The sequence below is a fragment of the Taudactylus pleione genome, unplaced genomic scaffold (genome assembly GCF_031769625.1).
Source record: "Taudactylus pleione unplaced genomic scaffold, aTauple2 ptg000061l, whole genome shotgun sequence".
In the NCBI taxonomy this organism is placed as follows: Eukaryota; Metazoa; Chordata; class Amphibia; order Anura; family Myobatrachidae; genus Taudactylus; species Taudactylus pleione.
In genome coordinates, this window is record NW_028284463.1 from 16,326,931 (window position 1) to 16,471,109 (window position 144,179).

The 144,179-nt window shown below is 47.5% G+C and overlaps 1 protein-coding gene across 1 annotated transcript; it reads right to left on the reverse strand.

The window, feature by feature from the left end:
* Positions 1-4,019: 4,019 nt before the first annotated feature.
* Positions 4,020-116,635, reverse strand: GRAP (GRB2 related adaptor protein). Its single transcript, XM_088464941.1, has 6 exons — positions 116,525-116,635; positions 115,712-116,029; positions 101,335-101,432; positions 82,934-83,056; positions 26,636-26,795; positions 4,020-4,884 (listed from the first exon to the last, which is right to left on the reverse strand). Exons 2-6 carry the CDS (start codon positions 115,787-115,789, stop codon positions 4,702-4,704), a joined length of 642 nt encoding a protein of 213 aa, XP_088321067.1. The 5' UTR covers positions 115,790-116,029; positions 116,525-116,635; the 3' UTR covers positions 4,020-4,701.
* Between the last annotated feature and the right edge of the window lie 27,544 nt (positions 116,636-144,179).

Genomic DNA, 144,179 nt, shown 5'->3' on the forward strand with positions numbered 1-144,179 from the left:
ATATTACATGTATTGAAAAAGTAGGAAACCATAGTAAATGTATTAAAAAACGGAAACTATAGTAAACTTATTAAAAAAAAAAACCCAGAAATCATATTGTAAAAGCCGGAAACCATAGTAAAGACTTCAATAAGTTTACTAGTTTCTGTCTTTTTTCAATATATGTAATATGATTTCCGGCTTTTTCTATATATTTCAGTGGCGTCCCTACCTCATTAGACACCCGGTGTGGGCAGGGATGGCTGAGCTTGTAGTGCGCGCGGCTATGGGAAAAGGGGGCATGGTCTCGAGGGAGGGGGGTGCCGGAGGTGTGGGCTGCCCCCGGGGACCAGCCTGTGTGCAGTGCCGGCTCCTTCACTGTGTAGCACCCGGTTCCTGTCACTGAGGGGGAGTTGGCACTTTGGTGTCACCCCTCGGCGGGTGCGCCCCCGCACCCCCTTGTGACCCCACTGATATATTTACAATAGTTTCTGGCTTTTTCAATATATGTAATATGTTTTGCAGCTTTTTCAATGCATTTAATATGATTTCCAGCTTTTTTTTTATGCATTTAATATGATTTCCAGCTTTTTCAATATCTTTACTATGGTTTCCGGCTTTTTTCAATGCATGTACTATGTTTCCGGCTTTTTCCCACACTCAATATGAAGCATACGGTATAATTATAATTAGACAATAAAAACCCAAATGCATCAGGAGATAAAACAAAGGCAAGAGGGAGCAGTCCCAGATGAACCTTTTTAGACTTGTGGTGTCTGAGGTACTTCTCACAGTACATGCAGCTGATCTAGTCAGTATGAATCAGTGATCTCCCTGAGGAACAGCGTGGCAGCCATTTTGTGTTGAACTGTGCTATTTTTTTTTGGAAAGCATCCCATCACTTCACTAGGAACCAGTGATGTCACTAAAGGTGTGTGACCTGGGAACAGTTTGATGCTTAGGTCACATGCCCAGCTGTATCTCAGTCCCTCTCCTTCATCCCAGGGTGTATGGGTCAGTTGGCACACAGAGATGAGGCAGGTGACCCAGTACACGTAGATAACTGGTGGAAATAATGGCTACAGAGCAGGGCCAGGTTTTGCCTTCAGTGGATTTGGGGCGCTTAAGGCCTTCCCCCACTCCTCTGACTCTCCCCCTCTTGTCAGCACTGCCCCCACTAATCATCCGGCCCACCACCACTCATCATCTTGCCCACCCCCACTACAGGAAAGAGCTAATTTACATCCTGACTTCCTTGAAGTGTAGCCCCGCCCTTTGCCCCACCACCCACACACCCCTGATAGGACAGCTCTGTCCAAGCCTTTGAAGTGGCGCTGAGACCTCTGGGATGGGTCTAACAGGCAGGGCCCTCCAACCAGCTGGACGGGAGGGAGCTCAAGAGGAATCTCAGCACTCTGGACATCTTTTCTCCCAATGTACTGTTCCACGCGTTTTGAGCTATCTCAGTACTTCATTTCGAACTTTCAACACCTAGAAATTAAACTTCAACTCTTATAAGCAGTAGTCGGCAGGTGGCATTACACACATATGCACAGGCATAAGGTTTTCTGCACAGAATATCACACACAGAATATAAAGAGATAACAAAAACCTTTATTTATTTGAGACATTGGGGTGCTTAAGGGAGTGTAAACAACCCTGGCAGCCCAAATATAAGTTACTTACCTTGTAAAGACACTGAGACCTGATTTAGTACTCTCTTAAATAACGTACCCAGTGCACGCTACATTTTATTATCAAAAGAACTCATCTGTCCAAAAAAAGCTTGCAATCTATTTCTGGCATTTAAAGACAAGACAAGTTTGCATTAAAAGAATAGGACATTGAAAGTGGAACCTGCTCAGGACTCCAAGAGTTAGTGTTACCTGACAACTAGTCATCACACACAACTACAGAAACTCACACTTTCTTATGTGAAATATATAAATTATATTTATTAATGAAGATATATTCACTTCCTTCCATGCACATGATTTTTAGGTCAATATAGAGAAGTGGTAAGAGGCCGGCACAAAGGGGCTGATTTTCAGTTGGGGGCATTGCTACCTTATGTGAGTATCCGCCCATATATGGCGATTATCTAGGGATGGCCATCAGTGGTCACCATGGATGGGTACCATGGATGGCACAAAAACCATCTATGGTGAACCAACGATGGTTTGCACCCCTCGATGGCCCACCGTGCCCTCAGCAGCGGTGAGCAATCAAAAATAGGGGAGGGGCTTAGCAGGCGCCAGAGGGGCGGGGCTAAGCTGTCCTGTCAAGGAAAAAAAATAACCATCTGTTCCTGCTTGTCCATCGATGGTGGAGAACCATTGGCTCTCTGCCATCGATGACAAAACCATCACAGAAAGGTTGGTGCATAAAATCTGACTGCACTCGTGGTCGGCGTTTACTTTTTACAGCGCATGTGTATATCCGTGGGGTAAATCTGCATTACCACTGTCACCCAACGCAGAATCAGCCACAAAGCCTACACCTTGGTTTTACCTGGGATTCTGCACAGAATATAGATGTTACAATGTTACTGGTCACATTATAGACAGCCAGCTCCACACAATTATTTACAAGCAAACAAAAGTCACACAAAAAAGTTGAGGGAATACAGCAATATAGCAAATTGATCACAGCAATGGCAACAAGTGTCTAGCCTGCTCTCTGGGGCCTTTGATGGCATTGGGGGCCATTAATGCAGAGTGGTATTATGGTGCAGAAAACAATGTTTATATCATCATGCAGGTGTTATAATGTCATTGTGCCAGGAATGAAAACAGGGGAAATAATTTCTGTAGATAATTGATGGATTGTTATCTTGGGGGTTTTGCATGGAGGCTACACCTTACAAAAGGTCCAGTAACATTAAGGGGTCTATTTACTAAGCAGTGTTAGGAGACAGAGTAAAAAGTGATAAGAAAGTGATAAAGTGCCAGCCAATCAGCTCCCAACTGTCATCTCACAGGCTGTGTTTGAAAAATGACAGTTAGGAGCTGATTGGCTGGCACCTTATCACTTTTCACTCTGTCTCCTAACACTGCTTAGTAAATAGACCCCTTAATCACTCTCAGTGGGATGCATTCATATTCACATTCCTAGGCTCACAAGCAAAGAAGTAACTAGCAATCCCTGGGAGAGCAATGCATACCTACAGAACTCACCACTCCAGGGGGCGCCCCCTTGTACACCGGGGCTGACTGAGATGTGGCTGCATCTTGTGCGCAGTAAGGTACAAAATACTCCAGGTAGGGGAAGCTGGGAAAATGCAGTATCCACATTTGGGGACAGGAATGTAGGGGCCGGATTCAGCAAGGATCGCTATTCTGCCAATACGCATACAACGCAGTTGCTAATATCAGCGGTGATATGCAAATGATTGCATTCGCATTGCGATAACAGCCTACCATAAAGACACCCACTTATTCACATCCGTATATTTTAACATAGTGAAATAATCGGTAACAGTGAGTACCATCGCAGCCTCACCCACACTTGCACAAGCCCTGACCTTACTCAGAAATTGCTAACAACCAAGCACGCTTTGAGACCTCAGACTGCGTATGGCATCACATTGGCTAATTTATGCACGCCCCTGCAACGGAGTGTGAACGCACTGGTATGCCTGCGTTTCCCCCGACCACTCCCCTGTCACCACCCACGGACGACACTTCCTGTCAATCACTCTGCGATGGGCCTGCGTAGCCGCTGCGATCGCAGTCCCCATCGCAGTGGCCGATTCACACACACACGCACTGTGGTGCGTACGCCTGCGCAGTGCGAAACAATCGTCAGATTGCATGCGTATTCGCATCAGGCACTAAGTTTACACTGTGCAGACAGCGCAAGTCAGGGAGCTAGTAATTGGCATATATATCAGAATATGGGATGTTTTAGTTCTGCAGCTCTCTGGTGAGTCCCATCATAAAAGTAATGTATTATTTATAGTTGAAGAAACACTTCAGGTTTCAGATTTGCCCAAGTACCCCCACTCCCACCCCCACCTTGATAATATGGCTTCTCTTTGCCAGATGTGATGGAAGGTTTGTTAAATATCTACTTTATTGTGTCTTCCGTCCTCTTAAAAGCAAGAACTGCAGGTTGTACCCGCACAATCCCTCTGTCATGTGTGAAATGAACAGGCCACTCCCACTTGCATGAAGCCCCTCCTCCTGAAATTATTCCAGTGAGGAGTCTGGCATAATCTATGCAAAAGGACGTAGATATTAGGAGCATACCACCCTCTGTACATGTTAATACAGTTTAATAAACCACAGGTCTAATGTAATTATTCTGGCCACGCGGATGTAAGCCCTGTTTGTCATAAAGTCGCTTTTGTTGTGATACGACCCCAACTTCTCACATGTACTATGCTTTCCCCTATGTCCTGGCAATATGAGCCTTACTCGGAGCAACATGTTTTTTTTGTTGGGGTGGGAGGGGGGCTAAGACATTTCTCAATGTACAACATAACCATTATTTGCTAGTATTGCCCCTCTCAAGCCAAAATAAGGCAAGATATCCCGCTGCTATAGTAGAATATCTGGTTCCAAAATTCAGTCTCTTACTAGAATGAAGAGAATATATACTGGGGCCGATATAACGTCCTCCACGTACTCTGCAGAGCACAGGTCTCGGCCACCCTCTGGCTGCCCCGTTGGAGAAGGTCAGTATGACCACCCAGAGGAGTAATAGCCAGACGCATTGGGGTCACAAATGGATCTGGCTGACGTAGTTCACTGGGAATAGGCCAATCCTGCCGGCGATCCTCCCGCGCCACCAGTTGGGGTCCGAGCTGTCCATGACTTCGATGATGTCCCCTCGCTGGAATGACAGCTCGGCAGACTTGCCGGACATGAAGTTGAACTGTGCCTGGACAAACTGCTTTTTCCTCTGTAGGGACAAAAAAAGTGGGAATGTTACTGGTTGTCCCCGCATGGCCGCAGGAGAGAAGCCGTGCGGTGGGAACAGCGGCATAAGTGGTGACAAACGTCCTATCTGACAATGGTGGATATGTAGGATGGACACATTTAGACACAATAGGGTATATTATTTACTAAAGTGCGGATTTTTAGAAGTGCAGATGTTGCCCACAGCAACCAATTAGATTCTAGCTATTATCTTCTATAAGATGCAAGATAAATGTTAAGTAGAATCTGATTGGTTGCTATGGGCAACATCTCCACTCCTTAGAAAATACACCCCAATGTGGAGATGTAACAAAGCTGGAGAAGTGGACAAATGGAGAAGTTGCCCATAGCAACCAATCAGCTCAAAGCAATAATTTATCAAGTACTACATTCTATAAATTGATAGGTAGACTCTGTTTGGTAACTATGGGCAACTTCTCCCCCCTATAGAAGCCTTGATACATCTCCCCCATTTAGGGGTTCAATTTTTGCGCCCCATATTTATCATGTTTATCCAGTGAATTGATCCCGAGGAGATATTTAGCTGCACTTGCCAATTCTTTGCAAATACGTGGAAGAGTGATCAAATAAACTGCATTAAGGGATACAGCAATCCATCTACAGCCATGTATAGTATTGGTAATATCTTCATTGAAGGCAAACAAATTAATTTCCTATGGCTCTCTACAGTACCAGACTGGGGCATGAAAGCCCCACCGGGGTGAATGCAGTGGTAGAGGCCCATGCTTAAGGGGTGTGGCAACCCACCAGAGGGAGTGTGGCCAGCCACCACAGACGCTTGGCTAACCAATGGACAAATCTTGCTGTAGTTTTTATAGAAAGGACCAAGCACCCATGTTGATTAGTGGTACTACTCCACCAGGTAACTGACCATCTCAACAATGTATGATTTTAGGTCTGGAACTTGACACCTAGAGGAGGGGATGGGCCCTCAGTCAGTGGGGCCCATCGGAGATTTCCCCTGTACCACTGTGGGCCAGTCCAACCCTGGCTCTCTACCTCCCTGTATGGCCACACGCTACAGTCCGAACAGAGGCCCTGATTCAGAACCGGACGCTCTGACAGAGCGCTCACTCTGAATCAGGGCCGGGCTATTTTTTTTTTAGAACGGCCTCCTGGCCGCTCGCATAGCTGTGGGTGACCACCCACAGCTATAGAGAGCGGCCAGGAAGATGGTCGCGATGGTCAAGCCCCAGAGATGCAAGCCCCAGAGAGATTTCGACTCTAACAGAGCCGGAATCTCTCCACTGACATCACTTGTGATGTCAGTGTGGCCGGCCCCAAACGGTATGCGTTCACATGGGAACGCCTCCGTTTGGGCAGCCATTCCCCCGCCCGCCCACCAAAGGGGGCAAGCTGTCACTCACCATCGACAGCTCGCCCCCTTTGTTGCGAGACTCGGGGCGACGGATTGCCCGTCGCTATCCGGGTCTCGCGCATGCGCACGACGGAGCCGGCTCCATCGTGCGCATGCGCACTGGCCCACCATCGACCCGGTTGCGAGCGCACTGCGCTTGCGACCGGGTCTGAATCAGGCCCAGTATTCTGGCATCAGAATGTTCCCATCATTATATACAGAAATATAAGGTGAGATTAGTAACACGTTTACTTTTTGTCATTATACTGGCGGCAGACGTTGCTACATTATAGACATGCGATACCGCAGTGTGTCCGGCCTGAAAATGATCTACGTGGGATCAAAATGGAGAATAAAACTTTATTTGTTTATTCGTTTGTGTACTGGGCTCTAATTAGCTCATTTTTAATTGCGAATTTGGGGCCTGATTCGGAGATTTTACGCAGATTGAGTGACGTGTAGCCAGTGTGCATCCGTGAGAGCCGTACTGCACACGCACAGTGATTGGTTTGCGATTACGCTCACACAGAGTGACATGTAGTCAGCGTTTGGGGGAGGTAACAGGGGGGGGGTGTGGCTAATCAAATGCAGGTATGTCTGCCCGTTTAAACTCCATGGGCGTGTATAAATCAGCCATTGCGGTTGCCTTCGCAGCATGAGAGCTCTCAGCGCGTCAGGAGAGACGCTGTGTTTGAGACAGGTCAGACTTCACTCAGAAGCTGCGCAGCTGCCCGATCTGCGGCGATGTTACCGCTGTTTATGCTGTTGCATGTCATCGAGCGGATATGAGTGGGCCTCCCTATGCTCGGCTGTGCCTTGGAGACATTGTGATTGCATAAATCTCAGAATCAGGTCCTTGGTCCAGTTTGTTTTATGTCCAAGCAATGTGTGGCTCTCCAGCAGTTGGCTCGAACAGCCTGCTGGGATTTGTAATTCATGCACCGCCCGAACCTTCCCTGAAGCACCCTGCCTGTGTAGTTGTACTAGGCAGCTGTGTACGGATGGAGAATCGAAGCTGATAACTGCAAGCAGTATATAGGTGGAGGTGAGGGTCGCTGCCTAGGCGTTCATACATAACGTCCAGCAGGCTAAGGCGTACACAGCACACCGGCCCACCATGTCTGCCAGCCCTCAGTTCTCGCTCTGCCGGTCTGGCACGCTCACATGTACCACACAACAGCCTCCCGTCACTATCACACTTCTATATGTAGCCTGGGCACCTCCAGGCTGGGAGGAGCAGCTTTTTTCAACATTGTTGAAAGTAAATTATTAGTGAAAAAAAAAAATATATATAGACATGAATAGTCTGACAGCTGAGCCTGCCAGGTATGAGCTGATCCTGTGATAACAGGCGCACAGCAGACTCATGAAGTGAGTGATAAGGAACATGCTGCTTGTTACCAAATCTCTGTAACAATCTTGCAATTCTATGACGTAGTCTAGTAAATATATATATGACATAAGGGGCCCTCTGGGCACATGTCATGTAGGTGCCTGATTTATCTACACTGCTGAGAAGATAAAAGGGACTGAGTACAGTGTGTCTGTAAAGTACGCAATCATTTTAGGCACTGACTGAGTACTGACTAAATGGGGACTGCACTCCCTACTGTATCAAATGATAGGGATCTAGGTGTAGAAAGACCAAGAGCTTTTATACTGGCCTGAGAAATACAAGTTTAATATCTGTACTAAATGTACAATAGCGGAAGCATTATTTCTTACTAGCTGATGGTAGACCTTAGATATTTACTGTTTCCATTTCCATCTCACCACTCCAGTAACACATTAATCCTTCACCTCTATAGTAATGCATCCCCTCCCTTACTGTTATAGTAAGACATTACCCTCCCTCACCTGTTTACTAACACATTCCACTCCCTCACCTCTGTAGCAACACATTGCCCTCCCTCTCACCTGTAGTAACACATTACCCTCACACCTGTAGTAACTTAGGGCCTGATTCAGAGCCGCTCGTAAGCGGCCACTCGTTCGCTCCGAGCAATGTTTGCCCAACTGCGCATGTGTACGGATCGTTATACGCATGCGCGAACCAGTCAGTGCGGTCAAAATTCATGTGCTCGCAAAATAGCGAATGCCTGATAATTTGAGTGACAGGATGAGGCGTATGTAGGTGGTAACAGGGGAAGGTGCTTGAAAATGGGGAGTGGAGATCCGATCGCAGGCGTGCTTAAAGGTCAAAACGGGCGTTTTATGGGTGTGCATAATTAAAACAGCAGCGTCATTGACCACGTCACTGGGTTAATTTTTAGCCAGAACTGCTTGCAAAATTGTGGTAGCAAAAACCAACCACAAGAATAGCGAGCAGTTCATACGCTGGTCGATGTACTCAATTAATCTAATAAATAGCGGACATGACGTAGGATGCGAGCGGCCAGGGGGCGTATTGATCCAAAAAATGACCGCATGTTTTGTTCGCTCGTTCAGACCTAGAGGCGTGAACAGACCGCAAAGAGCGAACGGTTCATTTGAATAGCCACCCCTATTTTCTGGACGAGCGAGCGCTAATTGCGTCCGGCTCTGAATCAGGCCCTTATTCCCCTTCCTCACCTCTGGGAGGCATCAGAGTTTACACAAGTATAATTGACAGCTGTTTATCCATAAATTAACCTCATTTGTATACCTGTATTATTAAATAAAATTAAAAATGACAATTATTTAAATAAGTGTGAAATGAGCTTGTTATATATGTGTACCCAAATACCTGTATTTGTATATACGAGTATTCCTAAGAAATGTGGCAGTAATTGATCACTTTTCCTACATCATCCATGTTTGATCAGAATTTCTAGAGGGGTAATTAATTAGTAATTTTCTGCAGAACACAAAACACTGGAGGGGATAGTCTGATGTCTGCCCTGTAGTAGGATACAACTTGGGCCGTTCTTATAAAATGTGGAACCCAGGGCAATGATCAAAGTGGAAAATCTGGCCGGTAGCCTATTTTAGTATTTAACAACTCAATATACAGGAGAATAGCAGCCAATTGTTAGGGCAATCACAGCAGAAGAATGTGTAGCCTAACAGATCAGTGACAGCTTAACAGTCCCAATGATCCCCCCTTGCCCCCACCGCACACAAAATAGCCCAGTCAGCAACAACCACAAGTTTAATATAAAAGTGATTTGGGGGCACCAAGGTTCAGCTTTGCTCTGCTCTGGCACCAGCACTAGAAAAAATCTAATAGTCTCTTTTTGCTGATCTAAACCAGACAGCTATAGGGGCCTAAGTACTAAGCCTTCGAGAGAGAAATAGTGAATGGAGGTAAAGTACCAACCAATCAGCTCCTAACTGTCATTTTTCAAACACAGCCTGTAAAGTGACAGTTAGGAGCTGATTGGTTGGTACTTTATCTCTCTCCAAGGCTTAGTACAGACCTAATAGTCACCTGATGCCAGGCCTCCCTGCTGGGCTTGGTCACGCCCATAAATCGCTATTTCTGCAACATATAATTGGGACGGTGCTGTGGAAACTGGTTGGGGAGTGTGCACAGAGAGCAAGAAATAAAAATAAAAACACAAATAAAAACTAAAACACAAATATATATGTATAAAAGCCTACATAGCATAACTATCTGACTACTTTAGGCAAAACAGGTGACATTTACCTTTTTTTTGGCGTATGTGAGTATATTACTTTACTTTTCCATTATCTTATGCAAATGACATGAAATGAAGCCGTAGCTTGGAGCTGTCCTTACAATTATGTGCAATTGTTGCTGCCTCATTAGGTCTCATCAGTGTGAGATGCAGACTGTTATTGGTTTGTAAGGTTTAATTTGAAGCCACACACAAGCCAATGTATGCGAGGGAGTTATCGGCTTAATCCAAATCCAATCATATGTAATCAGCCAGGGCGGGAGGCCTTGTCTGCAGGCGTCTGCTTTGTGTGATCATCGGGTCCGTCCAGTCCACCCATCTAAACATCTGAATATATCCAATGTGTCTACATTGGACACGGCACAATCATTCCCTGGACGAGTCATGTACTGACACCCTGTCACACACTACGCTGCTTCATCCACACTATCCTCTCAAGCTGCTCCCAGAGAGCTGGGCGAGCCACCAACATTATGAAAACGGCGGTGTGGCCATATGTCAAATATCGTACATCAGGGAGTGGCCTTGAAGGCATGAGGCCACTCCCCCTTTTGGTAGGGGCGCACCTTCACGATGCACCGAGTAGTCCCAACCACTGACTTACAAATGTTGGGAGGTATGGCCTTATGCTAAAGTGAGAATCCATAGGACTTATAAGAGGGTTTGTGGATTTGCAATCAGAAAGCCTCGCTCGCTATTGGTTTTACGCCAGCTGCCACCGGTCACCATTAGTCTCAGTGCTTCCTAGGTGCAAGAGAGCCGTCAGAAACAGACTCCCCTCCCCCCCCCCGCAAGCACGACTCTGCATGGCTTTTGTTACATGGTAATGACACTCCCAGAAGTCAGAGCAGTCCGCATTGTCTACGCTCAGTTCTCACCCCGAAACTCCCTATATCACCGATCTGGCCAAGTTCCGTCTGACTCAGAATAGGATGGGACATAAATTTGCATCTGCTCATGTGCTGTAGGCAAAGACTCGCCGTGCGCAACTGTGCCCAAACATCCAGTGGACTTGGAACCAGGCCCATAATGGTACATTGCATCGGGGCTGATAGGGAGACATTGCATTGGGGCTGACAGGGAGACATTGCATTGGGGCTGATAGAGTAGGGGCTGTACACACCCACATGGCACTGGGCACACCCACACAGCACTGGCCACACCCATAGCACTGTCCACACCTCCTACACTTCTCACAATATGCTCTTGATAATTTTCAGCCCCAGGCCCATGTGGCTCTTAGGGCCTGATTCAGAGCCGGATGCTATTTGCGCTCGCTCGTTCAGAAAAAGGGGCCGGCTATTTAAATAGAGTGCTCACTCTTTGCGGTTTGTTGACGCCTCTATGTCTGAGCGAGTGAACGAAACATGCGCTCGCTATTTTGTAAAGACGCCCCCTGGCCGCTCGCATCCTACGTCATCTCCGCTATTTATTTGATTAATCGAGTACATCGAAAGGCATCTGAACTGTTCGCAGTGCTTGTGGTAGCATTTTCCTACCGCAATCATGTGAGCAGTTCAGGCTAAGAGACAACTAAGTGACGTGGTCGATGACGCTGCTTTGTTAATTATGCACACCCTTAAAACGCCCGTTTTGCACACCTGCGTTCGGATCTCCACTCCCCTTTTTCAAGCACCTTCCCCTGTTACCACCCACAAACGCCTCATCCTGTCACTCAAATTAGCAGACACTCGCTATTTGGTGAGCGCTCGATTTCCGATCACACTGACTGGTTGGTGCATGCGCATTACGACCCATACGCATGCGCAGTTGTGCGAACATCGCTCGGAGCGAACTAGCGGGCGCTTACGAGCGGCTCTGAATCAGGCCCTTAATCCGACTCTGAGCACCATCGGTTGGACCATGGAAACTTGCATCAGCCCCATGTTAGGTGCAGATTCTCTGCCCTCTGTGCCTATACACCATGGGTCGTGTGCACTGTGCAAAGTTCTAGCTACTTAGATGCAAGCGCAGTTGAAAAATATGAACCATTTGCACGAATAACGACTTTGTTTGCGACTATGAATAAGCCCCATATGGGCCTATTTATCAAGATAAACTACAGATTTCGCAGACATCTCCTGCAAAAGGCTCATTAGTGCTGCAGATCGCAGTCCACATTTATTAGCAATGGGGTCTGTGGTCTGACCACTATGTACCAAACTCTGGAAAGCAAAGCTTTTCGAGAGCTTGGACCCAATAGTTTACGTCATCCTCAGATGTCGTAAACTGCTTTATACCTATGGAGGCATTCACAAACGAGAGGGATCTTATGATCCCTCTCCCACAGCCTCTGGGCCTAATTCAGACCTGCTCGCGAGCGCTGAGCGCTACCAAGCAGGCGATGTTGGGCCAGTGCGCATGCGAACGACGGTGGCGGCTCCATCGTGCGCATGCGCGAGACCCGAATAATGATGGGCAAGCCGTCACTCCGGGTCTCGCTACAAAGGGGGCGTGCTGTCGATGTTGAGTGACAGCACGCCCCCTTTGGTGGGCGTGCCGGGGGCGTGGCTGCCCAGTATTGACCATCGCGACCATCTTCCTGGCCGCTCGCTATAGCTGTGGTCACCCACAGCTATACGAGCGGCCAGGAGGCTGCTCAAAAAATTCAGAAGGACGGCCCTGATTCAGAGCGAGAGCTCTGTCAGAGCGTCCGACTCTGAATCAGGGCCTCTGGGCCTGATTCAGAGCCGCTCGTAAGCGGCCGCTCGTTCGCTCCGAGCGATGTTCGCACATCTGCGCATGCGTATGGTTCGTAATGCGCATGCGCCAACCAGTCAGTGCGGTCGGAAATCGTGTGTTCGCAAAATAGCGAGTGCCTGCTAATTTGAGTGACAGGATGAGGCGTTTGTGGGTGGTAACAGGGGAAGGTGCTTGAAAATGGGGAGTGGAGATCCGAACGCAGGCGTGCCAAACGGTCAAAACGGGCGTTTTAAGGGTGTGCATAATTAACAAAGCAGCGTCATTGACCACGTCACTTGGTTGTTTCTTAGCCTGAACTATTCACGATTGCGGTAGGAAAATGCTACCAAAAGCACTGCGAGCAGTTCAGACGCCTTTCGATGTACTCGATTAATCTAATAAATAGCGGAGATGACGTAGGATGCGAGCGGCCAGGTGGCGTCTTTACAAAATAGCGAGCGCATGTTTCGTTCGCTCGCTCAGACATAGAGGCGTCAACAGACCGCAAAGAGCGAAAGCTCAATTTAAATAGCCACCCCTTTTTCTGAATGAGCGAGCGCAAATAGCGTCCGGCTCTGAATCAGGCCCTCTGTCCGGTGGCGGAAACTGATGCTGTGCACAAAAATGTGAAAGACTCCGCCGATATGCCTGTGATATAACTCGCAGGGACAGCGGTTATCGCTACAGCTGTCCCTGTGAGTTAACTGTATCATTATAAAAAATGTCCTGATACAGACTGCTAATAATCGTGGCAGTGCTGCGATTACTAATACATAGGCCCCATATTTGCAGCAGTGGCAGATAGCATATTGGCCCTCATTCAGAGCCGTACGCTCTGAGCAGAGCGCACGCTCTGAATGAGGGCCGGGCTCCATTTTCATGGAGCGTCCTCCTGGACGCTCGTGTAGCTGTGGGTCACCACCCACAGGCTATACGAGCGTGCATTGTGATGGCCGCGATGGTCGAGACCATCGCGACCATCGAAATTGCAAGCCGGAGCCTGCGGTTGAGGTTTTCAACCGCAAGCTCCGGAGTGATTTTGGCTCTATCAGAGCCAAAATCACTCCCACTGACATCACTAGTGATGTCAGTGGGCCAGCTTCTGACGGGAGGCGTTCCCGTGGGAACGCCCCCGTCAGGGAGGCACGCCCCCGGCACGCCCACCAAAGGGGGCGTGCTGTCAATCAACATTGACAGCACGCCCCCTTTGATCGGACACAACGAGCGAAGGACTTTCCTTCGCTCGTCGCGTCTGGCGCATGCGCACGACGGAGCTCCCTCCGTCGTGCGCATGCTCAGTCCATAACATCGACCCACTTGCGAGCAGACAGCCGCTCGCGAGTGGGTCTGAATCAGGCCCATTGTCTGCTAGAATTAGCTAGGAATGCTACGTTTCCTTCTGCTGAAAAATCTAAAGAATTATTTTTTTTACCATGTAGGGGCACAGTATTCATACCTTCCCTGCAAGCTAGAAAACTGGACAAAGCCAAAAATCATAGACGGCAAACCGTATATAAATATCATGGAGGTTTGGGCTAGAACTGAGGGCACATAAACTTCTATTCAGGGTTTAATAAAGTAAAAAAATGTTGTTGCTTGTTTGACAGTGGCATACCTCCCAACATTTGTCCAAAAGCAGTCGGGACATTTGCGTGTCAGAGGTGCGTGTGCTCCCGAAAGGGGTGTGTGGCCTACACATAAAGGGGTGTGGCCTAGCGACACGCCCCGTTTACATCACTAAGGGGCGTGCCCAGCAACTCCGAGATGCCCCCGGGCTTCCTCCCCGTACTGTGAATAGATGCTGTGCGCATGCACACAGCATCTATTCTCGCTCTGCATACGCACTGCTCTGCTATGCAGAGCAGCGGTGTATGCTTTCCCCAACTGCCACCCCACGGCGGGACACTGCGGCCCGTGGGCGGGACAGCGGGACAGTCCCATAAAAAAGTTGGGAGGTATGCAGTGGGTCGGCAGCAGTGATAGGATGAGAGGTTAGGGGGCGTGTTATGTGAGAGGGCGTGGTGATGGGATGAGAGGTTAGGGGGCGTGTTATGTGAGAGGGTGTGGTGATGGGATGAGAGGTTAGGGGGCGTGTAATGTGAGAGGGTGTGGTGATAGGATGCGAGGTTAGGGGCGTGTTATGTGAGGATGTGGTGATAGGATGAGAGGTTAGGGGGCGTGTTATGTGAGAGGGTGTGGGGAATCTGCTGTTGTAACTCTGCCTCTTTGAATTTGATCTCCCACCCTCCCTCCCCTATTGTGTTGGCTTTATTTCATAGCAGGGAAAGACCGGCAATATTGAAGCGTCCATCTTGCGGCAGTAATAGCGGTGCACACCCCTTCAATGCACTGATAGGCTGATTTCACCCTATTGGAGTCAGTGGCGCCTCTCGACCGAGCAGGCTGAATGGTGCATTGGCATGGGTGTTGGGGCTGCATCACTTGCTCTGAAAGGGATAGTTGGCCCTTGCAAGTTTTAAGATCTCACTTACCCTTGTCTGGGATAGTTGGCCCTCGTGAGTTGTGATATCCTTTTGCCTAAGACAAGTGGACGCTGGTTATTTGCCGTTCTTTCTTCTGCCACCATACCTACCATTGTAACTAAATAAAGCTGACCACTTATTTTTTCAACTGCATAACTTGGTCTTGTGTGTTTATTATAGTTAAGTCTAGTTTTAGTTTATGGGTCACATCTATCATCTGATGATAGAAAGTTTAAGGATAAAATGTAGATTGGTGATTAATGTCCTTATAATAGAGTGAGATGTGTAAAGAGTACAGTGATGAGGTGGTGGAATTTGTGACAATATAAGAGATAATGTCTGTATCACGCACGGCTGCCCCCACCTGTAGCCACAAAGCTGAGATGTTCCATGAGTACACCCAGCGGTGGGCGGCATCTGGACATTACAAGAAGTGAAACCCGGTTTCATTTCTATAAGTCTCGGTCTCTGTGCTCCAAGATGCAGTTTTGATTTTATACAAAGCAATGATTAAAGGGGCCCTCTGCCTAAATGTACCCTTCAGAAAGTTACATACATTACAACCCTAGAAACAAATCTCATCACTCGAGTGGCATGCACACGTGTCACGTATGTTATTAGAGTGTTGGGTGTTGTTGCCTCACATGTGGGCTTGAACTTGGTGGACCAGTGAAACTCTGCACCTCTCTCTCAGAAGCTCCTGGTCATACCCAACCTTACTAAAAATATTTCTGTTTTACGCGAAACGCTGACCTTTTACACAGTCGAAACTCAGGATAGTCCAGTGAAAATCAGGATTGTTGGCACTTGGCAGACATACTGAAAGGAACTGAAAATCCTGTGTCCCTCATCCAATAAGTGGACCAGCTCGATGCTGAAAGTATACATTTAAGCCAGCGAGTTATACTGTCAGGGCTAGTGTGCTGGACTGTTTCCATGTTATAGAGTATAACTAAGGGGTCTATGTACTAATAATCACGGAACTGCCGCGGTAACTGGCATATTGTAGAAGTCTTCCACAGAAGTGCAAGACTTCTCCAGTGGAAGATGACATGGTGCATGCGCACAGTGTCAGCTTCCAGAGAGATCTCACTCCTGCACACGGAGCCCCCAAAGGCTTAGAGCAGTTTTATTATCTGAAGATGGTGTAAACTACCTGGGGTAAGCTCCCAAAAGCTTTGCTTTCTGGAGTTTAGTACATAGGGCTCAGATTGTACTCCCCATTAATAGTAACGGGATGCAATCGGGAAGCCGGCTGACATACTGACAGCCGGCTTCCCGACTGTCATAACCTGGCGAGGGTGAAATGCCGGGTGTCTAGATGTAGACGCCGCTCATTTCACCGACGCCGGGAGACCGGCACCCCGATTGATGGCGGGCGCCGCGAGCGGACAGCCGCGGGGGGGGGGGGGGAGAGGGGGAGAGGGTTAGGTTTAGGGTTCCTGGGGGGGACTTAGGGTTAGGCACCCCCCCGGGAGGTTAGGGTTAGGCTAGGGCAAGGGAGGGTTAGGGTTAGGCTAGGGGAAGGGAGGGTTAGGTTTAGGCACTTAGAGGGGGGATTAGGGTTAGGCACTTGTGGGGGAGGTTAGGGTTAGGCTAGGGGAAGGGAGGGTTAGGGTTAGGCACCCCCGCGGGACTTAGGTTTAGGCAGCGGGGACGGGGGGGGGTTCGGTTTAGGCACTTAGAGGGAGGATTAGGGTTAGGCACTTGCGGGGGAGGTTAGGGTTAGCCACCCCCCCGGGGGACTTAGGTTTAGGCAGCGGGGAAAGGGGGGTTAGGGATAGGCACTTAGAGGGGGGATTAAGGTTAGGCACTTGGGGGGGAGGTTAGGGTTAGGCACCCCTAAGGGAGGGTTAGGGGGGTGGGTTAGGTTAGTTCATACTTACCTGGGGACAAGCGGGATTTCCAGCGCTGTCAGGCTGCCGCTGCCGGATCTGTTCCACTGTCGGCCTGACGTTGCCGAGAATCGAACTGCCGGCCGTGTGGTCAGCGGTATTACATACCGATTCCATAGTAACAATGGGGACTACGATCTGCAGTGCTTATTTGCACTTTGCCAGAGATTTCTGTGAAATCTCCTGCATTGTGCTCCAAAAATTATTGCGAAACTGCAGTTTCTGCTTAATTTTATGTAAAAAACAGCTGTATACATACCTGTAGGCCCTTAAGTGCTTTCATTTATTTGCCAAACTTAGGCCGGGTACACACCTGCATGATATCGGCCTGATTTTGTCCGACAAAGCCAAATTGCAACATCAAATTTGCGCGTTCCCACGGTCGCATGCAATATCATCTGGTGGGCCGTGCTGCACAGCCAATGACACAAAATCGCATGTGAGGCTGTACATTTTAATGAAGGACGGTGCAGTGATCATTCCGTTGTACATTAAATCTTTTAGGTGTGTACCGGCAATCATGCAATGTCCAAGGTGATGGCAAATCGCCCTGAACATCGGCACGATTGCCGGAGGTACAGGTATGCACCCACCCTTAGCCGATATGCTTGTAGCCATGTGAATAGATAAATACAATTGTCACGTTTGGATGTACAGAACAACAGACAAGCTGTACAGATTCCATTTCTGTTCAACGCACAGACATGAGCTTATCTGTATCTGATGGAAAGGAACACCTGGGCTGTACAAGTCTCTGAATGTGGAGTTCCCCTTTAAGTTGGCTATTATGGACCCTATGTATTGTACAAGGAACACACAAAGTAGATCAAAGTTCTCCTGTTAAAATGCATTTTAGCTGCAGTCCTGTGGTTTACAAGCACATTCCTGGCATAGGGTGTACTACAAGCCTTGGCTGCAGAGCCTTGTCATTATTGTGTTATTATCTCTCAGCCAATCAGGTGCCAGCATTGTATTTTATAGGCTTCAATCCCTAAGCATATAACGCTGGGATGTATTCACCCGCAAATTCTGTATGGTAATCATTATTCTTATTTACAGGCTTCAGGCGCTCGGACCTGCCCAGATTGTACACATCACCCTAACGCGGTGCACACCGGGGGAAGTCATGTTTCCAGACACATATACTAAAGCTCTCATGTGAGTGTAACACAAGAGCCTTGTAGCCTTTGCGGAGAAAGCACCGTGGTATTGTGCGATCAGCTGAGGCAGAGCCTTTCCTGTCATACTTAAGTATACTCGAAATTTTTTTACTATAAAAATGATAAAAAATAATTAAAGAAAATATTATAAATATCTATTTTGTATTATTCTAATCATTTTTATAGTGAAAACTCTCGAGTAAAAAGTGTATGGCGTCTACTTTTTTCGCACATCCCTGATCAAACCTCACCAAATTTCCAGCACTAAGGACCTCATTCAGAGTCGGTCGTAAGCGGGCGCTCGATCGTACGCATCGATGTTCGCTAAACTGTGCATGCGTAAGTTTCACAATTTCGAGCGCTTCATTTGCATATCCGGCCTCTTTTCCCTTACGACCGAGCGGCCTCAACGACCGACTCTGAATGAGATCCTATATACTGCTGCACCTTTGTATAATGCCCACATGTACCCTCGGATTCATATATGTATCTGTAATTCTGGCTCTAATACTAGCCAGTGCCTCCCCAGCCGTTTACCTCAACCGACGTCACTGGGTATGTTCACATATATAATACACTAACTAACCTGGCATGGGCTACCTGCAGATCTGCAGCATGACCTACACTGAGTGTACAGAACAGAAAAGCAAGCAGCTTGCAGGAGAGGTGTGCACCATCTACGGGACCGATAGGTACTATAGCAATAACCCAATAGGTTCAGATTGTGTCTGTTATTCTGCAAACGGTTTGTGCTTGGGACTGTGGCACGCCAATAAGGCACAATACCAGTGTTTGCGGAAAAAGCCCTTTGCTGGGAGTATTTGGGTGCAGCGATGGCACTTGTGGCAGAGAGGTGTATGGATGGTCCAAGTTTTGAGAACCCGTCCAACAATGAGATTTACTGAGCGAGACGTTATGCAAAGTTGGAATTGAAGCAATTTTTAAGAATGTTTCTTACTTTGCGATATGGAGAGCGGCCATCTCCCCCGTATAATGGAGAGCGGCCATCTCCTCCGTGTAATGGAGAGCGGCCATCTCCTCCGTGTAATGGAGAGCAGCCATCTCCCCCCGTGTAATGGAGAGCAGCCACCTCCCCCGTATAATGGAGAGCGGCCATCTCCTCCGTGTAATGGAGAGCATCCATCTCCCCCCGTGTAATGGAGAGCGGCCATCTCCCCCGTGTAATGGAGAGCGGCCATCTCCCCCGTGTAATGGAGAGCGGCCATCTCCCCCGTGTAATGGAGAGCGGCCATCTCCCCCGTGTAATGGAGAGCGGCCATCTCCCCCGTGTAATGGAGAGCGGCCATCTCCCCCGTGTAATGGAGAGCGGCCATCTCCCCCGTGTAATGGAGAGCGGCCATCTCCCCCGTGTAATGGAGCGCAGCCATCTCCCCCGTGTAATGGAGAGCGGCCATCTCCCCCGTGTAATGGAGAGCGGCCATCTCCCCCGTGTAATGGAGAGCGGCCATCTCCCCCGTGTAATGGAGAGCGGCCATCTCCCCCGTGTAATGGAGAGCGGCCATCTCCCCCGTGTAATGGAGCGCGGCCATCTCCCCCAAGTGGTCGAGTAACCGCTCACACAGGACGCCATACTCAGACAGAGAGACTGCACCAGTTCTATGATGGTGATGTATAACGAGCGGGCGTCTCAGTGCTTGCACACACAAACGCATGTATGTACATCAGGAAAGGGCTTTGTAGCGGCAAAAGACACAGCCATGGCCAACACGGAATCAAGTCCTGCATCTCTTCCTTCCTATAATAATAAATGGCCAGACTGAGCCTTCTGGAAGTCTTTCAAAAGAGGAGCAGCTTCCTTAATTAAGAAAATAACAATACACAGACCATTTATACTGCAAATCCTAATTTACTAAGTGTACAAAAGGTGCTATACTGCTAGGACTAAAAAAAATCAGGTTGGCCATTGTATTTAGTAGGGGCCCTAATACTAATAAGTGGTGGCATCTGAACCTTGGTGGTATGCATACTGATAGTTTTACCTTCCATCATTCAACATGGTCAAAACAAGTCAAAGTCATGTAATGTTAGTGGTTGAGGCGTTGAGCATACCTCCCAACATGACCCTCTCCAGGAGGGACACAATCCTCTGGTCCTGGACTTCCCTGGTAAGAGGCGGGGCTGCAGCGCAGTTCAAAATTCAAATAGGGGAGTCACACCAACTGTAATTTCACACACTGCCAAACATCACTGGCTGGGACTCACTGGCAGTTGGTGTGACTACCCTATTTGAATTTTGGACTGTGCTGCAGCCCCACCTCTGTCCCGCCACCAATAATAAATTACCAGGGAAGTCCAGGACCAGAGCATTGTGTCCCTCCTGGAGAGGGTCATGTTGGGAGGTATGCATTAAGCCTTCCAGCCATGTGATGCTAGTGAGTGGGGCACTGAGCCCTCCAGCAATGTGATGCTAGTGGGTGGGGCACTGAGCCCCACAGTCATGTGATGCTAGTGGGTGGGGTACTGAGCCCTCCGGTCATGTGATGCTAGTGAGTGGGGCACTGAGCCCCCAAGTCATGTGATGCTAGTGAGTGGGGCACTGAGCCCTCCAGTCATGTGATGCTAGTGGGTGAGGCACTGAGCCCTCCAGTCATGTGATGCTAGTGGGTGGGGTACTGAGCCCTCCGGTCATGTGATGCTAGTGAGTGGGACACTGAGCCCCCAAGTCATGTGATGCTAGTGAGTGGGGCACTGAGCTCTCCAGTCATGTGATGCTAGTGGGTGAGGCACTGAGCCCTCAGTACTGCATCCACATGGACTGATAAAACTTTAATGTACTGAAAGCTTAGGAGGCTATAAAATGCCTCTCAGTTCTCTCAGGAGATAAGCAATAATATATATACAGGTATTGTAGCCTGTGTCACTTTCTCTGTTGCTGGGCTCCATATGCCACAATGCCAAACCTTTACAATGAGAAGAGCTGCACTTTGTGTTAAGTGGTCAATGTATGGATAATAGTCCCAGATTCAGAGATGGACACAATTCCGATGATTACGCAGCTGAGCAATTATCGGTAATCTGCGTATGCGAAGTTTAAATGAGGATTTATTTTCAGAGTTATTGACAGGCGGTGTGCGGAAACAGGGGGCATGTCTTTGCGACTGAAATGTCTCCATGATGTGACAGCTTCAGCTTTCTGGGTGTGTCACAACCTGCGTCTGTGATCCCATATGCAGACAAAATGGCACGGGTGTCTCCATTCCTGTGCGTAACCTTAGGGTTACTCAGTAGGCTGATTATAAACTAACCTGTGACTTTGTACAGATGTACGAAGCAGACGGTGGGCGTCTCAGTACAAACCTCAGTGCCTGCAATATTTGCATCATTTTGCACCGCCGCTGTGTACAAATTTTCACACTAGGGATTACAGAACAATGACACACTTCCACTTGGGGTTACAGTACAATGACACACTGACACTTGGGGTTACAGTACAATGACACACTGACACTTGGGGTTACAGTACAATGACACACTGACACTTGGGGTTACAGAGCAATGACAAACTGACACTTGGGGTTACAGAACAATGGCACACTGACACTTGGGGGTTACAGAATGACACACTGACACTTGGGGGTTACAGAATAATGATACACTGACACTTGGGGGTTATAGATAATGACACACTGACACGGGGTTACAGTACAATGACACACTGACACTTGGGGTTACAGTACAATGACACACTGACACTTGGGGATACAGAATGACACACTGACACTTGGGGGTTACAGAATAATGATACACTGACACTTGGGGGTTATAGATAATGACACACTGACACTTGGGGTTACAGTACAATGACACACTGACACTTGGGGGTTACAGAATAATGACACACTGACACTTGGGGTTATAGATAATGACACACTGACACTTGGGGTTACAGAATAATGATACACTGACACTTGGGGTTATAGATAATGACACACTGACACTTGGGGTTATAGATAATGACACACTGACACTTGGGGTTACAGAATAATGATACACTGACACTTGGGGTTACAGTACAATGACACACTGATACTTGGGGGTTATAGATAATGACACACTGACACTTGGGGTTATAGATAATGACACACTGACACTTGGGGGTTACAGAATAATGACACACTGACACTTGGGGTTACAGTACAATGACACACTGACACTTGGGGTTACAGTACAATGACACACTGACACTTGGGGTTACAGTACAATGACACACTGACACTTGGGGGTTACAGAATGACACAACTTGGGGGTTACAGAATAATGATACACTGACACTTGGGGGTTATAGATAATGACACACTGACACTTGGGGGTTACAGAATAATGACACACTGACACTTGGGGGTTACAGAATAATGACACACTGACACGGGGTTACAGAATAATGACACACTGACACTTGGGGGTTACAGAATAATGACACACTGACACTTTGGGGTTACAGAATAATGACACACTGACACTTGGGGATACAGAATAATGGCACACTGACACTTGCAGATACAGGATAATCGCACACTGACACTTGGGGTTACAGAATAATGATACCCTGACACTTGGGGGTTACAGAATAATGACACACTGACACTTGGGGTTACAGAATAATGACACACTGACACTTGGGGTTACAGGACAATGACACACTGACACTTGGGGTTACAGGACAATGACACACTGACACTTGGGGGTTACAGAATAATGATACACTGACACTTGGGGTTACAGAATAATGACACACTGACACTTGGGGTTACAGAATAATGACACACTGACACTTGGGGTTACCGAATAATGACACACTGACACTTGGGGGTTACAGAATAATGACACACTGACACTTGGGGTTACAGAATAATGGCACACTGACACTTGGGGGTTACAGAATAATGGCACACTGACACTTGGGGGTTACAGAATAATGACACACTGACACTTGGGGTTACAGAATAATGACATACTGACACTTGGGGTTACAGAACAATGGCACACTGACACTTGGGGTTACAGGACTATGGCACACTGACACTTGGGGTTTACAGAATAATGACATACTGACACTTGGGGGTTACAGAATAATGACACACTGACACTTGGGGGTTACAGAATAATGATACACTGACACTTGGGGGTTACAGAATAATGACACACTGACACTTGGGGGTTACAGAATAATGGCACACTGACACTTGGGGGTTACAGAATAATGATACACTGACACTTGGGGGTTACAGAATAATGGCACACTGACACTTGGGGTTACAGAATAATGACATAATGACACACTGACATTTGGGGGCTACAGAATAATGATACACTGACACTTGGGGGTTACAGAATAATGATACACTGACACTTGAGGTTACAGAATAATGACACACTGACACTTGGGGGTTACAGAATAATGATACACTGACACTTGGGGTTACAGTACGATGACACACTGACACTTGGGGTTACAGTACGATGACACACTGACAATTGGGGTTACAGAATAATGATACACTGACACTTGGGGTTACAGAATAATGACACACTGACACTTGGGGTTACAGAATAATGGCACACTGAAACTTGGGGTTACAGTATGATGACACACTGACACTTGGGGTTACAGTACGATGACACACTGACACTCAGGTTTACAGAATAATGACATACTGACACTTGGGGTTACAGAATAATGGCACACTGAAACTTGGGGTTACAGTACCATGACACACTGACACTTGGGGTTACAGTACGATGACACACTGACACTTGGGGTTACAGTACCATGACACACTGACACTTGGGGTTACAGGACAATGGCACACTGACACTTGGGGTTACAGTACGATGACACACTGACACTTGGGGTTACAGTACGATGACACACTGACACTTGGGGTTACAGTACGATGACACACTGACACTTGGGGTTACAGTACGATGGCACACTGACACTTGGGGTTACAGAATAATGGTACACTGACACTTGGGGTTACAGGACAATGTTACACTGACACTTGGGGTTACAGGACAATGGCACACTGACACTTTGGGTTACAGGACAATGGCACACTGACACTTTGGGTTACAGGACAATGGCACACTGACGGTTGGAGTTACAGAACAATGACACACTGACACTTGGGGTTACAGGACAATGGCACACTGACACTTGGGGTTACAGATAATGGCACACTGACACTTGGGGTTACAGAACAATGACACACTGGCACTTGGGGTTACAGAATAATGGCACACTGATGGTTGGAGTTACAGGACAATGGCACACTGACACTTGGGGTTACAGGACAATGGCACACTGAAACGGGGTAACAGAACAATGATACACTGACACTTGGGGTTACAGGACAATGGCACACTGACACTTGGGGTTACAGGACAATGGCACACTGACACTTGGGGTTACAGAACAATGACACACTGACACTTGGGTTTACAGAACAATGGCACACTGATGGTTGGAGTTACAGGACAATGGCACACTGACACTTGGGTTACAGGACAATGACACACTGACACTTGGGGTTACAGGACAATGGCACACTGACACTTGGGGTTACAGGACAATGACACACTGACACTTGGGGTTACAGGACAATGGCACACTGAAACTTGGGGTTACAGGACAATGGCACACTGATGGTTGGGGTTACAGGACAATGACACACTGACACTTGGGGTTACAGAACAATGGCACACTGATGGTTGGAGTTACAGGACAATGGCACACTGACTCTTGGGGTTACAGGACAATGACACACTGACACTTGGGGTTACAGGACAATGGCACACTGACACTTGGGGTTACAGGACAATGACACACTGACACTTGGGGTTACAGGACAATGGCACACTGACACTTGGGGTTACAGGACAATGGCACACTGATGGTTGGAGTTACAGGACAATGGCACACTGACAAATGGGGTTACAGGACAATGACACACTGACACTTGGGGTTACAGAACAATGGCACACTGAAAGCTGGGGTTACAGGACAATGGCACACTGACACGTGGGGTTACAGAACAATGACACACTGACACTTGGGGTTACAGAACAATGGCACACTGACACTTGGGGTTACAGGACAATGACACTCTGACACTTGGGGTTACAGGACAATGGCACACTGACTCTTGGGGTTATAGGACAATGACACACTGACACTTGTGGTTACAGGACAATGGCACACTGACACTTGGGGTTACAGGACAATGGCACACTGATGGTTGGAGTTACAGGACAATGGCACACTGACATATGGGGTTACAGGACAATGACATACTGACACTTGGAGTTACAGAACAATGGCACACTGAAAGCTGGGGTTACAGGACAATGGCACACTGACACGTGGGGTTACAGAACAATGACACACTGACACGTGGGGTTACAGAACAATGGCACACTGACAGTTGGGGTTACAGGACATTGGCACACTGACAGTTGGGGTTACGGGACAATGGCACACTGACACGTGGGGTTACAGAACAATGGCACACTGACACTTGGGGTTACAGGACAATGGCACACTGACACTTGGGGTTACAGGACAATGGCACACTGATGGTTGGAGTTACAGGACAATGGCACACTGACATATGGGGTTACAGGACAATGACACACTGACACTTGGAGTTACAGAACAATGGCACACTGAAAGCTGGGGTTACAGGACAATGGCACACTGACACGTGGGGTTACAGAACAATGACACACTGACACGTGGGGTTACAGAACAATGGCACACTGACAGTTGGGGTTACAGGACATTGGCACACTGACAGTTGGGGTTACGGGACAATGGCACACTGACACGTGGGGTTACAGATCAATGGCACACTGACACTTGGGGTACAGAACAATGGCACACTGACAGTTGGGGTTACAGGACAATGGCACACTGACACTTGGGGTTACAGGACAATGACACACTGACACTTGGGGTTACAGGACAATGGCACACTGACACTTGGGGTTACAGAACAATGGCACACTGATGGTTGGAGTTACAGGACAATGGCACACTGACACTTGGGGTTACAGGACAATGACACACTGACACTTGTGGTTACAGAACAATGGCACACTGATGGTTGGAGTTACAGGACAATGGCACACTGACACTTGGGGTTACAGAACAATGGCACACTGACACTTGGGGTACCTAACATTGGTACACTGACGGTTGGAGTTACAGAACAATAGTACACTGACATTCACGTCCTCAGTTGAAAATGTTGTTCACCTCTGGATTCATATATTCAATTACACAGCAGACAATCTTGCCTTTATTCCTATTACATGCAGTCTGGTTGGACTAATGATATTTGTAGCACACACATAATCAGGAATTTACTTCTGAATTCTAACAAAGATACAAAGCTGTGACCAGAGTGCTCCCTTATTGAGCACCTAGTAATGATATATTCGGTAATACTGCAAGAATCACACTGGACCTGTCCCTTCTCCCCCTGAATCTCTACCTTCTCCTCCTCATCCCGCAGGAGCACGAGGTGGGTTTTGGCGATGGAACTTGATCGGTAATAATCCACCAGCTCATTCAGGGAGCTAAACCTGGTCTCCCACAGGAAATACGAACCACTCTCCCTCAGCACCTTGAAATGCTGCACGTGGTGTCCATAGCTGGGGAGACAATAAGAAACATAGACTGAATAGAAGATAACTGCACCTTGATACTGTAATATATTAATGGGCCACTGTGCTGTTATGTTTTGTTACACCAGCAAATTGCACAGTTATGTTTGCTCCTAGGTGAGATTTGTTCTGTATCGGCAATCTCTGTCACATAATCATGCAGCTTTGTTAATTAAGAAAGAACATTTAACATAAATATTTTTATAGACATCTGATGACACAATAAAAGAAATTCGGGAGGTGATTCAGGGGCGTACGCACTTCCGATGTTAGACCTAGAGGATTCATTTGTTGCTGCTATAGCGGTTGTATCCATACAGAGCGGCAGTTGTACTTTCAGGCTCACGCAGGGAGAAGCGTAGTGAAAATGTGGCAGACATTCCTAAGGTCCTGATTCAGAGACGAACGCTAACGTGATCCCAACTGCGTTTCCGTACGCAAAGCAGCTGCGAAAATATGCTAATGTTAGCAAAGATCACCTGAGCATAAAGACGCCCACTGCTGCCTTCTTACCTGCGTGTGACGACGCATACCTGCGTAAACATCGGAGCACATTGACGGCCATCTTACCCTTGCGGGAGGTCTGACCTGCTGCATCCTTGGGTGCTCTTCTGACACCCAGAGCTGCGTATGCAATCGCAGTGGCTAATTTATGCACACCCATGTTAGCGTCCGGCTCTGAATCAGGTCCTAAGCGCACACACAGGCGCGCTATGGGAATGCAGAACATGCAGTCTAGAATCATGAGAGCATCAAACTAATTATTGGGGGCAAAAGATAAAGACTTTGGACCTGATTCAGACCCGCTCGCTAGGGATGAGCTCGCTCGTAGCTGGCCGATTGTTGCTTTCTGCGCATGCGTGTGCATCGCAGTGCAAGAGATCGGGAAGTGATTGCTCATTGCGCATAGGCAGCCCAGCTGAATGAGTGACAAGAGAAGCCGTATTTGTAGGTGGTAACAGGGGCAGGCCACTAGAAACGGGGGAGTGGAGGTGCGAACGCAGGCGTGTCTGAGCTTCTCAATGCTGTTTCAGAGGCGTGCATAATTAACAGGAAGCGTCATAGTACACGTCACTTGGTTGAATTGTACTCTGAAGTGCTCGTAGTGCTTGCGGCAGGGTATAGTCAACCTCAAGCGCTGTGATTGCATCCGATGGTAACCGATGTACCGATGGTTGCATACACTTCCTGGAGATGACGTGCGCAAGTGGGCTGGTGGGCATCTGCATACACAGAGCGATCGCACGCCAAGACATAGTGGGCGCGCTTATGCCTTGCCGTGCGATCGCCTGCCGTGCCGTCACTTAGCCGAATTTGCATACGCTGGGTGCGAGCTTACGCATCTAGCGAGCGGGTCTGAATGAGCTTCTTTGTTTGGCAGTTATTCTGGGCCTTATGCAATTAAGGAGTTGGATAACTAACTAGAGACATGCCATCACCATGCTGTAATTATAGCCAGTGGTGGCTACAGAGCTGGGGCTGAAGCACAGTCCAAAATTCAAATAGAAGAGCCACACCAACTGCCACCCAAAATGCTGCCAAACATCACTGGCTGGGACTCACTGGCAGTTGGTGTGACTCCCCTATTTGAATTTTGGACTGTACTGCAGCCCCACCTCTGGAGTCGCCACTGTTTAAACCACCTGCAGATAAGGGTGTAAGATTGCCCCATGCTTTTATATTGCATTAGAACACTGTAAAAGTGCCTACACACTTGGCGATATTTTACCCGATCTGGCCGATTCCGACGCATCGGGCAAAATATGACAGATCGTGTAAAATATGCCCAAATCGTGAGTCCCCACTCACAATCACGATGCGCGTCCCCGCTGGTCGTACATTGCATCGTCAGATCTGCCATGCTGTAGGGCAGATCTGCCAATCTGGGACACAATGCACTGGAAATGAGCCCCACTTTGTTTGTTTCTTGACTTCTAGGTACACATTTTATAGTGACAAGGTACACAAAAAAGGGTGTGTGGCATCGCGGGAAGAGGGCGTGATCTTGTGGCATGCCCACAATTCCACTATTCTGGGGGCGTGTCCTGCACTCCAGGAGATGCTGCTGAGCTGCCCCCATGGTTTTCCCCGCCCTTTGAATGCATGCAGATCCCCAGTAATATCTTGGAGTGGTACTTGTAGGTCAGTCATGGTCTATACTAGTATCTATCTCCTGGTTAACTGCACCTGATAAACTGCCATCAAAAAATCCTGGGGACCGCCAACTACTACTAGGGAACACAACCAAGCAGTGGTGGATTTTACCTAGGGGCTGCATCACTAAAGTAAAATCCACCACTTTCAGTAAAGCCCCAGTGGTTTCACTGGCAGACGCCTTTCTTCTGCTAATCGCAGGCTGGGCTGTCAGTCCCTGGCAGATGGGGATTACCGGTGGGGCAGTTGCAGACTGTTCCCAGAATTAGTATCCATACTACGGTGTACAGCATTTTGCTGCCTCCGGTCCGATCCTCTTCCGCGACTTAGCTGTTCCATATGCAGCAGCCACCAGGGCGCTTCACTAGCGTACACTCCCACCAGGCGTCGCGTTAGAGCTGAGGCAGAGCTGAATCTCAGACACTCCAGGTACCATTACTCTGCTCCTCGGTTTGGGTGATAAAGACAGACAGATGGATAGATAGATAGATATTAGATAGATAGATAGATAGATAGAGATATGAAATAGATAGATAGATAGATAGATAGATAGATAGATAGATAGATAGATAGATAGATAGATAGATAGATAGATAGATAGATAGATAGATAGATAGATAGATAGATAGATAGATACAGTAGATATTAGATAGATAGATATATATTAGATAGATAGAGATATGAGATAGATAGATAGATAGATAGATAGATAGATAGATAGATAGATACAGTAGATATTAGATAGATATATATTAGATAGATAGAGATATGAGAGAGATAGATAGATAGATAGATAGATAGATAGATAGATAGATAGATAGATAGATAGATAGATAGATAGATAGATAGAAACAGTAGATATTAGATAGATAGATAGATAGATAGATAGATAGATAGATAGATAGATAGATAGATAGATAGATAGATAGATAGATAGATAGATACAGTCAGATGCATAAATATTGGGACATTGACAGAATTTTCATATTTTGGCCTCTATTCACCACCACAATGGTTTTGAAATGAAACAAACAAGATGTGATTTAACTGCAGACTTTCAGATTTAATTTGAGGGTAATTACATTCAAATCAGGTGAACGGTGTAGGAATCACAACGGTTTCTATATGTGCCTCCCACTTTTTAAGGGGCCAAAAGTAATGGGACAAACTAAACAATCCTAAATCTAACTTTCACTTTTTAATACTTTGTTGCAAATCCTTTGCAGGCAATTACAGCCTGAAGTCTGGAACGCATAGACATCACCAGACGCTGGGTTTCATGCCTGGTGATGCTCTGCCAGGCCTCTACTGCAAATGTCTTCAGTTCCTGCTTGTTCTTGGGGCATTTTCCCTTCAGTTTTGTCTTCAGCAAGTGAAATGCATGCTCAATCGGATTCAGGTCATGGGATTGACTTGGCCATTGCATAACATTCCACTTTTTAGCCTTAAAAAACTATTTGGTTGCTTTTGCAGTATGCTTTGGGTCATTGTCTGTCTGCACTGTGAAGCGCCGTCCAATGAGTTCTGAAGCATTTGACTGAATATGAGCATATAATATTGCCCGAAACACTTCAGAATTCATTCTGCTGCTTTTGTCAGCAGTCACATCATCAATAAATACAAGGGAACCAGTTCCATTGGCAGCCATACATGCCCACGCCATGACACTACCACCACCATGCTTCACTGATGAGGTGGTATGTTTTGGATGATGAGCAGTTCCAGGGGCTGGCTGGCAACTTTTAGCCTGGGGGGCAAATGCATGCAGGCGGCCCTGGCAGAGGAGTGGCGTGTAGCCAGGGCGTCCGAAGAATATGCGTGCTACGGCGCCCCCCCCCCCCTCAAGTGTTCCAGGGAGGAGGTGGGTCCATATGGGATCAATGTAAGGTAAAAATAATGATTAGGACAGCCCCCTGTCATAATGCCCATATGCAGTGCCCCTGTGTGCCACAGGAGAGAACACCCTTATGCAGGCCTCCAGTAGTGCCCCCAGTAGTAGTCCCCCCCTTGTAGTGCCCCCAGTAGTAGTAGTGCCCCCCCTTTGCAGTGCCCCCAGTAGTAGTAGTGCCCCCATTAGTAGTAGTCCCCCCCTTGTAGTGCCCCCAGTAGTAGTAGTCCCCCCCTGTAGTACTCCCAGTAGTAGTCCCCCCCTTGTTGTGTCCCCAGTAGTAGTAGTCCCCCCCTTGTAGTGTCCCCAGTAGTAGTAGTCCCCAGTAGTAGTAGTCCCCCACCCCCCTTGTAGTGCCCCCAGTAGTAGTAGTAGTCCCCTTATAGTGCCCCCAGTAGTAGTAGTCCCCAGTAGTAGTAGTCCCCTCCCCCTTGTAGTGCCCCCAGTAGTAGTAGTCCCCCCCTTTGTAGTGCCCCCAGTAGTGCATGACGCTGCGGCCCGGGGGGCACATGGCACCCTGCCCCCCGGCCCAGCCCGCCACTGAGCAGTTCCTTTCCTTCTCCATACTCTTCTCTTCCCATCACTCTGGTACAAGTTGATCTTTGTCTCATCTGTCCATTGGATGTTGTTCCAGAACTGTAATGGCTTTTTTAGATGTTGTTTGGCAAACTCTAATCTGGTCTTTCTGTTTTTGTGGCTCACCAATGGTTTACATCTTGTGGTGAACCATCTATATTCACTTTTGTGAAGTCTTCTCTTGATTGTTGACTTTGACACATATACATCTACCTCCTGGAGAGTGTTCTTGATTTGGCCAACTGTTGTGAAGGGGTTTTTCTTCACCAGGGAAATAATTCTTCTGTCATCCACCACAGTTGTTTTCCGTGGTCTTCTGGGTCTTTTGGTGTTGCTGAGGTCTCTGGTGCATTCTTTCTTTTTAAGAATGTTCCAAACAGTTGATTTGGCCACACCTAATGTTTTTGCTATCTCTCTGATGGGTTTGTTTTGATTTTTCAGCCTAATGATGGCTTGCTTCACTGATAGTGACAGCTCTTTGCATCTCATATTGAGAGTCGACAGCAACTGATTCCAAATGCGAATGTCACGCCTAGAATCAACTCCAGACCTTTTTCCTGCTTAATTGATAATGAAATAACGAGGGAATAGCCCACACCTGTCCATGAAATGGCTTTTGAGTTGATAGTCCCATTACTTTTGGCCCCTTAAAAAGTGGGAGGCACATATAGAAACCGTTGTAATTCCTACACCGTTCACCTGATTTGGATGTAATTACCCTCAAATTAAATCTGAAAGTCTGCAGTTAAAGCACATCTTGTTTGTTTCATTTCAAAGCCATTGTGGTGGTGAATAGAGGCCAAAATATGAAAATTCTGTCAATGTCCCAATACTTATGCACCTGACTGTAGATAGATATGAGATAGACAGATGTGAGATAGATAGATAGATAGATAGATAGATAGATAGATAGATAGATAGATAGATAGATATTGATATGGGCCCCTAGAAGTTTGTGACCCAGGGACATCTAGAGACCTTAATCCGGCCCTAGTCCTGGAGGGAGGTTTTTTTCTCCAACTGGGTCTGCCAGTCCTGACTACCATTAGCAGAAAAAGAACTTCAAATGCCAGTTCTCCCCCTCTTCCGCCAGGGTTACCTGGCTTATAGATGCTGCAGCTGATGCAGTCCCTAGAGGCAGGGATATGTGGGGATGTACGTTTTTTTTTTCCCCAGGAGATTTTTCAAGAATGCATGATACAGATCTGCAGCCCTGCCAGCCACCCTGACTAAGGGGTCTATTTACTAAGCCTTAGATGAAGAGAAAGTGGACGGAGATAAAGTACCAGCCGATCAGCTCCTAACTGCCATGTCACAGGCTGTGTTTGGAAAATGACAGTTAGGAGCTGGTTGGCTGGTTCTTTATCTCCATCCACTTTATCTCCATCCAAGGCTTAGTAAATAGACCCCTAAAACCGGTAACAGTCACCACTGCAACCAAGTGCCAGTGAAAGCATAAGGAGTTATGTAATAGGTTCAGAGTCTGAGAAATGGACGTGATTTCGGCGAGGATGCTGCTAATTTTTATTTATGGCCGTGATTAAGGCTGCAAGTGATAAACATGACCTCCATGTCCCATGCCGCAGTGATGTCACTAGATCTGATGCAGGATAATGTCTTTGCCCACTGTCTCCACTGTGAATAGATTATAAAGTCTCCTTTGCTTCTCTAGTAGACAGTATAAAACGCATCCTAGACATACATTCACTTTTATAGTGAGTGAACGAGTGGAACTGACTCCAAGCCTGTGCCGGCCTAAGGCAAACACTTCCCAGTGACTAATCCTCAGCTGCTGCAATTTCTCTGGATATTGTTTAAACCTGCTCCCTACCGGCTTCATTTACGGGGGTGGGGATGAGCAATGGGGTGGAGGGGGGATGGCGGGAAGCTGTCTTTTATTTCCTTTTGAGTGAATCACTTTCTTTAGAATTGGGTAAATATTGCACTGTGGGGCTTATTTACTAACACAGTACTCTGTGCGCCATTGTTTTCAAGTGTATCTATCACCTGCAAATATGCTGTGGTGGCCATTTAAAGTTCAGTTGCATGTTTGGACGAATACTACCAGAACGAGTCCACCTATGAGATACCAGATGTGTTGCCACAGTCTCAGGCTAGTGATGGCCATCAATGGTTTTCCATTGGTGGTCACCATCGATGGTGCCATCGGTGATAACCATCAACGGTACAATAACCCTCTATGGTGAGCCATCGATGGTTTGCACCACCCGATGGCCACTGCTGCCAGGTGCACGGCGCGCCAATCAAAAATTGGGGGGTGGGGGGTGGGTGGGCTTAGACTGCCACCAGGGGGCGTGGCCAAGCTCCGTGGCAGGAAAAAAAAAACATCGTGTTTCAATTTGCCATCGATGGCGGAAAACCATTGGCTCTGCCATCGATGGCAAACCCATCAGCCATTGGTAGTAAACCATCAATGTTTGTTAACTATCGATGGTCGATGGCCATCCCTACCTCAGACAGCAGGTGCATTGGTTGCCTAGTGGCTACTGAAACTCTGCCATTTAGATAGTAACGCAATATAGGCTACTGCATTACGGTAAATTGTCTCTGACTCACTTGGTTTCATTATCAATGAAGTCGGAGTGAGAGGGATAAATTGGGAAACAAGGAAGTTTTGACAGCCAGGAATAAAACCTCCACGCGGGGAAGTGATTCGGATGAGACTCCAGGTTACAGTGTTACACAAACAGACTGTTCCAGGAGCTGCGTTGGCTGGTGCCGATGACTCACGTTTGTATTAATTGATCCACCCAATAAGTCCCATGTTTGTTTAACCTGCTGAAACTGTCTGTTTAGAGGATGGGTGTGGGGGGAGGGAAATGGGGAGGGATTATTAGATCCCAAAGACACCTGAAGGTACGTAAAGGTTGGACGTCAATCCCTCTAAGTTTTTTCCCTTCATCTAAAGCTTAACAGCGTGCCTGATCCGTGAGCTCATTCATTCATTACGCTTTACTGTAAATATTTCATAGGTTGTAAAACATAATACAGAGATAAGTGTCAGCATAAGGTAACTAATCCCACGCATCCGTGATCAAAGCTTTGGTGGGAGTACCGACATTTTACATCTGGAGCGGAAACCTATAAACGTGAACTTTTTCTGGTTACAGAGACATCGTTGGTGGCTTTAGTGTTGTACGCCAGGAGTTTTACCTCTTTTTAGAAACCGCGCTTATGGTTTGACTCCCAAAAGGGCAACTGTTGTCTCCTGGGCCGGTGGATGCCTTTGCGGATCTCCACCGTCCGTGAGACCCTTCGTTAGGCTTTGTTTTATGTATTGGGAGTTCCACGTGGCAGAAAAGCCTCTATAAATGTCGTCCACAGTGGCACATGTAGAAATGTTGGACATGGATTTATCAAAGCAAACAAAAATCTTATAAAATGTACAATATATATATAATGTATCAAACACGGTTAACAATATGATTCCTGGACTGTTAGTCTTGCTTGAGTGTAAAGGGTGCAGGCAAAATTCATTTCTCCCCAACGCGCCCCCCCACCTTGCTTCAATATGTTTGCAATTTATTTAGAAAGCAAAGTTAGAGGCGCCAATAACCCAAGTTGCTGCAGTCTGGTTTGCCAAGTTATTCCCAGTACTGGGTTAATAATTGTTTTCACCAAGTTAACCCTTTTACTCCTGATACGAACAAAATAATTAATTTGCGCGCTCAATGCCCTTCTGCAGCACAGTGTACTATGGGCCTGATTCAGACCCGCTCGCAGGTCAATGGTCAGCCAGTGCGCACGCACGGCATGCACAATGCGTGTGCGCGAGCCCTGGAGCGAGTGGCTCGCTACAAAACGGGGCGGCTGTCGATGTTGATCGACAGCTCGCCCCGTGTTGGAGGGGGGGTGGCTGGACAAACGGAGGCGTTCCCGAAGGAACGCCTGCCGTTTGGGGCCGTCCTCAGTAGTGAGCTTCCAGTTCTATTAGAGCTGGAAGCTCTCTGGGGCTTGCGATGGACGAGACCACATGGGTCTCGTCGCAAGCCCGATAGTCGCATGCCCGAGCCCCGGAGCGAGGGAGAAATTCACTCACTCCGGGGCTCACTACAAACGGGGCGGCTGTCGATGTTGATCGACAGCTCGTCCCATTTTGTAGGCGGGTCGGGGGGAGGGTGGCTGGCCAAACAAAGGCATTCCCGAAGGAACGCCTGCCGTTTGGGGGTGGCCCTACTGACATCACTTGTGATGTCAGTAGTGAGCTTCCTGCTCTATTACAGCAGGAAGCTCACTGGGGCTTGCGGCAGACGAGACCCTACCACAAGGATCTCGTCACAAACCACAGCTTAGCGAGCGGCCAGGAGGCCTTTTTTTTAAAAAAAGCGGCCGCCCTGATTCAGAGCGAGCGCTCGCTCTTTGCGAGCGGCTCTGAATCAGGGCCTATGTACTGAGGGCCTGATTCAGAGCTGCTCGTAAGCTCCGAGCGATGTTCGCATGGGTCGTAATGCGCATGCGCCAACCAGTCATTGCGGTCGGAAATCGAGTGCCTGCTAATTTGAGTGACAGGATGAGGCGTTTGTGGGTGGTAACGGGGGAAGGTGCTTGAAAACGGAATGGGTATGATATACCGCCGGCCGCATTCCCATCAGCGGCAGCCCGACAGGAAAAGAATGCGACGCAGCGGAAGCCTGACAGCGCGGGAAATCCCGATTGTGGATAGGTAAGTATCCACTAACCTAACCTAACCCTCCTTAGGGGTGCCTAACCCTAACCTCCCCCCCAAGTGCCTAACCCTAATACCCCCTCTAAGTGCCTAACCCTAACCACCCCCTTCCCTGCTGCCTAAACCTAAGTCCCCCGGGGGGATGCCTAACCCTAACCCTCCCTCCCCCTAGCCTAACCCTAACCCTCCTGGGGGGGTGCCTAATCCTAAATCCCCCCCGGGTGCCCTAAACCTAACCCTCCCCCCCCGCGGCTGTCCGCTCGCGGTGCCCGGCATCACTACGATCGTGATGCCGGGCACTGGTCTCCCGGCGTCGGGGAAATGCGGGCGTCTACATCTAGACGCCCGGCATTTCACCCTTGCCGGGATAAGACAGTCGGGGAGTGGAGATCCGAATGCAGGCGTGCCAAACGGTCAAAACGGGCGTTTTAAGGGTGTGCACAATTTACAAAGCAGCGTCATCGACCACGTCACTTGGTGGTTTCTTAGCCTGAACTGTTCGCATGATTGCGGTAGGAAAATCCAACCATAAGCACTGCGAGCAGTTCAGACGCCTTTCGATGTACTCAATTAATCAAATAAATAGCGGAGATGACGTAGGATGCGAGCGGCCAGGGGGCGTCTTTACAAAATAGCGAGCGCATGTTTAGTTTGCTCGCTCAGACATAGAGGCGTCAACAGACTGCAAAGAGCGAGCGCTCAATTTAAATAGCCAGCCCCTTTTTCTGAACGAGCGAGCGCAAATAGCGTCTGGCTCTGAATCAGGCCCTGAATCCGCGCTCAATGCCCCTCTGCAGCACAGTGTACTATGGGCCTGATTCAGAGCCGCTCGCTCGCGCTGTGCATTTGCAAGCGGCCAGATGTTCTGTGTACGCGCATGCGCACGCTTCCTTCTGTGCGTGCGCGAACTACACACTGCGATCGCAACCCTCTCGCTTGCCCAGCAAAGGCAGCCCAGGGTAATGAGTGACAGGAGGAGCCGTTTCTGGGTGGTAACAGGGGCAGGACACTAATAACGGGGGGTTGGAGATGTGAACGCAGACACGCCTGAGTGTTTCAATGCCGTTTTAGAGGCGTGCATAATTAACAGGCAGCGTTATAGTACACGTCACTTGTCTTTTTTTACACTGATTTCCTTGCAATGCTTGCGGTAGGGTAAAGCTACCTCAAGCACTGCGTTCACATCCGATGGTGCTCGATGTACCAATGTTTTAATACACTTCCTGGAGATGACATGTTGCTGGTGGGCGGCTCTGCCTGTGCGATTGGGCATACGCATACACAAAGTGGCCGCACGCTAAGATGTTGTGGGCGTGCTTATGCCTTGACGAGCGATCGATTCCCGTGGCGTCACTTTGACAAATTTGCAAACGCAGATAGCAAACGGGTCTGAATCTGGCCCTATGTACTGAATGCACGCTCAATTCCCCTCTGCAGCTGTGTACTATGGGCCTGATTCAGAGACGGACGCTCTGAATCAGGGCGTTTTTTTTTTGTGCGGCCTCCAGGCCCTCGCATAGCTGTGGGTGACCACCCACGACTATAGCGAGTGGCCAGGTTGATGGTCGCGAAGCTCTCCCACTGACATCACTGGTGACCACCCACAGCTTTTGCGAGCGGCCAGGTGATGGTCGTGATGGTCTCGACCATTGGGCTTGCGACGAGACCCTTGTGGTAGGGTCTAGTCTGCCACAAGCCCCATCAAGACCATCGCGACCATCGGGCTTGCGACGAGACCCTTGTGGTAGGGTCTCGTTGCCGCAAGCCCCAGAGAGCTTTCCCATGAGGCTGCTCAGCATTCAGCAAATGTTGCACAGGCCCAGCAGGTACTGCCTCACTCTGATAAATCCCTCCCATGAGGCTGCTCAGCATTCAGCAAATGTTACACAGGCCCAGCAGGCACTGCCTCGCTCTGATAAATCCCTCCCATGAGGCTGCTCAGCATTCAGCAAATGTTACACAGGCCCAGCAGGCACTGCCTCACTCTGATAAATCCCTCCCATGAGGCTGCTCAGCATTCAGCAAATGTTGCATAGGCCCAGCAGGTACTGCCTCACTCTGTTAAATCCCTCCCATGAGGCTGCTCAGCATTCAGCAAACGTTACACAGGCCCAGCAGGCACTGCCTCGCTCTGATAAATCCCTCCCATGAAACTGCTCAGCATTCAGCAAACGTTACACAGGCCCAGCAGGTACTGCCTTGCTCTGATGAATCCCTCCCATGAGGCTGCTCAGCATTCAGCAAATGTTACACAGGCCCAGCAGCAAGCACTGTCTTGCTCTGATGCATCCCTCCCATGAGGCTGCTCAGCATTAAGCAAACGTTACACAGGCCCAGCAGGTACTGCCTCACTCTGATAAATCCCTCCCATGAGGCTGCTCAGCATTCAGCAAATGTTACACAGGCCCAGCAGGCACTGCCTCGCTCTGATAAATCCCTCCCATGAGACTGCTCAGCATTCAGCAAACGTTACACAGGCCCAGCAGGTACTGCCTTGCTCTGATGAATCCCTCCCATGAGGCTGCTCAGCAATTCAGCAAATGTTACACAGGCCCAGCAGCAAGCACTGTCTTGCTCTGATGCATCCCTCCCATGAGGCTGCTCAGCATTAAGCAAACGTTACACAGGTCCAGCAGGCACTGCCTCGCTCTGATAAATCCCTCCCATGAGGCTGCTCAGCATTCAGCAAACGTTACATAGGCCCAGCAGCAAGCACTGTCTTGCTCTGATACATCCCTCCCATGAGGCTACTGCTGATCTCCTCCAGGGGCATTCAGTGGGCGCTTGAAGATGATGTCATCTCCAAGCGCTACTGTTCCCGGCCAATCAATTTCTTTTAGGCGTCGACCCTGGTTGCAAGTCCTGGGAAAAACCCTGATAGCGAGCAGGGTCACGGACCCGGGACTGTCAACCCGGGTCAGACCTTTCGGACGCCAGGCCCGGGTTAATGCGCGCTCACGTGCAAAAACACAGTTTTTTGGTCTGAAAGGAGTATAAGTCTGATGTGCATTGGAATAAGCAATCCTAATTATCTTGATTTATATTATTATTATCCTTTATTTTTATGGCACCCCAGGGGATCTGCAGCTCCTTACATAGGCCCTGATTCATTACGGCTCGCTATTGAGATCGCAGATGCGATTACGCACACAGACCCACTGCTAAAATATGTTAATATTTGCAATTGCAATGCCGTCGCTGCCCAACATAAGGACACCCACGTCCCCTTACTCACATCCATAATACCTTCCAAGTCTGCGAAACCATTGGTAACATCACCACCCCCAAACGGTCACTTCCTATCAATCACTCTGTGATGGGTCTGCATGGTCTCTGGTGTGATTGCAGTGGAGCCTTAAGCACTGGGATGCTTGGGCAGAACCTAACAATTGGCCAACTGCGTGCGTGATCGCAATAGCGATCCTTGCTGAATCGGGCCCCTAGTACATTAACACAAGTAATATCAGTGCCAGTTTTATAAACCAATCAACATTTACAGTGGTGCTTTAAAGAGTTAGCTACAGTAAGATTACCTCCCACTCATTCACTACACTCATTATAGAAAGCAGAAGCTCCTAACACATGCTTTATTGTCTTATTGGGATCTGATTAAGAGCAAAAGAGTGCAATAACTTCCTATACTGTTTCACCACTGTATCACTCCGTATGCAAGAATCCCCTTATTGCGACATTGCAGTTCTGCAGAACAAGTCTCAAAGTCTGTCAGTCACTTTCTGTCTGCTCAGCTAGGGAAGCCCCTCCCCCTAATTTGGTAACTTGCTGCAGAGGCAAAATATAGCATGATGGACATATGTAAGTGGTATTGTATTTATATCATTCAGCTTAATAATAAAAGCGTGGGACATTTTGGGACTTCTGGTGCCTGTTTGGTGCCCATCTCAAACACTGACTGATTAATTTGTCAGTGTTAAGCTTGGTAGACACTATACGATCGCGGATCGGAACGATATATCCTACACATCGTATAGTGCGTAACCCCATCCATCATTCACAGCAGCCGTTCATAGCACCGTCCCATCTGCTGTTCTGCATGGCTGACGATGCAATGAATGACGCGGTGCTGTAACATGCAGGATGTAACAATGCATCGCGCCGTCGTACGCCGGATTGTGCAGTGTATATGGCGCGTGTGATGTATCGTTACTTAGCATTGTTGCATCGCTGGGACGCACCATCATACAGCTTTAGACATGGAATGCGAATGTAAGATTAAAGACAGCAGTGAAATAGCAGCACATCATCCTACCCCATTACCGAATTCACAATGTGTTTTTTAACTAGCAGGACACAGACAGGCAGACAGACAGTCTTCACATTCAGTGCACCATACACCTGATCACACAGCGCCACCTACCTACCCCACAAGGAACAGACAATAATTACAAACGAGAAAGGACTTCAATAATAACATATTTTGGTCCTTATTCATTATCCCTTAATTCTACAAAAGTAGATGATAACATTTTCACCTACTTTTGTAGGAATTGTCCTTCATTATAAAGGTAACAGAAGCGACATCGCAATTGTATGGGGACTGCAATTCATCAAGCTCCAAATTTACTACTCTTCAGATAGAGCTGATGGGAAGGCGTTTCTGGGTTGCGAAGAGGGTTCCTCCAACCCTGTTCGCCTCCCCCTGCCAGAAATTGGATACTAGGTGCGCTCGGTGAAGCCAAGCTTGTGTATGCGCTCTATCCATACTTTCTTACTCACGCTGAAGGTGCAGGAGGCTCTCGAGTTTTCAGCCAGTCCCCCGCACACCTGTAGAAGTGCCTGGATCTCCCATATCCCGTCCACTTCCTAGTGTCGTGGGCAGGATAAGGAGGTAATCGCGGTTTGTCGGGTGGCGGTGGGGCAAAACTGATGCATTCGTGAAAGCCATGCTCCACCCCCCAAAGTAGCCAGCTGTATCTTCTGTCTGGGCTTCTCCCGGAGAGGAGATAGACAACAGTAGGCAAGTATGGTACTAATCTTCAGATCAGCTGCCTCCGCACCGGAGAAATGTTGAATTGCTCCGGTGATTTTGTATACATTGCTGCTATTTGCAGCGAGTTGGATGCTTAATTATTGGGGGCCAAGTGGCCCCCAATAGTGCATAGACCCCTTTTGTGCCAAAATTGTACAAAGCTTGTACAGAGCTTATAAACTTTCTGTAGATAGTAAATAAGTATTTAGATAATAACCATTATCACTATTTGGGAGTCACTTACGAAATGAACTACATGCACGGGTGTAAACACGAGGAATGAGGTGTTTATACTGTATGCTGATGCCTAACGCCTCACATGACGCGGCTGATACCCCTTCTCTGTGTTATTGTTAGAATGTAAGCTCTCTGATCAGCGGAGCTCGCCCTACCCTGAATGCTTTTATTTTGCCCACCTTGTGTGTTCCTGCTTAATGTATATCCCTGTTTTCACCACTGCAGCAGTGTTCCAACTGCTAAAATATGGTATGTGATGAGCTATGGAATTAGCCCATACTTGTAATCTCCCAGTGCATGCGGGAGAATCCCGAATTTTGTCACCCTCCCGCACCCCATCTACTTCCTAGAGAAATGGGAGGGACTTGGGGGCAGGTTGACGTGATACTCAGCAAACTGCATAATTGTAGCCCTGACCCTTTGTGCAATGATGTCATTTTTTGTGGGGGGTGGAGCGTCACAAATTGCACCACCATTATCCGTCATCCGCCAGTGGCTATCTGCATTGAGAAATTTGGCAAGTGTGGTTTATCCCCTTTAAATTGGGATTGCAGGTGTTTGAAATGGGCTAATAAAAATAAGTTGATAAACTCTTTTACTATGTACTGTACTTGGGGTACTATACACAGCACATTACTTCCGTCCCAGCATTTCCTATTGATATCTCCATACACCTGTTGTAAGTCTATGTTGTACTACAATTAGTAAAAGGTTTGTCCAGGACATCCCTCCCCGCTGTGTAGCACCCTAGAGGATATTATTAGATGATTCCAAATATGACCTCCTACTATTTTGTTTACATTGGTGAGTCTCTCCCATAGAATAACACGGCGCGTGTTTGTTTATATGCGGTGGTGGCGTTAATCACCTCCATGATAAGGGCCTCAGTAAGGTGTCGCTCTGTTTTGGCAGGTGACGCCAGGTGAAGAGCAATCAGTCAGAGCTAGCGTCTATAGTGACATCTCAACAGGAGGGAGATGATTGCAGCAGGGAACATTGTGATTTATTAGTGTCACAGAACAATTAGCCTGGCTGGCACTGAGATCCCTGCAGGGAGGAATGAATGGAATTGACTGAGACAATAAGTAATTATTGTGCATTGATCAGGATGTTTTGGGGATATTCGGTCATCAGACCTTACATAACGCCACAGGAGAGCTGAATGAATAGGTCTAGCGACACCATTAAAATGCAGGATGTAGGATTGAAACCTTGTCGGCTTATTGGTGCAGGGAAAGTGCCGTCGACATAAGCAGTGTCGACATAATGATCATTGACCTACTGACTATGGCCCTGATTCAGAGCCGGACGCAAGTGGCTGCTCGTTCGCTCCGAGCGATGTTTGCCCAACTGCGCATGCGTACGGATCGTAATACGCATGCGCGAACCACTCAGTGCGGCCGAAATTCATGTGCTCGCAAAATAGCGAATGCCTGATAATTTGAGTGACAGAAAGAGGCGTATGTGGGTGGTAACAGGGGAAGGTGCTTGAAAACGGGGAGTGGAGATCCGATCGCAGGCGTGCTTAAAGGTCAAAACGGGCGTTTTATGGGTGTGCATATTTAAAACAGCAGCGTCATTGACCACGTCACTGGGTTATTTTATAGCCAGAACTGCTCGCAAAAAACCACAAGAATAGCGAGCAGCTCATACCCTGGTCGATGTACTCGATTAATCTAATAAATAGCGGACATGACGTAGGATGCGAGTGGCCAGGGGGCGTATTTTTCCCAAAAAAGAACGCAAGTTTTGTTCGCTCGTTCAGACCTAGAGGCGTGAACAGACCGCAAACAGCGAACGGTTCATTTGAATAGCCACCCCTTGTTTTAGAACGAACGACCGCAAATAGCGAGTGGCTCTGAATGAGGGCCTATATCAATAAATATACATACACACATACATTTTATTTTTGGAAATGCTATAGCAGCAGAAATAAGCAATCAACAGTAATCGAAAATTCTCTTACACTGCGTGCTGGAGATTACGGCTAGGGGTGACTATCGGTGGGATGTCTTTTTTTGGCAAAAATGAGTCGTAAGGTGGGTATCCACTTGTAGATATACAAACGAGAGCACGATTACGACATTGCAATCGTGCTCTCGTATATATAGCTAGTGATGTGCCTAGACTGAACGTTCACTCGTTCAGTCCCGGCACATCCCTCATCCCCGCACATGCTGAACCTGACGAGATCGTCAGGGTGACTAGCATGTACGGGGGATGTCGGAAGCGACCAGCGGGCACGCGCATTGCTGGTCGCTTCCAACCAAAACATGCACGATGCATGCGCGATTTACAAGCGATTGCACGATAACTAAGTCGTTATCGTGCAATCGCTTGGCTAAATCGCTAAGTGGATACCCCCTTTTAAGATGCATACACAGGTAAAGATTTTCTGTCCAACCATCCAACTAGTTGATTGGTTGGAATGAAAATCTGGTAGGGTATGAAAGCAAATGGAAATCAGCAATTTGCTCCCAAACGCCAGAAAACAGATGAAAATGGCGGTCAGACAAGTTTGTTAAATGTTTGATCTAAACAATTTGTTCAAACAACAGTTTTTGTCCATTTTCCGGCATTTGGGAGCAAATTGCTGATTGTCAGTTACTCCCATACATTACCAGATTTTCATTCCAACCAATCAACTATTTGGATGGTTGGACAGAAAATCTTTACGTGTGTACCCAGCTCTGTCACAATACGATGTGACTAGGATGCACCAGGAGACTGTGCTGATTAATTTGATATGTGACACTTGTATATCTGTCTGCGACTGAGTCTATAAACGGAACTTGGCGTGGAAAACAACTGCGGCCGTTGTATCATAGCACTTCGCACGCTGATTCAGAGACTCAGTCGCACACAGATATACAAGTGTCACATATCAAATGAATATCCCATTGCATCACATTGCAGCTTTGATGCATTTCGGACAAAAAAAGACACAAAAAAACCTCCGGCGCCAGCACAGTCTCATGGAATCTGTTGCGCCGGGGGCGGCTGTTTGGCGCGACTTCAGCAAAGATGTCCGAGGACACATCTGTATTTCCCTATAAGTTGTAAGCATACAAGCATACAGTACCAGCATGCCTCTATCTGTTATTACCCAGGGGCCTATTCATCAACACTAAAATAACGTTTTTAAGGACATTTTCCTTAAATAACTTTATTTTGGTATTCATGAACAGACTTAACACAGGAGATATCACAGATATCTCCTTGCTAAGTCCCCCTGCGTTAATTTCCACACTCCCCATACATTAGTACATTAGTATGGGGATGTGGAAATTGTGGTATTCATCAAATTCCGAAAATTATCAATTTTCGGAATTTGATGCAGTTACTATTCGCCACTGTGAGGTGGCGAATAGCAGAATCCACTTACCTGTATCAGCGTGTGCAGGTCCCCCGACGAGTCCCTCCGGCGCTCTGCTCCGTCCTCAGGCCCCGGAGGCTGGTCGGACATGTGTGCTCCCCAGCAGAGCACAAGAAAGTTTAGAAAAAGAAAAAAAATATGTTTTTTTTTTCTAATCTGTCATGTGGTCTGCTGGGAAACCACATGACAGACCAGCAGGACGGAGCCGGAGGCTGCTGCGCGGACAGGTAAGTCGGGGGGGGGGGGGGGAAGGTGAGCGGAGAGTGGAGAGGGTGTGGGGGGGTCTGGGGGTTAAGTACGAAACTTACCGCATCTGTAGGCAGTGCTGCGCATGCGCTGGTTTTACAGATGTAACAGCGCATGCGCAGCACTGTTTCCAGACGCGATAAGTTAGTGTAGAGAGGGAAAAGTATCTATTTCCCGAAAAGCTGTCATCGCAAAAATGACAGATTTTCGGAATAGATACTTATGGAGAGGTGGAATGATGAATTCCACCTATAATTAGCTAGAACTCCATGAGAGTTCTAAAGCTAATTATCTCCATTGAATTTTTACGTTTAATGAATAGGCCCCCCAGTCTTGTTGTATTACTGTTTTGTTTCCAACTGTAAAACGGAATATGCTAGTGCGATATGAATAATAATATATTCAACATATAATAATATATTCAACAAAGGGATTTAAACTTGCCCATGACTTCAGCCAAGCTGTCTAGTTAGCGGCTCTATTGTTAATTTAGACCAGTGGTCAGGGAACAGGGGTAAATTACCACACGTGGGGTAAAAATGAAATTCCTGGGGGCAATGGACGGACAGCCGGGCATGCATATTAATCATTCTACAATATAAAATGATTCACATGCATGCCCGGGTGTGCTGCAGTGAGGCTCTAAGCTGGACGCCCGCTGAGATGTTATTACCAGAGGGCGCCCGGCTCCTTCCCTGCAGTGCCGCGTTAGCCAGAGGCTGGAGTTCTCTTCTGAACTACAGCTTCCGCCTCTCTCCATGCGCACTGTGGGAGAGACGTCATGACGTTTCTCCCATAGTTCCAAGGAGCAGCCGGGCGGACAGGACGGCGGCGGATGCAGGAGCGGGGATTAAGGTAAGTGGTTTTCTGGAGTTTTTTTTTGTACAAGTGGCACTACAGGGGCACTATATGGGGGCACTACTACTGGGGCATAACTATGGGGGCACTACTACAGGGGCATTATATGGGGGCACTACTACAGGGGCATAACTATGGGGGCACTACTACAAGGGCATAACTATGGGGGCACTACTATATGATTTCCTTCCTTTCAAATCAAGGGGGTAACATCGGCGTATCTAAATATATTTTGGGGTAAAAGGTAAAAAAGTTCCCTGAACCCTGCTTTAGACAACCATAACGGGTTGGGTACGGGATCTGGGCAGCGAGGATGCAGACAGTCAGAATACTGAAAGCGGCATCGCTACAGTCGGAATCTCAACAGAATTTGGTAAGTGACCCTAAGCCTTACCCTCCCCCATTTTTCCTGAAGCCTTACCCCAACCCCTCCCACCCACCACAGCCTAACCCTAACCTCCAGCAGCCTAACCCTAATCCCTCCCCCCATGTGCCTAAAACTAACCCCTAAACCTAACCCTAATTCTCACCATCGGGCTGTCACCATTTGGGATTCCGGTGCCAGGATTCTGACCACTGGCATCCCTGGCTGTCTGGATGCCTACTGCGTCCCGACCATAACATAATCCCTGTTACACAATCCATATTTATTCCATATGCATTTTCTGGGATTCTGGTTTGCTACAAATAATACAATCGCCCTTATTGGTGCAATCGCTCTCCTATAGAGATATAAGCACGGTGGTCTAAAATTATGGATAAGACTGAGCAGGTCCTGTGCTTCATATAGGAAAACTAAAGCTCTAATTGTGCTTAAATCATGACACAATTAGCATTTAAACATAGACAAACCTGTGCTCTATATTTAGCAATGCAAATTACGGTATCATTTAAAATGAATAATGAAGTAGAGATTTACATGACAAAGGAAAATACTTATTAAATATAAAGTCATTTCCCAGCGCAGCGTGGATATAGAATCACCCGTGACACACGCACTCCACCCCACTTGCAATGCCTGTGTAATTTGTGCAGGTAATATGGGTCATTTATGCATTACCTGGATAAAAGCCAATTAGACTGGAAGAATCTAATTCCGGACCATGACTGGGCCGCTGGCTGTGTAGGAGGCCAGAGTGGGGGAATATATTCTGAATGGGATTTGCAATGCTGACTTTACTCTCTATCCATGAGTCAGAACGAGGCTTCATGTTGAGACCAGTTGAGGTCTGACTCCACCATCCAAAATCATATATAACCAAACTTCAATCGCCCAGCAGGGTACAGACAAACACTTCTAGGTCTGCTGGATGGCAGACTGCTGTAATGTTCTGGCAGTAAGGAGCGTCCGGCCAGTCTCTCAGTCCCCGATGTAGCATAACCGGTTCCTTGTGGTTTGTTGTTCTTGTAGAACAATGGATTCTATACATTACTGGATTACGTGGTAATCTACCGCTAGGATGTCTGAAGGACATCACACAACTACGTTTGTTATAAGCATTGTTTTTGCTAAGTGTGTAGAATAAACAGTTGTAAAAAAAAACAATATTCCCTAAACAGAATGTATCATATTAACTCCTAATCTAGATTTAGGGGTGTATTTACTAAGCAGTGTTAGGAGACAGAGTGAAAAATGTTAAGGTGCCAGCCAATCAGCTCCCAACTGTCACCTCACAGGCTGTGCTTGAAAAATGACAGTTGGGAGCTGATTGGCTGGCACCTTATCACTTTTCACTCTGTCTCCTAACACTGCTTAGTAAATAGACCCCTGAATGATATATTAGTAGCTGTGCGATTACCATACATTAACGTTTCCTCTTTTATAAATCTCACCGGGATCAGGGTCATTTGGTGAGTTAGGGGTCCATTTATTAAAGATCGCATTTGCAATACGATCTGGGCATGATATTACCGCATTGCAAGATGCGTTCATAGCCCTGGAATGTATTATCGAGAACCGCGCTGGGACAGGGGCTCCGAAAAGGAGCCCATCCCTGCGATGGGCTCGGAGAGCTGCCGGGGCTGCGTTCATGCGCAGTCCCACTGACTGCACATGCGCTGCCACCATTGCCGGGGGGCGTTCTGGGGGAACCCTCTGCCGGCTAGTTATGCGTAGTGTATCTCATTGGCTGCAGGGGCCAATCTCCGGGCAGCATCGCAGGGCCAAAATCAGGCAGCATCGCACCCCCCATAGAAACCTATGGAGACTGCAGATGCTGGTGGAAATGAAGATATTTAATGATAAATAGGCCCCTTTGGGGTCTATTTATCAAGCAGTGAAAAAGAATGGAGAAGTGGACCAGTGGAGATGTTGCCCATAGTAACCAATCAGCTTCTACCTATTATTTTATAGACTGTACTTGATAAATGCTACTTCAAAGCTGATTGGTTGCTATGGGCAACTACTCCAATGTTTCACTTCTCCACACTTTTCACTGCTTGATAAACAGACCCCTTAATGTCTTGGGTGTTATATCAGCAGGAGTGTGTGCAAATGCATCTGGAAGATGGCCACTACAGTTGTCTGGTCACACTGTCGAAAAGTTACCATGTCGGCCATTCAGAAAGCCGACATAATGTCCACATGGTTTGAAGCGTCAACATGTTCACAAAGTCAGCATGTGAAATGTCTGCATTCTCAGAGTGCCGACACTTCAGTTTGAAGGACACGGATTCTCGCCTCGTGTGTCAGTGCTCAAACCATGTCCTCCAAGAGATTTCGACAACTTGTATAGCAAAGCCGCCGTGTGCGGCCGCCTATAGATATGACCGGATCTGCTGTGTAGATGACCCACCAAGGCTTTATTTATTTAATAATTGTTTTGTAATGAAAGGTTTACATTTTTTTTTTTTTTTTAACATTTAACAAAAGTGGAGTTGGAAGCCCAAAATCTGTCCTTCCAGTTGCATTGCACATGTGCGCACTGGCAATTATAGTTCACGTATTCGCAGATGAATGTGAGAATGGCTGGTGAAGCGGAGGGACACCTTCTTACGGCTGGCAGCCATTATCGCCAGGACACCTTCTTACTGCTGGCAGCCAGTATCGCCAGGACACCTTCTTACGGCTGGCAGCCAGTATCGCCAGGACACCTTCTTACGGCTGGCAGTGAGTATCGCCAGGACACCTTCTTACGGCTGGCAGACAGTATCGCCAGGACACCTTCTTACGTCTGGCAGCCAGTATTGCCAGGACATCTTCTTACGGCTGGCAGCCAGTATCGCCAGGACACCTTCTTACGACTGCCAGCCAGTATCGCCGGGGAACTGGACATCACTCCGCTGCCCCAGTGAAATTTAAAAAATTGGTGATGGAAAATATTTCTTATTGGCACATCCTGATAAACGTAGATGTATGATTCAATTAATTTGAGCGTAATTAATTAGGCCAAGCTTTGCTTAATTCTGTCAAAAAGTGCTAAGATAGGGAGCAGGCAAAACTCTCACAGATAAAGTGGATAAGGTTGAGCCTGCAGGGGTGTCTTTAGAGAGGAGGGGGCCCCTTCCTCTTACCCCGGCGGCCGGCAGCCGACTGTAGGGATGGCCATCGACTATTCGTAATCATCGATGGTTTATGGTCGACTTGGAAAGTTTTTTCCATCGATGGTGGGAGAACCAGATGGTTTCCCTCCATCGGTGGAAGAACACCTTGACACCCATGAAGCCACGTCCCCAATTCTGATTGGCCCACGGGCCAGTCAGTCATAGAACAGGGATGACCATCGGTAGGTGAAGCCATTGATGGTAATTCATTGCATATTTAGTTACCATCGAAGGCCACTTTCTATTTTGCCATCGATGGCAAACATCAATGGTAACCATGCCAATGGCTATCCCTAGCCGACTGACGCGGCTGGCCGGCCACCGCAAAATCAGTAGACTCTGAGCACTAGAGTGTGCCCAGAGTCTACTGCGCATGCGCAGATCGCCGGCGAAATGGCGCGGCTGCCATTTTCACAGTGATTTCCTCACAACGCATGCGCAAAACGCCGGAAAAATGGGGGTGGGGGACATTTTCTGGCCTTTTGAGCAGTGCTGAGATACCGACACGGAACCTCGGAGAGGTAAGTTTTAGATAATACGGGTGCAGGGTGTGCGGTGCGGGCCCCTCCTGGACCCAGGGGCCCGTGTGCACCGCACACCCTGCACCCTTTACAGATACGCCCCTTGAGGTCTGTGTGTTTTTGGCAGTGTTTGGTTGGCAGCTGCAGGTTGTGTCTTTTCTTGTTTTGGAAGGAATGGGGGTAATAGTGAAGCAGATGTTACTTATTTGCAGGGGAAAGACAGGGGATGACAGAACGGCACTGATGCTTCATGGATGAAACATTTTAATGTTTGGGTTCAGATTCCCCCCAAGAGGGCCAATTGTGACTGTCATAGGAAGGAACCCGTCCTTGATAGAAGCCAGGATTCCCTCTCACTCACCACAGTCTCAGTACAATCCTCTGTGACCCAGATATAAATCCAGTTAGTCAATGGGGGAGGTAGTGTGAGAAAGCCCCTTAGGGTGTACTAAAAAAAACATACAAGAAATTGCTTGTCTAGTGTAAATCCTAGGAACCCAACAGACAGGTATCTCTGTCCACAGTATGTTAGAACTAACCTCTTCTGTTAGAAACTGAAGGACTCAAACACACAAAGGGGCTTATTTAGAATTGCTTGCGCATCCGTTCTGTGCTTCTCAGGCGTGACTGGGCGTTCGCCAACAGACGAGTGTTCGGTGGACTATGTTGAGTTGCGTGTACTTAGAGAGGGATGTAGTCGGCATCCCAGCGCACACAATGACGCCGGTATCCCGACAGCAGTCATAATCCCGGCTCCAGAGTCCCGATGGCTGATATCCCAACGGTCAGTATTAGGGTTAGGTTTAAGGGTAAGTGTTAGGCATTAGGGGGAGTGTTAGGATTAGGCTGCAGGAGGGGAGGGTTAGGCTGTGGGAGGGGAGGGTCAGGGTTAGGCTGCAGGCGGGGAGGGTTAGGCTGCGGGAGGGTTAGGGTTAGGCTGTGGGAGGGGAGGGTCAGGCTGTGGGAGGGGAGGGTTAGGGTTAGGCTGTGGGAGGGGAGGGTAAGGCTGCGGGAGGGGAGGGTTAGGGTGTGGGAGGGGAGGGTTAGGCTGTGGGAGGGGAGGGTCAGGGTTAGGCTGTGGGAGGGGACAGTTAGGGTTAGGCTGCGGGAGGGGAAGGTTAGGCTGTGGGAGGGGAGGGTTAGGGTAAGGCTGTGGGAGGAGAGAGTTAGGCTGTGGGAGGGGAGGGTTAGGCTGTAGGAGGGGAGGGTTAGGCTGTGGGAGGGGCGGGTTAGGCTGTAGGAGGGGAGGGTTAGGCTGTGGGAGGGGAGGGTTAGGGTTAGGCTGCGGGAGGCGAGGGTTAGGGTTAGGCTGTAAGAGGGGAGGGTTAGGGTAAGGCTGTGGGAGGGGAGAGTTAGGCTGTGGGAGGGGAGGGTTAGGCTGTGGGAGGGGAGGATCAGGGTTAGGCTGTGGGAGGGGAGGGTCAGGGTTAGGCTGTGGGAGGGGAGGGTTAGGGTAAGGCTGTGGGAGGGGAGGGTTAGGGTTAGGCTGTGTGAGGGGAGGGTTAGGCTGTGGGAGGGGAGGGTAAGGCTGTGGGAGGGGAGGGTTAGGGTTAGGCTGTGGGAGGGGAGGGTTAGCGTTAGGCTGTAGGAGGAGAGGGTTAGGGTTAGGCTGTAGGAGGGGAGGGTTAGGGTTAGGCTGTAGGAGGGGAGGGTTAGGCTGTGGGAGGGGAGGGTTAGGGTAAGGCTGTGGGAGGGGAGGGTTAGGGTTAGGCTGTGGGAGGGGAGGGTTAGGCTGTGGGAGGGGAGGGTAAGGCTGTGGGAGGGGAGGGTTAGGCTGTGGGAGGGGAGGGTTAGCGTTAGGCTGTAGGAGGAGAGGGTTAGGGTTAGGCTGCAGGAGGGGAGGGTTAGGGTTAGGCTGTGGGAGGGGAGGGTTAGGGTTAGGCTGTAGGAGGGGAGGGTTAGGCTGTGGGAGGGGAGGGTCAGAGTTAGGCTGTGGGAGGGGAGGGTCAGGGTTAGGCTGTGGGAAAGGTTGGTTAGGATACCTACCTCCATGCGTCGGGATGTCCACCGTAGGGATTAAGCTGCCGTGATTTCTGACCGCCGGCATTATCAGCGTTGGGATCTCGTACCCAACTCCTTGGAGATCAGGCTTATTACAAACAGATCTCTTCAACCAGTATCACTATCAGGGCACATTGTGCAATTGCACAACTCTTAGTGATACTTTCGCGAGCGGGTGGTGGGGGGGTGGGGGGTTATGGCACAGATGTGGGTAACGGGACGATGGTCTGCATTCATTTCCAAGTAGCGATGCAGATCTGTCTATCGCGCAACACTGAATCAGTTCCAAAATGCGTGACATAAACCATTTATCCAGACATCCCTGTGCCTCGGCTGTATACATGAGCCTGCACAATACCAGTCACAGCGATTGTCTCCTAACGTGACCGTAATTAATTATTAGCAATTACAATATTGTATGCAGTGATATATGTTCTATGCCTCATGGGAGATTAATGAGCTGTCTATTCAGACACTGACTCACTGGAAAGTGATGAACACAATTGTCATTACATTGCATTAGTTTTGTGGAGCCAGACTTTGGTATGTAACTGACTGTAATAGATCTGACATTCACCGAAGCCTGGCAGCCGATCAAGGGTTAAAGCTAATGATTATCCAGAGGAATTATTGTGCAGGTTAGAGATGGGACTGGACTGGACTGGATGGCATTCCCCGAGGGCTAAATGTAGAGGGAAAATCACCAGCTAATATAAAGTGCTGTGCTATATGTGCAATAGGTCATCTGTGTTATCCCAGTATTTATCCTACATTCAGACAACACATACATGTATTTGTACCCCGTGCAGTGCAGCGTGGTTTGGCCAGGTGCAAAGTTATTGGCTTGTTTTGCCTTGTTCCCATCTCAGACTCGGCCCCTGGATGTGGAGAACAAAGGACAATTCTGATGACAAGGGTCCAGTTTATGGTCATGTTGTCCCCAGTAATAGAGATGTCATGTACATAGTTTCTGTTGACTGGTGGAAGGATTTTATTACTTCTTCATCTCGCTAAATTGTCTAATTATAATAAACACAATGGGTCCCGCGTAAATTAACCATCTGAGGTGTGATCTGCGGCGTCAGACTTAATCTATCAGCTCTCTCATTGCTCCAGTGCTGGGACCGCTGCTCAGATAAGCTCTGACAGTAACAGTCTCACCACTGATAGTAGCAGTGACAGCTTACAGTGCCGAGTTTCGTTCCGGCCGTGTAACTGCGCATGGGCGACCTTAGGCTGCAAATGTGCTTGGTCAGGGCTGGTGGTATCAGTGGAATCCAGGTGCATCCCTCTTCGCAATCTGAACTCTCTTTTTATAGGAAAAAAACGGGGCCCATCGGGCTAATGGAGTTACTTCGGAGCTTGATACATTGGATAATTACAACAGTGTATCCAGACAGTCAAATTGGGTTGGGTTTGATTTGTCGACATTCATCATCATCAGCATGTTGACGTGATTAGAATGTCGATATAACTGTGTGTCTCAGCGGTGCTGTGATCACTTACCTGATAGTGGCTCCATCGGCTCCTGCGATGCAGCAGTGTTTTCTGGGTCCAGAGGTCAGCTAGTCCAGCGTTCCTGTGGTGAGTGCGCTACCACTATACGTCACCCTCTAGTTCCTAACCCTCCCCTCCCGCAGCCTAACCCTCCGCTTCCACAACCTAACCCTCCCCCTCCACTCCCACAGCCTAACCCTCACCCTCCGCTCCCACAGCCTAACCCTCACCCTAACCCTCCACTCCCACAACCTAACCCTCACCCTAACCCTCCGCTCCCACAGCCTAACCCTCACCCTAACCCTCCGCTCCCACAACCTAACCCTCACCTCTAACCCTCTCCTCCCGCAACCTAACCCTCACCCTAACCCTCTGCTCCCACAGCCTAACCCCTCCGTTCCCACAGCCTAACCCTCACCCTAACCCCCCGCTCCCACAACCTAACCCTCACCCACCGCTCCAACAGCCTAACCCTCACCCTAACCCTCCGATCCCACAACCTAACCCTCACCCTAACCCTCCGATCCCACAACCTAACCCTCACCCTAACCCTCCGCTTCCACAACCTAACACTCACCCTAACCCTCCGCTCCCACAGCCTAACCCTCACCCTAACCCTCCGCTCCCACAACCTAACCCTCACCCTAACCCTCCGCTCCCACAGCCTAACCCTCACCCTAGTGCCTAACCCTTCCCTCCTGCAGCCTAACCCTCTGCTCCCACAGCCTAACTCTCACCCTAGTGCCTAACCCTCCCCTCCCGCATTATAACCCTCTACGACCAACCTTCCCCTCCTGCAGCCTAACCCTCCGCTTCCACAACCTAACCCTCTCCCTAACCCTCCGCTCCTACAGCCTGACCCTCACCCTAGAGCCTAACCCTTCCCTCCTGCAACCTAACCCTCCGCTCCCACAGCCTAATGCTTACCCTAACCCTCCGCTCCCACAGCCTAACCCTCACTCTAGTGCCTAACCCTTCCCTCCTGCAGCCTAACCCTGCCATCCCACAGCCTAACCCTCACCATAGTGCCTAACCCTCCCCTCCTGCAGCCTAACCGTCCCCTCCTGCAGCCTAACCCTGCCATCCCACAGCCTAACCCTCACCATAGTGCCTAACCCTCCCCTCCTGCAGCCTAACCCTCCCCTCCTGCAGCCTAACCCTGCCATCCCACAGTCTAACCCTCACCCTAGTGCCCAACCCTTCCCTCCTGCAGCCTAACCCTCCGCTCCCACAGCCTAACCCTCACCCTAGTGCCTAACCCTACCCTCCTACAGCCTAACCCTCCGCTCGAACACCCTAACCCTCACCCTTGAGCTTAACCCTCCCCTCCCACAGCCTAACCCTCACCCTAGTGCCTAACCCTACCCTCCTGTAGCCTAACCCTCCACTCCCATAGCCTAACTCTCACCCTAGTGCCTAACCCTTACGCATCCTAACCCTCCACTCCCACAGCCAAACCCTCACCCTAGTGCCTAACCCTTACGCATCCTAACCTTAATGTTGGCATTCTGCAGAATGTCAACATGTTCCATGTCGACTATTCAACTATATAAACATCATAATTGTTGACATTGCGGTGTCGACATTTTGAATTACGACATAGTAATGGCATCCTGTCAAATTAAAGCAGGATATATCTGCGATACTGCGTTATCTCCTGCATTAACACCTTCATAAATAGTGCTGATACTTAGATTTGTGTGAATCACATGGAAACTGTTGCTAAACAGGGATAATGTGGAAGTTGATAAATAGGCTCCATAAACTACAGCCTTACATGTCCCTTTCTCTCCATCCTTTTATAACCCTTCTGTTTTCTATATGCTATTACTTGGTACTTATCGGTACAAATTGAATTGTATTTATAATTTTATATATACAAACTGAATTATAGATGTGTCATTCTTACTGTCTTTACTGTGTTTATTACCTCTTGTGTTGCATCATATTTACAATTATGTACAGTATTTCTAAATATACTTCTCTCCCGGGTCATGCCTGAGGAGAAGATTGTATATTATTATTTGTGTACTATAAATATATTTTATATTGCCCACTGGACTACAACAAGACATCAAGATCAAATATTTTATGTTATATTTAACAAAGTGGGAAATTACTTTTTTAAATTTAATATGTATTTTTATATTTAAATGACCCGTCGTGCATATAATAAATGATCATGTGACGCTGTACGCCTGCACTGTGACATATAATAAATGATCATGTGAAGCTGTACACCTGCACTGTGACATATAATAAATGATCATGTGATGGTCTACGCCTGCACTGTGACATATAATAAATGATTATGTGATGGTCTACACCTGCACTGTGACATATAATAAATGATCATGTGATGGTCTACGCCTGCACTGTGACATATAATAAATGATCATGTGATGGTCTACGCCTGCACTGTGACATATAATAAATGATCATGTGATGGTCTACACCTGCACTGTGACATATAATAAATGATCATGTGATGGTCTACACCTGCACTGTGACATATAATAAATGATCATGTGATGGTCTACGCCTGCACTGTGACATATAATAAATGATTATGTGACGCTGTACGCCTGCACTGTGACATATGATAAATGATCAAGTGAAGCTGTACGCCTGCACTAAGACATATAATAAATGATCATGTGACGATGTACGCCTGCACTGTGACATATAATAAATGATCAAGTGAAGCTGTACTCCTGTACTGTGACATATGATAAATGTTCATGTGACGCTGTACGCCTGCACTAAGACATATAATAAATGATCATGTGATGCTGTACACCTGCACTGTGACATATAATAAATGATCATGTGACGCTGTACGCCTGCACAGTGACATATAATAAATGATCATGTGATGCTGTACGCCTGCACTGTGACATATAATAAATGATCATGTGACACTGTACGTCTGCACTGTAACACCTCTTGTGTTGCATCATATTTACAATTATGTACAGTATTCCTAAATATACTTCTCTCCCGGGTCATGCCTGAGGAGAAGATTGTATATTATTATTTGTGTACTATAAATATATTTTATATTGCCCACTGGACTACAACAAGACATCAAGATCAAATATTTTATATTATATTTAACAAAGTGGGAAATTACTTTTTTAAATTTAATATGTATTTTTATATTTAAATGACCCTTCGTGACATATAATAAATGATCATGTGACACTGTACGTTTGCACTGTGACATATAATAAATGATCATGTGAAGCTGTACGCCTGCACTGTGAGATATAATAAATTATTATGTGATGCTGTACGCCTGTACTGTGACAGATGATAAATGATCATGTGACGCTGTACACCTGCACTGTGACATATAATAAATGATCATGTGACGATGTACGCCTGCACTGTGACATATAATAAATGATCATGTGACAGTGTACGCCTGCACTGTGACATATAATAAATGATCATGTGACACTCTACGCCTGCACTGTGACATATGATAAATGATCATGTGACGCTGTACGCCTGCACTAAGACATATAATAAATGATCATGTATCGCAGTGCGCCTGCACTGTGACATATAATAAATTATTATGTGAAGCTGTACGCCTGCACTGTGACATATAATAAATGATCATGTGACGCTGTATGTCTGCACTGTGACATATAATAAATGATCATGTGACCATTTATGCTTGCACAGTGACATATAATAAATGATCATGTGACGCTGTATACCTGCACTGTGACATATAATAAATGATCATGTGACCCTTTATGCTTGCACAGTGACATATAATAATAAATGATCATGTGACGCTGTATACCTGCACTGCGACATATAATAAATGATCATGTGATGCTGTACGCCTGTACTGTGACATGATAAAAGATCATGTGATGCCAAGGCCGTAACTAGGGTGGTGCGACCAGTGCGATGGCACGGCACCACAGGGCATGGGGCGCTGTTTGGGCCTGTAAATTTTCCTGTTAATTATCATTCTCCCCTGTAGCTTCCTCTTCTTTTATCCCCAGCATCTCCTGGCCTCCCCTATCTCTTCCCTGGCCCTTCCCCTTGAAGCCATGGCTCTTTTTCAGGTGCACTATCTTATGTCCCTATTTAAAAAATGGGGGGGAGGGGGGCAATGCTCTCTCTGGCACAGGGCACCAAAAAGTCTAGTTATGACTCTATGTGACGCTGTAGGCCTGCACTGTGATAGGATATATGCAGGGGCGGATTGGGCAGCCGGGAAAGCAGGAAAGTTCACACTGGGCCGGTCCCATGAATCCCTCTGCTGGGCTGGCCGACACTACAAGCCGGGCCGGGTCGACGCTGGCTGCCACGCTTCCGCGATTTGCATAGCTCCCGATTCCACCATCACTGTGCTGTGTCCTCTTCCTCTGCCGTCTGCTACCAGGCCCCATGTCTCTGTGGGGTGGTGAGGGCCGAGCCATCCCCTGGGGCTGCGGGAGGTGAGCTGGACCAAGCAAGCAGGATGAAAGGGGCTTGTGCAGTGTTGAAGCGGGATAATTGGCTGAGACAGAATCTGTTTAAAATTAAATCTGCACTTTGCCATTTTGCGAATGGCAGCAAGACGCCATTTTGCGAATGGCCGCCCAGTGCCATTTTAGCGAATCTCACACATTATAAGTACATACGGAGATGCTATTATTTAGCGTCATGCGATTCCCACGCAATAGAAAGATGCTAAAAGTCGTCATTATATAAATAAACACGTACCGCGGTGTACTCCACAAAACACTTAGTCGCACAACGCTAACTAGCATCTTTTCTCAATACCCCAATACTTACACACTGCACACTTACATAAAAAGGTTCCCTAGCATTAAGGTTAATATTTAAGGTTTTATTCATTATCAGTAATGTTGTGAAATACATGTTATTTGATATCTAAGGTTTAGTGCATGATAAGCATACCGTGTTTGGTGTCATTCTAAACCACTGTGTCTTTGCAGATTTCTGGTTCCATCGGGGAAGAAATCGCAACATGTGTCTGCAAGTTATGGATCATAGAGAGTTAGGCATTGAAATGTATCCTGTAATGCAGCCAGTTTAGATTCATTATGCAGCGGGAAAATGAACACAAAGAGCTGTTGGAGGCTGGAATGTGACCATACGAATTGACCTATGAACTGTACTGTAACAGAAGAACCAGGAAGAAGAACCAATGGAATCATGCCAAACTGTTTTATTGTATTGCCTATCTCTGTAAGAATATATATACAGGCTCTCTGAAACTAGATGCTAGTCTTCTTGCTATGCTGTTGACGGAGGTTTCATCTATGATGCCGGGATCTGGATTCAGAGCGTGTGCGCATGTAACGACTGTACCTTGTGACTGTATAATTTGTTTACGCTAAAGTGTAACTATCTGTTTTTATGGTGAATAATAACTTTTTGTGCTTTGGAACCACAATCAAAGTCTGAAAGCAATTATTTCTTGTGCGATTTATAACGCTAAACAGCGACAATTTTAGAGTGTATAGATAGGTAGGAATCGATAGCAGGCTGCAGCTGTATAGCTGGGACGGAGTAGGAGCTGCCGCCAGAGGAATGGAACACTGAAGCTTCCACTGAATGGCTGTGCAGTGTGCAAACTGGCTGCTGCTATCAGTGCGAGAGAGGGACAGCCGTCGGGACCCATGCGGAGAGCAGTTGACCCCGGAGTGAAGGTGATTCATGTTCCGCTTACTTCCCATTGATTCCTTTCCACTGTCATCCTGCCTGCTTATTCCCACCACTACTCCCACTCTGCCCCCTGCTCCACACTACTGCTCCCAACCTGCCCACCTGCTCCAAACTACTACTATTCCCAGCCTGCCCCCTGCTTCACAATACTACTACTCCAAGCCTGCCTGCATTACAACTACTGCCACTTCCCACTACTACTCCCATCCAGCCCCTAATTTGCGCTACTACTACTCCCATCCAACCCCTGCTTACCATTACTACTACCACTCCCATCCAACCCTCTGCTTACCACTGCTACTACTCCCATCCAAACCCCTGCTTACCACTACTACTACTCCCATCCAATCCCCTGCTTACACTACTACTCCCTTTCAACCCTCTGCTTACCACTACTACTACTCCCTTCCAGCCCCCTTCTTACCACTACTACTGCTCCCATCCAACCCTCTGCTTACCACTACTACTACTCCCATCCAACCCCCTACTTACCACTACTACTACTCCCATCCAACCCCCTACTTACCACTACTATTACTCCCATCCAACCCTCTCCTTGCCACTGCTACTACTCCCATCCAACCCCCTGTTTACCATTACTACTACTCCCATCCAACCACCTGCTTAACACTGCTACTACTCCCATCCAACCCCCTGCTTACACTACTTCTCCCATCCAACCCCCTGCTTACCACTACTACTCACACCCAACCCCGATTACCACTACTACTACTCCCATCCAACCCCTGCTTACCACTACTACTACTCCCATCCAACCCCCTCCTTACCACTACTACTACTCCCATCCAACCCTCTGCTTACCACTGCTACTACTCCCATCTAACCCCCTGCTTATCACTACTACTACTCCCATCCAATCCCCTGCTTACCACTACTACTACTCCCATCCAACCCCCTGCTTACCACTACTAGTACTCCCATCCAACCCCCTGCTTACCACTACTACTACTCCCATCCAACTCCCTGCTTACCACTACTAGTACTTCCATCCAACCCTCTGCTTACCACTACTCCCATCCAACCCTCTGCTTACCACTACTCCCATTCAACTCCCTGCTTACCACTTCTACTACTCCATCCAACCCCCTGCTTACCACTACTACTACTCTCATCCTGACCCCAGCAGTGGCAGAGTGTATGGAGCTCATCTGGTGGGGGCGATTGACTAACCAGACTGCCCCCTGGCCTCACAATACAGTACCCACCCTAACTACCATGCCTGCCTCTGGAACATAACGTAACCCTTCCTACCCCCAGCCTCCGGATCATACCCTACTCCCTGGCTCCCTAGACATACAGTACCCATCAGGCCCTGGACATACACTACCCACCATACCCCACGGCCCCAGTGAAGTACACCGCTCAGCCAATTATATTCCTGTGGAGGCCAATGTGTTTTTATTTTTTCCTGCGGGGGACAATGTGTTTTTTTTTCCTGGTGGGGTCAAAGTGTGTATATGTTGTTTTTTTTTATATCAATTTTTATTGAGATCACAGAGTTCTTAACACATCTGTAGGCAGTGCTGCGCATGCGCTGGTTTTACAGATGTAACAGCGCATGCGCAGCACTGTTTCCAGATGCGATAAGTTAGTGTAGAGAGGGAAAAGTATCTATTTCCCAAAAAGCTGTCATCGCAAAAATGACAGATTTTGTAATAGATACTTATGGAGAGGTGGAATGATGAATTCCACCTATAATTAGCTAGAACTCCATGAGAGTTCTAAAGCTAATTATCTCCAGAGAATTTTTATGTTTAATGAATAAGCCCCTAAGGGGGAGATTTATCAAAGCTTGTAGAGAAATAAAGTGGACAGAGATAACGTACCAACCCTCCTTTACAGACTGTGTTTGAAATGTGACAGGAGCTGATTGGTTGGTACTTTGGACCTGATTCAGACCCGCTCGCTAGAATGCGTTCGCTCATAGCCGGCCTATTTTTGCAATCTGCGCATGCATACGCATCGCAGTGCGCAAACCAGTGCGAGAGATCAGGAAGCGTTCGCTCGCTGCGCATAGACAGCCCAGCAGAGTGAGTGACAGGAGAAGCCGTTTGTGGGTGGTGACAGGGCTGGCCATTAAAAACGGGGGAGTGGAGGTGCGAACGCAGGTGTGCCTGAGCGTCTCAACGCCGTTTCAGAGGTGTGCATAATTAAGAGGCAGCGTCATAGAACACGTCACCTGGCTGGATATTACACTGAAGTGCTCGCAGTCCTTGCGGTAGGGTATGGTCAGCCACAAACTCTGCGATTGCATCCAATGGTCCCTGATGTACCGATGGTTGCATACACTTCCTGGAGATGACGTGCGCAAGTGGGTGTCCTAAAACAGGCTGGTGGGTGTCTGCATACACAAAGCGATCGCAAGCCAAGACATAGTGGGCGTGCTAATGCCTTCCCGTGCGATCGCCTGCCTTCCCAAATTTGCATACGCATCGAGCGAGCGAACGCATCTAGCGAGCGGGCCTGAATCAGGTCCTTTATCTCTCTATAATTTATCTCTCTCCAAGCTTTGATAAGTTTTCAAAAGTTTCAAAAGTTGCTCTGCGGTCATAAAAGCGTTGGTTAAAAGTGTTTCTGAATATACAGGAATGCACAGGAACCAGGCTACGCGTACTTCACAGGCATCCTGTGCTAGGTTTAACCATCCTGTTTCCCGTGGTTTGTGACGGTAACAGGGACCTTTCTCGGTGGGAGCCCTGCCAAAGCTGACCTGTTCTCAGTTAAGGGAGTGATTTCATTTATTTTACTCTCTGATAAACCTTCCCCAGGCACCGTGCTCATTTGGAAGAGCAAAATCTTCAATATTTATTTTTATTAACTGACAGGAAACAGCAATATTCCGCAATGCGTGATCTTCTCAGAAGCCTGGATACTGCACCGAGGACGCATTGCGCCTTCACCATCATTTAATTGGATCACCTGCATTCAACCTGGTGGCTTACAGTGACAGGAGTAAGCCAACAACATATGATGCGCCTCCTTCTGCCAAACACACTGCTGATTGCCAAAGGGGCTCATTATCAAACCCTCTAACGAGCATAAGTGTGGGGGGGGGGAGTCCCCATAGCAACCACTTAGATTCTATTTTGACTGTCAACATGTCATACCATACCCTAGCACGATAGTCCCTTACAGAGGATTGCTGGGGATGTATTGGAGGAGCTGAGTAGAATTAGAGGATCCAGCGGAGGATACAATACTGTACTGGAGTGTGAGAAGCAGAGGGCAGGGAGGGGAGGTACGTAAGTGCAATGTAGAAGGTACGATCAGGGACGTATCTACCCATTGGCCCGGATGGCACTCGCCAGGGGCGCCGGCCAAAGGGGGGGCACTGTCCGGCAATGCCACCAGCAGCCAATGGGTGGACTACCCCAGGGGATTGAACTAGCCCCGCTAGTCCCCTGGCCCCACAAGTGTAGGGAGACCGCAGTGATAGCGGTCTGCCCTACACAGTAACTACACAGCCCTACACAGTAACAAACACACAAAGCCGCCAGCGGCAGCTGTGTGTTTGTTATAGCAGCCAGCCAATGAGAGTCAGACAGATGCTCATTGGCTGCTGCGTCCACGGAGGGAGCCGCCTGGAGCTCACTCAGGAGCTCCGCATTCCAGCTCCCCCCGCAGCGGGTGATGGGAGAGACGTCATGACGTCTCTCCCATCCCATAGTGCAGAGCGAGAGCGGGCCTGGAGGAGTGGACAGCGACAGGAGCGGGGATTCAGGTAAGTTGCTTTTTTTTTTCTCTGTGTGTTGTTTTTTTTGTGCCACAGCACAGAGGGGAGTGTGGCTACTAGGGGGCACTGTATAGAGGGTGGCCACTACTGGGGTCACTTTATGGGTGGGTTGGCCGCTACTGGGGGCACTGTATAGGGGGGGCGCTACTGGGGGCATGTTATGGAGGGGGTGGCCGCTACTGGGGGCACTGTATAGGAGGGGCTGCTACTGGGGACACGTTATGGGTGGGGGATGGCCGCTACTGGGGGCACTGCATAGAGGGGACTACTACTGGGGGCACTGCATAGAGGGGACTACTACTGGGGGCACTGCATAGAGGGGACTACTACTGGGGGCGCTTCCTGAAATTATGGGGGGAGGGGGGCGCCAGTCCATTACCTTGCCAGGGGCGCTCAGATCCCTAGATACACCCCTGGGTACGATGGTGGGTGGACTGCGCATGTGCAGGACAAATCATGCGAGATCGCACTCTGGGCCTGATTCAGACCCGGTCGCAAGGCTGCGTTCGCACGCAGCCGTCCACAGCCAAAGTATGCAAATCCCGATATCGCTATCAAGACATTAGCACGCCCACCTTGTTTTGCTGTACGATCGCCGTATGAAATTAGATGCCCACCAGCCTGACACAAGATGCAGACTTTCCCTTAGTAACATATGTCATCTCCAGGAAGTGTATTAAACAATCGGTAACATCGGCTGACATCGGATCCATACGCACCACTTGTGGCTGACCATACCCTACCGCAAGCACTGCGAGTGCTGCTGTGTTTAATTTAGCCATGTGACGTGTATATCATACATGCCTACCCTCCCGGTTTTCGCGGGAGGCTCCCGATTTTTCGGGTAACCCCCTGCACCCACGGAAGGGTAGGCATTTCTCCCGCATTCTACCCACTTCCTAGTGAAGTGGGCAGAATTAGGAGAATACCTGCGGCAATCGCGGGTCTCCGTGAAGGGGGCGGGGGCTTAAGCTGTGATTCTTCTTAATGACGCGAATCGTCAAGCTCCGCCCCCATCGGCCCCCTGCTGCATCTCTTACCCGGGCTTCTCCCGGGAAGAGAATATTAAAGGTAGGCAACCCTGGTGTATATTAGGGGTGTGCACCGGCCACTTTTCGTGTTTTGGTTTTGGATCTGGATCTTTCTTCGTGTTTTGGATCTGGATTGGTTTTGACAAAACCACTCTTCCTTGTTTTGGGTTCTGGGTTTTGTGTTTTGGATCTATATTTTTTTTTTGAAAAAGCATAAAAACAGCTAAAATCACAGAATTTGTGGGTTTTTCTGCTCCTACGCTATTATTAACCTCAATAACATTAATTTCCACTCATTTCCAGTCTATTCTGAACACCTCACAATATTGTTTTTAGTCCAAAAGGTTGCACCGAGGTAGCTGGATGACTATGCTAAGCGACACGAGTGGGCGGCACAAACACATGGCCCATCTAGGAGTGGCACTGCAGTGGCAGACAGGATGGCAGTTTGAAAAACTAGGCCCCAAACAGTACATAATGCAAAGAAAAAAAAGAGGTGCAAGATGGAATTGTCCTTGGGCCCTCCCACCCACCCTTATGTTGTATAAACAGGACATGCACACTTTAACAAACCAATCATTTCAGCGCCAGGGTCTGCCACACGACTGTGGCTGAAATGATTGGTTCGTTTGGGGCCCCACAAAACAAGCTTGCAATTAATCTGTCCCTGCACAAACTGGCTCTACGGAGGCAAGATGTCGTCCTCATCCTCCTCATCCACCGATTCTTCACCCTCTTCAGTGTTGTGTACATCCTCATCCTCACAGAGTATTAATTCGTCCCCGCTGGAATCCACCACCACAGGTCCCTCTGTACGGTCTGGAGGCTGGTCTCCCTGGAAGAGTTGATAATTCATTTGTATTAGGGGTGAGCGGGTTCGGATTTCTGAAATCCGAACCCCCCGAGCCCCCCGATCCGAGGCTGATCCGAGTCAGGCTCAACTTTTCCCGCCTGACTCGGATCTGAAATCGAGGCAAAACGTCATCATCCCGCCTTCCGGGTCTCGCGGGTTTTGGATCCTATATAAGGTACCCGCGTTGGCGCCATTTTCTCACTCGGCTGTGGACAGTGAAGAGGGAGGGTGGGAGTTAGGGCTGGCTGGGCTGTGTAGTGTAGTGTTGTGCTGTGCAATGCTGCGCTGTGCTGCTATTGTCCATAGGGGCAGTGTCCACTCCTTAAAAGTCCATAGGGGCTGGCTGGACTGTGTTGTGCAGTCAGTTGTCCATAGGGGCTGTGTCCACTCCAAAGTCCTGTGCAGTGTCCCAGTCCTAAAGGGGTGCTGTAGTGTTGTCCAGGGGGTGCTCTGTCCATCAGGGGTGCTCCCCCCAAGTGCAAAAAAAAATAATATTTTTTCTGTGTTTGTGAATTGTATGCACTGTGGCTGCACGTGCAGCAACAAAGAAGCAGCGCCAAGCGTGTGCCTGTGTCCCATAAGTAAAAGGCCGGCTGGCTTGTCTGTTAAAGGGTGTTGTAACCCCCAAAGGGCACTCCAAACAAAATAAAAAAATATATTTTTTTGTGTTTGTGAATTGTGTGCGCAGTAGCCGCATGTGCATCAACAAAGTAGTGCCAAGCGTGCGCCTGTGTCCCATAAATAAAGGGCCGGCTGGATTGACCGCTAAAGGGTTCTGTAACCCCCAAAGGGCACTCCAAACAAAATTAAAAAAAAAATTCTGTGTTTGTGAATTGTGTGCACTGTGGCTCCACGTGCATCAACAAAGGAGCAGCGCCAAGCGTGCGCCTGTGTCCCATAAGTAAAAGGCCGGCTGGCTTGTCCGTTAAAGGGTGCTGTAACCCCCAAAGGGCACTCCAAACAAAATAAAAAAATATTTTCTGTGTTTGTGAATTGTGTGGGCTGTAGCTGCACGTGCATCAACAAAGGAGCAGCGCCAAGCGTGCGCCTGTGTCCCATAAGTAAAGGGCCGGCTGGCTCATTTCTTAAAGGGTGGTGTAACCCACAAAGTGCACTAGTCTCCAACAAAAATAAAAAATTATTTTCTGTGTCTGTGTGCGCCTTAGCCGCACGTATATATCAATATAACATAAATGGAGGACCAAACTTTCTCCGATAAAAATAAAATAGGGAAAGATCAAGAACCACTTCCTCCTAGTGCTGAAGCTGCTGCCACTAGTCATGACATAGACGATAACATGCCATCAACGTCGTCTGCCAAGGCCGATGCCCAATGTCATAGTAGAGGGCACATACAATCCCAAATGACAAAGTTCAGGAAAATGACCTTGAAAAAAACATTTAAATCATCTGAAGAGAAACGTAAACTTGCCAATATGCCATTTACGACACGGAGTGGCAAGGAATGGCTAAGGTCTTTCCCTATGTTCATGACTAGTGGTTCAGCTTCACATGACGATGGAAGCCCTCCTCCCACTAAAAAACTCAAACGAGTTAAGCTGGCAAAAGCACAGCGAAGAACTGTGCGTTCTAAGAAGATATCACAAATCCCCAAGGAGAGTCCAAGTGTGGTGGTGGTTGCGATGCCTGACCTTCCCAGCACTGGACGGGAAGAGGTGGCTCTTTCCACCATTTGCACGCCCCCTGCAAGTGCTGAAAGGAGCACCCACAGTCCACTTGCTGATATGCAAATTGAAGATGTCACTGTTGAAGTACAACAAGATGAGGATACTGGTGTAGCTGGCGCTGAGGAGGAAGTTGGCGAGGAGGATTCTGATGGTGATGTGGTTTGTTTAAATCAGGCTCCGGGGGAGACAGTTGTTATCCGTGGGATGAAAAAGCCCATCACGGTCATGCCTGGGCAGAAGACCAAACATTCCACCTCTTTGGTCTGGCAATATTTCTATCCAAATCCGGACAACAACTGTCTTGCCATATGTACCATATGTAAAGGTGAAATAAGTAGGGGTAGAGACATTAACCACCTAGGAACATCCTCCCTTATACGGCACCTGCAGCGCGTTCATAAAAAGTTACTGTCAAGTTCAGAAACTTTGGCTACGACCATAAGCAGTCCAGGGACACCTAAATCCCTTTTTCCTGTTTTATCCAAGGAATCGGTGGATGAGGAGGATGAGGACGACATCTTGCCTCCGTAGAGCCAGTTTGTGCAGGGACACATTAATTGCCAGCTTGTTTTGTGGGGGCCCAAACGAACCAATCATTTCAGCCACAGTCATGTGGCAGACCCTGGCGCTGAAATGATTGGTTTGTTAAAGTGTGCATGTCCTATTTATACAACATAAGGGTGCGCGGGAGGGCCCAAGGACAATTCCATCTTGCACCTCTTTTTTTTCTTTGCAGTATGTACAGTTTGGGGCCTAGTTTTTCAAACTGCCATCCTGTCTGCCACTGCAGTGTCACTCCTAGATGGGAAACGTGTTTGTGCCGCCCACTCGTGTCGCTTAGCATAGTCATCCAGCTACCTCGGTGCAATCTTTTGGCCATAAAAACAATATTGTGAGGTGTGAGGTGTTCAGAATAGACTGGAAATGAGTGGAAATGAAGGTTATTGAGGTTAATAATTGCATAGGAGCAGAAAAACCCACAAATTCTGTGATTTAAGCTGTTTTTATGCTTTTTTTTCAAAAAAATACAGATCCAAAGCACAAAACCCAGAACCCAAAACACGGAAGGGTGGTTTTGGCAAAACCAATCCAGATCCAAAACACGAAGAAAGATCCAGATCCAAAACCAAAACACAAAACACGAAAAGTGGCCGGTGCACACCCCTAATTTTTATGAACATCATCTTCTCCACATTTTGTGAAAGCAACCTACGCCTTTCGCTGACAAGGTTCCCGGCTGCACTAAACACTCTTTTGGAGTACACACGGGAGGGGGGCAACTCAGGTAAAATAGAGCCAGTTTGTACAGGGACCTCCAAATTGCCTCTTTTTCCTGACAGTACAGGTACGGACTGCCTGACATCCCTACTTGGATGCTGTCACCTATGTAAAATTGTTTTTTATTTTTTGGAGCACTTTGGGGGTTACACCACCCTTTAACAGACTTATGGGACACAGGCGCACTCTTGGCACTGCTCCTTTGTTGATGCACGTGCGGCTACTGTGCATACATTTGCACACAAACACAGAAAAAAAAGAAGAATTGTTTATTTTTTGTGGAGCGCACTTTGGGGGTTACACCACCCTTTAACAGACTTATGGGACACAGGCACACGCTTGGTGCTGCTACTTTGTTGATACTGTCAATGGTGACAGTATCATATGCAGTGACAGTAGATATGTCAGAAATTGTTGGCACGTCCTTCAGTCCGGACCAGATGTCCAAACCAGCCCTTGACTTATGACACAGGCGCACGCTTGGCGCTGCTACTGTGTTGATGCACGTGCGGCTACAGCGCACACAAGTCAAAAACACTGAAAAAAAATTGTTTTTTATTTTTTGGAGCACTTTGGGGGTTACACCACCCTTTAACAGACTTATGGGACACAGGCGCACTCTTGGCACTGCTCCTTTGTTGATGCACGTGCGGCTACTGCGCATACATTTTGCACACAAACACAGAAAAAAAAGAATTGTTTATTTTTTGTGGAGCGCACTTTGGGGGTTACACCACCCTTTAACAGACTTATGGGACACAGGCACACGCTTGGTGCTGCTACTTTGTTGATGCACGTGCAGCCACAGAGCACACAATTCACAAACACAGAAAAAAAGAATAGTTTGTTTTTTGTGGAGCGCACTTTGGGGGTTATACCAACCTTTAACAGACGAGCCAGCCGGACCTTGATTTATGACAGGCGCACGCTGATGCACGTGCAGCTACTGCGCACTCAATTCACAAAGACAGAAAATATATATATATTTTTTTGGCTTGCACTATGGGTTACACCACCCTTTAACAGATGAGCCAGCCGGACCTTGATTTATGACAGGCGCAGGCTGATGCACGTGCGGCTACTGCGCACTCAATTCACAAAGACAGAAAATATTTTATTTATTATTTTTTATTTTTTTAGCGTGCACTATGCATTTTTTTTGCACTTGGGGGGAGCACGCCTGATGGACAGGTCACCCCCCTGGACAACACTACAGCACCACTTTAGGACTGCAGCCTTTATGGGACACTGCACAAACACAGCCCAGCCAGCCCCTATAGACTTTGGAGTGGACACAGCCCCTATGGACAACTGACTGCACAACAGAGCCCAGCCAGCCCCTATGGACAACAAACTGCACAACACAGCCCAGCCAGCCCCTATGGATTTTGGAGGAGTGGACACAGCCCCTATGGACAACAGCAGCACAGCACAACACAGCCAGCACCTATGGACTTTGGAGGAGTGGACACAGCCCCTATGGACAACAGCAGCACAGCACAACACAGCCAGCACCTATGGACTTTGGAGGAGTGGACACAGCCCCTATGGACAACAGCAGCACAGCACAACACTACACTACACTACACTATACAGCCCAGCCAGCCCTAACTCCCACCCTCCCTCTTCAATGTCCACAGTCGAGTGAGAAAATGGCGCCGACGCGGGTACCTTTTATGGAATTCAAAACCCGCAAGATCCGACAGCGGGATGATGACGTTTTGCCTCAATTTCAGATCCGAGTCAGGCGGGAAAACTCGAGCCTGACTCGGATCGGGAGAGCTCGGGGGGGTTCGGATTTCAGAAATCCGAACCCGCTCACCCCTAGTGTATACTGACGATGCGTCTTAATTATGCACGTCCCTGAAATGGCATTCCAACGCGCTACACGCCTGCGTTCGCCAGAGCTGTATCTAGACTTTTTGCTGCCCTGTGCCAGAAAAATCATTGGCGCCCCCCCTATTTTTCAAATAGGGACATAACGCACCCGGCAAAGGAGCATGGCCTGGGAAGAGATAGGGGAGGCCCGGAGAGGCTGGGGATAAAAATAGAGGAAGATACAAGTGAGAATGATAATAAACAGAAAATCGACAGGCCCAAACAGCGCCCCCTGCCCTGCGGTGCCCTGTGTCACGGCACCGGTCACACCACCCTAGTTACGGCCCTGGCGTTTGCACCACCACACCCCTGCTACCATCGACCACCCCCTGTCACCACCCACAAACTGCACGTCCTGTCACTCATGTTTGCGGAGGTGTCTGTGTACTGGGTGACTGATTCGCACATGTGTACTGCGTCTTCTAAGCATGCGCAGATTGCAAACATCGGCAAGCTGCGTGCGAATGCAGCCTTGAGACCGGGTCTGAATCAGGCCCTCAGTACCTCCAAGCCGCATTATGATTGACATGCTGCAGCCCATTGGGTTGCGGGGGCAGGGCGGTGCTGCCTGCACTTCCAGAAACCGTGGAACGCCGATTTACTGGCCTTGTAAGCAGGGGCGCCGAAGTGTGGGGGGGGCAGGTACTGTTTACCCGGGCCCGGTCTTACGGCGGGGCCCGGGTCCGCCACCGCCCCCCCCCCCTCCCTCACAGCAGCCGCAGCAGTCTCCTATGCCTGTGGTAGGGAGCGATCACACCGATCGCACCCCCGCGGGCTTTGCGCCGGACTGAGGGGCTCACAGCGCCCCCCTGCGCTGCGAATGTGTGGGGTTTTTTTGTGCTCAAGGGGGTGTGGTCACGCCTTCGTGATTAGGCCACGCCCCCATCTTTACCTGGGCCCGGAAGGGCTCTCTATGCCCCTGCTCGCAAGTAGGTAGGAGGTGGCCATTCTGAGAAAGCTTAAGCTCACTCAGATGGCCGACGCTGCAAACATCACAACCAAAGTTGAACCGATCCAACGTCTTCAGACGCAGTCCGATGTAAGATGCCGGCAGGAGGCATCTTTTTCCTTCAGACGCCACCTCCGGCATTAGCATATTTCTCCACAGCAGCTGCGCCCATCTTGGAATCAGGCCCTGCGTGCTGACTAATACGCTTAGGGTGATGTGGAGAAGACTTTAGCAGTGGCTGAGGGCAGATGGGGGAAGCCAGTCACTGGCACAGGAGATGCGAGGTGAGAGGGGAATGGAGCATGCTGGGGGTGGAAACAGGAAGTCTGGTTGTGAGTTGAGGAAGACAGAGGGCCGCATACAGCTGGTGTTGTGATGATGGGATCCAGCAGCATCCTATAAGAGCGACAGGGGCGTATCTATAATGGATGCAGGGTGTGCCATGCACACGGGCCCCCGGGTCCAAGGGGGGATCGCACCGCACACCCTGCACCTATATTATCTAAAACTTACCCTCCGAGGTCCCGCGTCGAGTGTCTCAGCGCTGCTCTAAACTCCGGAAAATGGGCGCCGCAGCCATTTTTCCAGCATTTTGCGCATGCGCAGTGAGGACGTCGCCCAGAGTCTACAGATGCTGCGGAGGCTGGCCAGCTGTGTCAGTCGGCTGCCGGCCCCCGGGGTGAGAGGAGGGGACCCCGGACGGGGAATGCACACGGGCCCCCTTCTCTCTTAAGACGACCCCTGAAGAGCACGCAGCCCTGGGTCCAATTTACCAAACCAAGATCTTGATGAGATCATTCTTTCTAAGTGGCGGCTTTTTTGTCCATTGGGGAGAGGGCTAGATTAGATCTAGGTTCAGGAGTGGGAGTTACTGAAAGTAGACTACTAAGGCGCCTATTCATCATCGAAGGCCGTATAGCTTCCGATGATGAAGTATTGGACTCGCTGTGAGGGATACTTAATTATCCAACTCGCAGAGGGGGAAACGTGGCACCAGAGCAATTCATCATTGCTCCGGTGAGGGGACATCTGCTCCGAAAAGCGTGACCTCGGGTCACGCATGCGCACAGCTGCGGGGGAGGTAGTGAGGAGGCGGCGGAGGGATCCGCTCGGTCCCCTCTTCGCATCCCCGGAACTCCTTCCCATAGGAAGTAGTGGGGATCCGAGGACAAGTGCTGTCTGAAGATGGCGCTTGTTCTCGGCAGCAAACTCCAAAAACGTTCAGTTTTCAGAGTTTGCTGAATACTAAGGACCCCTGATGATGAATGGCCTGGTAATTTAAATATGCGGAAACGAGCGTTTCCGTATGGTTACCGGGTCATTTATCGTTTGATGAATAGGCCCTAGGTGTACAGTGAGCAATCTGACTGCACTAATTACACTGGGCTTGTCACCCATACACAGGGCCTGATTCAGAGATGGCTGCAAATCCCGTCCCAACTGCAATTCCTTACGCAGCAGACTTGTGGAAACATCCTAATGACGGAGCTGATTTCTTGTGCACCGAGACACCCACTTCCGGCGTCTGACGTCCGCCGATTACGTACAAAAGCAGTAATATCGGCCGCACTTGGAACCTCTGAGTAAGTCCTTGCTGACTCAGGGCCTGATTCAGACCCACTCGCGAGCGGCTGTCCGCTCGCAAGTGGGTCGATGTTATGCACTGAGCATGCGCACGACGGAGGGAGCTCCGTCGTGCGCATGCGCCAGACGCGACGAGCGAAGGAAAGTCCTTTGCTCGTTGTGTCCGATCAAAGGGGGCGTGCTGTCAATGTTGATTGACAGCACGCCCCCTTTGGTGGGCGTGCCGGGGGCGTGCCTCCCTGACGGGGGCGTTCCCACGGGAACGCCTCCCGTCAGAAGCCGGCCCACTGACATCACTAGTGATGTCAGTGGGAGTGATTTTGGCTCTGATAGAGCCAAAATCACTCCGGAGCTTGCGGTTGAAAACCTCAACCGCAGGCTCCGGCTCGCAATTTCGATGGTCGCGATGGTCTCGACCATCGCGGCCATCATAAAGCACGCTCGTATAGCCTGTGGGTGGTGACCCACAGCTATACGAGCGTCCAGGAGGACGCTCCATGAAAATGGAGCCCGGCCCTCATTCAGAGCGTGCGCTCTGCTCAGAGCGTACGGCTCTGAATGAGGGCCTCAGGCCCTGACTCAGAGCCGGACGCTCTGACCAGAGCGCTCGCTCTGAATCAGGGCCCTCCTCCATTAAAATGGAGCGTCCTCCTGGACGCTCGTATAGCTGTGGGTCACCACCCACAGCATATACGAGCATCCAAAAAGATGGTCGCGATGGTCTTGACCATCGCGACCATCGGACTTGCGACGGAAACTCTGCGGTAGGGTTTCCCAGCCACAAGCCCTGGAGTGATTTTGGCTCTATCAGAGCCAAAATCACTCCCACTGACATCACTAGTGATGTCAGTGGGGCCGGCTTCAGACGGTAGGCGTTCCCATGGGAACGCCTCCGTCTGGCAGGCACGGGCTGGCACGCCCACCAAAGGGAGCGTGCTGTCAGTCACCATCGACAGCACGCCCCCTTTGGTGCGAGACCCCGAGCGACGGATTCCCCGTCGCTCGCCGGGTCTCGCGCATGCTCACGACGGAGCTCCCTCCGTCGTGCGCATGCGCAGTGGGGAACATCGACCCACTTGCGAGCGTACTGCCGCTTGCGAGTGGGTCTGAATGACCCCCTCAGACAGAGCGGCTCTCCTAAGACTCCGAAGCCTCTCCGGCTGCGAATGAATTCGCAAAGGCTCACCAGGGCATGCCTAGAAAAAGGTCCCGACACGCCTGCGTTTTTCTAACCAACCCCCGTTACCTCCCTCAAACTCTGACTACCTGTCACTCACTTTGCGAATACATTCTGTGACCACCCTCAGCCCCACAGTACACGGTGCAGGCAGCCATGTTTTGAGCTGTACTGATATCACAGCAAAGAAATAGACGACATTCCTGGAAACAGTCTCCAGCTTCCCTCTTCCCCTGAGAACAGACAGAAAAGAGAGGAGAATACAGAGTAGACAAGGCCCCACAGAGAATCGGACAGGGCATCGTTATCCGCGCCTATAGCTGCAAGCCTGACATCGGCAAGGTCGCATATTATTTACAGGCTGAGAATGTGCGAGAACGACCGGACTAACTGCTTTCAATAACGCTGGCTCACCAGAAAGGTCCCTGGCAGTCGGATCATTATGATAGGCCCACAGGACAGCCCTGAGGCATAAACACTGGTACCAGCCAATGAGATGACGGCACTGTCCCAGCAAGAATATATTTAGCGTGTCTGGTGCATATAACCTGCAGTGTAACAAAACCCAATGTGCCTTTTAGTCATAGATAACCTTCTTACATAATCATGAGGGTCCATTACTGGCAGCAAGCATGGCGCACACAGAGAAACAGCTTTCTGGCTAATATGTTCAGTTCTAACAAGTCTCTGAAATTTATATAATTATATATTTTTCATAAGAAAGAACAATTAAAGGTTTTGTTATAAGTGTAGAATTCTTCTTCCCATAAACACGTGCACCTAAAAACCTTTCTAACACCTAACCCGTAGATTATGGACAATGGGCCTGATTCCATATGGATCGCTAATGCGATCGCAGCTGTATAATCGCACGCAATGCAGCTGCGAAAATATACTTATACCTGCCACCGCGCAGCCAGCATAGAGACGCCCACTGCTGCTTTCTCACATCCGTAATACCTCACAGTCCTGCGTATACCTCGGTAACATCGAAACACATCGGCCCAGCACACACAATTACACCACGTCTGACATGTCGCATAATCTGCAAGTCTCATCGCACGCAGAGGGATCTCAATCTGCGTATGCAATTGCAGTGGCTCATTTATGCACGCCCACGCAACGGCGTTCAAACGGACAGACACGCCTGCGTTTCTTCAACCACTCCCCCATCACCACCCCCAAACGCTCACGGTCTGTCACTCACTCTGCGATGGATCTCTATGTGCGTGCATAATAGCAGTGCGATTGCAGCGCAGTGCGACTGAGGTCCATAGGCAGTACCGAACAATCGGCCAAGCTGTGTACGTAGTTGCAATTCGTACGCTGCTGAATCAGACCCAATAAAGAGAGTTCTCAGCCTTGTGAGTGCCCAGTATAGCCATTTCTGAAATGGTTTATAGGATTCCTGTTGCTCTGAGATTCCCATTTGTCTCCTGCCTGCAGCTTATCCCTGTTCCTATGCTGCCCCCTGATGGAGGAACTGTGTATTACTGAGGCTCAACAGTATGGGCCTGATTCAGCGATGGACGCAAATCCAGTCGCGATTCCGTACGCAGCAGACCAGCAAAATTATGCTAATGACTCAGCCACCTCCGGCATCTCACATCCGCTGCTACCTTTAAAAGCAGAAACTAGTTGGTCGCACATCGCACTTCTGGGTAAGACTATGTTATCTCAGCCTGAGCTGCTCTCCTAAAACACCAGGGCCTCCGCAGCCGAGAACCAATTTGCTCAGAAAATGGTCCAGAAGCATCTGCGTTATTTTCTAACCTCCCCCAAGCGCTGACTGCCTGTCACTCACTTTGCCAATAAATCCTCTTGACAACCGTCATCGCTAATCCATCGCTGCATGTGCAAAAAGCACAGCGCTGATCCATCACCGCCCGTGCTGTGAATCATGCGCAGCGGCATAAAATTTCGCCACTGCGTCCAAAATCTACATTGCCTCCATCTCCGAATCAGGGCGTATTAATCTCCCAAGCCATCGACAATGTTGTGGAATTCTCACATTTTAGTCCCACAAGACTCAATCAGAGCTCACTTTCTGTCATATTTCCGGATCACAGAATCTATATCATTTGTCTGTAGCTGACTATGGGCCTGATTCAGAGCCGCTCGCAAAAAGCGAACGCTCGCTCTGAATCAGGGCGGCCCCATTGTTTTAAAAAACCCGGCCTCCTGGCCGCTCGCTAAGCTGTGGGTGACCACCCACAGCTTTAGCGAGCGGCCAGGTGATGGTCGCGACCATCGGGCTTGCGACAAGACCCTTGTGGTAGGGTCTCGTCTGCCGCAAGCCCCACCATCGACCCGCTTGCGAGTGGGTCTGAATCAGGCCCTATGTTACATAAATAGAACTATTTTGCATCGGTGTCACATCATCGATGGTATTTGAGTATCATTAAAAAAAAAAAAAAAAGTTATCATTTGTGCCCCTAGTAGCACACCATTATGTGTTGGCCCGATAATTCTTCCACTGGGCATAAAGGGAACCTAATCCTAAACCAGACCTTGTGTATGTGAGATGATAAGTGAGAGGAACTAAGAAAAGCAAAGCTGAGAGAACAATAAACACATTATGTGGCAGAGGGTACAGGGCCTGATTCAGCTTGGATCACAGTTGCGCGAACTAGCCACTGCAATCGGGACTGCGATCGCTGAGGCTACGCAGACCCATCGCAGAGTGATTGACAGGAAGTGCCGTCTGTGGGTGGTGACGGGGGAATGGTCGTGCAGACGTAGGAGTGCCAGTGCGTTCGCATGCTGTTTCAGGGACGCGCATAAATTATCCACTGCGTGGCCATACGCAGTGCGAGGTCCCATAGCGTGCGTGGCTGTTAGCAATTTCTGAATGAGGTCAGGGCTTGTGCAAGTGTGCGTATGGGTCCGATGTTACTCGATTTTACCGATGGTTTTGCTATTCTGCCGTGTATTACGGATGTGTGTATGGTAAATTGGGCGTCCTTAAGTAGTGCTGAGTTTGCATGCTATCGCAGTTGAAAGGCGTGTGTACGCAGTATTGCAATCCGTAGTGTATTAGGCCCACAGACAAAAAGGCACAGGCTGATAAGTGGCTATACCCAGGTGTAAGTGAAGAAACTCAACAGTAATTAAACCAGTCTGTACTGTACGTATGATAAAAATTTATATACATATGCGAAAAGTACTTGAAAGAAAATAAAAACTATAATAAAGGGAAAATATATATTATCTCCCGGGAGTAGGAGTAACTTAAATAAACAACATTACTAAATATGTGTCAATAAAAACCGTCATGGCTCGTAACCTTAAATTTCTTCTCTAATAGCCAATAAGAAAGACAGAATAGTCCCATAATGTAAAAGTCATATCGTCAGTTCCAGTATAATAAAGGAATATAATCCCTCTGGAATTAGGGTCTGATTCAGACCCGCTCGTAAGGGCCGGCCGCTCGCAGGTAATGTGAGCGTTTTTATTTATTTTATCTTTTTTGTCTCCTGCCGCTCGCAAAGCTGTGGAAGCCCACCAACAGCTTGTGCGAGCGGCAAGGAGCCCGTTGCGATAATCGTGACCATCGGCCTTGCGACGAGACCCTATGGTAGGGTCTCGGCTGCCGCAAGGCCGAGTGGACTTCCTGCTCTAATAGAGCAGAAAGTCCACTACTGACATCAGTAGTGATGTCAGTAGGTCCCCCCTCAAACGCCAGGCGTTCCTAAGGGAATGCCTGTGTTTGGCCAACCACCCCCCCTACCCGCCTACAAAACGGGGCGAGCTGTCACTCACCATCGACAGCCGCCCCGTCTTGTAGCGAGCCCTTAAGCGACTGAACTTCAGTCGCTCGGTGGGGCTCACGCAGGCGCATGCCGGACGCGGAGCATGCGCAGATCACAAACATCAAGCCGCTTGCAAGCGCAAAGCGCTCGCGAGCGGCTCTGAATCAGGCCCTTAGGTCGAAGACAGATGGTCTATCCTCCTGAAGAAACCATTTCATTTGGTGAAACGCATTGAATTTCCTATATCTTCATTACAAGTCCCTAACCTGCATGCAGTCATCCTGGTTTCCTATCTGGATGGGTAGAGAACCTATATTTTTAAATATTCAGTTGACATCACCTATAAGTGAACTGTGGGCCTCATTCATGGAAGCGCTGTGCAATTCAGTGTCATTCAAATTAAAATGCAACAGGAAGCGCCTGTAGGAGATAAAACACCTCCTGTTAGCATTTGCGAGATCCGACTGCTGCATGTGAGGACGTAGCCTCAAATCACCATCATGACCATCGGTCGCGTTTTGCGATGGTTTCAGGCATTGCAAATCGCTGAAGCTTACTCAGACTGGCTGTAGGAACCAGACACCTGGGTCCAGGAAGTCCGACGACGCAGGCCCTGGACTTGTCACGCCTTCAAAACGGTGCACCCCCCCCCCCATTGTGAAGAGCAGTGCCAGGTACCACCTCCCAAACACTGCAGCATGTCAATCATGCTGTGGCTGACCGAAGGCTATGAGCGATATTGGAAGACCTGTTCTGCCCGTTCTTACTCCTGAGCAGACCCCCAAACATCTGGTTTACATACAAATATGAATTAGGCCCAGTATGTTTTGGTACATATATGACCTTTGTGGACAAGAATGGTGATGCACAACCTTTTATTAGATAAGACCCAATGTGTCAGTCGCAGTATCCTATTTTCTGTAACCCCGAGTGTCAGTGTGCCATTGTCCTGTAACCCCAAGTGTCAGTGTGCCATTGTTCTGTAACCCCAAGTGCCAGTGTACCATTGTCCTGTAACCCCAAGTGTCAGTGTGTCATTGTCCTGTAACCCCAAGTGTCAGTGTGCCATTGTCCTGTAACCCCAAGTGTCAGTGTGCCATTGTCCTGTAACCCCAAGTGTCAGTGTGCCATTGTCCTGTAACCCCGTGTCAGTGTGCCATTGTCCTGTAACCCCAAGTGTCAGTGTGCCATTGTTCTGTAACCCCAAGTGCCAGTGTGCCATTGTCCTGTAACCCCAAGTTTCAGTGTATCATTGTCCTGTAACCTCAAGTGTCAGTGTGCCATTGTCCTGTAACCCCAAGTGTCAGTGTGCCATTGTCCTGTAACCCCAAGTGTCAGTGTGCCATTGTCCTGTAACCCCAAGTGTCAGTGTGCCATTGTACTGTAACCCCAAGTGCCAGTGTGCCATTGTACTGTAACCCCAAGTGTCAGTGTGCCATTGTACTGTAACCCCAAGTGTCAGTGTGCCACTGTCCTGTAACCCCAAGTGCCAGTGTGCCATTGTACTGTAACCCCAAGTGTCAGTGTATCATTGTCCTGTAACCCCAAGTGTCAGTGTGCCATTGTACTGTAACCCCAAGTGTCAGTGTATCATTGTCCTGTAACCCCAAGTGTCAGTGTGCCATTATCTGTAACCCCGAGTGTCAGTGTACCATTGTCCTGTAACCCCGAGTGTCAGTGTCCCATTATCCTGTAACCCCAAGTGTCAGTGTGCCATTGTCCTGTAACCCCAAGTGTCAGTGTGCCATTGTCCTGTAACCCCAAGTGTCAGTGTGCTATTGTCCTGTAACCCCAAGTGTCAGTGTATCATTGTCCTGTAACTCCAAGTGTCAGTGTGCCATTGTCCTGTAACTCCAAGTGTCAGTGTGCCATTGTACTGTAACCCCAAGTATCAGGGTGCCATTGTACTGTAACCCCAAGTGTCAGTGTGTCATTATCCTGTAACCCCAAGTGTCAGTGTGTCATTGTCCTGTAACCCCAAGTATCAGTGTATCATTGTTCTGTAACCCCAAGTGTCAGTGTATCATTGTTCTGTAACCCCAAGTATCAGTGTATCATTGTCCTGTAACCCCAAGTGTCAGTGTATCATTGTCCTGTAACCCCAAGTGTCAGTGTGTCATTATCCTGTAACCCCAAGTGTCAGTGTGTCATTGTCCTGTAACCCCAAGTGTCAGTGTATCATTGTTCTGTAACCCCAAGTGTCAGTGTATCATTGTTCTGTAACCCCAAGTGTCAGTGTATCATTGATCTGTAACCCCAAGTGTCAGTGTATCATTGTTCTGTAACCCAAGTGTCAGTGTATCATTGTCCTGTAACCCCAAGTGTCAGTGTGCCATTGTCCTGTAACCCCAAGTGCCAGTGTGCCATTGTACTGTAACCCCAAGTGCCAGTGTGCCATTGTCCTGTAACCCCAAGTGTCAGTGTGCCATTGTCCTGTAACCCCAAGTGTCAGTGTGCCATTGTTCTGTAACCCCAAGTGCCAGTGTGCCATTGTCCTGTAACCCCAAGTGTCAGTGTGTCATTGTCCTGTAACCCCAAGTGCCAGTGTGCCATTGTCCTGTAACCCCAAGTGTCAGTGTGCCATTGTCCTGTAACCCCAAGTGTCAGTGTGCCATTGTCCTGTAACCCCAAGTGCCAGTGTACCATTGTCCTGTAACCCCAAGTGTCAGTGTGTCATTGTCCTGTAACCCCAAGTGTCAGTGTGCCATTGTACTGTAACCCCAAGTGTCAGTGTGCCATTGTCCTGTAACCCCAAGTGTCAGTGTGCCATTGTCCTGTAACCCCGTGTCAGTGTGCCATTGTCCTGTAACCCCAAGTGTCAGTGTGCCATTGTTCTGTAACCCCAAGTGCCAGTGTGCCATTGTCCTGTAACCCCAAGTTTCAGTGTATCATTGTCCTGTAACCTCAAGTGTCAGTGTGCCATTGTCCTGTAACCCCAAGTGTCAGTGTGCCATTGTCCTGTAACCCCAAGTGTCAGTGTGCCATTGTCCTGTAACCCCAAGTGTCAGTGTGCCATTGTACTGTAACCCCAAGTGCCAGTGTGCCATTGTACTGTAACCCCAAGTGTCAGTGTGCCATTGTACTGTAACCCCAAGTGTCAGTGTGCCACTGTCCTGTAACCCCAAGTGCCAGTGTGCCATTGTACTGTAACCCCAAGTGTCAGTGTATCATTGTCCTGTAACCCCAAGTGTCAGTGTGCCATTGTACTGTAACCCCAAGTGTCAGTGTATCATTGTCCTGTAACCCCGAGTGTCAGTGTGCCATTATCTGTAACCCCGAGTGTCAGTGTCCCATTATCCTGTAACCCCGAGTGTCAGTGTCCCATTATCCTGTAACCCCGAGTGTCAGTGTGCCATTGTCCTGTAACCCCAAGTGTCAGTGTGCCATTGTCCTGTAACCCCAAGTGTCAGTGTGCTATTGTCCTGTAACCCCAAGTGTCAGTGTATCATTGTCCTGTAACTCCAAGTGTCAGTGTGCCATTGTCCTGTAACTCCAAGTGTCAGTGTGCCATTGTACTGTAACCCCAAGTATCAGGGTGCCATTGTACTGTAACCCCAAGTGTCAGTGTGTCATTATCCTGTAACCCCAAGTGTCAGTGTGTCATTGTCCTGTAACCCCAAGTATCAGTGTATCATTGTTCTGTAACCCCAAGTGTCAGTGTATCATTGTTCTGTAACCCCAAGTATCAGTGTATCATTGTCCTGTAACCCCAAGTGTCAGTGTATCATTGTCCTGTAACCCCAAGTGTCAGTGTGTCATTATCCTGTAACCCCAAGTGTCAGTGTGTCATTGTCCTGTAACCCCAAGTGTCAGTGTATCATTGTTCTGTAACCCCAAGTGTCAGTGTATCATTGATCTGTAACCCCAAGTGTCAGTGTATCATTGTTCTGTAACCCAAGTGTCAGTGTATCATTGTCCTGTAACCCCAAGTGTCAGTGTGCCATTGTCCTGTAACCCCAAGTGCCAGTGTGCCATTGTACTGTAACCCCAAGTGCCAGTGTGCCATTGTCCTGTAACCCCAAGTGTCAGTGTGCCATTGTCCTGTAACCCCAAGTGTCAGTGTGCCATTGTTCTGTAACCCCAAGTGCCAGTGTGCCATTGTCCTGTAACCCCAAGTGTCAGTGTGTCATTGTCCTGTAACCCCAAGTGCCAGTGTGCCATTGTCCTGTAACCCCAAGTGTCAGTGTGCCATTGTCCTGTAACCCCAAGTGTCAGTGTGCCATTGTCCTGTAACCCCAAGTGCCAGTGTACCATTGTCCTGTAACCCCAAGTGTCAGTGTGTCATTGTCCTGTAACCCCAAGTGTCAGTGTGCCATTGTACTGTAACCCCAAGTGTCAGTGTGCCATTGTCCTGTAACCCCAAGTGTCAGTGTGCCATTGTCCTGTAACCCCGTGTCAGTGTGCCATTGTCCTGTAACCCCAAGTGTCAGTGTGCCATTGTTCTGTAACCCCAAGTGCCAGTGTGCCATTGTCCTGTAACCCCAAGTTTCAGTGTATCATTGTCCTGTAACCTCAAGTGTCAGTGTGCCATTGTCCTGTAACCCCAAGTGTCAGTGTGCCATTGTCCTGTAACCCCAAGTGTCAGTGTGCCATTGTCCTGTAACCCCAAGTGTCAGTGTGCCATTGTACTGTAACCCCAAGTGCCAGTGTGCCATTGTACTGTAACCCCAAGTGTCAGTGTGCCATTGTACTGTAACCCCAAGTGTCAGTGTGCCACTGTCCTGTAACCCCAAGTGCCAGTGTGCCATTGTACTGTAACCCCAAGTGTCAGTGTATCATTGTCCTGTAACCCCAAGTGTCAGTGTGCCATTGTACTGTAACCCCAAGTGTCAGTGTATCATTGTCCTGTAACCCCGAGTGTCAGTGTGCCATTATCTGTAACCCCGAGTGTCAGTGTCCCATTATCCTGTAACCCCGAGTGTCAGTGTGCCATTGTCCTGTAACCCCAAGTGTCAGTGTGCCATAGTCCTGTAACCCCAAGTGTCAGTGTGCTATTGTCCTGTAACCCCAAGTGTCAGTGTATCATTGTCCTGTAACTCCAAGTGTCAGTGTGCCATTGTCCTGTAACTCCAAGTGTCAGTGTGCCATTGTACTGTAACCCCAAGTATCAGGGTGCCATTGTACTGTAACCCCAAGTGTCAGTGTGTCATTATCCTGTAACCCCAAGTGTCAGTGTGTCATTGTCCTGTAACCCCAAGTATCAGTGTATCATTGTTCTGTAACCCCAAGTGTCAGTGTATCATTGTTCTGTAACCCCAAGTATCAGTGTATCATTGTCCTGTAACCCCAAGTGTCAGTGTATCATTGTCCTGTAACCCCAAGTGTCAGTGTGTCATTATCCTGTAACCCCAAGTGTCAGTGTGTCATTGTCCTGTAACCCCAAGTATCAGTGTATCATTGTCCTGTAACCTCAAGTATCAGTGTGCCATTGTACTGTAACCCCAAGTGTCAGTGTATCATTGTCCTGTAACCCCAAGTGTCAGTGTATCATTGTTCTGTAACCCCAAGTGTCAGTGTATCATTGTCCTGTAACCCCAAGTGTCAGTGTGTCATTGTCCTGTGAACCCAAGTGTCAGTGTATCATTGTTCTGTAACCCCAAGTGTCAGTGTGCCAGAATTCTGTAATCCCAAGTGTCAGTGTGCCATTGTCCTGTAATCCCAAGTGTCAGTGTGCCATTGTCCTGTAACCCCAAGTGTCAGTGTGTCATTGTCCTGTAACCCCAAGTGTCAGTGTCCCAGTTTTCAGTATCCTGAAGTGTCAGTTTACCATTCTTATAGGACCTAAAAGAGGGGTCTCTCAATAGAATGTATAACATGTCTGCCAATTTGTGGACCGCTAAAACTAATTTTGATCCCCCATTGGGGTTCGGACACACAGTTTGGACTAGAACACAGAATTTGCTTCTCTTACTTGACAGAGATTGAGAATTCCCCCGGGCAGCTCTCGCTATCTCGGATTAGGAAGGCACCTAGGAACCTCCGTTTTAGCAGGATTTCCTCAGCCACTTGCCTGGAGATCCGTCCGGCGTACCACCTGCAGCAAGGAACACTGTCAAATACAACAGACTCTGAACAATGTACAAACAATTAGTGCTTCAAGCACCTTGTGGGCGACATAGATGGAGTTTTACTTTCAGGTTCATCCTACACACTTGGCTCATGTGCAATATTGTATTGTAATGTGCTGGCATAGGTTATGGTATAACTTGCTATTATAGTATAGGATGTTATAATCTACATAGGTCGGGGGTAGATGAGAGCTGCTTTAAGCTATAAATATACAATTACGGAGCCTGCAGTTGTGGCTGTCAGACATCCATCCCAGCGACACGTGAAATATTGCTGTTTTGGATATTTAAATAAAGCACCCTCCCAGGTTCCATTCATTGCCTTTTACATGTCCTTCCGCACATTTTACTGATTACATACACTTCATCTTTGACTTTCTCCTGTGTGTTTCAGCCATGCTTCTCAAGCCCGGGGTTAGTTGTTTCCTTTGCCCTTCGGATATGACACAGAGCTGCTATCCATACATTAATGCCCAATGTCACGGTCCAGCGGGCCGACCCTCCACATACGCCAAGGTGAGAATTGCCGCCCGTGACTTTTACAGGTTACCTCAGCGCGTGTGGTTAAATAAACCTGGTAACTGCCACCAGTAGAAGAAGAATACAATGCTAAAGCATAAGGTGAGCCTCTGCTCTCACCTGCACACACAATTAACAATACTTAGGAAAATAGGTAACATGAGCCATATGAGGCCTTGGGTCATAAAAACACAGATCCGGAACTAGAATTAATGTTTAATTCAAGAATATCTTCAAAGCTTATTTACAAAAAGTTACAAGAATATAATAACGTTAAAGAGAATCACACAGTTACTTACAATTTCTAGAAATAAAATAAAATAACAAATTGGAAGAACAAACCACTCAGTTGGTTCGAATGGTTTTGAGATGAGGCCATCCCAATGACGAACTCTGGAACATCTGTATCCTTCGATAGCCTCACGCAGAATGAACAACAAACTAGGGTTGAATCACCTACTTATGCCTGCTTCTCCAGGCATCCCCCTCACCCCCCTCCCTGGGGTGATTTTAAGCCTTGTCAGCTCACAGTGGATTGTCCAGCTGGATGAAGCCTCAGGGTTTCCCGGCCACCTGAGCAGGGGTTCTTTCATTATACCTTCAGCTTTCTATGAAGTTTGGGAACATAGGCTTGTGTCAATAAACGTGCCCACTGATTAGGTGAGGAAATACACATCTGTAGACAGAATGTCCCTTGGTATAAACAACCATTCTTTAATCCCTGACCCTGCACAGAACATAGTGCTCTTAATGACTGTTTATCAAGGGCCTGGCCAGGTGTCCTGTAATTTCAACGGACATTTTTCTTATATGCCATATACAATTGGACATAATTATGGCTGATGCAGGAAACAGACCTTACAACCTCGGTTGCCCATCTTCAAAGGGGATTTGTCCAGAGGAGTATTGTCACCTATCCACATACAAAGGATTCTACATACCAATTTACAAGGGACAGTTACATGTTTATACCAACCCAATATCATGTGCAGTTATGCCCATGCTGATGCGAAATCAGCTTTTCCACTACATCCAACACAATGTGTCATACATCTTAGGGAAACTACAAAGTAAATGAACCAGCTCAGCCTGATGATATAAAGTCATGGATGCACAGATGGGAGACAGATTAGAAATCTAAACATGTGGTAAAAGTTGCAGTGGGTGGGTAGTCTGATCAGCACTCAGGGTGACGCACCTGGGTGGTCAGGGGCGGCTGAGTACATAAGATGTCCAGTCTCATAAAAACTTGGTAAAGTAGGGTAAGGTGGTACTTAGCGCTTACCTGTGTGATTCAGGAGTAGGTAGGGCTGCCGAGAGGGGGGGTAGGTACTAATTACCTAGGGCCGGGCTTGCTGCAGGGGCCTGGCACTGCTGCTCCCTCCCCTTCCCTCCCTCACGGCAGCCAAGCCTAAGGGGGTGTGGCCACACCTCTCACGATTAAACCACATCTCCTTTCACCCAGGCCTGCTGCGGCTGTCAACGCCCCCGGGAGTAGGGGTGGGTTACCATAGATGGATCCATAATTTGTGATTACCATTGACGGCACACAAAAAAAATCCATGGTGAATCATTGATGGTTTGCACCCCTCGATGGTCACTGCTCCTGGGGGCACAGTGGGCCAAACAAAAATGTGGGGGGGGCTTATCGGCTGTCGGGGGCTGGGTTAAGCTCGTCCCATCAAGAAATCTCTGCCATTAATGGCTATAGCATCGGCTATTGACAGTTAGCCATTGATGATTGCTAGCTATAGATGATCGATTGGCCATTCCTATGCAGGAGTGGATTTACCACAAGGTGGTACAGGTAGGAACCTAGGGACAGAAGCTCAAGGGGGGCCGTCTACCACCCAGTAGTGGGATTCTGGCTATGAGCAGGGGAAGGGGATGCCCGGCCCAGAGTGGGGGAGTGGGAGGTGCTACATTGATGTTGGGATCACTGATCTGCAGATGCTGAGAGACTCTTCATCTTCATGGCAACAGTACAGCTGAGCCCACAGATTGTGGCAGAAAGGTATTGAAGTTTAGCCGCCGGTTCAAATTCCGACAGTGGATGCCCAACAGGATGAAGATCCCGACTGGGGCAGGTAAGTACCCTAACCTCCCCTGTCCTCCTCCTAACCCTCCCGTAGTGGTGCCTAACCCTATCCTCCCCCATTAGTGCATAACCCTAACCTACCCCCTGGTGGTGCCTATCTCTAACCCCCCCTTACCGCTCCCTAAATCTAACCCTCCCAGGGGGCTGCCTAACCTCTCCCTGGGGGTGCCTAACCCTCCCCCTAGGGGTGCCTAACCTTAATCTCCACCCCCAAACCTAACCAGACTCCCTAATCCTAACCCTCCCCCCTAGTGACTAATGCTAAGGGCTCCCCAGATTTGCCTTCGTTCGGGCTGGCGTCCTCGGCGTCGGGATTAGGTTAGGCGTCGATATTTCGACACCTATTTTAAATTTACCTTTGCTGGGATTCCGATGTCGGGATTTAGATGGTCTCATAACTACATCCCTTGTGGCCAGCCAATTAGCATGCAGTGACAGCTAGGGAAGGCGGCGAGTGTTACAGCAAGTGAGGTGAGGAGTCTGTGTATGTCACAACAGAAGGGAGTCTGCACTTTGCACAGTGAAAAAGTAAGTAACCCCTAGTGACCTGCCCACAGCAGTTTTATATTTACAATGGGGAGTGATGACTGCTTGTTTTAAAGGCAATTGATATTAAATGGAACAAGGCGGGCATACACAATATAGAATGTGTGTGGGGGGAGTGGGCACACATTGTAGAATATGGGGGGGAGGTGGGAATACAGTATAGAATATTGGAGAAGGTGGGCAGACACTGTAGAATATTGGTGAAGGTGGGCATACTCAGCAGAATATGGGGGAAGGTGGGCATACACAGCAGAATATGGGGGAAGGTGGGCATACACAGCAGAATATGGGGGAAGGTGGACATACACAGCAGAATATGGGGAAACTTGGACATACACAGCAGAATATGGGTGAAGGGGGGTATACACAGCAGAATATGGGGAAAGTTGGACATACACAGCAGAATATGGGGGAAGGTGGACATACACAGCAGAATATGGGTGAAGGTGGGTATACACAGCAGAATATGGGGGAAGGTGGGCATACACAGCAGAATATGGGGGAAGGTGGGCATACACAGCAGAATATGGGGAAAGTTGGACATACACAGCAGAATATGGGGAAACTTGGACATACACAGCAGAATATGGGGGAAGGTGGGCATACACTGTAGAATATGGGGGAAGGTGGGCATACACAGCAGAATATGGGGGAAGTTGGACATACACAGCAGAATATGGGGGAAGTTGGACATACACAGCAGAATATGGGGGAAGGTGGACATACACAGCAGAATATGGGTGAATGTGGGTATACACAGCAGAATATGGGGGAATATGGGGGAAGGTGGGCATACACAGCAGAATATGGGGGAAGGTGGACATACACAGCAGAATATGGGGGAAGGTGGGTATACACAGCAGAATATGGGGGAATATGGGGGAAGGTGGGCATACACAGCAGAATATGGGGGAAGGTGGACATACACAGCAGAATATGGGGGAAGGCAGACATACACAGCAGAATATGGGGGAAGGTGGACATACACAGCAGAATATGGGGGAAGGTGGACATACACAGCAGAATATGGGGGAAGGTGGGCATACACAGCAGAATATGGGGGAAGGTGGACATACACAGCAGAATATGGGGGAAGGTGGGCATACACAGCAGAATATGGGGGAAGGTGGGTATACACAGCAGAATATGGGGAAAGTTGGACATACACAGCAGAATATGGGGGAAGGTGAGCATACACAGCAGAATATGGGGGAAGGTGAGCATACACAGCAGAATATGGGGGAAGGTGAGCATACACAGCAGAATATGGGGGAAGGTGGGCATACACAGTAGAATATGGGGGAAGGTGGACATACACAGCAAAATATGGGGGAAGGTGGGCATACACAGCAGAATATGGGGGAAGGTGAGCATACACAGCAGAATATGGGGGAAGTTGGACATACACAGCAGAATATGGGGGAAGGTGGGCATACACAGCAGAATATGGGGAAAGTTGGACATACACAGCAGAATATGGGGGAAGGTGGGTATACACAGCAGAATATGGGGGAAGGTGAGCATACACAGCAGAATATGGGGGAAGTTGGACATACACAGCAGAATATGGTGGGAAGGTGGACATACACAGCAGAATATGGGGGAAGGTGGGTATACACAGCAGAATATGGGGGAATATGGGGGAAGGTGGGCATACACAGCAGAATATGGGGGAAGGTGGACATACACAGCAGAATATGGGGGAAGGCAGACATACACAGCAGAATATGGGGGAAGGTGGACATACACAGCAGAATATGGGTGAAGGTGGGTATACACAGCAGAATATGGGGGAAGGTGGGCATACACAGCAGAATATGGGGGAAGGTGGGCATACACAGCAGAATATGGGGAAAGTTGGACATACACAGCAGAATATGGGGAAACTTGGACATACACAGCAGAATATGGGGGAAGGTGGGCATACACTGTAGAATATGGGGGAAGGTGGGCATACACAGCAGAATATGGGGGAAGTTGGACATACACAGCAGAATATGGGGGAAGTTGGACATACACAGCAGAATATGGGGGAAGTTGGACATACACAGCAGAATATGGGGGAAGGTGGACATACACAGCAGAATATGGGTGAATGTGGGTATACACAGCAGAATATGGGGGAATATGGGGGAAGGTGGGCATACACAGCAGAATATGGGGGAAGGTGGACATACACAGCAGAATATGGGGGAAGGTGGGTATACACAGCAGAATATGGGGGAATATGGGGGAAGGTGGGCATACACAGCAGAATATGGGGGAAGGTGGACATACACAGCAGAATATGGGGGAAGGCAGACATACACAGCAGAATATGGGGGAAGGTGGACATACACAGCAGAATATGGGGGAAGGTGGACATACACAGCAGAATATGGGGGAAGGTGGGCATACACAGCAGAATATGGGGGAAGGTGGACATACACAGCAGAATATGGGGGAAGGTGGGCATACACAGCAGAATATGGGGGAAGGTGGGTATACACAGCAGAATATGGGGAAAGTTGGACATACACAGCAGAATATGGGGGAAGGTGAGCATACACAGCAGAATATGGGGGAAGGTGAGCATACACAGCAGAATATGGGGGAAGGTGAGCATACACAGCAGAATATGGGGGAAGGTGGGCATACACAGTAGAATATGGGGGAAGGTGGACATACACAGCAAAATATGGGGGAAGGTGGGCATACACAGCAGAATATGGGGGAAGGTGAGCATACACAGCAGAATATGGGGGAAGTTGGACATACACAGCAGAATATGGGGGAAGGTGGGCATACACAGCAGAATATGGGGAAAGTTGGACATACACAGCAGAATATGGGGGAAGGTGGGTATACACAGCAGAATATGGGGGAAGGTGAGCATACACAGCAGAATATGGGGGAAGTTGGACATACACAGCAGAATATGGTGGGAAGGTGGACATACACAGCAGAATATGGGGGAAGGTGGGTATACACAGCAGAATATGGGGGAATATGGGGGAAGGTGGGCATACACAGCAGAATATGGGGGAAGGTGGACATACACAGCAGAATATGGGGGAAGGCAGACATACACAGCAGAATATGGGGGAAGGTGGACATACACAGCAGAATATGGGGGAAGGTGGACATACACAGCAGAATATGGGGGAAGGTGGGCATACACAGCAGAATATGGGGGAAGGTGGACATACACAGCAGAATATGGGGGAAGGTGGGCATACACAGCAGAATATGGGGGAAGGTGGGTATACACAGCAGAATATGGGGAAAGTTGGACATACACAGCAGAATATGGGGGAAGGTGAGCATACACAGCAGAATATGGGGGAAGGTGAGCATACACAGCAGAATATGGGGGAAGGTGAGCATACACAGCAGAATATGGGGGAAGGTGGGCATACACAGTAGAATATGGGGGAAGGTGGACATACACAGCAAAATATGGGGGAAGGTGGGCATACACAGCAGAATATGGGGGAAGGTGAGCATACACAGCAGAATATGGGGGAAGTTGGACATACACAGCAGAATATGGGGGAAGGTGGGCATACACAGCAGAATATGGGGAAAGTTGGACATACACAGCAGAATATGGGGGAAGGTGGGTATACACAGCAGAATATGGGGGAAGGTGAGCATACACAGCAGAATATGGGGGAAGTTGGACATACACAGCAGAATATGGTGGGAAGGTGGGTATACACAGCAGAATATGGGGGAAGGTGGACATACACAGCAGAATATGGTGGGAAGGTGGGTATACACAGCAGAATATGGGGAAAGTTGGACATACACAGCAGAATATGGGGGAAGGTGAGCATACACAGCAGAATATGGGGGAAGTTGGACATACACAGCAGAATATGGGGGAAGGTGGGCATACACAGCAGAATATGGGGGAAGTTGGGCATACACTCTAGAATATGAGGTGAAGGTGATGCAATTTAAGCTGTTACATAGATTGTATTTTACACCGACTAAGCTACATAAGATATGGCCTTCACAGTCAAAATTTTGTTGGCAGAATTGTTCGGAGTCGGGTGATATTTTCCATATATTTTGGAGTTGCCCAAAAATACTAAATCTTTGCCATGAGGTATTTGCTCTGGCTTATAAAGTTCTTAACGTCCGGTTTCAGGAGTCACCTTCCAAAGCTCTCTTTCATATACTATATCCCTCAGAGCTGTACAATACTGATAGATATCTTTTAGGTCATATTTTGATAACCGCTAGAGCGGCCATAGCACAAAATTGGAAATGCTTATCTTTCCCGTCCATACATCAAATTTTATGTAAAATCCAATATGCTTTTCAAATAGAGAAATTAGGTATCCCATACTGTTCTGTGGCCTCCTCACTCCTGGTAACATGGTTTAAATGGCATGAATTTGTCACAGATGGGGAAGCTGCCTCGCTGCTTCTGGATTGTAATTGATCCTTAATAATGGGTTGGTTTCTTATTATGTTTTTTTCTTTTCTCCTGTTACACTGAGAAAATTGTTATTACCGAAGGTTTTGTGTTTCTTGTTTATGCTTTTATATGCAATACGTATTGTGAATATGATATGTGTTTCTCTATTTCATTATTTATGTGATGTTAATTATGTTGACAGCATTCTCTGATTTCTTTCCCCCTTCCTCATGTTTTCTTTTTTCTGTACCCTCCCCCTTTCATGTTGTTAATGGAACAAAACTTTAATAAAAACTATTCATGATAAAAAAAAGAGTATGGGGTGAAGGTGGGCATACACAGTATAATATGGGGGAAGGTGGGCATACACAGTATAATCCGTTACGTCATTTCTGGCCCAGCTATTTCCGGATGTCCCAGTACCCAACGCGTTTCGTGTGGTAAACACTTTGTCAAGGATACTCGTTGCTCACGGTGGTTCCTCTTTATAGGGTTTTTTTCAAAAACACTTTATTAGTAAGATTGATAAAAAACTGAAGTCCTTGCTTATATAGAGCGGCAAGCACATGTAGGTGCAACTTGTGTTCAGCATTGACTCTAAATGGAAAAATGATGCAAAAATTTAAATAAGTAGAATAAAAATTAGTAAAAAGAAGAAAAGACAATAATATATAAAGGTATATAAAAATACGTATATAAAATAAAGGTAAGTACAGATATTTAGGACCATGGAATATATAGCTTTGGAGGGGATTAAAGAGTTATGGGCTTTTATAAAAAAAGGGTTAAGTTCTATGTCGATATTTAAATCTCTGGGTCTTAAAGTATCTAGTGTGTATATCCATTTTGTTTCAGTTTTCTTTAGTTCGGTCACCAAGTCTCCTCCCCTCCAGTGTGGGGTAACTTTTTAGATCTCCATGTATTTTAGTCCATGGGGATTTTTTTTCATTTACTTCTAGGAAGTGTTGTTACACACTGTGTGTGGTTAGTCCCCTTTTAATGTTATAGACATGCTCTGCTGTACGTGTTTTCATTTTTCTTTTCGTTTTTGTATACATACTGTAGGCCACAAGGACATTCCAGCAGATATACCACTCCTTCAGTGCCACAGGTGAGATGGTCTTTAATTGTGTATTCTTGTTTTGTTTGATTTGATTTGAAGACTACTGTTGGTTTTGTTGTCTTCTTTTCTGTTGTTTGTCCTACATATCAATTAAAAAATTATGAAATCCTTTTGTATCTGTATTGTTTTTTCTTTCTTCTATTGTAATAAAGCTTATGTGTAAGTTTTTGTTTCAGAGTTTATATATTATTTGCAGATTCTGGGGGATGATTGGTTGTAAGACTCCATCCAGCAGTAGTACCTTCCAATTTTTTCTAATAATTTCTTCGACCTGTTTGTAGTTTGAACTGAGGGCCTGATTCAGAGCCAGACGCTCTTTCAGAGCGCTCGGTCTGAATCAGTGTCCTCCCTCTCTTTTTTAGAGTGGCCTCCTGGCCGCTCCCATAGCTGTGGGTGACTACCCACAGCTATAGTGAGCGGCCAAAAAGATGGTCGCGATGGTCAAGACCATCGCTACCATCGGGCTGGCGACGAGACCCTTGTGGTAGGGTCTCGTCTGCTGCAAGCCCTGGAGTGCTTTTGGCTCTATCAGAGCCAAAAGCACTCCCACTGACATCACTTGTGATGTCAGTGGGGCCGGCCCCAGACGGTAGGCGTTCCCATGGGAACGCCTCCATCTGACCAGCCATGCCCCCGGCATGCCCACCAAAGGGGGAGTGCTATCACTCACCATCGACAGAACGCCCCCTTTGTAGCAAGACCCATAGTGATGGCTTGCCCGTCGCTATCCGGGTCTCGCGCATGCGCACGACGGAGCCGGGTCCGTCGTGCACATGTGCACTGGCCCAGCATCGAACCGCTTGCGAGCTCTCAGCGCTCGCGAGCGGGTCTGAATCAGGCCCTGAGTTGGGTAATGAAGGCCATGGATATGTCATCCTTCTTGTTTTGTTTCTCCGTATATTTGATCGTATCTTTTCTATTGAGTTGTTTTATTTTGTCTATATCTCTGTCCAGTGCTTGTTCTTTTTAGCCTTTTTTCAGAAATCTTTCTTTGATCTCTCCACTTTGTATAGGGAATGTTTCTTCATTAGCACAATTTATTTTAAGTCTTCTCAGCTGTCCCCCAGGAATGTTGTTTAGTCACTTCTTATGGTGGTTGCTGTTGTACAGGAGGTAATTATTTCCATCCACATCTTCTAGGTCAGAGGTTCTCAAACTCGATCCTCAGGACCCCACACAGTCCACATTTTGCAGGTCACTCAGCAGGTGCACAGGTGTAATCAGTACTCAATGACACATTTTAAAAGGTCCACAAGTGGAGCTAATTATTTCACTTGATTCAGTGTGGAGACATGGAAAACATGTACTGTTTGGGGTCCTGAGGACCGAGTTTGAGAACCTGCGTTCTAGGTGATTCCTTGTGATGATTGTGTTGTTTTCTATCATAATTTCCAAATCGAGGAAGACTACTTTTTCTCTACTCGTGGTTGTAGTAAATTCAAGGCCCATGTTATTTTGATTCATGTATGTAGCAAATTCATCTAGTTCAGTCTGTGATCCTTGCCAGATGAAGAACAAGTCATCAATATATCTGTGCCAACAGAGTATTTTATCACGGAACTTGTTGTTATGCCAAATTGTATCGACCTCCCACTTCGAGACAAATAGATTCGCATAACTAGGTGCGAAGGATATACCCACTGCGGTCCCCTTTGTTTGTAAAAAGAAGTTCCCATTGTACAAAAAATAGTACTCATTTAATATGTAGTCTATTTGTTCCATGATGAAGTTTTTTGTTTGTTTGGCAATTCTGTTTGTGTTGATAAGTAGTGCCTTACATGATCGCAGCCCGATCTGTGTCCTATACAGGTGCATAATGATTTAACGTTTACTAGTACATAATGTATATGTATTTTTCCATTCTATGGTGTCCAGAATCTGTAACATATGTATGGTGTCCTTTAGGTAGCTTTTTTGTTTTTGTACTAGTGGCTGTAGAATATAATCTATGTACCAAGATAGATTTGAGGTAAGTTATCCAATTCCAGATATGATGGGTCGGCCTGGTGGTTTCTCTATGCTCTTATGGATTTTTGGTAAGTGATAAAATGTTGGTATCTTCAGGGAAGAAGGACCGGACTCTCCAGGAGAAATAGAAGATGGATCACTGCCAAAAGACTAAGGTAGGGATAGGGACAGTCAGTTAGCCACTACCTAGTTCTTCAAACATCGTGCACACTGGGTCCACTGTATATATCTCATCCTGGCAACCCCGCCGCCTGGCTCCCTTAAAACATCAGAGAAAGAGCTTATAAACATACAAATGAATTACCCTTGGTTTTCAAATGTATTTTTATTTTTGTGTCAGCAATTTATTGCCTCATAATACACACATGCACACATAGTATACAATTCCAAGCACTCCTGCAAACAATACACCTTAGCATATGCGTGGGAAGGTGGGCACACACATTGTAGAATATGGAGGGGGAAGGTGGGAATACACAGTATAGAATATAGGGGGAAGGTGGGCATACACTGCAGAATATGGGGAAAGGTGGGCATACACTGCAGAATATGGGGAGAAGGTGGGCATGCACAGTATAGAATTTGGTGGGAAGGTGGGCATACACTGCAGAATATGGTGGGAAGGTGGGCATGCACAACATATGGAGGGAAGGTGGGCATACACAGTATAATACGGGGGAAAGGTGGCATACACTGTAGAATATTCAGGGGGAAGGAGGGCATACACTGCAGAATATGGTGGAAGGTGGGCATGCACACTATAGATTATGGGGAGAAGGTGGGCATACGCAGTATAGAATATGGGGGGGAGGTGGGCATACACTGTACAATATAGGGGGAGGTGGGTATACACAGTATAGAATATGGAGGGAAGGTGGACATACACTCTAGAATATGGGGGAGAAGGTGGGCATACACAGTACAGAATATGGGGGTAGGTGGGCATACACAGTATAGAATATGAGAGGAAGGTGGGCATACACTGTAGAATATGGGGGGAGAAGGTGGGCATACACACCATAGAATACGAGTGGGGGGAAGGTGGCCGCATACACACCATAGAATACGAGTGGGGGGAAGGTGGCCACACACAGTATAGAATATGCGGGAGGAAGGTGGGCATACACTGTAGAATATGGGGGGGAAGGTGGGCATACACTGTAGAATATGGGGAGGAGGTGGGCATACACAGTATAGAATATGCAGGGGTAAGGTGGGTGTACACTGTAAAATATGGGGGGCAGGTGATCATACACTGTAGAATATGGGGGGAAGGTGGGCGTACACTGTAGAATATGAAGGAAGGTGGGCATAAACTGCAGAATATGGTGGGAAGGGGGCGTACACAGTATATAATATGGGGGAAAGGTGGAATACACTGTAGAATGGGGAAAGGTGGGCGTACACTGCAGGGTATGGGAGGAAGGAGGTATGCACAGTATAGAATATGGGGAGAAGGTGGGCATACACAGTATAGAATATGCGGGAGGAAGGTGGGCATACACTGTAGAATATGGGGGAAGGTGGGCATACACTGTAGAATATGGGGGGGTGGTGGGCATACACAGTATAGAATATGCAGGGGGAAGGTGGGCATACACTGTAGAATATGGGGGTGAGGTGGGCATACATCTCAGTTTAGGGGTCAAAGGAGCATATGCAGAGCTCTGATTGGAAGAGCTCTGCACATGATCCTCTGACACTTAGCCAACAATGGTGCTCATGGACTTTCATATTCAAATAGGTCCATTGCTCACTGGACGGTCACACAGCTGCCCGCTGCGTTCCGCACTAAACAGTAATACACACACCATCGCTGGGTAGCACACTCGTACTACCCGGCGGTGGGGGGTGTGTTTCAGCAGCCAATGAGTCAGACAGATGGGCTGGAGCTCACTCAAGAGCTCCGCCTTTCAGCTCCCGCAGTGGGTGATGGGAGAGACATCATGACATCTCTCCCATAGTGCAGAATGGGAGGACGGCGGAACGGACAGCGGCGGGCGTGGCAGGAGCGGGGATTCAGGTAAGTGTTTTTTGTGTGTATGTTTATTGTGTTATATATCTAAAGGACATTACTGGCCGGGGGCACTGTATAGCGGCACTATATCACTACTGGGGGCACTGTATTGGGGGGACCACTACTGGGGGCACTGTATAAGGGGCACTGCTTAGGGGGGAACACTACGGGGCACTGCAAAGGGGGGACTGTATAAGGGGCACTACTGGGGGTACTACTGGAGGCACTGTATAAGGGGCACCACTGGGGGCACTGCATAAGGGGGACCACTACTGGGGGCACTGCATAAAGGGCACTACTGGGGGCACTGTATAAGAGTGCACTACTGTATAATGGGCACTGCTACTGAGGACATTGCATAAGGCTCACTACCACAGTGGACATTGCAAGAGGGGCACTACTACAAGGGGCATTAAGGTGCATATGGAATGGAAAGGAATGTTCCCAGAGCGATGAGAAACAGTGGATTGCGGCCACGCCCACCTTTCGGCGCACGCACGACTTCGGCGTATGCACATAGGGGGGCTCCGTTTTTCATCTTGCCCTGGGTTCCAAATACCCTAGTTACGCCACTGCACGTATGAGGTAGTGGTCAAAACATGTGAGCTCACAGCCCAACATCTATGGTCCTAATTTATGCTACATACCATATGGATGCCGTTAAAATAATATATGAAATGTGAGCATAAAATCTTGTCACATTTAACCTCCTTAGCATTGAGTATATGATTGTAAGAGAACCTGACCCAAAGCCAAGCTAGAGCTCCGGTCGCACGTCACAAAAAAAGAGCAGGGGCCGTGGGACGATGGACTGCATGGTTGTCCTCTATGGGCCTGATTCAGAGATGTACGCTATGCCGATGTTTTCGCAGTTGGGCGATTATCGGCTGTTTGCGCATGCGTCAAGTTACATTACTATAGTCGCCCGCAGCGACTTTTTGCTCGCAGTGTGATTGACGGTCAGGGAGCGTTTGGTGGAGGTAACAGGGAGCGGTGGCTAAAAACACAGGCGTGTGGCGACCGTTTCGGGGGCTTGACACATCCTGCATCTGCAATCCCACACGCAGGACACATGGCTGCGGCATCTAAGTTCCCTCGGCCATTCTGCACGACGATAGTTACTCAGGACTACTAACATCGAATGATCTACAACCGATGCTGCGTCTTTCTGTGCAGATGCTGCAACATTTTACGCAGATGCTTAGATTTGTACAGATGCAGCAGCAGCGGCGGAATTAGCTTACAACTCTGAATCAGGCCCTAGGGCTAGGCCCATAATCTTAGGCACTATGGAGGAGATTTATCAAAGCTTGGAGAGAAATAAAGTGAGGAGAGATAAAGTACCAACCAATCAGCTTCTAACTGTCATGTTACAGGCTGTGTTTGAAATATGACAGTTAGGAGCTGATTGGTTGGTACTTTATCTCTCTACAAGCTTTGATAAATCTCCCCCTATGTAATAAGTACATCCAGGTTTCCCATTCACAGGGAGAGAGCACATAGTATAGCGGAGTCTCATGTGGGTTGTCAGTACGCCCTATGTCCTCTCCCAGGCGGGTTTCCTCCCATACCTTACTGCTCTCTTTCCTGTAAACTATCCAGGAATCCAGCTTGGGGGAGATTTATCAAACCATCCAAAAAGCGAAGGTGGAGGTTGCAACCAATAGCATTCTGGCTATCATTTATCTAGTACATTGTATAAATTGATAGCTAGAATCTGATTGGTTGCTATTGCAACACCTCCACTTCTCCTTTTTAAAAGCTTTGATGAATCTGAGAGACCAGAGCTTATAGAGCCCATTATCTGCTCTCTCCGGGGATAATCCCCTTTCTTGGTTTAGTGGAGACGGAAGTACCTGGAATTAGCGACCGGTATATAAGTATAGGGCTGGCTATAATTGAAGACTTTTGATATTGGGTTAGAGACAGGGGCGTTTCTAGTGAGGAGGGGGGCCCGTGTGCAGTCTCCGTCATGGGCCCCCTCCTCTCCATTCAGTAGCCGGCAGCGCATTGAGCGGTGCGTGGCCAGCGCAGGAGCTATAGATTCTGGGCACTACAGTGTGCCCAGAGTCTATAGCGCATGCTCAGGTCATGCGCACACGACAGGAAATGGCCACCGTGGCCATTTTCCAGATGTTTTTACAGTGCCGGAACCCCGAGCCGACGTGGGACTCCGGAGAGTTAAGTATATTATGGGTGCAGGGTATGTAGTGCGGGGCCCTCCTGGACCCAGGGGCCCGTGTGCCCCGCACACCCTGCACGCATTATAGATACGCCCCTGGTTAGAGACCTGTTAACATGAAAACCTTTCCATAGTGTGATCGTCAAGAGTCTCTGTGGCGTGAAATATTACCTGACCATATAATCACAGCAAAAATTATTCCGACAATAGAATATATACAGTACATGACATTCACGGTCTGGCAACAAAGAGATGTATGTCTCCTATACTCCATATGCCCATATAGTTTCAAACGCCCCCATATATTAAATGTAAAATTATTATACGCTATGCTATACCAATATGCCACCATATTGTTTCCTGTTCTCACTTACCCCCATGAACCAGCAAACTCATCCCACTGTATGGGGAGCAGCAAGGGCGTAACCACCATAGCAGCAGGATGTGCAGATTCTATGGGCCCCAAAGCCCAGAGGGTGGCCCACTTTTCCTGTCCAAGTTACATGTGTCATATACATTGTTCACAATTGGTTGGTACAAAGGGGCCCTTACAAACCTTTGCTATGGGGTCTGCAAATATTTAGTTACGCCCATACACACACAAAAACAAAAATGGCAGACACACACACACGAAAACAAAATGGCAGCCACAATTTACTGTGACAGGAACTCCAGCCCTGGTGTAAGTGTTATTGGGAGCTTAGACAATCTAAATAAAACGAGGACTAATACCTCAAATTATAATTGTGCTGGATATTCATATAATTATACTGGTAAAAAGAAGCACTTTTATACCCAAATAGTGGACAAAGGGCCTGATTCTGAGCCGGACGCTCTGACCAGAGCGCTCGCTCTGAATCAGGGCCCTCCTCCATGAAAATGGAGCGGCCTCCTGGACGCTCGCATAGCTGTGGGTGACCACCCACAGCATATGCGAGCGGCCATGATGATGGTCGCGATGGTCTTGACCATCGCAACCATCGGACTTGCGACAGAGACCCTGCGGTAGGGTCTCCCAGCCACAAGCCCTGGAGTGATTTTGGCTCTATCAGTGGGGTCGGCTTCAGACGGTAGGCGTTCCCATGGGAACGCCTCCGTCTGGCAGGCACGCCCCCGGCACGCCCACCAAAGGGGGCGTGCTGTCAATCAACATCGACAGCACGCCCCCTTTCGTGCGAGACCCGGAGCGATGGAAAGCCTGTCGCTCCCCGGGTCTCGCGCATGCGCACGACGGAGCTCCCTCCGTCGTGCGCATGCGCAGTGGGGAACATCAACCCGCTTGCGAGCGTACTGCTGCTCGCGAGCGGGTCTGAATGACCCCTAAAATCAGTAAATTATCACTGCCAGCTATCATTTTTACCAAAACGATAATATTATATAGCACACATCTATAATGCAGAACTTTATAGGGAATTCACATCAGTCCCTGCCCCAGTGGAGCTTACAATGTATTTTCCCTACCTCAAAGACACATAGGGGGGTATTCAATTTGGAGCGAAAAGGCAGTGCTGGACTTTTCGCACCACATCGGAGGTTTCCCGTATTCAATTAGGAATGTGCGAAAACGGGAGCCGGCGGAAAGGTAAGTTTCGCAAAAAAACGGGAATTTTCGGGAATTGTCCCTGGGACCCTCCTAAAGATGTCCAGACATGGGGGTTCAGTCTGGGTACCCCCGTTTAGCCCTGCAGAATGTGTTCTGCATTTTTAAATAGCTGCGGCAGGTGTTTTTTTCCCGACATTGAACAAGTGATGCAGTAGAGCACTTAGCTTTTTTTTTTCGTTTTTAAAAGTGGTCCCATGAAATTTGGGGTACATGAAAATGGGTACTAGCATTTTTTAAAAATTCAGCAAAAAAGCACCTGCCGCTAATTGCCTATTCTAGAAAACACCTGCCGCTTAATTACAGAATACCCCTGAACCTATTTTGCTATTTTTAAACACTGTTCCCCTATTTTTTTTTTTCTCCCCAAAATTTGAAATATTTTTTTGGGGTGTCCCCATTTTTTATTTTTACTTTTTTTGCACATATCATTTTAAGGGGGCATTCCCAAGGGTGCAGGCTATTGTTTTTAAGCCTGCACCCCTAAACCCCAATTCTGCATTTTTTTTGCCTGCTAAAGGCTGGCGAAAAATTATCCCCTTTTTTTACATTGACTTTTCGCATCGGTGAAAAGGCAATCTAATTGAATACGGGAATATATTTCAAAGGAATTGGTATGATTTACCGCTGGACCCATGCCCGGCGGTTGGAATCCCGACAGCGGCATCCCGGCAGAGGAGGAAATCCCGATCGTGCAAGGTAAGTATTGTCTAACCTAATTCTACCCCTTAACCCTCCCTTAGTGGTGCCTAACCCTAACCTTCCCCCCCAGTGCCTAACCCTAATCCCCCCTCTAAGTGCCTAAACCTAACCCCCCCTTCCACGCCGCCTAAACCTAGGTCCCCCGGGGGGTGCCTAACCCTAAGTCCCCCCCGGGGGTGCCTAACGCCAACCCTCCCTTCCCCTAGCCTAAACCTAACCTCCCGGGGGGGTGCCTAACCCTAAGTCCCCCCCGGGAACCCTAAACCTGTACCCTCCACCCCCCCCACGCACGCGGCTATCAGTGCCCGGCGTCCCTTCGAATGGGTTTTCCGGCGTCGGTAAAATGACAGGCGTCTAGATTTAGACGCCTGTCATTTAACTCTCGCCGGGATTAAGCAGTCTGGAAACCGGCTGTCGGGATTAGGTCCGCCGGCTTCCTGACTGTATACCATTTCTCCTCAAATTGAATACGGGCAATAGAGTTATTTTTTGTCAGAAGACAATAAACCTTCCTGTGTGTCTTTGGAGTGTGGGGGGAAACCCACATACAAACTCCACACAGATAGTGCCTTGGTCTGGAATTGAATGTATGACCTCAGGGTTATGACACAGTAATACTGACCACTACACCAACTGCGCTGCCTGTATGATGTATCAAGTTTTATTCAGAAGTTAAATGAGAAGCAGAAACTGCAACAAAATGCGGCTTTAGTATTTACAACTACGCAGTCTCAGTATCATGTGATTGGAGGGTGCCTGAGTCTTACTGAGCACTACTGTTTTTTTTACTGACTGCCAGTTAATTTACTAACAGTTGAAAGCTACTGTAGCAATCATATTCCACCATGTGCTTCAGTGTCAGTACTGGTCGTTGTGGTTTCAGTTTCCTACGTTCACCACTGTGACTTCAGGGAAATACCAATAAACTAAACAGATGTTCTGAGTTTGCACCTAGCAGCGGAGGAAGAGATGATCTCTGGGCACTCGGAGTCACAGGTGCATGAGAAATACAAGGCATGCACAGGAGGTGGTCAGGGGGCGTGGGGGTTACACACACACAGAGTCACATCATTGTACTTACGGGTAGGGCTTTACTTTTATATAGTTCTTAGGAACAAAACCTTCTACACCACATAATTCTGCTTTGTACCAATTCTGGTCATCTTCCATATTAAGTATCTGAAACAGAGCAGGGTGATTATTTAATAACATTTACGTACATCATGCGACCAACATATTACATTGCGATTTACAATTAGGAACAAAAGCGTAATAAACAAGACTGGGTAATAACAGACAGATAATAGGGCCCTGCTCGCAAGCTTACAATCTATTGGATAACAGGAGTATAATACATGAGGTGGTTTTTATTATTATCCTTTATTTATATGGCACCACAAGGGTTCCGCAGCGCCCAACAAAGTACAGAAACTATTGAGCAGAACAGTGACATACAGTACAAGACAATGCAAAACAAGTACATGGTATATAAACATTGCTACAACAGTGGTCATAACCCTCATGTAAGTATTACGGTGGCAGAAGCAATAGTAAGGGAAGGAAAAGCACATGGGGGATGAGTGAGAACTTACATTCTAAAGGGTAAGGGTTGACAGACAGGGGTGACACAGATGGGGTAGATAGGGAACATGGGACAGGATGTAGTTAATAGATCGGCGGACTAAATGCCGCCGGTCTATATCCCGACTGCTAAAGTCCGACGGGGGACTTAAGATAGGCGTCCCGACACCGGAAGACAGACAGACGCCGGACCGAAAGAAGTAAGTCCGGGTGTCTTAGCACTTAGCCGTGGGGGGTTAGGTTAGGCTATGGAAAGGAGGGGTTAGGGTTAGGCACCACTGGAGGGGAGGTTAGGGTTAGTTAATCCCTCCTGGGAGATTTAGGTTTAGGGTGTGGGAAGGGTGGGTTAGGTTTAGGCACCCCCGGGGGGGACTTAGTGTTAGGCACCACCCTGGGAGTTTTAGGATTAGGCACCACTAAAGGAGGGTTAGGGGGGGAGAGGGGAGGGTTAGGGCACTTACCAGCGCTAGTCGGCATCTTGTCCTATCGGCCTTCTCCTGTCAGGATTTGAACCAGCGGCTATACAGCCGCCGATATTTCATACCCATTCCCATGGGACAAAGTTTTAGGATGAGAGATGGATGGCTTTGATGAAGAAGCGGGTCTTGAGAGCCCATTTGAAGTTTTACAGAGAGGTGGAGAGAATTCCAGAGGTAGGGAGCAGCATGTGCAAAATCTTGGAGGCGGTCGTGGAAAGTAGTGATCAGTTGGCAGGAGAGGCAGCATTAATTAGCGGAGTGAAGAGAGCGGAAAGGAGTGTGAAGGGAGATAAGGTCAAAGATGGGTGAGGGTGAGTGAGTGTGAGAAGCATGAGTACAGTTCTGAAAGGTTAAGTGCCACATATTGCATGCTGGGCCACCAAAAAAAAAAGTCACACACAGCAAAGTCGATGTGAGGTTCAAAGGGTTGTTTCAGTAAAGAAAAAGAACACCTGTAATTTTTGTGTGAACTGTGCAGAAGGGTGGTAATTGAGTAGAATTATGCATTTATAGATGTAGAAAATATGCAGGAAATGGATGAAAAGAAATCTAATCTCTATTGTTATATGTTATATGTATTGTATATATAAGGGCTGGTTGTTCGCTCATCCATATGGAGATAGCGGAGACACAATTGGTTATACAGAGGAGGTAAGAAACGTTTCTGTAATGAAGAGGAGAATGAGGGACTCTGAAATGATTGCATCATGTATGGATTGTATGTTCCAGACTGCACAGGAAATGTGGAGGGCATTAGAGAGATGTGGATGAGGTGGAAGGAGCTGGATGTACATAGTGGATGGGAAGTTTGGGGTTAGAATGAGGAGCATCAGCAGATAATGGGGATTGCACGACGCCCAAGAATGGAATATCCCCAGCAGTCATCGGAAGGAGCAGAATGAGAAAGAGGACATGGAAGAGCGATTTGTGGGTGTGACGTTTGCTTCTGCTTCTGCGGCCGGTGAGTGAGTGAGGTGGGTGCTGGAAACAAAACAGTTCATGGGTGACGACTAGTGAAAAAAATAATAATTGTGGAGGGAGAAAAAGGAGGCTGGAGAGACAGAGGAGTTTGGAGAGAAGCGTGGGGAGAGGGTGCAGAAGAAAAAGAGGAGCTAAACTAGTAGGTGTAGGGTGGAGGGACATGAGAGATGTGGATGAATGCTGATTAGCAAGGGCAGGTGATGAGAGAGGAGCAATGAGAGAGGATATGATGTGCAGGAGCAATTGGGCAATGGGGGTGGACTGCAGGAAGAAATCCCTGGCTTGGATCACAATGTTTTTGTATGAATTACAAATTAAGAATTCCAAATGGATAGCAAGAAGAACATCCCCTTGGAATACAAATAAAGAATAATATAATAATAATTATTTAATAAACTTTTTTCATTGATACATTGTTGAAGAGTTTTTCAATAAAATCTTTTTATTTGCTTCGGTGTCTTTGATTTACGTTGTATAACTACTGGAACCACTAATGAATGTCATTATTCTGGTCTCCACATCTCCATCTCTTTTCAGCATGGATCGCTGTCCTTTTTTGGGGGGATGGGGATGAAAGGGATGGCGTTTTGGGGGGGGGGGGATTCTCCTTTCATAGAGCTTCAGCACCACGCATGTCTGGGATTGTTCCCACTATGACAAGGCAACCCAATGCTGTGGATTTCTCTGTTAATAGTGGCATCTATCATAGGCTGTCCATATTGATTTTGTTTCTAGCTGGCGGACCCCACATGATTTTATTTATTTAATGTATGGAGTTTCTCCATTTATTCCAATAAACCATTCATGTCAATGGGATTTCTACATGCAGCACACACATTGGAAACCCCAACTAAAAAGAATTGGCTATTTAAATGAATGGGATATTGAAAAGAATAGCTCATAGAAATTGGAGGGATATGTGCTGCTTGCATTCTGGATGCATTCACAAATGCAGGAACCATGGGTCTACCGCTACAACAATGCAAAAGCATGTACAAACTCAAATAATTTTGTATGCATTTTAACATGCAGTAGAAGTACAGGAAAATAAACCCTACCCAGAAATGAACTAAAATTACATTTTATTTTTTTTTAAAAAGGACAAGATCGACTCACTTAAAATAGTGTTATAATAACACAACACACCACAATATGGCGGAAAAAAAGTAGAATTAAAACCAACTGCTATGGATGTTAATAACCTTATGCTGTTGGTGGACATTATATTATATAATGCTCAGTATAATATAAATACTAATGTATATGTTACAGAATGACAGGACTTCCTGATAATGCAGATATTTACCCAGAGATAACATGTCAGTTCTCACTCATTATGCCCATATCTAAAGTATTTTTTTAATGTAACCACATTGTGTGTAAGTTTGTAACCTTAATTAGAACACTAATCTTAGAGCTAGTTCTGGAAACAGGAATAAATTATTTCAGAAATTAATAAAATAAGTGTCCAAAGACTTGTCCAGAATATTGAAGCTTCTGTAAACCTTGTATCAACTTGTAACAGTTGAGTATTGCACTTTTTTTCTGAGTACTGGCACCATTTTTTCATAAACCAAATAAATACATAAATAAATAAAGCACTGCAAATAATGTATATGAATGGGATAATATAAAATTATAAATATCTTTATTAGAAATACTAGTCCATACACTGTTAAATAAGTAACATAGCCAAAGAAGGTAGGATAAAATACATTTTACTAATACTACTACTAATATCAAGTTAGTTTTCTCACATTAGTACTAAAAGGGAAATTAAATTCTGCACGAATGGCACATTGAATCTGCTGGTACTCTATGGGGGCCAGGGAAATTTATAATTTTGGCACTACCGTAAATGGGTAACACGTGCACAGCTGGGCATACTGCTGTATGAGTCTATAACATTTTTTTTTCTTTAGTGTTGACTTTTATAGTTATTGTAGTTACTTAATTTTTTTTTATTTCTCTATATATTTACCTAGAAGATATCTGCAAAAATCGATGAGTGATTTGCAGAAGTTAATTTTAAACAAATTATTGTTAACTATGCGACAAATTTAAATGTGTATATCTCCATCCCCCCAAACAAGGAAATGATCAACATAGTAATCAGAGAATGACTGTCACCTTAAATGGATCACTCCATATAAATTCCTTCTAAAAATTTTCCGTATAGAAATGGGCAAAACTCAGGGTGAATCTGGTACCCATAGCTGTGCCAAGATAATGTAAATATTATTGCACATTAAAGACAAAATAATTTTGAGAAAGTATACATTTTATGAAATTCAAAATAAAATCAGTGTTTCTCTGAGATCCCAACATCTGTCATCAGAAAACTACTGACAGCTGTAATACATTCATTATAGTACATGGACATCATATTTTATAGGTCAATAAATAATAACTATCCTATCCCATATAATGTTTCTTATTTTTTTAAGAGCTGCCATAGCATCTTTGATGGGGGATCTTAGAGAGATGGCATGATTTTGTAAAAAAAGAAAATAAAGTGATCAAGGATCCCTACACGATAAATAGGTTAACCAGGTGGCATGATAGAACTCTTAGGTATTTTAGGTATTTTGATTAAATGGTAATAACTGGGAGTGATGGGAAACAAATAAAAATATATCACATACTTGGAAAGCTCACAATGTTTTTTACTATACTGTATTTTTAATTCACTGGTAGAACAGGGTTATGGGTGCTTTATCTTGATTTCAGATGGACAAGTTCCATTTACTTGTCTCAGAGGCAGATGGACATGGCAGTAAATGCCCAGAAGCATGGAGGAGAGACTCAGAGGTAGGACACACACATCAGGGGGCAGCATATAGTACTGTATCACAGGGATGGAAGAGCTGGATGGCACAGGTGGGTGGTTGCTGTAATGACCAGGAGCGTCTAGGTGTACTGCTCTGGACTTTGGGAGGCATCAGTGCATGGTTGGTTAGCCTTTCTGTTTAATTTTTTGGAAATAAAAAATAACTGACAATAATTTATTTAGGTCTAGGCCATACAGGGCTATAGAAACAGGAATGTGAGACCAGTGTCTTTTGAAAATGTTAAGATATTGGGGCAGAAATGTTCCTCAAAGACTAAAATCAAGCTGTTTTAGTTGACTTTCTGTCTGGTCTATTTCAGGGCATTGAGAATAAAGTTGGTTTAAAGAGCAGTCTCCATGTGTCCACTCCCCCCTCATGCGCAGGAGCATGTGCCGAGCAGATCTCTGGGAAACATTTTCCCAGTGAATTGTTTTCTGTGCATGTGCTGATCACCAGAAAAAATCCACAGAATCCCTTTTCCCGGTGGTTTATGCGCTCACCAGTGGAGAAGTAAGTATAGTCTATGGGTGCAGGGTGTGTGGTGGGGACCCCTCCGACAGTGCCAGGGTCCATGTGCACTGCTCACCCGGCACCCATTATAGATACGTCCATGTTTGGTATTAGTGGCGGCTCCAGAGGTGGGGTTGCAGCGCAGTCAAAACTTCAAATAGGGGAGCCACACCAACTGCCAGTGCGTTCCGGCTGGCTATGTTTGTGGTGGCAGTTGGTGCGGCTCCCCTATTTGAATTTTTGACTGCGCTGCAGCCCCACCTCTGGAGCCACCACTGGTTGGTATGGAGGTCAAGAACATGTAATACAGGGTTACAATGGCGTGATGTGCAGCTCAGGGGAGGCTTTACATTTGCATCCAAGGAGGATCACTTGGAGAAGAGTTGTGTCTTTGGATTGTCAGAATGTCAGATGTGTGACTTACTGGGAGAAGAGAAGGAATAATGAGTGACGTGCTGGTCGCTCAAATGCTCAAAGAACTGGGGATAACCTATTGGAGTTATGGCGTAATCATGTAGAGAAAGGTATGAAGAGAAGTGATCTGGGGATTGTAGTAGACATATACATGTTAGTATGATAACATGAGCAAGTCACTCGTGTTTGTTTTATATTTCACATATAAAAGCTGTTGTTTGCTGCTACATTGTGCATTTCAAAATCCAGTTTAGTGCCAGGTGTATGAAGCACTCCTTCGTATCCTGGGCATTGGGCGTTTTTGACTGAGATAGAGCTTCTCGAGAGGAGTAGCATACAGTATTTCTCTTGAAATTCTGCGTCTTAGTCGCAACGCAGACGCAGAATAAAGCGTACAGAGACGCAGATGGAGCACAATAGGACACAGCTGTGGCCGCTCGCATGTCAGCCCTTCAACAGAGATACGGACGCATGTTGCATGCCCCAGTGGTCAGTTGTGTTGCTCCCAGTTGTTTTATATATGCGAATAAGATATACAATAAAGATGTTGGGTGCGGCCGAGTCGCAGGGGACCTGGTGCACCGAGAGGGGCTATTTGGCGCAACTGAAGCAATTGCAATCGCCATTTTCCCAGTGATTGAAATCTGAAGAACCAGGTGACGCGGGACTCCGGAGAGGTAAGTATAATAATTATATGAGTGCAGGGTGGGCGGTGTAAGCTCCCCATTATAGATATGCCAATGGCTGCAGCCCGTCGCCACCCCCAGTAAAATCCACCACCCACAGGAACTGCCTAGTAATGCAGAGAATTCCCATTAGAAATACTCCCTGATAATTACAGATGAATAGGCAGTTGCAGGGGGAGGTGTTTTCTCCCCCTAGGATTGTCAGTCCAGACTACGATAGCAGAGAGCGCTTCTAGGGGCTACAGTTGATGCTAATCTGTGCACAGGATTGTGATTCTGCACATGCGTACAATTACAGACCACCTCCTGCCATACAGGTAAGGATAGCAGCTGATGCCCAGCAGAGCAGTAATTCTCTTCACTGTCAGCACTGTCTTAATCTGGGTTACTATTTGTTGTGTTTGTAGTGCTGCTCCAGCAACGCTCAGTATCACACATGAGGAACAAGGCTGCTGCTTCTGTTTGTCCGCAGTGTACACACACATTCACTGTGGGAGTTTTTAGGAATTTTAGTGCATGCACAGTTGCAAACAATTGCTCAACTATTGGCATTGTGTACAGTTTGTGTGCGGCTTTGAATTAGGCCCTGAGTGTCTCTGGGGCACAGTTACAAAAGGTGCCTAAGGAATATTCATTTAACTTTAAGTAGCAGTGCTATGAACATATGAGGAGCTTTCTTTTTTAAGCATAAAGAACTGTAGCAGGCTATAAGAAGATTGTTAGTATTTATTATCTTTCTTGGTTTGTTTCTTTAGGCTCTGATAAAGCCTTGTGTGTGGGAGCGAAACGCGTCGGGTATTGACACCATACTATCTTTTTATATAAGCCGTTTGCTGCAGAAATTGTCTTTGTTCATCACGCCTACTGCTGGCATCGGGGAGTTCCAATCACACTCCCGTATGAGACCGAGATGTAAGCGGCAGTAAGCAGCAGTGAGGTACTACAAGCCGGATGGACACCTGTGCATGTGTTGGACTTGGGAACACAGATAACAGTCTGAGCGAGTTCCGTTAACAAAGTATACATCACGCAATTGCTAGTCTAAAGACTGTGCCTATACAAGTACAATATACTTTGGGACTTGTGGTTACTTAATATCTTTTTACAAGTGATCCGATCATCTAGCTCTTCTATGCCTCTATCAGGATTTTTTGAATAACAATTTAGCATTTATACAATGAATTATTATCTGCAGCGTGCCATATTTATAGAGGGTCATTTACCTTACCAGCCATTATAACTGTGATGGTTTATTTGTGAACAAATATTTGTGGTGATTATTGTGTATTTGAAATTTTTTTATACATGTGATATTTTTATATTAAAATATACTGAATATTGAATTTATAATACATGTCTTGACACCCTATTAGTTTGTGAGGAATTTTTTATTTATATCTATTTTTATTATCACAGTTAATTGTTCTTGTTTTTAGGTTTGATCTATTACACAGGTTCTCAAACTCAGGGCCTGATTCAGAGTTGGGAATAGAGTGAGATATCTCTCTCAACTGTGAACCTGAACAATCCATATTGCAATGCAAGGGGTGTAAATACATACTTTTTTTTACATGTGGGGTAAATACTGGCTGCTTTTGTATGTAGCCCACAAATACTGCACAGCTTTATTATTACTCTACAATTTAGATGTCAGTTTGGACACACTCCTCCCAAATCTAAATCTCTCTGCACATTTTAAATCTGCCCCACCTGCAGTGCAGCATGGTTTCACCAAGATGGTCAGTTGAGAGAGATATCTCTCTCTATTCCCAAGTCTGAATCAGGCCCTCAGTCCTCAGGACCCCAAACAGTGCACGTTTTCCAGGTCTCCTCACAGAATCACAAGTGAAATAATTAGCTCTTCCTGTGGATCTTTTAAAATGTGTCAGTGAATAATGAATACACCTGTGCCCAGCTAGATCACTTGGAAAACGTGTACTGTTTGGGGTCCTGAGGACTGACTTTGAGAACCACTGATCTATTAGGTTGGATTTTGTTCACAGTCCACTTTTTGAACTTGTTGCTTTTTTGGTATATTAAATTCATTTATAATTCTACCTACTCTGTAATACCATGGCAACCACAGGCACATGATGTAGATAGCAGAGAGGCTTTGGAACACTAAGCTGAACTCTGTCTGCTTTGTGCACTGCTAAACCCTCCCACTGCTTATATCCTCTCTGCCTTAACACTTCATGATGAGACGTGTGTGTGTGTGTGTGTGTGTGTGTGTGTGTGTGTGTGTGTGTGTGTGTGTGTGTGTGTGTGTGTGTGTGTGTGTGTGTGTGTGTGTGTGTGTGTGTGTGTGTGTGTGTGTGTGTGTGTGTCTGGCAGCCATATTTTTCACTCTCCAGAGAGGTTTAATGATTAGTAGGAGTACAGCTAATAAAAAGACCTATGAGCTGTATGCTTAAATTACACTTAATGCAAAAAAAACAAGTAGGATTGCAATGCCCCGTAATGTAGGATTGCAGTATCGCTGATAATCAGAAGTGTGGGAAGGCACCGACAAGGGTATACACAGAAATGAGTGGACGGGAACACTGCTCGGAACTGTCCAGACTAGGCTGCGACTGAGGCGTGTGTAGGACAGTTAAACGCACATTATAAAATCTCTAAGAACAGCAGATTTATGTACTTCTCGACGAGGAAGAAAACATCCTGTCTTTTGTTTTGTTGTTGCTGGGAGCAATAACCTAATGGAGCTGGTAAGCTGATTCCAGCTTAGTATTAACCCACTGCTGTCTATATATGAAAGTACAAAACTGCAGGCAGGGTCACTAAGACATCAGATGGGGGATTATTGCCACCGGTAAAGAGCACGGCGGTGCATGCAGAGGGAGCCGTGATTGTGGTATGATGGGGGAGCATGGCTACACTCCCTGGCACTCGCAGGCTCTTAAGCTGGCCACACATCTACAGATTATCTGTCCAACCAGCCAACTTGTTGATTGGTTGGAATGAAAATCTGGTAAGGAATGAAAGCAAATGACAATCAGCAATTTGCTCCCAAACGCCGGAAAATGGACAAAAACTGTTGTTTGAACAAATTGTTTAGATCAAACATTTAACAAACTTGTCTGATGACCATTTTCATCTGTTTTCTGGCATTTAGGAGCAAATTGCTGATCATCAGTTACTCCCATACCTTACCAGATTTTCATTCCAACCAATCAACTAGTTGGCTGGTTGGATGCAAGTTGGTCTAGTGTGTGGCCAGCTTTAGACTATCCTGGTCCCTGGTCCTCCCCCTCCACTCGACAACCTTGAATGTAGGCCCACAGAGCAAAGTACATTTTGTAATATCTTTGCACAAAAACGCTCTCTCTAGTAGGAGGCACAATGGACGGCGGCTTCTGCTTGGGTGCCAAGTTTAGCATCATCTTATGAAGGAGCTAGGCGGAACGATGAATTACTTACTGAGTGCAAACTAGGCGTGCAGAGTATGTGGTTAGCTACCAATGGGCTTCATTATTCATTATTCTCTCTGCCAAAGGACACACATTTTATACATCCTTAGCCTATACTTCCAATGGGACACAATGTGAACATTTCTGGTGCACTCTATACAGGAAAGATCATTTTTAGAAGCATACCTACCAATGTAATAACAACTTACAGGGGCCTATTTACGGCCTCCGATGATTAAGTATCCAACTCGCAGCGGGGGATAGATTACACCGGAGCAATTCATCATTGCTCCGGTGCGGGGAAGCTGCTTTGAAAAGCAGCTGTCCCCTCGGTTAGTATTGCAGCTACAGAAATAGCTGCATTACTTACCTCCTCCCCATCGGCCCGGCTACGCATGTGTGACCCATGCGCACAGCCACCGGGCAGTCCGTGAGAAGGCGGCGGAGGGATCCGCTCGGATCCCTCTTCACATCCCCTGAACTCCTTCCCATAGGAAGTATCGGGGCTACGAGAGCAAGCGTCGTCTGACGATGGCTCTTGTTCTCATGAGCAATCTGCGCAAACTTTCAGTTTTCGGAGTTTGCTGAATATCAGGGGGTCCTATCGGACCCCTGATGATGAATGGCCATTTATCGTTTGATGAATAGGTCCCTTAGAGAGTACGCTAGTGACACATTTTCTCAGAACCATCACAATTATTCCTCACTCTCATTAACTATTTTAAGCTATGAATGAGTCTGGAACCAGTAGAATTTTACGAGACAAGTGGGAAAGTCTGAATTAACGAAGGGTCTGCAAATAAAAGTAATCTGGAAAGCGAAAATTGTTCTTTGAAATTCTTTCCGCCCCAAGTATTACCAGCAGGACACACAGAAGGAGGCGTAGAGTAAATTTATCATTTTTGGTAACAGAATATAAAGGACACCTTGTGCCGCGTAAAGCGGGATGCGGCATAAATATGTCAGAGTCATGTAACGCCACCAAGACACAGGTAATTGTGGTTATTAACATGACAGCTTGTCAAATGTATGTGGAGTCACGTCAGGGGAAGAATAAGATAAACACCATTATCCTTTGTACATGTATGATCAGACTGCGTGAAGCTCCCAATAGTGATCATTCCATGGCTGTTGTCACAGTAACCAAGTGTAAGTAATTTGTGATTGGATAAGACGCTGCTTTATATATTGTAGCAGCAGCCAATGGCGTGTCTACCATAGGCACCGGCTTCTTGACATATGGAGACACCTTGAACCCATGTGGTGATCCCTCGCCATTTGTTACCCTGGCTTTCCCCCGCAGGGCACGCCGTAGAAGAAGTGCATTGCATAGTGACCGTACCAATCTTGCCCATAGTCCTACTAATTTCTTAAAACACCCCTGGCAGCAGCCACATACCGACCACTATAAAGCTCAGCGTGTCCCAAGAGGCAAAGAAATTCCCAGGAGTCTACAATACTAGAGAATTCCGCCCAGACCCTGGATTTGTGGCTGATAACGAATGTGGGATCTGCCGGAAACATGGAGCTGTAGTGCACAGTTTTCCTAAAGGCCGTCTAAAAACCACAGTGTGGGCATGCATTGCAGCTATAGTATATGTGTGCATATAGCGGACAAATAGCCACATTAATAGGAAAGGGGCACAATTGTATCTGACTTATAAAGGTCTACCGTGGTTTAAAATCTTTATTTACTATTTAGTGTGCCAACATGATAATGTGAGGCTGAAAATGTGGGCACTGATGATTATGGAAGGCTGGGACAGTACTTAAATATCACTAAAACATAGTAATACATTGTATCTGTTGCCTAAAATGAAATAATATAAACGGCAAGCGTCACTTATAATCAGTAATGTCTGATGTCAGTGTACGTTTGCAAAACCAATTGTTCTATAATAAGAAATAATGCCACCCGACTGTTAATTATTTTTTTTTGTAAGGGACTCTGAAGAATTTTATAATGGAGAGAAATTGCCCCCTTCCCCCCATAGGTTTAGCTAATAATAGATCCAAAGAGTTGGACCAATCATTAGAGGAAAGAGACCGTATCATGGAACCTACATAGTGTTGCGTCTGATATAACGTCAAGCAGTGGGATTGAGGTAATTCACATTTATCCACTAACTCCGCCACTCGATAGGGCCAACAGTTTTCGGTGTCATCCAATGAGCGGACGTAAGGAATCCCCCGTCAGACCATGAGGAGAAAGGCACAGAGGTCTTCCCATTTTGAAAAGCAGGATTTAAAAGTAATGGAAGAAAGAGCGAATGATGACAATTTAGATTCCTTTGCTTTCTGGTAAAGTGCCAAACTCGCAATACAACCATCAGCAGGGGGTTACTAACAATATCCTCAGATAATTCTTGTTTATGGGAATGGAGGAACACCAGTAAGTGCTGATCAGGTAGAAAAGACTGATCCAGCTTTGAATCAGTATATAGGTCCGTCCCATGCATCCAGTCCCGTAAGTATCTCAAAACTCCAGCAGGACTATATAGATTTAAATTAGGTAAATAACCCTCTCCATTAGCTCAGGTTTGATGGGGCTTCAGCAAGCCATTTCGAGGACGTTTATTCTTCCAGATAAAGTCCCAAAAATGTTTTATACAAAAACTTTTCATCCACATGTGAGAACATAATTGGCAACATCTGTAAGGGGTAGAGGAGTTTAGGGAAGGAGATAATCATACCTAAATAGGACAATATAATGTGACGCCACCGGGACAGGTCACCTACTACCTCTTGAACAAGCGACCTCATGTTAAGATCATATAAGTCCCAAATATAATGTGGTAATTCAATTCCCAAATATCTAAGAGAATTAGTAGCCCATACCACAGGATAAGAGTCACCCCATATTTGTCAAAGATTTTGGTTAAGGTGTGTTCTGGATGTGAAATATAAATTAATAAGTCATCAGCAAATGCCTGGACTTTAAACTCCTGGGAACCCACCAGAATACCTTTAAAATTTGGCCAGGAGTGGAGAATGCGCTGTAATGGGTCCAAAGCTATATCGAATAACAATGGCGATAGAGGACATCCTTGTCGAGTGCCCCTCATCATTGTTATGGGGGAACTACAGGTGCCATTAATTATCAGGGTAGTGGTTGGCGAACAATATAAAAAGCAAAACAGATCAGAGAAAGGTCTACCAAAATCACGTAGCTCAAAGATTTTAAGCAAATGACTCCAAGACACTGTGTGAAATGCCTTTTCCGCATCTAAGTTCAAAAGCATTGCTCCCAAAGGGGATGGGGAAAGTGAGTGAGACACAATAGTTACCAGAGTCGTTCTAACCCCTTTTACCGAAAATCTACCATGTGTGAATCCCAATTGATGGTGTGTTAGGATACAAGGTAAAAATAATTGGAGGCGATTGACCATTATATTGGTCAATATTTTAAAATCCTGATTCAAAAGTGTATTAGACCTATAGGATGTAACCAATTCTGCGACTTAATTATTAAGGATATTAAAGGTCATCTCGGATTTGCACCGCCTGTATAAAAACATATTACAGCACAAACCGCAGCCTTGTGCTTTAATATGGCCACAGCGGCCCCTTAGTAACTGCAAATATCCTGATAATATAAAGCAGGCGATGTACCAACCGCGTAGGTTATTCTGCAGTATATATAATGCTGCAATAGTCACGCAGTGCAGTATAGTTTGTACAAAGTACATAGATATTGTATACTAAAAAAATGAGTTAAAAGGGTAGATAGGCTTGCTCATGAGAATGTACATTAAAATGACCCATAAACCAGAAAATCCAGAGGTGGCAAATGCAATGGCAAGTTCGTCATTAGTGTGGTGTAGCCTGCTTAGTTTATGATATATGGGAATATAGAAGCCATCACGGTGGGCTTAGGTAGTAAAGACTAAATAAAATTTAATTAATTCTCGATTTGCTGCCCCAAAAGGATGTTGCCTGATACAGCTGCCTCATTATACGGCAATCTCAGGGCGACATATATAATACTGTATGTATGTGGCATGACAACTAATTTTCACTCCAGAGAACCCCAGTGCTTATCCTCCATTGTCAGGCCAGCCTTATACCGTAGATAGCAATGGGAGCTATTGCATATTTTATTATTTTATTTTTAATATTAATTTTATATTTTTTAATTCCATTACATCTAAATTGACTAGTGTAAATATTCACTATTTATTCTAGAAAGAATAATAATCAACACTATCATAACTATATATTATTATTAATAATAATAATAATAATAATAATAACTATATAATAATAATAATAATAATAATAATAATAATAATAATAATAATGATAATAAAATGTATATAATTATAAACAAAAAAATAATAATAATTGTAGAACTAATACTACAACTATATGCAGATAAATTACATTGTCAGCATACATATATTTTTTTAATTATCTGTTTTTTGGTATTTTAGATACATTTTTTATATACTAAAACATAGCATGGAGAAAAAAAAATATTTACTGTGCCTTTTAAAAATTGATTGATTTGTGAACTGTAATTACTGTAATATTGTCTTTTTAGTGACAGCCAAGCTCTACCATTACCTTCAGTATATCTCCTTTGCTAAATGGTAGCTCGTCCTTCTCGGTGGACTTGAAGTTGTATATCGCCACGGCCTCCATCTCGTCTGATGGGATAGTCTCCGACACTCAGTGGGTTAAAGTACCACTTACAGCAGATGAGAGAATCAGTTGGGAAATCTGTGGGTGGGTGCTCTCAAGTGGTGAACATGTGCACTGAGCTTTTGGCAGTGGAAACCGAGTCAAGCATGTCCGTGATGATGTGTGGCTGAAAGCAGAAAACCCATATTGGTCCAGCCAGACTCAGAGATCTTCGTGGGCAAATGAGCCACCGGTCCAAGCCTAGGAGGACACCCACAAAAGTTATTTATATGAGAATCATTTTGTGGACATTACACTTATTGGCAAACAATCATTAGACACAACATAAAGAGCGATAATCTCATTATAAATGGGGTAACTCGCTGCCTCCTGTATATTATAAGGAAATTAGATGTCCCAGAGGAGTTGGGTGACCCTATAAACACAGAAAAATGCGTTTTTATAGAGGACTCCTAACTCTGCGGTCAATTCTAATCAGGGTAGGGTGTGAGTTCTTCCTTATAACACACAAAAGTCCATGATGTCCACTGAAGCAATCACATCAGCTATAAGCAATGGCATTGGGACTAGCTGTTTGTACAGATATTATATACAGGAGTTTATACACATATCAGCATGTTTCGTGTTTATAAGTGTTTAAACGCACACTCAATTGAGCTGCGGGCCCCTTAAAGGTGAAGAGTCACCCCAATTCTCTGTCGTCAGGGCACATACAACCTAAAGTTCTCTACACACCTGCCGCAAAGTGCGCCACATTCACAGCACCAGCCCCTCTGCCCCTCGCCTCCTTAGCGCGCAATAAGGTCTCTTCTGGCGATGGCTGGAAGCCAGGTCTTGAGGCTGAAGTCTTTCTCCGCTCTGCTGATCTTGCAAAGGAAGAGTTTTTTCTCTTCTAGTAACCTCTTTTCTTTTTTTTTTTTCTAGATAAAGACAAACAGGATGTTACTGTAAAACACACTGCCAAAACACAAGAGCTTGTGACAACACGGGGTAGATGACACAAAGGTGTCCTGCCACGCTGTCTCGATCTTTGGTTTGATCACAACAGAAAATAGTTTTATTCTGTGACAGGCAACTAAAACATACAGGGCCTGAAGCTGATTCGCCAGTGTCTGCGTCTATTGTCCTTATTGCTTCTGCGACTTTATGCAATTGTCGCTACGAGCCCTTCCCTGGTGTACAGCAGTGAGCCGGCATGTGCAAGGGCTGAGGCGCCCACTTGGAGCGCCTTTAGGCACCAGTATCGCACCATCGAAACTGGCACCAGCCCCCATGCAAGGTGCAGAATCTCCGTCAACGTATGGCCTCCAATGTGGGTGATTATGCACCTGAGCACGCAAGCACTTCAGCGACACATCCATAACATTCCCATAACATTAGACAACAATACCTCTGGCGCTTCCCATAGTGCCTCTATGGTTTAGTAAATAAAAAAAAAAGTGTATTGGCACAATGCAACAGATGATGAAATAATGAAAATAATATTTATAGCGATGGTACATCATATACAATTGTTAAACTAGTAATAATTATTTTCATTATTTCATCATCTATTGCATTGTGCCAATACACTTTTTTATTTACAAAACCATAGAGGCACTATGGGAAGCGCCAGAGGTATTGTTGTCTATTGATCTTTTATTTTAGGGAAGGTGAGCCCCTATTTTTTCCCTCACAGGCAGCACCCCATATGCTATAGATACTAGCACTACCTTCACACTTTCTTCTTTTGAGTATTCAGATAAGAGGGGCCATCTACATGCATCTGCAGTAGCCACCTCCCAGTCACCGACCAGGAACGCCCAAGACATTTCCGAGAACGCACATCTCAATCGCTCAACTGCGCACAGAATCAGGCCCGTTATTGTGACACACGATACTGATGGGTGTAAGGCCCAGATACACAGTATTAATGGGAGAGCATTAGCCTAATTTATTGAATATGTATTATAATTAAATGCTGTTGCATATGGCGGAACTGTTCATTCCAAAATAAAACGAAAACTGTTTAATTAGGATGATGCTCATCGTTTTTTTTTTCCAAGTTGTTACGGGTAAGGCATGCTGGAACTTGTAGTACCATAATATCTGAAGAACAGCAGGTTGTATAATCCTAATCTGGGGGTCTGTTTAAGAATAGAACCAATAAATCCTTGACAATATATATATACATATGGTCACGCATCACCCAGGGGCGGATGTAGACTTTTGCATTAGGGGGGGCGAGTTAATGATTAATTCCACCCCCCGCCCCCGCGACCCCCCCACGCGACCCCTCCCTCGCGACAACAACCCTTGCGGCAACCCCCCTTCCCTCTATTTTCACTTACCTCCGCTGCTCCGGTGATGTTCTCCCTTCGGACTTCGGTCAGCAGCTCTCCCATCCTGCACGTGATCCGGTCAGCTGTTTAATGCAGCAGCTGACCAGGGTCACAGTGCAGGGAGCTGGGAGACCAGCTGACTGGAGGGAGGACATCACCAGAGGGTTAGATCTAGACTATACAGGGCTGATGGCCCTGTGACGTCACACCCACGTGACTCGGCCTGAAAGGGGGAGGAGCGGGGATGCTAACAGGGGACCAAAAGTGTCCCCTCGCAGGCTCGCTACGCTCGCCACGCTTCCGGCACGGTGGCTCGCTACGCTCGCCACAGTTATGTATACAGCATAGAGCCCATAGTGGATGGTAACGCAGGAGCGGTCCAGCCTCCTGCAGCGGTCACGTGGTGTCTACGTCACAGAGGTCCTTTCTCCAACTTGGAAATAGCAGCAACCATCACCGGAGCCCCGATCTTCGGTCCCTGGACAGAGGTAAGTTGTTTTTTGGTTTTTTTTAGCAGTGATCAGCGTGTGGTCTGGTTAGAGCACACAGCTGATCACAGGGTGTGAGGAGCCGGCTGTGATCGCTTCCTCCGAGGCTCCCGGGTCAGGTGACAGCCTGTCACTGACACATCCCCATAACTGGGAGACGCCGGGAGCTCCGATCACAGCACAGCCCAGCCATTATCATCTCTCTCCTCTGAATGATGCAGAGGAGAGAGATGATAAACTTTGGACAAGCTGTGCCACACCCCGTTTTCAAGCACCTTCCCCTGTTACCACCCACATACGCCTCCTTCTGTCACTCAAAATAGCAGGCATTCGCTATATAGCAAACACGATTTTCGGCAGCACTGACTGGTTCGCGCATGCGTATTAAAATCCGTACGCATGCGCATGCGCAGATGTGCGAACATCGGTCAGAATGAATGAGCGGCCGCTTACGATCGGCTCTGAATCAGACCCTCTGGCAGATAACTGCTGTGGTCCCTCCTTCACTGGTGTTTTAGCGGATATGCTGCAAACAATGAATGATAAATAGGGGCCTGTTCATCATAACTAAAAAATCGATGGAGGTTTAGAACTTGCATGTTCTACCTAATTACCAGAGGAATTCATCATTCCTCCTCCCCATAACTATCTATTCCGAAAAGCTGTCATTCTTCCCTGCCTGCTCTAACTTACCGCAGCTGTAATCCGTGCTGCGCATGCGCTGTTACATTCACAAAAGCGACGCATGCGCAGCACTGATTATAGCTGCAGTAATTCTGTTCCCCCCCCAACCCCCCCCTCCTCCACTTACCTCCCTGTCTCCCACCTACCTGGCCGCTGCAGCCGCGGACCCTGACCTCCCGTCTGAAACTTTACTGTGTTCTGCCGGCAAGTATCACCCGCTATACGCCACCTGAGAGTGGCGTATAGTAACACCATCAATTTCCGAAAATACATAGTTTTCGGAATTTAATGAATAGCCTACTTAACGCAGGCGGACTTGACCAGGATATATCAGTGATATCTCCTGTGTTAAGTGTGTTAATGAATACTAAAAAAATGGTAATTAAGAAAAATGTCCTTAAAACTGTTATTTTAGTGTTGATGAATAGGCCCCAGAGAGAGAAATATATATATTGTCACAGACGGAAGTAACGGCTCCACCTACTGGCTGCAAGGAGGTACTGCAACAAATTGCAAGCGCCACTTGAATGGGGTATCATCATGCCTGAGAATTATGGTCAGTAAATCAGTTAGGCAGCCTGATACACTTTGTGGGCCATTCTTTTAACCTTGGAAATGGCCCAACATTACTCTTATGCTCAGTATTAAGCTTAATCAACATATTTAATCAGTGAGGGCTCTATTTACTACAATCCGCATATTGAATGCAGATTGTAATGTGATATTAACGACTGAATTCGCATTGCAATTTTCAGGCAATATCACTTGGATTTACTACAAATCCCTTGCAGGGACAGAGCTAGCGAGAAAGCTCTGTCCCTGCGAAGCCCCTCCGCACACTAGTCACGGTATTTTCGAAAAAATACCATGACAAAGTGCCCATGCATGTGCCGACCAGCCGCCGCTGCTACCCCCCCCGGTCAGGTGATATCCCATACTGCACTGGGACCCGATCACCTGATGACTGGGCCGCAGTGCAGCATGGGAGACCAGCTGACCGGAGGGGAGTCATCACCGGAGGCCCGATCACCCGTCCCTGGAGTAAGGTAAGTTAATTTTTTTTTTACTATTTTTTATTTTTTTACAGTAATCAGCTTGCGGTCTGTTTAGACCACACAGCTGATTAGTGGGACCGACTCCCGGCTCTGCTCTCCCCGTTAGAGCAGGGCAGGAGGCCGGTAACCGGGGGGAGACCCTGGATAACGCCACCTTCAGGTGGCGGTATTAACACAGGGCCTCCCTAGGTATTTTTTTCACAATTTATTTTTAGTAACTTTGGCCAGATCACATTTCCCATTACAGTTATGGGAAATGCAATCTGATTACTAAAAATAAGTGATACTTAGGGGTTGGAGTAGAATTTTACGCACCGGGTGACACCACGGGGAGGGACGCCACTGTCTGTGTGTTTGTTACACTGCATGTCTGTATCTGTGTGACTCTGTGTGCCTCTGTGCGTGGCTGTGTCACTTAGTGTTCCTGCAAGCTTGTTCTAGTGGGGCGCCGGTCCCCGCCTGATTTTAAAGAGGCAAAAGGCGCCAGGCCCTTTTAGTGGCGCCCCACTAGAACATCCTGCCCAGAGCCTTCCCCACCTGCGGGTCTTAGTGTCCTATGGGTGGGAAAAGTTGCAGTGACCGTTCACTGTCAGGTGAATAGACCTTCACGCTCTGAATGAGGGCCGCCCTCCATAAAAATGGAGCGTCCTCCTGGACGCTTGTATAGCTGTGGGTCACCACCCACAGCCTATACGAGCGTGCAGTTTGATGGCCGCGATGGTCGTGACCATCGCAACTGCGAGCCGGAGCCTGCGGAGCCGACGGAGCTCCCGCCATCGTGCACATGCGTCGAGCACCACTTGCGAGCGGACAGCTGCTTGCGAGTGGGTCTGAATCAGGCCCCTTGTGCACAATCACCATCTATTCACCAGGAGGGGAGAGACTGGGGGAAGCCCAGCACCTCCGTAAGTGCAGGGCATACCCCCAAGTGTGAGAAATTGGGGGCGTTCCGCAAGGACTCCCCCTTCTACCCGATCGGCCACAACCCCTTTTTGGGAGCGTGTGCGCCTTCGGCGCAAGTGCATAGGATGCCCTGGCTGTGACTCTACGCCCTGCCCTCCCTGCTTCCTAGCGGGAACACTATGGGGTAAATTTATTAAGTGAGAATTTTTTTTAGAAGTGGAGATGTTGCCCATAGCAACCAATCAGATTCTACTTAACATTTAACTTGCAACTTCTAGAAGATAATAGCTACAATCTTATTGGTTGCTATGGGCAACATCTCCATTTCTAAAAACTCTCAATTTACCCGTATGACTGCATGTCTGTGTAACACTGTGCGTGTCTCTGTGCGACTGTGTGTCTGTGACATTGCATATCTGTGTGTGACACTGCATCATATCCAACCAGTCCCCCAGCTCTCCACTTCCTCCTTTCCCGGATCACCCCTCCCCATCCATTTTACCGACTCTGACATCCTTCTCCCCTGTGACTGGAGAGGAAGTTAAGGCCCTTATCCAGTCCTCCCCACCTTCCACCTCTCCCCTCGACCCTATCCCCTCCCACCTCCTCCGCTACCTCTCTCCTTCTGCCTGCTCCCATCTTGCCCACCTCCCTAATCTCTCCCCCTCCTTGGCACTGTTCCTTCTGCATTCAAGCATGCCCGTGTCTCCCCCATTCTTAAAAAACCTTACCTTGATCCTAACATTCTCTCTAACTACCGACCAATCTCTCTCCTCCCTTTTTGCCTCCAAACTCCTTGAGCGTATTGTTTACAACCGCCTCACCACATTTCTTTCCTCCCACTCCCTCCTTGACCCTTTTCAGTCTGGCTTCCATTCTCTCCACTCCACTGAAACTGCCCTCACAAAAGTCAGCAACAACCTCCTTGCTGCCAAATCCAAGGGCCACTACTCACTGCTCATTCTCCTTGATCTCTCTGCTGCTTTTGACACTGTGGACCACCTCTACTGCTGCATAGCCTTCACTCCCTTGGTCTACGTGACACTGCTCTCTTCTGGCTGTCCTCCTACCTCTCTGACCGTTCCTTCTCTGTTTCTCTCATGGCGACTCCTCCCCCCCACAGCCTCTTAAAGTAGGTGTTCCCCAAGGTTCTGTTCTTGGACCTCTCCTATTCTCTCTCTATACGTCTTCTCTAGGTAAACTCATCACCTCTTTTGACCTCCATTATCATCTCTATGCTGATGATACTCAGATCTACCTTTCCTCACCTGATCTTTCCTCCTCTATACTGACTCGTATCTCTAACTGTCTCTCTGCTATCTCTTCCTGGATGTCCAAGCGATTTCACAAACTTAATATGTCTAAGACTGAGCTGATAGTCTTCCCACCCTCTCACATAACATCATGTCCCACTATTTCTTTATTAATAGATGGCATTACTATCTCATCTAGTCCCAAAGTGCGTTGTCTTGGAGTCATCCTGGACTCTTCCCTCTCCTTCAAACCACACTTTCAGAACCTCTCGCAGTCCTGTCGTTTCCATCTCAAGAATATTTCCAAGATCAGACCCTTTCTCACCCAGGATGCTACTAAAACCCTTGTACATTCACTGGTCATGTCCAGATTGGACTACCGTAACCTTCTCCTAGCTGGCCTCCCCAAATCCCATCTCTCTCCTCTCCAGTCTGTGCTCAATGCTGCTGCTCGGCTCATCTTCCTCTCCAAACGCTCTACATCTGCCTCCCCTCTTTTGCAAGCCCTCCACTGGCTCCCATTCCCTTTCAGAACCCAATTCAAGGCTCTCACACTCACTTAAAAAGCCCTCACCCATTCCTCTCCCATTTACATCTCTGATATCATCTCCCTTCACTCTTTTGTCCACCCTCTTTGTTCACTTAATACACGCCGTCTTTCATGCCAATTGATTACTTTCTCCCACTCCCGCCTCCAAGACTTTGCCCGTGCTGCTCCTCACCTTTAAAACTCCCTCCCTCTCCCTATCAGACTCTGCACCTCTCTACCATCTTTCAAACGAGCTCTTAAGACCCACTACTTCATTAAAGCCTTCCAGCTCTCATCCTAACTTGCTGCTACATCTTCCTTTCTCCCCGCCCACCCCATTCTGTGTCACTCCTGTTTGTCTTCCAATCCCTTAAAGAATGTAAGCTCTTTCGAGCAGGGCCCTCTACCCTCTTGTGCTTCTCCCTACTGTAATTTAATTTATCTCTTACTCCCCACTAGGGCAACTAACACTTGGCTGCTTATGCGGGCGTTAAGGTCACTAATATAGCAATGTTTATCTATGTCCTGTATTGTATTGTATTGTAAGTCAATGGTTACCTTTTTGTCTATGTACTTTGTAAGGTGCTGCGGAACACTTGTGGCGCCATACAAATAAATGATAATAATAATAATAATCTCTGAGTCTATGTGACACTGTGTATGTCTCTGTATGACTGCATGTCTGGGTGACTCTGTGTATGTCTCTGTGTGACGACTGCATGTCTGTGAATCTATGTCTGTGAGACACTGTGTATGTCTCTGTGTGACTGCATGTCTGTGAGACTCTGTGTATGTCTCTGTGTGACTGCATGTCTTTGACACTGCGTGTCTCAGTGTGATACTGTGCGTGTCTGTGTGTGACACTGCATGTCTGAGTCTGTGTGACTCTGTGTATGTCTCAGTGTTACTGCATGTCTATGTGAATCTATGTCTGTCTAAGTGACACTCTGTATGTCTCTGTGTGACTGTGCGTCTGTGACAATGTGCGTGTCTGCGTGTGACACTGCATGTCTGAGTCAGTGTGACTGCATGTGTCTGTGTGACTCTGTATGTCTGTGCGACTGCATATCTGTGTGCCTCTGTGTGTATCTCTGTGTGTCTGTGACACTGTGCGTGTCTGTGTGTGACACTGAAGGTCTGAGTCTGTGTGACTGCATGTGTCTGTGTGACTCTGTATGTCTGCCTGTGTGACTGTTTGCGTTTGTGTGTGACACTGGCTTCGCCTGTGTGTGACTCTCTGTGTTCCTGTGTATTTGAGACTCTGGCTCATAGTGGCCTCCATGTCTTAAATGACCTGGGCCCCTAGACCCTTAATCCAGCTTTGTCTGTAATAACATATCAGCAGGCATTTTAAACAAGTACATCCATACATGCCTACCCTCCCGGTTTTCGCGGGAGGCTCCCGATTTTTCAGGTAACCCCCCGCACCCCCGGACGGGTAGGCATTTCTCCCGCATTCTGCCCACTTCCTAGTGAAGTGGGCAGAATTAGGAGAATACCCGCGGCAATCGCGGGTCTCCGTGAAGGGGGCGGGGCTTAAGCTGTGATTCTGCATGAATCACAACATTTGGCCCCACCCTCTATGTAAATTGTGTCCAACCGTGAACATTTTACTGTGAGGGGGCGGGGCTTAATGACATGAATCGTCAAGCCCCGCCCCCGTCGGCCCCCTGCTGCTTCTCTTACCCGGGCTTCTCCCGGGAAGAGAATATTAAAGGTAGGCAACCCTGAGTACATCTAACAATAAAGCAAAAATGGAGCTGGGGGTCGCAGATTAAAGTTCAGAGAGCTGCATGCGGCTCTACGGATGGCTATTACGAATGATAGCAATGGCATATCTAAGATGAATCAATCATAGTGCATTTTGAATTGTAATTCTACCTAAAGAGAACCAATGGTTCTCTGTCATCGATGGACGAGCGGGAGTCGAGATTTTTTTTTTTTACCTGCATGGGATGGACCGTAACCCCGCCCCTGTTTTTGATTGGCCCATGGACCGCCGTTCAACACCGCAGCGGTGGCCATCGAGGGTGCAAACCATTGATGGTTCACCCTAGATGGTTTGTGTGCCATCGATGGTAACCACCGACGGAACCATCCATGGTAACCATTGCTGTACACCCCTCCAATGGCCATCCCTACTTTCGGAACTTCTCCTCCTGGAGACGCTGGAAGGAAAGTTCCAAGTGTCAAATGCAGGGGGTGTGACCATACAAAATGCATCTTTATTGCCCCGCCCCAACACTGAATTGTGATGAATAACTGCATGCAAGGCCACTGAGACAGCTGCAGGGCCCGAGTACTGAAGGGGTGTGGTCTAATGTGGGAGGCGACTGCACACCCCCTCTGGAAAAAAATAATGGAAAATATTATGTAAGCCCCTCCAACAGGCTCAGGCCCATGTAATCTGTACTGAAATTTGGGGTTCTCCCAAACAATAGGCTTGCACTCAATATTCTCCAGCACACACAATTAGCTCAAAAGGTGACATTCAGGAATTTAATACATACTTCACATCTTTTACCACATCTCTAGAAGATCCTGCAAATCGCATCATCAAGCCACGCCAATTCCCACTTCACTATGGGGGAGGTGGCCCAGGGCCGGCTGCAGCCCTAGCCGCGCCCTGTGCGGCGAGGGACCCCTACGCCCTAACTCGCTAGTGTGGCCCACGCCCCCTAAATGACTCCCATTTAATGACTCCCACGCCTCTCATTTAACGTCAGGCTGGGGGTGAGCCCAGCACTACATCAGTATCTGGGCTGCCCCCAGCTCTCTCCCTGCACTGAATGGATGCCGTGCACATTCTTGGGCCAGTGAGGTGCCCGACATCCCGACCACCTGCAGGACACTTCGAAAAATGGGACTATCTCGCAGAAATCGGGAATGACTGGGAGGAGTGCGCCCTCTATGGCGTGGCGCCCCTGTTCAACCGCACTAGTCGTACATGCCTCGAGCCGGCCCTGGGGGGCCCTGTTGTTCTAGGAGTCTTCATGAGCTTCCCGAAATTCAGAAGTCTCCCGGGATAGGCAAGTATCTTGATCATAGCACTGCTTATAGGGTCATTTCATGTCAAATCACCCAGAAAATATTTATTATGATACCCACCGACTCAGATTCTCATGAAACTTTGTACACTTGATACTATCTCACAGCAACAAACCCATGTAATTTTTTTCTTCTTTAGCCCTCATAGTTTTTGAGATATAGGGGGACAAAGTTTTGAAAAATTGCTCGGAAATGCCACTCCTGATGCTCCGTTTTTATGTGAGGTGTATGTGTGCCTAATCCATATGTCACTTTGTGTAGGTGTATGTGTGCCTAATCCATATGTCACTTTGTGTAGGTGTATGTGTGCCTAATCCATATGTCACTTTGTGTAGGTGTATGTGTGCCTAATCCATATGTCACTTTGTGTAGGTGAATGTGTGCCTAATCCATATGTCACTTTGAAATTTTGGCCCTTTATCAATCAGAATATGGAGTTTCCAGAAAAAAATGTTTTATCAACGTTGCCTGACTCTGAGAGTCATTATACATTCCTTTACTTCATATATTTAATGAGTTATCATGTCTCTTTTTTTTTTTTAAATTGAACCTTAAAGTAAACTTTAAAAGCCTATGAAAGAAAAATAATGGGATTTTGATTGCCTGTACGACCTGCAATGCGCGGGCACGTATGGACGATATTGATACTGCCCATCGGCCGTGCATGCAGGCCAACCTGGTCGATATCGACCATGTTACTACAGGGACCCGCGATCGTTGATCGCGGATCGCTATAGTCGTTGGTGAGTAAGTGGTGTGCTGGATGGTCGATATCGATTCAGCGATATCGTTAACGTTGTCGATCGTCCCGTGTATATGCACCATAAGGCAGATTAGTTATCATTTCCCTTTTTTTTTTTAAATTGAACCTTAAAGTAGACTTTAAAAGCCTATGAAAGAAAAATAATGGGATTTCGATTGCCTGTATGAGTAGTTTAATGTTTAATTAAAAATTTCTCTTTAAAAATTAAAATTACCATTAGGTATAATTTTGCCCACCAGAGGAGTATTTTAATTTGTATACTTCTATATATACAGTATGTGCAGATTTCTTATTACACATAGGGAGGTATTCAATTAGCCCGCGATTACACGTTTTCATGCAAAAAACTGCTATTTTACTGCGAAAAACCCCTATTCAATTAGCCGCAATAATTTATCGGTGGTAATTTTACCTCACATTTCACTTTACCTACCTTGAGGAAAATAACTATATTAAGGGAAAAATGTCGGGATTTGGTTCAGAAACCCTGGGACACCAAAAATCCCCCTCCCCCCCCCTCCCCGATGACTAAATAGGGCACTTCGACATTTTTTATTTTTTTTAATTGCCCAATAATTACGTCTTTTTTGGGGTGACAAAGTGCAAAGTGATGGAAATTTGGGCTCAAAGCATGGGACAGGTATATTGGGGTGCTTTATGAGTGAAACAAGTGTTTTTAGTCTTACAGGTGGGAGTAGTCAGTCTTTTTGCACTTTTATAAAGTCCCCTAAAATGACCCAAATATATATTTATAGTTATACCCATTTTTATGTACCCCGAATTTAATGAGAGCACTTATTTTGCAGAAAAAATAGCTTTTATACTTTTTTTTCCATTAAAAAAACAACATGCATATAACAGCCATTTTACTCAATTTAAGTACCCCAACTCTATTTAATATGACCTCTAATACACTTTTATACTGTTATCCTATGTTAGTTTGGCATTTTTCAGGGTACAGGCTGATTTCCCCATTTTCACCTGCACTTTTCACAGCAAGAATTTTCGCTCAAATCCCATTTTTGCGATTTTGGAATTGAATAGGTGCGAAAACGGGAGTAAGCATACCTACTAAAAGCCATTTTAAATACATCAGCTTATTAATCTTACTTTTTTTAACAGAGATGCCTGATGTCTAACTTAAGTTGAGACTGTACTGTCATACATAATCAACTTCCTTCGTGATAGGAGGAAATTATATTGCACATAAATATGAATATAACAGATGTCTTCTGTCTTCTGTAGAGGCCAGTGAAATGATCACGCAGGGCCATAGGTGTGCATGAACTTAACTTCAACATCACATTCCATCTCATCTTTTAAAAGTAATTATCCAAAAAAAAGTGCAAAAAAACGACTACTTCCACCTGCAAGACTAAAAACACTTGTTTCACTCATAAAGCACCCCAATATACCTGTCCCATGTCTTCTGTCTTCTGTAGAGGCCAGTGAAATGATCGCGCAGGGCCATAGGTGTGCATGAACTTAACTTCAACATCACATTCCTCCTCATCTTTTAAAAGTATTAATTAGGGATGTGCGCCGGACCATTTTTGCCGGATTTGGATTTGGATTTGGTTCTAATTCATCGTCCGGCTTTGGATTTGGATTTGGATTTGCCAAACTGCGGTGACTGGCTTTGGATTTGGATTTGGATTTGGATTTGGATTTATTACAAAAATTGACAAAAAAAGCTAAAATCACATAAATTGGTCTTTTTTTTCTTCCTAGAGTATTATTAACCTCAATAACATTAATTTCCAGTCAATTTAGACCATATCACAGCTTATAATATTGTTTTCAACATTATTGGCCAAAGGTTGCAGTGAGCTGACTGGTTACTAAGCGACAAAGCAGCGGCACAACGACACAGACACCACAGTATAAAGCACATCTATGACACATTGCCACACAGCAGTGGCAGAAATGAAAAGTAGTGCACCCACCCAGTGGGGTACGGCCAGCAGAGTCACAGTACTTGTTTACAAAGTGGGCTACGGCCCTAGGAGTCACAGTGCACAATCTTATTAGCATTACACCGCACATAGGGCCTGATTCACATTACACCATAAAGTAGTGTCTCTTATTTATGTTACGACACACAGTAGTGCCCCTTTTACACAATGCCCACAGTAGTGACCCTTTTACACAATGCCCACAGTAGCGGTGTCCCTTACACAATGTCCCCCAGCAGTGGTGCCCCCTATGCAGTCCCCTTAGTAGTACGGTCCACTATGCAGTGCCCCCAGTTGAATGCTCCCCAGTAGTATGCCCCCCATTAGCAGGCCCCCCCCAGTAGTATGTCCCCCATTAGCAGGCCCCCCCAGTAGTATGCCCCCCATTAGCATGCCACCCAGTAGTATGCCCCCCCAGTAGTATGGCTCCCCCAGTAGTAGGCTGCCCCAGTAGCAGGCCCCCCCAGTAGTAGGCTGCTCCAGTAGTAGCCACCCCTGTAGTATGGGCCCCCCCCTGTAGTATGGCCCCCCCTGTAGTAGGCCCCCCCAGTAGTATGGCCCCCCCCAGTAGCAGGCCCCTCAGTAGTATGGCCCCCCCAGTAGCAGACCCCCCCCAGTAGTATAGCCCCCCCCAGTAGCAGGCCCCTCTGTAGTATGGCCCCCCCAGTAGTATAGCCCTGCCCAGTAGCAGACCCCCCCCAGTAGTGCAGACCCCCCCAGTAGTATAGCCCCCCCCCAGTAGCAGGCCCCTCTGTAGTATGGCCCCCCAATAGTGCAGATCCCCCCCAGTAGTATGGCCCCCCCAGTAGCAGACCCCCCCCCAGTAGTATAGCCCCCCCCAGTAGCAGGCCCCTCTGTAGTATGGCCCCCCAGTAGTATTGCCTCCCCCAGTAGCAGACCCCCCCCAGTAGTGCAGACCCCCCCCCAGTAGTATAGCCCCCCCAGTAGCAGGCCCCTCTGTAGTATGGCCCCCCCAGTAGTATAGCCTTCCCCAGTAGCAGACCCCCCCAGTAGTGCAGACCCACCCCCCAGTAGCGCCCCCGGACCTTTGACAAGTAAAAAAATAAAAAAAATAAAACTTACCTGATTCCCCGCTCCCGCGCCGTCCGCTCTGTCACACGCTGAGGAGGGAGCCGGAAGACGGAGCTCATGTGTGAGCTCCAGCCGGCTCCCTCCGTGCAGCAGCCAATGAGAGTCTGTGTGACTCTCATTGGCTGCTGTAACAAACACACAGCTGCCGCTGGCGGCTGTGTGTCTGTGTCTGTGTAGGGCAGAGCGCTATCACTGCGCTCTGCCCTACACGCGAGGAGACCTGATGTCGGATTGTCTACTGAGAATCCGACATCAGGCGGCCGCCGTTCGGCCCCGAACGGGGATCCGAGTCAGGCGGTGAACACCCGAACAGGGTTCGGGTGGACTCGGATCCCCAATGTTCGGAGCGGTTCGGATTCCACAGAATCCGAACCGCTCATCTCTAGTATTAATCCAAAAAAACAATGATTATCGTAAACACATGCTATTTGTACAGATTTACAGTACATATTGACTGGTGTTGGATTGTTCTGATCTGAGAAATGGAAAATGGAACTGAAGTTTTTATTTGAACTGAGTCGCTTTGTTCCTATGGAAACTTCAGATATAGGGGTGAAGTGATGAAAATCTCTTGTACCAGGTACTGTTTTTGCCTGGGAAAATCGGTCTTGCAGCTGCTTGCGTGTTTCTGAAAGTGTTTCTTTTAATAGTAGCCTTAACTCTGGGTTGCCTACCCTCCCGATTCGGGCGGGAGCCTCCCGATAAACGGGTGCAGCTCCCGCCCCCCCCGGAAAGGCAGGCAAGCCTCCCGCCTGCCACCGATCCTCCGACCCCCCCTCCCCATTTCATGATAAACCCCTGCAGCGGGGGGGCGCTTACGCGATTCGCGTCATTTTGGCCCCTCCCCCTGCTTCGCAATGCCTTTTTTTCTGCATAGTGTAGCGGGGGCGGGGCTAAAATGATGCGATCACGTGGCCCCGCCCCTGTCACGCCCGCAAACCGACCTCAGCTCATTTTGTCCCGCCCCCTTTTGCCGGCCACGCCCCCTGTTCTGCCGATCTGGCTGCTCCCTCCCGGAAGGAGCAGCCAGATTGTCGGCAAGTATGCCTTAACTTACTTTATATTTGCAACTCTTGACTTGCAAAAATGAAGGCTTTTTCAGCTGAATCAATCAGATCACCTGTTAGTCTCTGTAGGCCAGGGATGGGGAAACTCCTGCCCGGGGGCCTTAAAAGGCCCTCGGTATCATTTGGTCTGGCCCTCAGAGCTTTTTTCTGCTAGCCTCATTTGGCTAGCATGGTGCCTAGAATGGCACACTGCAGCCAGAATCCATGCAGCAGTGCCACCTGGAGCGTCCTTAGGATGCTTCAGATGGTCACACCACTGCCCTTACAGCTCCCCGGAGCATCCTCAGGATGCTCCGGGCATTGCTGTAATCACTGGCAATTGTGGCTCCGCCCCCATGTGACATCACACAGAGGCATGGCCTAAACCAGGCCCACAAATAATGTTATATATATCAAAATGTCCCTCGGCAGAAAGAAGGTTCCCCACCCCTGCTGTAGGCTCTCTCTGGCCACCAGAGGCTTAATTGTTCCACCAATGCCATCACAAGGAGATTTACCGTGGCTGGTTGCAAAAAATGCCCATGATGCTTTCAAAGTGAAGTCTCGATCATGGCAGCACAAGTTGGGAAAGTTTTTGCAATTCTTATACTGCCCAGTACACCCATCACTGAAGCAACACACATTTTTGACAGCAGGAATGTTTCCTTGATGTACTGAATAATAACTTTCTGTGTTTTGTATACAAATGCTACATCATGCTCCAAATCATCAGACAAGACACTGACACTTGTGATGAACAGGTCATCAGACTGGGGAACATGAGCATAGATTCCAGCTGGGTGCGGTGTACAACCATTGTTCGTTGAATGATACCCTTGAACTTCATTCTGAATCACGTAAGAATAGTTTTCACTAAAGTCCAGGAGAACAATACAGTAGCTGTGTAAAGTTCAAGGTTGGCCTTCATTTCTTTTAGAAACTTTGATTGTACCTAAGGGCTCTATTTATTAACATTATTTTGACTAAAATAAAGTGAAAAGGGGTGTTTTCATACCCTTTTTACATTATATTAGTATCACCTATAGTTATTACAGGGCAACTGTAGTAGAATTCGTAAAATTCTACTTCAACCCCTAAGTATCACTTATTTTTAGTAAGCAGATCGCATTTCCCATAACTGTAATGGGAAATGTGATCCGATCAAAGTTACTAAAAATAAAATGTGAAAAAATACAGGGGAAAGCCCTGTGATAATAACGCCACCTGGAGGTGGCGTTATCCAGGGTCTTCCCCGGTTACCGGCCTCCTGCCCTGCTCTAGAGAGCAGAGCCGGGAGTCAGTCCCAGTAATCAGCTGTGTGGTCTAAACAGACTGCAAGCTGATTACTGTAAAAAAAAGAAAGAAAAAAAAAAGAAAAAAAATTGACTTACCTGACTCCAGGGACCGGTGATCGGGCCTCCGGAGATGTCTCCCCTCCGGTCAGCTGGTCTCCCACAGTGCACTGCTGCCCGGTTATCAGGTGATCGGGTCCCAGTGCAGTATGGGAGATCACCTGACCGGAGGCATAGAGAACATCACCGGAGGCCCGGATCATGCAGGTAAGTGTAATTAAGGGAGAGGGGGGTCGCAGGGGGGAGGGGGGGTCCGCGATAGCGGGGCTTAGCGCTGGGGGCGGGGCTTAGTGCCAGGGGAGGTAGCAGCGGCGGCCGGTCGGAGGCACTTGGTCACGGTATTTTTTTGCGAAGATACCGTGATAAGGCTCCGAAGGGGATTCGCAGGGACAGAGCTTTATCGCAAGCTCTGTCCCTGCAAGGGATTTGTAGTAAATCCCTGTGATATTGCCATACCTCTGGTTAATATCACATTACAATCTGCATTCAATATGCGGATTGTAGTAAATAGAGCCCTTAGCAATAAATGAATGAGGAACAAGTTTTTCTATTTTTTCGATCAAAGTTTCTAAATATTCATCAAATGTTGCAGTGCATCTCACCATCTCTGTCCTGTCAGTAGATACCCACTAACTGTAAGAAACTTCATTTTCAGGGTCACAGTCTTCGAATTTCTCAAGTAGAATTCTTTTTACGTTTTCAGTTGATGGGCATTGAGAGCATGGTCGTAGCACGCAGTCTCTGTTATCTTTTGAACAGACTAAATAGGTATTGGCGTAACAATAGAGGGTGCAAGGGGTGCGCTTGCTATGGGGCCAGGCTGTTAGGAGGCCCGCCGGCCCAGCAAGGAGACCCCTGCACCCTGCCAAGTACAGCGCTGATGTCATGTCAGGAGCCAGTCATGACCCAATAGGAACTCGCTGCTGGTCCGCGAGTTCCAATTGGCTCGTTACCAGCTCCTGATACAAATGACATCGGCTCTATTAGAAGCTGGGAGGAGGCGTGGCTATGATGACATCCCCAGACCATGGCCACGCCTCCTCCCAGCTTCAGTGAGGAGAGATGGAGCGGTGCGCCGGGCTCAAGAGGAGGTAAGTATTACGGGGCAGGGTGGGGGGAGGTAAGTATTATGGGGCTGGAAGGCCCCCGAGGAAATTTTACTATGGGGCCCCCATACCTCTGGTTACTCCCCTGTAAATAGGTAATTAGGTCCTGGTAAGTCTTTTCTATATATGCTTTTTGTGGGTATGGGCGCTCCCGTTTTCGCACCTATTTAATTCCAAAATCACAAAAAGAGGATTCGCGCAAAAATTCTTGCTGTGAAAAGTGTAGGTGAAAATGGGTAAATCAGCCTGTACCCCGAAAAATGCTAAACTAACATAGGATAACAGTATAGAAGTGTATTTTTTCAGCAAAATAAGTGCTGTAATTAAATTCGGGGTATATAAAAATGGATATAAGTATATATTTGGGTCATTTTAGGGCATACTTGCCTACTTTTGAAAAAGCATTTCAGGGAGATTGTGAAATCAGCACCTATGAGCGCAGGGGTAAAGTGGGTGTGGACGGCTAATCTGAGGGCGTGTCATAAAACTGATTTACATCCACATGTAAATGAGCCCCAAAGCAGTTAGTAAGATCTACTTGTTGATGAAAACAAACTGATACTTATCAGAAAATGCATGTAGCCATAGGGATCATTGTACCTTATAACCAATGCAGGGAAATGATACTAATGATCCCATTTGAATGTATATATCTCTTTTTTTTCTTTTATATAACAGTGTCATAATGGGGGGAAGGTGAAATGAGGGAGATCGGTAGACTCTTCAGGGAGACAAGGAGATTGCTGCTATTTCAGGGAGTCTCCCTGACAATGAGGGAGAGTTGGCAAGTATGTTTTAGGGTATTTAAAAAAAGTGCAAAAAGACCGACTACTCCCACCGGGAAGCAGTCGGGAAGCCGACGGACGAAACCTGACCGCCGCCTTCCCGACTGTCTAATCCCAATAAGGTACTAATGACAGGCGTCGAAATCCTGATGCCTGTCATTAGACCTATGCTGGGAGCCCGACACCCGGCATACCGATCGAAGGTAAGCCGGGTGCCGGGCGCAGACAGCCGCGGGGGGGGGGGGGAGGGGGTTAGGTTAGGGGCTCCCGGGGGGGTTAGGGTTAGGCACCCCTCCAGGAGACTTAGGGTTAGACTGCGGGGAAGGGGGGGTTAGGTTTAGGCACTTAGAGGGGGGGTTAGGGTTAGGCACTTGCGGGGGAGGTTAGGGTTAGACACCCCTAAATGAGGGTTAGGGTAGGGAATTAGGTTAACGATACTTACCAGAATGAACGATCGGGATCTTCACTCCTGCCGGGCTGTCGCTGTCGGGATTAAAATCATACTGATTCCCTCCCACCTGCAAGACTAAAAACACTTGTTTCACTCATAAAGCACCCCAATAAACCCGTTCCATAGCTTGAACCCAAAATTCCATCACTGTGCACTCTTCTTCATTATTGGCCAAATTAAAACATCAAGGTGCCTAATTAGTCATTTGTCGAAGCCGGATGATTGGCTAAGACAGAATCTGTTTACAATCAGAATCTGCACGACGCCATCTTGCGAATGGCGACAAAACTCCATCTTAGAAATAGATCACACCGCCATTTTGTCAAAACCACATAGTACACAAAACACAACGCTAAATTGCTAATAAATAGCAATTGTCAAAACCACAGTACACAAAACACAATGCTAAATTGCTAATAAATAGCACGACCAGCTTTTTAACAATCTTCCCCAAACACATACTGACAGTGTTTAACATACATAAAAATTACTTTCCAACACATTAAAATCATCACGGACTTAAATATGAACAGCGCAAAATAGTAGCAAATTAGTGGTGTTTTCCCTGCATTCACATTAACACATACACGCGATGTTAAACAGTGCACAATGCAAATAGCTAATTAATAGCACGTCCAGCTTTTTAACGATCCCTACACAACCAATACTGACTTAGTCCCACACACTCAAGGATACCTTTTCAGCCTAGCGCTGCTCGCTAAGTACCCCACAGACTCCCAGGCACACAACGCTATTTAGCATTGTTTTCCTTTGCATACATACACTTAAAGCAATGGTTCTGTAGCGCAAAAGGATTATTATTATTCAAATAACTCACAATGCCAGCATGTAAAGAAATGACTGTTTTCTGCAACTAAGGTTTAGTACATGATAAACAGACCGTGTTTGGTGTTGTACTGATCTACTCTGTCTCAACAGATCTCCGGTACCATCGGTGAGAAGATCGGAACATGCATCTGTGAACTATGGACTATAGAGAGTTAAAACATTAAAATGTACTCTGTAATATTAGCAGCTTAGATTTGCATGCAGCGGGAAAAAGGAGACAAAAGGCTGTCGGAGGCTGACCTGTGTCCATTTGAATTCACCTGTTAACTGTCCTGTAACAGAAGCATCATGCCAAACTTGCCTATTGTATTGCCTATCCCTGTAAGAGTATATATGTGCGCTCTCTGACCCCATTTGGGAGTCTTCTTGCTGATGCTGTTAATGGAGGTTTCTTTCTGATGCCGGTATCCGGTCCCAGAGCGCGTGCGTATGTAACAACTGTACCTTGGGTCTGTATGATTTATTTGCGCTAATTGTCTTTAGATCACAGCGTGTAACCATCTGTTTTTATGTTGAATAATAACTTTTTGTGCTTTGGAAACACATTCAAAGACTGAAGGCATTTATTTACTATGGCTCATTACGCTAAATAGCGACAATTCTAGAAGGTATAGGCAGGATTTAAAAGGTATAGGCAGGATCGTATAGAGGTTTAGAAAGTATAGGCAGGATCGTATAGAGGTTTAAATCCAGTATCGATACATCGGAGGGGGGAGGTGTCCCAGGGGTTCTGAACCAAATCCCAACATTTTTACATTAAAATAGGGACTTTTCCCAACTTTGCACCTGCTCATAGTAGGTGAAGTGAAATTTGAGGTAAAATTACCGCCAATAAATTATTGCGGCTAATTGAATAGGGGTTTTTCACTGTAAAATTTCAGTTTTTCGCACGAAAATGTGTAATCGCGGGCTAATTGAATACCCCTCTATGTATAATAAGAATTCTGCACATATATATAGAAATATACATATTAAAATACTCTCCTGGCGGGCAAATTTACACCTAATGGTAATTTTCATTTTTAAAGAGAGATTTTTAATTAAACATTACAATACTCATACAGGCAATCAAAATCCCATTATTTTTCTTTCATATGCTTTTAAAGTATACTTTAAGGTTCAATTTAAAAAAACTCATCTGCCTTATGGTGCATACACACGGGACGATCGACAACGTTAACTATATCGCTGAATGATCTCCCGGGTGTGCTGGAAGATCGACATCGATCATCCAGCACACCACTTACTCACCAACGACTATAGCGATCCGTGATCAATGATCACTGGTCCCTGTGGTAACCTGGTCGATATCGACCAGGTTGGCCTGCATGCACGGTCGATGGACGGTATCGATATCGTCCATACATGCCCACGCATCGCAGGTCGTTGGGCACCGAAAAATGCATGATATGAGCGATAACGATATCGTTATCATTCATATTGTACATTTTAATCGCACCAAAAAAATAATTCACTATGAAGGAAAGAAATGTATAATGACTCTAAGGGGGAGATGTATTAACGGCGACATCGCCGTTGTGGTACATCCCCCCCGACTTCGAGTACATACCGCGGTTCATTACCGCGGTATGTACCAAGGATTTCGCAAAGGACAGCTCTCTCGATGAGAGCTGTCCTTTGCGATGCTGCCGGGCAGAGGGACTTCCGGGTTGAACACCCAGAAGTCCTTCTGCGCATGCGCAGAAGGACGCGGGCCGCGGGGGATCATGGGAGGGATCCGATCGGATTCCTCCCGGCCCCGAGCGTCGCGCTAAGAAGCCCATAGGCTTCTATTGGGTAACGCCTCCTGAAGGTGGCGTTACCTAGCGACGCGAAGCAGCAGAATGCAGCGCATTCTGCTGCTTAATACATACGGGGAATGCGGTAAAACCCCCGAAAACTGTATTTTCGGGGGTTTTACCGCATTTTGCCGTTAATACATCTCCCCCATAGAGTCAGGCAAGTTTGATTAAAAAAAAATTCTGGAATCTCCATATTCTGATTGACAAAGGGACAGAATTTCAAAGTGATATGTGGATTAGGCACTGAGATAGGAATGTTTTTCCACATACACCTCACATAAAAATGGAGCATCAGGAGTGGCATTTCCGAGCAATTTTTTGAAACGTTGACCCCCTATATCTCAAAAACAAAACTTTGAAGGCTAGAGAAGAAAAATTTTACATGGGTTTGTGTGTGCTTTGTAGATATGTGGTAGTATCAAGTGTATAGAAGCCCTGATTCAGAGCCGGACACTCTTTGTGAGCGCTCGCTCTGAATCAGGGCGTTCTTTTTTTTTTTCCCTTGTTCGGCCTCCAGACAGCTTTTGGCGAGCGGCCAGGTAATGGTCGCTACCATCGCGACCATCGGGCTTGCGACGAGACCCTTGTGGTAGGGTCTCGTCCGTCGCAAGCCCCAGTGGACTTCCTGCTCTATTAGAGCAGGAAGTCCATCTACTGACATCACTAGTGATGTCAGTAGGGCCGCCCACAAATGGAAGGCGCTCCTTCGGGAACGCCTCCGTTTGTCCAGCCACCCCCCCTGCCCGCCTTCAAAACGGGGCGAGCTGTCAATCACAATCGACAGCCAACCCGTTTTGTTGCGAGACACGTAGCGACGGAGCGCCCGTCGCTGGCCGGGTCTCACGCATGTGCACGCCGGAGGCAGCGCATGTGCAGGGGGCAAACATCGACCCACTTGCGAACGCATATCGCTTGCGAGCGGGTCTGAATCAGCCCCAGAGTTTCATGAAAATCTGAGTTTTGAATCTGGTATTGTTTTTCCTTTCCATGAGTTGGTGGGTGTCATGGCGTGGTTGAACTGACATGGAATGACCCTATAACAGATATGCAGAAGGCTTTAGATTTGGCTAGGAAGCCAGTGGAAGAGGACAGGAGCGTAACAATGATCTCAGTCAGTGCTGTAACAGGGCTTTAATGCGCCCTATGCAGCCCCCACCCACTATGCGTATGATGTTGCGCATAAGGGGCAAGGCCAATCAGCACCCAGAAGCGTGACACGTTGGCGTCTAAAAGACGCTCCATACAGCTGTATACACAAAAGGGTACCTGCCTGTAGCGGGACTGCCACAGCGTTACTGGCTGAATGGCGCACTGCTAGCCAGAAGCAAGGAACATGGGCAGAGGCGCAGAGAGAGGGGGGAGAGCGGGTACTAATTACCCAGGCCCGGTCTGCTGAAGGGGCCCGGCGGGGGGGCCCGAGTCCGTCGCCGCTCCCCTTCCCTCTTAAGTCACTGCAGCCCAGCACATGCTGTTGTGTACTGGGCTGCAGTGGGGGACAGCAGCCACAGCAGTCTCCTATGCCTGTGGGGGGGAGCGATCACACTGATCGTATCCCCCCACGGCTTTAACATCGACAGACGCCCCTTTTGGATGCGAGCGCCGGAGTGAGCGGGTCTGAATCAGGCCCAGTATTTGCTAAGCTGAGGTAATACAGTTCAATGGCGAGAAACAGTACTGTAGAGAAGCAGAGGTACACTTTGCAGAAATTACACTTTCTTGAGAGAATTAAGTAATCAATGAGCCATTAGCAGGATTAAATATGCATTGCACTAAAGAAACCAGCATTAACAATGTTTAACTGCAAAAACGCACAATGCCTCGAGAGAGATCAGCAATTAATGAAACATCAGCAAGAATAAATACATATTTGCATTTGATTCACAGCAACAGTTGACATCCCATATGGTTGCATCAGGTATGAACCAACACAAATAACAAGGGATATAGTAAGAACTTACCTTTGTTAACTCTGTTCCTACGAAGTCCATAGGGTCCACGGGGTTGACCTTGGGGTATAGCTGGATCTGGATCCACGGGCACCATGCAGTTAAAGCTTTAGCTGCTCCCAGGATGCACTTGGGTCCGTCCTCCTCTATACCCCGCCCCCGAGCCACAGGCACCTCAGTTGGTAAGCAGCCAAGGCCGGAGGAGGAGACTAAACAGAGAGAAGGAAGACTGGAACACACAAGAAACCATACTCACAGAAATGGGAGACGGAAAAACCGGTGACCAGCCACACAGCCCATATGAAGCCAGGTGCGTCAGGGCGGGCGTCCTGTGGACCCTATGGACTTCGTAGAAACAGAGATAACAAAGGTAAGTTCTTACCATATCTCTTGTTTTCTACTTCAGGGTCCATAAGGGGTCCACAGGGTTGACCTTGGGGATGTCCCAAAGCAGTTCAACTAAGGGCGGGGACGCTCCTGTGCAGAAAGGAGAATCCTGTGCCCAAAGGATGCATCCTGAGAGGCAAAGGTGTCAAACGCATAAAACCTCAAAAACGTCTGAATGGAAGACCAAGTGGCTGCCTTACACAGCTGAACAGCAGAGGCGCCACGTCTAGCAGCCCAAGAGGGACCCACAGACCGAGTGGAATGAGCCTTAACAGAGGCTGGGACAGGTAAACCTTCCTGTATATAAGCCTCACGAATAACAGAACAAAGCCAACGGGCTAACGTTAGTTTGTTGGCAGGCCAACCCCTCCTGTGAAAACCAAAGAGGACAAACAAAGAATCGGATTTTCTAACAGAAGCAGTCCGATCAACATAAATTCTGAGGGCAACGTCCAACGAAGCCTCACCAGCTGTAAGGTTAGGTGACTGAAAAGCTGGTACCACAAGTTCCTGATTGATGTGGAACTTAGAGACAACTTTAGGCAAAAACTCAGGACGAGTGCGAAGCACTGCTCTGTCCTGGTGAAAAATTAAGAAGGGGGGACTACAGGAAAGCGCCCCCAACTCAGATACCCTCCTGGCTGAAGCTATAGCCAGGAGAAAAATACAGTCTTAAGTGTTAACCACTTGAGGTCAACTGACTCAAGAGACTCAAACGGAGGTCCCTGCAGGACCCGAAGAACCACCGCCAAGTCCCACGGAGCCACTGGAGGCACAAAGGGAGGCTGGATTCTAACAACACCCTGGAAAAAGGTGTGAACATCAGGCAGTGTAGCAATCCTACGTTGGAACCACACAGACAGAGCTGACACATGAACCTTCAGGGAAGCCAGAAGTAAGCCCAGGTCAAGACCTGACTGGAGAAATGCCAAAATCCTAGAAACCCTGAACACCTGAGGATCAAAGTTTCTGGACTCACACCACTGAAAGTAAGTGTGCCACACCCTGTGGTAAATCTGAGTGGAGGCAGGTTTACGCACCCTGAGCATGGTACTGATGACAGAGCTTGAAAATCCTCGGGACCGTAAGACGGCTGTCTCAAGAGCCACGCCATCAAAGACAATCGACCCAGATCCGGGTAAAGGCAGGGCCCCTGAGACAGCAGGTCCTGACGCTGAGGTACAAGGTACGGCACGTCGATGGACAAGCTCCTGAGATCGGAGTACCGAGGACGTCTGGGCCACGCTGGAGCCACCAGCAGAAACGTGCCTCCGTCCTGTTTGATTTCTCTTAGTACCCGAGGCAGCAGGGAGATCGGAGGAAACAGGTACGCTAGGTGAAATGTCCACTTCACTGACAGCGCGTCCACCAGACTTGCGCCTGCGTCCCTTGTCCTTGAGCCATAAACGGGCAACTTGTAGTTGTGACGGGAGGCCATCAGGTCCAACTCTGGCAGTCCCCATTTGTCCACGAGAAGTTGAAACACCTCTGGGTGAAGCGACCATTCCCCTGGGTGCACGTCGTGATAGCTGAGGAAGTCCGCCTCCCAGTTGAGGACTCCCGGGATGAAGACTGCCAAGATCGCTGGAAGATGGCACTCCGCCCAAGCCAGGATGCGAGACACCTCTAACATCGCCGTTCGACTGCGAGTTCCTCCCTGGTGATTGATGTACGCCACCGTGGTGGCGTTGTCGGATTGCACCTGTACCGCCCTTCCGTGAAGAGCGGTGCCGGACGACAGCAGAGCCCTGTACACGGCCCGCAGCTCCAGAACGTTTATGGGAAGAACCGCTTCCTCCACAGACCAATGGCCCTGAAGAGACAACGAGCCGGTCACTGCCCCCCAACCCCGGAGACTGGCATCTGTTGTGAGCAGCACCCAGTCCAGGATCCAAAAGGGGCGACCCTTGATGAGATGAGCTGTCTGAAGCCACCAAGCTAGAGACCGGCGCACTTCCGGGGACAAGACCAGCGTCTGGGATCGGATCCGGAGAGGTAACCCGTTCCATTCAGACAGAATCTGCCCCTGCAGGGGCCTGGAATGGAACTGGGCAAACTTCACCATGTCGAATGCCGACACCATGGACCCGAGGACTCTCATTGCCGAGTGGACCGACACCCTGCAACTGCTCAGGCAACTGTGTATCCTCAGTTGTAGGGAGGACACCTTTTCTGGAGTCAGGAAAATCGTCTGCTGACGAGAATCCAGAAGGGCTCCCAAATGGACCATCCATTGCGATGGGATCAGAGATGACTTGTTCCAATTTATCAACCACTCGTGTGCTTGAAGACAAGCAATGGTCAGGTGGAGAGAATTACCTCCGGGGGGCTCGCCAGCAGAAGATCATCCAGATACGGCAGCAGCCGTATACCCTGGCCCCGAAGGTGGGCAGCCATAATTGCCATCACCTTGGTGAACACCCTTGGAGCCATGGAAAGGCCAAAAGGCAACGCCCGAAACTGGTAGTGATGTTGCAGGATAGGAAACCTCAGATACCGCTGGTGTGCAGGAGCTATGGGCATGTGGAGATAGGCATCCTGGATATCCAGGGTGCCATCGCCAGAATGATGGAACGTAACATTTCCATCCTGAACTTGGGAACTCTGAGGTATTTGTTCAGAGACTTCAAATTCAGGATAGGCGATGAGAACCATTGGACTTCTGTACCAGAAACAGAGTAGAATAGTACCCCGTCCCGCGTTGAGACTGCGGAACGGGAACAATGATGTCTGCTTGTAGCAAGGATTGTATAGCCACCTGAATCTGGGAAACTTTGGTCTTGTCCAGAGAAGGACTCGTGCAAAAAAACTGGTGGGGCGGCCTGAACCGAAAAGACAGGGCGTACCCCTGAGAGACTACTTCTCGAACCCAGGCATCCGTGGTGGTATTGTGCCAACACTGGGCGAATTGGAGAAGTAGGCCTCCCACTCTGAGGTCCCCCAGAGGGAGGCCTGTCCCATCAGGCAGCAGGTTTAGGACCTCAGCCATAAGGATCGGCGGGCAGACACTGCTGCAGCCGATACTCGAGAGGTCAGCAGACTAGCATCCAATGAGGTTTCTCCAATGTAGGAAGCAGCGTCTCTCATCTGTCCTAACAACGCCCTCTGGACATCCGGAGCATCGTCCGGAAAGGTATCCTCTAATGCGTTGGCCCAACCCTCAATGGCCTTGGCCACCCAGGAGATGGCCATGGACGGTCATGCCACTGCCCCTGAGAGGGAGTAAATGGACTTTAAGCAAGTCTCAACTTTTCTGTACGTGGGATCCTTCAGCGAGGATATAGATGGTAATGGAGTAGCGCTCCTTATTAAACGGGTGACATGGGAATCCACCGCCGGTGGAGTTTCCCATTTTTACAATGTGCCTCAGGAAACGGATAATTAGAAGCTAACCGCTTCTGTGGCAGGAATCTCTTACTGGGCGCCTGCCAAGCCACCGCCATATGATCCGTCAACTGATCAGACAGGGGAAACACCGCAGAAGCCACCTTAGTTTTTTTGAAACTAGGATACTTCGACTTAGCTGGTGCCTCATCCTCTATTAGGAGAATGGCTCGCACCGCCCTAACCAGTGCTCGCACATTAATGGACGACTTGGTATCTACCTCCTGGACCGAGGTGTCCGAGTCAGTGTCTTCATGAACCTCCCCATCATCTGAGGACCCCTCGGAGTCCGATTAATGCGCCACCTGCGCCATTAGTGTGCGTTTTGACGCCCTTGAAGGCATGTCACTCTGCAACATTGACTGAAAAGCCGAAGACGCGGCCGCCAAATTTTGTACTGAGTTGGAGAGCACATCCACCCAGGGTGGAGGAGCCGCCACAGGAGCCTGGAAGGGCACCACAGACTACTGCGTCACAGGGGAAGCCTGTATATACATAGGTAACCCCACATAAGGACCAACAGACTGAGACCCGGGGGGGCTCCGCAATAATTGCGGAACACCTGGGGAATGGGGGATGGCAGGTTGGGGCAACGCCCTAGTAGGAACAGCAGTCGGGACCGACAGACAGTCCGCAATAGACACCAGCACCTGAGAAAACATCGCCCATGGTGGTTCCTGCGTCATAGGGGGTTTTGATAGGCCAGGAACCACCTGGCACCGTCTACACAGGCCATCCTGTGATAAATCCTCCCTATCCACTCCTACAGAACAGCGTCCGCAGGAGACCAACACCGGAGCCACGGAGTGCTCAATCTCCTCTTCCAACATGACAAAATATATTATATAAATAAATATATATGGCAACAGAGCAGAATCAAGCGCAGTCACCAGTGTGCTGAACAACAGCCCACAATATGGCACTGTGAAGCACACAACTGTATGTGACGGACCTCACAAATACGTGATTTATATAAATGAGGTCTGTAGAAACGCCCCTCCCCCACACACTTGCAGGGCTACGGAGAAGGAAAGGGATAGGTATAGGCTGACAGTAAGTAGAAATAAGTCACAGACAGGCAGCACTAGCAAAAGTCACATACCATGCAGGAAGATAAACTCACTGCACCTTTCCACTACAATCAACCGCCCAGACTCAGTGTCTGGGAGGGCTATAGTGCTGTGTACGCTG

What these genes read in the sequence shown, in the direction of transcription:
- GRAP (XM_088464941.1), bottom strand. Translation starts at nt 115,789, where the DNA reads ATGGAGGCCGTGGCGATATACAACTTCAAGTCCACCGAGAAGGACGAG. An exon ending in GAATTCTCAATCTCTGTCAA is followed by an intron (nt 26,796 to 82,933) that starts GTAAGAGAAGCA and finishes TTGTCTCCCCAG; the next exon opens with CTATGGACACCACGTGCAGC. An exon ending in TGCGGGATGAGGAGGAGAAG is followed by an intron (nt 4,885 to 26,635) that starts GTAGAGATTCAG and finishes TTGTCCCTACAG; the next exon opens with AGGAAAAAGCAGTTTGTCCA.